Here is a 127,361-nt window from a genome sequence, read left to right on the forward strand (position 1 = left end):
ACATTATACAGGTCAAGTGTTACTGATGTCCCCTGTCTACAGTATACAGGTCAAGTGTTACTGATGTCCCCTGTCTACAGTATACAGGTCAAGTGTTACTGATGTCCCCTGTCTACAGTATACAGGTCTAGTGTTACTGATGTCCCCTGTCTACAGTATACAGGTCAAGTGTTACTGATGTCCCCTGTCTACAGTATACAGGTCAAGTGTTACTGATGTCCCCTGTCTACAGTATACAGGTCAAGTGTTACTGATGTCCCCTGTCTACAGTATCAAGTGTTACTGATGTCCCCTGTCTACAGTATACAGGTCAAGTGTTACTGATGTCCCCTGTCTACAGTATACAGGTCAAGTGTTACTGATGTCCCCTGTCTACAGTATACAGGTCAAGTGTTACTGATGTCCCTGTCTACATTATACAGGTCAAGTGTTACTGATGTCCCCTGTCTACAGTATACAGGTCTAGTGTTACTGATGTCCCCTGTCTACAGTATACAGGTCAAGTGTTACTGATGTCCCCTGTCTACAGTATACAGGTAAGTGTTACTGATGTCCCCTGTCTACAGTATACAGTCAGTGTTACTGATGTCCCCTGTCTACAGTATACAGGTCAAGTGTTACTGATGTCCCCTGTCTACAGTATACAGGTCAAGTGTTACTGATGTCCCCTGTCTACAGTATACAGGTCAAGTGTTACTGATGTCCCCTGTCTACAGTATACAGGTCAAGTGTTACTGATGTCCCCTGTCTACAGTATACAGGTCAAGTGTTACTGATGTCCCCTGTCTACAGTATACAGGTCAAGTGTTACTGATGTCCCCTGTCTACAGTATACAGGTCAAGTGTTACTGATGTCCCCTGTCTACAGTATACAGGTCTAGTGTTACTGATGTCCCCTGTCTACAGTATACAGGTCAAGTGTTACTGATGTCCCCTGTCTACAGTATACAGGTCAAGTGTTACTGATGTCCCCTGTCTACAGTATACAGGTCAAGTGTTACTGATGTCCCCTGTCTACAGTATACAGGTCAAGTGTTACTAACTCCAATGTCTACAATATACAGGTCAAGTGTTACTGATGTCCCATGTCTACAGTATACAGGTCAAGTGTAACTGATGGCCCCCTGTCTACAGTATACAGGTCAAGTGTTACTGATGTCCCCTGTCTACAGTATACAGGTCAAGTGTTACTGATGTCCCCTGTCTACAGTATACAGGTCAAGTGTTACTGATGTCCCCTGTCTACAGTATACAGGTCAAGTGTTACTGATGTCCCCTGTCTACAGTATACAGGTCTAGTGTTACTGATGTCCCCTGTCTACAGTATACAGGTCAAGTGTTACTGATGTCCCCTGTCTACAGTATACAGGTCAAGTGTTACTGATGTCCCCTGTCTACAGTATACAGGTCAAGTGTTACTGATGTCCCCTGTCTACAGTATACAGGTCAAGTGTTACTGATGTCCCCTGTCTACAGTATACAGGTCAAGTGTTACTGATGTCCCCTGTCTACAGTATACAGGTCAAGTGTTACTGATGTCCCCTGTCTACAGTATACAGGTCAAGTGTTACTGATGTCCCCTGTCTACAGTATACAGGTCTAGTGTTACTGATGTCCCCTGTCTACAGTATACAGGTCAAGTGTTACTGATGTCCCCTGTCTACAGTATACAGGTCAAGTGTTACTGATGTCCCCTGTCTACAATATACAGGTCTAGTGTTACTGATGTCCCCTGTCTACAGTATACAGGTCTAGTGTTACTGATGTCCCCTGTCTACAATATACAGGTCTAGTGTTACTGATGTCCCCTGTCTACAGTATACAGGTCAAGTGTTACTGATGTCCCCTGTCTACAGTATACAGGTCAAGTGTTACTGATGTCCCCTGTCTACAGTATACAGGTCAAGTGTTACTGATGTCCCCTGTCTACAGTATACAGGTCAAGTGTTACTGATGTCCCCTGTCTACAGTATACAGGTCTAGTGTTACTGATGTCCCCTGTCTACAATATACATGTCTAGTGTTACTGATGTCCCCTGTCTACAGTATACAGGTCAAGTGTTACTGATGTCCCCTGTCTACAGTATACAGGTCAAGTGTTACTGATGTCCCCTGTCTACAGTATACAGGTCTAGTGTTACTGATGTCCCCTGTCTACAGTATACAGGTCAAGTGTTACTGATGTCCCCTGTCTACAGTATACAGGTATAGTGTTACTGATGTCCCCTGTCTACAGTATACAGATCAAGTGTTACTGATGTCCCCTGTCTACAGTATACAGGTCAAGTGTTACTGATGTCCCCTGTCTACAGTATACAGGTCAAGTGTTACTGATGTCCCCTGTCTACAGTATACAGGTCAAGTGTTACTGATGTCCCCTGTCTACAGTATACAGGTCAAGTGTTACTGATGTCCCCTGTCTACAGTATACAGGTCAAGTGTTACTGATGTCCCCTGTCTACAGTATACAGGTATAGTGTTACTGATGTCCCCTGTCTACAATATACAGGTCTAGTGTTACTGATGTCCCCTGTCTACAGTATACAGGTCAAGTGTTACTGATGTCCCCTGTCTACAGTATACAGGTCAAGTGTTACTGATGTCCCCTGTCTACAGTATACAGGTCAAGTGTTACTGATGTCCCCTGTCTACAGTATACAGGTCAAGTGTTACTGATGTCCCCTGTCTACAGTATACAGGTCAAGTGTTACTGATGTCCCCTGTCTACAGTATACAGGTCAAGTGTTACTGATGTCCCCTGTCTACAGTATACAGGTCAAGTGTTACTGATGTCCCCTGTCTACAGTATACAGGTCAAGTGTTACTGATGTCCCCTGTCTACAGTATACAGGTCTAGTGTTACTGATGTCCCCTGTCTACAATATACAGGTCTAGTGTTACTGATGTCCCCTGTCTACAGTATACAGGTCAAGTGTTACTGATGTCCCCTGTCTACAGTATACAGGTCAAGTGTTACTGATGTCCCCTGTCTACAGTATACAGGTCAAGTGTTACTGATGTCCCCTGTCTACAGTATACAGGTCAAGTGTTACTGATGTCCCCTGTCTACAGTATACAGGTCAAGTGTTACTGATGTCCCCTGTCTACAGTATACAGGTCAAGTGTTACTGATGTCCCCTGTCTACAGTATACAGGTCAAGTGTTACTGATGTCCCCTGTCTACAGTATACAGGTCTAGTGTTACTGATGTCCCCTGTCTACAGTATACAGGTCTAGTGTTACTGATGTCCCCTGTCTACAGTATACAGTCTAGTGTTACTGATGTCCCCTGTCTACAGTATACAGTCAAGTGTTACTGATGTCCCCTGTCTACAGTATACAGGTAAGTGTTACTGATGTCCCCTGTCTACAGTATACAGGTCTAGTGTTACTGATGTCCCCTGTCTACAGTATACAGGTCAAGTGTTACTGATGTCCCCTGTCTACAGTATACAGGTCAAGTGTTACTGATGTCCCCTGTCTACAGTATACAGGTCTAGTGTTACTGATGTCCCGTCTACATATACAGGTCAGTGTTACTGATGTCCCTGTCTACAGTATACAGGTCAAGTGTTACTGATGTCCCCTGTCTACAGTATACAGGTCAAGTGTTACTGATGCCCCCTGTCTACAGTATACAGGTCAAGTGTTACTGATGTCCCCTGTCTACAGTATACAGGTCAAGTGTTACTGATGTCCCCTGTCTACAGTATACAGGTCAAGTGTTACTGATGTCCCCTGTCTACAGTATACAGGTCAGTGTTACTGATGTCCCCTGTCTACAGTATACAGGTCTAGTGTTACTGATGTCCCCTGTCTACAGTATACAGGTCAAGTGTTACTGATGTCCCCTGTCTACAGTATACAGGTCAAGTGTTACTGATGTCCCCTGTCTACAGTATACAGGTCAAGTGTTACTGATGTCCCCTGTCTACAGTATACAGGTCAAGTGTTACTGATGTCCCCTGTCTACAGTATACAGGTCAAGTGTTACTGATGTCCCCTGTCTACAGTATACAGGTCAAGTGTTACTGATGTCCCCTGTCTACAGTATACAGGTCAAGTGTTACTGATGTCCCCTGTCTACAGTATACAGGTCAGTGTTACTGATGTCCCCTGTCTACAGTATACAGGTCTAGTGTTACTGATGTCCCCTGTCTACAGTATACAGGTCTAGTGTTACTGATGTCCCCTGTCTACAGTATACAGGTCTAGTGTTACTGATGTCCCCTGTCTACAGTATACAGGTCAAGTGTTACTGATGTCCCCTGTCTACAGTATACAGGTCAAGTGTTACTGATGTCCCCTGTCTACAGTATACAGGTCAAGTGTTACTGATGTCCCCTGTCTACAGTATACAGGTCAAGTGTTACTGATGTCCCCTGTCTACAGTATACAGGTCTAGTGTTACTGATGTCCCCTGTCTACAGTATACAGGTCTAGTGTTACTGATGTCCCCTGTCTACAATATACATGTCTAGTGTTACTGATGTCCCCTGTCTACAATATACATGTCTAGTGTTACTGATGTCCCCTGTCTACAGTATACAGGTCAAGTGTTACTGATGTCCCCTGTCTACAGTATACAGGTCAAGTGTTACTGATGTCCCCTGTCTACAGTATACAGGTCAAGTGTTACTGATGTCCCTGTCTACATATACAGTGTTTACTGATGTCCCCTGTCTACATATACAGGTCTAGTGTTACTTGATGTCCCCTGTCTACAGTATACAGGTCAAGTGTTACTGATGTCCCCTGTCTACAGTATACAGGTCAAGTGTTACTGATGTCCCCTGTCTACAATATACATGTCTAGTGTTAGTGATGTCCCCTGTCTACAATATACATGTCTAGTGTTACTGATGTCCCCTGTCTACAGTATACAGGTCAAGTGTTACTGATGTCCCCTGTCTACAGTATACAGGTCAAGTGTTACTGATGTCCCCTGTCTACAGTATACAGTCAAGTGTTACTGATGTCCCCTGTCTACAGTATACAGGTCAAGTGTTACTGATGTCCCCTGTCTACAGTATACAGGTCAAGTGTTACTGATGTCCCCTGTCTACAGTATACAGGTCAAGTGTTACTGATGTCCCCTGTCTACAGTATACAGGTCAAGTGTTACAGATGTCCCCTGTCTACAGTATACAGGTCTAGTGTTACTGATGTCCCCTGTCTACAGTATACAGGTCTAGTGTTACTGATGTCCCCTGTCTACAGTATACAGGTCTAGTGTTACTGATGTCCCCTGTCTACAGTATACAGGTCTAGTGTTACTGATGTCCCCTGTCTACAGTATACAGGTCAAGTGTTACTGATGTCCCCCTGTCTACAGTATACAGGTCAAGTGTTACTGATGTCCCCTGTCTACAGTATACAGGTCAAGTGTTACTGATGTCCCCTGTCTACAGTATACAGGTCAAGTGTTACTGATGTCCCCTGTCTACAGTATACAGGTCAAGTGTTACTGATGTCCCCTGTCTACAGTATACAGGTCAAGTGTTACTGATGTCCCCTGTCTACAGTATACAGGTCAAGTGTTACTGATGTCCCCTGTCTACAGTATACAGGTCAAGTGTTACTGATGTCCCCTGTCTACAGTATACAGGTCTAGTGTTACTGATGTCCCCTGTCTACAGTATACAGGTCAAGTGTTACTGATGTCCCCTGTCTACAGTATACAGGTCAAGTGTTACTGATGTCCCCTGTCTACAGTATACAGGTCAAGTGTTACTGATGTCCCCTGTCTACAGTATACAGGTCAAGTGTTACTGATGTCCCCTGTCTACAGTATACAGGTCAAGTGTTACTGATGTCCCCTGTCTACAGTATACAGGTCTAGTGTTACTGATGTCCCCTGTCTACAGTATACAGGTCTAGTGTTACTGATGTCCCCTGTCTACAGTATACAGGTCTAGTGTTACTGATGTCATTTGTCTACAGTATACAGGTCAAGTGTTACCGATGTCCCCTGTCGACAGTATTCAGATCAAGTGTTACTGATGTCCCCAGTCTACATTATACAGGTCAAGTGTTACTGATGTCCCCGGTCTACAGTATACAGGTCAAGTGTTACTGATGTCCCCTGTCTACAGTATCTTATGAGGTATCAGCTAATATGTTTTTCGAATGCAAGACAATAAATTTATTGTATATATATGATACCGACAATTTGTAATTCATGATGCGAAATTTGTAAATAATGATGATTTAGTTACGATTATATGAATGCGATTTCATGTCATTTCTGATTTATCATGTCTAACAGTTTACAATATCTATGATGCATACATGTTTATATCAAACGTATAACCATTTAAAAATACATTTGAAAATTTATATATATGATAGCATTTAAATACGATATCTTAAATGATCGTAATTATGATGTGTATGTAGTTTATAAGGGTTAACTAAAAGTTTACAAATTTATGCGAAACGACGTATTTTACCGACAAACATTAAGATTAACATATTTAGTTTTAAAAAAATAACGACAATTTTGTCTTAATTATATGATGTATTTTTACATACCATATTATATTAAATACAAAAATTAATTATGTCAACACAAATTTTTTAAGATTATGATGTAGTTGTAAGAGATTTTTACCCAGGTAGTTTAAATATGATATGCGATTTCAAAAATAATGTCATAGATGTATAATGATGTAGCCAATTTTTACTTATATGATAATCGATTTTGTCATTATAAGTAGATTTACCAACATGTAGAACAATTACCATGATGTACGTTTTAAAACCATTATAAATGATACCTATTACATAATTGTAATCATTATATAAATGTATTTTTTTACCATTATAATGATGCGAATTTTGTCATTATTTATGATTTTAACAAAAAATATGATGTATGGGACCTGTTCATTAATAATTTCATAATAAATGAGACTGGTCAGGTTTAAATCACCTTTATAATATATGTCCATATGCCGAATTTACCAAAAATGATAGCGATTTTACATGTGAACGAAAGACCTTACATAAAAAACAACGACGTTAAAAAATGATGATGTATTAAACGATTGAATGCATAAATACAATTCGATATACATACATCATATAATGGTAAAACTACATCATATAATGACAAAATCGCATCATATAATGGTAAAACTACATCATATAATGACAAAAGCACATCATATAATGAGATCACACCATATCGGTTTAAGAATATCTAGAATATAAGGCAGCTATGGCGTTCCCTATGCACCCTCGGGGTCACAAAATGTGGCAAAACACTCGGCAAGCCTCGGGTTTCACCATATTTTGTGACCCCTCGGGTGGAATACCCTATCCTACATACACGTATATGAAAGTCTTATAATCTTCGTTGAAGTATTTATTCAATTAACGTCCGCTATTACGTTACAATCTAAGATTATAGGTCAGATTCCTTTTCTACAAATATGTAAATAGTAAATTATTATCCTGGCATGAAAACAGCAACTTACATTAAATCAAAGTACTGCAAATACAACGCAGCAGATACAAAAATATTAGAATGAAATGAAATAAATTTGATGAATTCAGTACTGCCATCACATCCTGTGGATTATATGACATAAGATACACCACTCTGGTTTTGTGAAAAAAAATAAGTACATGTAATTCTTAATGAGGAATATTTTACCAATCCATATAAAAACATCAAGCTGTTTGGCAGATGCCCCATTCTTCAGAAAACAGATACTGTAGGTCCTGGAAAATTAGGTTTAAATGAAGGCTTTGCATATCTATCAGCAGTCTAATGTCTGGTGGTTGGATGAATTTGTTCTTCTTAATTAAAATTCCTACATAAATTAAACAATTTCAAAATATAAAGAAAGCATTTAAGTCTTATATTCATTACAAATGAGTTTTTGTCCTACACTCTTGACTCTTGACATGTATGTATAGTGAAACCATGCACACATGAGGGCAGCCTTATTAATAATCATTTTAAAACGTAACTATAATGTACACAGAAAGAAACTCAGATAAGTTTATTTTTAACTCTAAGAGCTGTAAGTCCAATTAAGTAATTCCAATTTGTATTTTCATTAACAGTGTTTATGTAAGTTGGACAGAGGAGTGTATATTCTACACAGAGGCTGTGTGAATTCCACCAATCAGAAAGCAGGCTTCCCATGACTGCATACACACAAATGCAGTAATGGGAATGTCACATTTTGATTGGTCCGAAGGAATATTGTTTGACATTCTTTTTAATTAAAAATCCCTAAATAAAATAAACAATTTCAAAGTAAAGAAAGCATTTAAGTCTTATATTCATTAAAAAAGGAAATTTTGTCCTACATTCTTGACTAGTGTTGCACACTTATGATGTAGGTAAAACCATATACACACGAGAGCAGCCTTATCAAATAATCATTTTAAAGAATTATTATAATGTACACAGAAAGTAGCTCTGTATACATGTATGTGAACTGTTTACTTTTTTAACTCTGAGGTCTATAAGTCTTATATAGTAATTCCAATTTGTATTATCATTAACAGTTTATGTAAGTTGGACAGATTCATTCCAATGTATAACCTTTTAAGAATGGAATATATAACTTAACACATACACATTTTTTGAAGATTGTGTATACTGTAATGTCATTGTACCCCAGTTTGTGCGTTATTAAACCGTTAATTTTTTTACCAAAATATCAGTGTAATTTTGTATGATGATCGTCCGATATTCGGAACCCTTAAGGCCGGATACATATGATACATGTCGTTGTGTATACACCGGTAAGTTTTTGTTTATATAGTAAGAAAACTATATAGACGTTTATATCTAATTTGGCTTTAGTCCGTGATTTTGGTTGCGCGGCATCATCAGTTCAATCAATATATCATAGGAAATGTATTCTACAGAAAATAATTTATAAATACAATGTATATATACATAAATATATACAATTAAGGAAACATTATCGTAAATATTACAAACGCCTCTTCTAATTATTAGGTGAGGGTTGGTACCAGTTAGGTGACTTACCGGACTGGTAGATTGAATTTTTATTGATTTAATTGGCTTTATAGATATAATAATATGCATTTTTATTGGTCAATCAAAACTTTCACTCTAAAATTCTATCTTTGAAGAACTTTCCTTTGTCTGTGGGCAGTTCACAGAGAGAAGAGTGAAGATATAAGATTCCTACTGTTATAAAAACGTTCATCTTTCAACAAAATTGTTGATGTCATTAAAAAACATACGGTCCATTATCGCCTGTCTAAAATACCAATCTATAAGTACAGTATCGCATTCCTAGAAGAATTTAAAGAATGATAGAGACACTACAATGTAATTAGTTACCACTTAATGCTTAGGTTTGTGTGACGCTAAAAAGACATAGTAAACTAAACCGGCTACCTCAACTGTGTACAAATACTAAAACTTGAGCCGGGACTTGTGCTCTGGTGCAGAACGGACTCCTTGCTAAAAAGAAAGAAACTAAACAAAAACTTAAACATCCCTCAAGCAATCAAAGGTTTATTTAGTGTGTCTTTAGACGCACAACGGTCAATTGCATTTTTCAACAAAGAGATGTTCATACGCAAACATATACCTCTTCATTTTAGATTTTGCAAGAACTCGCTGACAGTGGCGCAAGGTAGATGATACGTAATGCTCGGGGAAAGGTAGGCGGGCAAGGGCAAAAGTTCAATCTATATATTGTAATCCAACAAGCGGCGAAGCTAGGTCAGTTGGAAGACGCCTCGCTCCCACTCGGAGACGACTTTATATATTTTATTTTTCCATGTATTCATTACATATAATCCCTTTAGGATCACATACTTATAGACAACGTGGCGTCGCCTAAACAGGAAATTCAATGAATACGCAAATTTAAGCGTCGCGAGCGCCGACTGTCTCGAGATTATTGGAATGTTGTGTATCCCCGCGAGAAAATATAAGATTCAGAATGTGGACCCCTGAGATGATGTTTTTTACGAGGTATTTTGTTGAATTGTACGAGCGCTGAATAGAGTAGTTACAGTGTCATCCACAAAACAAAAAGCACAAGGCGTAGGCTCTGATTGGTGTTGGAGCAGTCGATCGGGGTCCTGCCGAAATCTAGAAATACTCTACGCATTTGAGAAAACTGATTTCGAATGAGTTTTGACGATGACTTTTGCGTTGCGCCGACATCAAAGCATAAGTCGCCAGGATCTTTGTATGAATGCTGGGCGTCGACTACGTGTCCCTCGGAAGGCACATATATTTACGATTTTTGAATTGGCTGAAGATGAGTTTCTTTAGCAATGTATGTGTGATGATTTAACAAAGCATTCCTTACCTCGGCTAATATTGTTTCGATTTTAAAAAAGGGCGGATACCTGCATTTAGAAATGATAATTGTGAATGGTCCGTCATACCATTATGCAACCTGCCTCGATCTGAAACATGTAGATGTATATCCAAATTCACACCATCGGCACATTGTAGTGTGTATCGTCAAAAAAATAATAATGAATAATTGTCTTCCTCAACACAATATAAACAAACGAATCTTTTAAGAAACATTTTTTGAAACACTACAAATCAATTCTTGATGACATTTTAGTCTAGTTTGTGTATATCTATGTTATCATTATTACAAGGTTTTGAACATTACATGCTTGAAAGTTTTTGGGAAACACGTCGCGCAGCGTAAAATTTTCTAAAAATGAAGTACGAAAAATGTGCAGGATGACACTCTTTTTCTTTCAATGTGCATTCAATGTGCATTTTTTAGAACAACACATTTGGCGAAAATGGGGGGACATGTTTGCAATGTCGCCCCCGCCTCCTACGCCCCTGAGTGTTAATATATATATTATGACTGTATCTGTACAGATTGAAGGACTAAAATGCCGCGGTATCACAAGAAATTTGAAGACAACTATCGGACATCAGTTTCATAATAGAGATACGTATTAAAAAACCACTTTATATTTGACCCATATTTTCCACATTTTCTCTATCTACTGACTGCAAGGAAGGATTTTTTAGAGAGACGTGCGAAATTTTGGCCTAACTTGTTCACTTGATACCTTCGAATCAGCCAAAATGTGATAAATATATTTATGCTAATGATTATTACTACAGAAGCAATAAAAAATCAATTATAGACATTAAGATAAATTAAGTGTTTTAAGATAATTATATGAAAAAAAGAACGATGAAAAACACGATAACCATTAATTGATCGTTTTACTTTCTATTGTTTTATTTACATGTACATGTACTTTCATACCACAATACTTTGAACTATTCAACGTACATTGTAAACAGTTGAAATATTAATAAACAACAAAGCCGTAATATGTTTCATGGATTTTAATAGAAACAGAACCGTTGTGTATAATCTTTTCACTGGGACCTTGTAAACTAAGCATTTCTGTTTGACTGTACACCGCCAAAAATAGAGCGACTGTATCATAATAAAAAAGACACCTTTTCAAAGATACGAAACTATTAGGAAACAGAATATATATTCGCTACCTATTTCATTAGTCATTAAAAAAGTCAATTGAAAATTGTCATTTTGTAGCTGTAGATCTAACCATAGATCTAATCATACCTACCAAACGTCCTCCCGCCAAAAAACACTGAAGATAATTTCCGGCTAGCAGATGGTGATCGGGATCTTCTTTTCGCTTGACTGTAAGGTAAAATCCAAATGCATTCCGAGTAGTCTTAATAGAAAACGTCTTAATAATTTGGCGACACAATGCTATGACATGGTGACCCGATGCAATAATACGGTGACATAATACTATAACATGACGACACGATGCAATAACTCTGTGACACGATGCTATAACATGGTAACACGATGCTATAACATGGTGACATGATGCTATGATATGGGAACACGATGCAATAATATGGTGACACGATGCAATAACATGGGGACGTGATGCAATAAAACGGCGACATCATGCTATTATATGGTGACACGATGCCATGATATGGTGACACGATGCTATAACATGGTGACACGATGCAATAACACGGTGACATCATGCTATAACATGGTGTCATGATGCTATAACATAGTGACACGATGCAATAACACGATGACATGATGCTATGATATGGTGACTCGATGTTATAACATGGTGACACGATATTATAACATGGTGACACGATGTTATAACATGGTGACACGATGCTATGATATGGTGACTCGATGTTATAACATGGTGACACGATATTATAACATGATGACACGATGTTATAATATGGTGACACGATGCTATGATATGGTGACTCGATGTTATAACATGGTGACACGATACTTGAGATAACATGGTGACACGATGTTATAAACATGGTGACTCGATGCTATGATATGGGTGACACGATGTTTATAACTATTACATGGTGACACGATGTTATAACATGATGACACGATGTATATAATATGGTGACACGATGCTATGATATGGTGACACGATGCTATAACCTGGTGAAACGATGTGATATAACATGGTGACACGATGCAATAAAACATCTAGTCTTAAGGCAGCTATGGCGTTCCATACCCCTGGACTATCTCATAGTAAAACTGGAGCCAACAGAATAGAACAGGTAATTTAGTCATACGATGTACATCAAAAGAGCCGTATAACGGTACACTGTGGTTGACTGTGTGGCTTTGATGTTAGGCGTCGCTCTCTCTGTAGTCTTCAAAGGAAATCTTTGCTAGCCTGTGATTGGTCAAATGTTTTCCGCTGAGCTGCCTTCAATTTCACTATGAGATAGTCCAGGGGTGTAGAGATCATAAGTGAACGGAACCCCTGGAATATCCAGGATGCACAGGCTATTGTCTCTACAGATAATATGGATATTCTTATATATATGTGCAATCTGTGTATTACACAACAACAAGATTTTTTTTATTACACTTAGGGATATATGTATATCTATAGAGCCAATATCTTGAGATTTGACACTGACTTTTGACCCAAATAATCTTTGATCTAGCTCCAGTCTTGTTTGCTATTTATTTTCTTTCTGTATTTGAACATTTCTGAAATGAACACTACATAATTAAACAACTCAGACAAATGACATGTATTATTTTAATTGGTTTATTGTTCATAAATTAGAATTACATTACATCCTTGTCCCATATAGAATATTCAAAAGTTATACACACTAGGTGTGTAAACATGCAATAATTCATTATTATTCCTTTTTTCATTTGTGTGAAGAAGAAATGAATAATTTGAAAAAATATCCTGGTGATAATAGTAAAGAATTATGCTAGGTTTGTTCTGTCCTTCCTTCTTGAAAATAATTTCTTTCTGGTTCATAATGGGTACATTACAAACAGACTTTGTTTTTTTTTCTGTCAGTTTTGATCTCAGAGATACATGTAGTTGTTTTTCCCTTTTATTTTTGGACGAGCTGCCATCACATCTTGAAATTTTTGCACTTCTGTCATCTGGCTGAAGGTCCCATATATTCTATAAAGAAAATGTGGAGTAAATGTCAGTTATGTACATAAGCAAAACCCCTCTAACTCGAACCCGGATTCCTCGAATACCCCCTATTCGTCGAACTGGTCGCACGGTCCCGACCATCTCCCTATATAATCTATGTAACAAAACCCCGGATAGCTCGAACAGCTATTCGTCGAATACCCCTTATTCCTCGAACAGATATATGTCCCCGTTTCATCAAGTACATAGCCTATTTGGCCATGTATTCGTCGAACAGGTGTTTGCCCTTGAGATTTTTTACCTGTGTCACACCTGACTGCACCGACCGACATGGATAACTGCTCACAATCTTGTGTTTATTATACAGTTGGCGTGTCAAGCCTTTAGGTCATTAATCAAGGGATTAACGGTGTCATTATTACCTACTCCTACACGATCGCAAGTTGTTGTTTGATGCTAACTGTAGAAAATTTGGTATTTGATTCTTTCAGAAAGACATTAAGTTATTGGTGTTTCTCTCGTATAATTAATCTTCGCTGTTAATACGAAAATACGGAAGTTGTTGATTCCGTGTTAAATAGAAAAGCATTGCATTGTAAATGCCAAAAGACGGCGGAAGATATTGCTGACGTCCGCGCCTAATTAGTAAAAGTTTTTTTTTTTAATTTCTTTGTTGGTTTCACTCGAAAGGCTAGCACAATGTTATTATTCGAAAGATGTAAACGATATCAAAAGATACACTGTAGAGTATATTTTATCAGTGCGTTCCGTATCTTTTCCCCGTAAATTGTATTTTGTAACTTTACTCGTAAACACATGTACATGTAACATAGGCCTAACGTTACGCTTTTATATTACTATAATAGACATCTATAGATATCATTTCTTATGTCTGTAAATATGCTGGTTATTAACATTATTGTGAGTATGTATTTTGTAAATGTGTTAAATGATTTGTGATAATTAAATAATAGAAAAATGTAACCCCTTGTTGACCAATGTATGGATTGTGCATTGACCTAGATGACGATCGCTTACTCTGCTGTGAATGGCATATGAATTAGGGGCTTTCTTGTAGCATTTTCAAACGCTCAATTTATGTTATACATATTTTTTCAACTTGATATTACTATTCAATAAAAACACTTGAGTAAAGAATTCCAAAAATGCTGAAGGATACGTTAATTCAAATGTCATTGCCGTTGCATTGTTTGTCATAGTTTGGGACCGGACATTTTGGACTGTCGATCGTGACCAACCTCGGATGAGTCGAATTACCCCGTATTCCTCGAACTAATTGACCTGGTCCCCTGCTGTTCGAGTTATAGGGGTTTTACTGTAGATAAATACTGTATACATTCATGTACATATTCTTTCAGTGTAAAGCCTACATGTAAATCAAAACTAGTTCCAATTGTTTTCTGTCAACACCAAAACTTATAACAATTACACATTTTTTGAACACGTTTATCAAAATCAACCCTCACTAGATACGAAGTTAGTCATTTCTTGAATTACAGAGGTCTAGGCGTTTTCATGTGAAGAATAATCGTACTAAATTAGTGCCAGAATTTATGTAGCCTAAATAAACATTGGGCATAATATATAATACATATTTTATAAAAGTCAATTACTATTCTTTACTTACACCACTTATGATGTATTGGTGTGAATTTTACATAATTAAGACCAGCAGATAGGATAACGAGTACGTGACTAAGTGACTGTAAGTTTAAAAAATTACAATCTTATACACACGAGCACTGATGAATTAAGTTTGAAAGTGTGGTTTCTTTAAATAAAGGTAATGTCCGTAGCATACAGTAAAGGATGAATATATATCACTGTATATTACATAAATACACAAATAGATATCGGAAATAGATATCACACTTCCTGACCGCTGTAAAGCCTGTAACGAAGTAGCTACATGTATATTCCTACGTGTATAACACTGAAGAATGCGATATCTTTTAAGGAAACACCGTACATTGTATTAATATGACTCTATTAATGCTTCTGTTGTAATCCAAGATTAAATCTGTTTATATGTTCCCCAATTTATCAACTCTTTTCCTGATTTCTAATCTCTATTTTACTATGCGTAACTCAATTACAAAAAGCGACCAAACACTTACAGGAATATAACTGTTACCCCTTCGCGGGCCCCCCAACTCACCTTATAGACGAAGAGAAGTCAGTTTATGTGGTTTTGGTTAGATCATTCACAAATCATAGTTTGTTGTCATAGCTCGAATTCGTTTCCATATAATATTCACAGCAAATTCAGAAACATTTTTTAGTTTAAATAATTTCCTTATTCACTTCGAATCAGCAGTTGATTCAAAAAGCCGGCGAGCTTTCACTGCAAAGCTCGCTCCATTGCGGTAAACAACTTTTACTGTTTTTCCGGACATGCGCAAAGTAGCATTTCTAAGCTTTGGAGGCGTTAACTTTTGACTTTTCTGTCGGACCGCGCGTAAGTCTAAAATAAAATTTTGTATATTTATATCTTTGGACCTCTTAACTTTCTAGACTTGTAATTTGGGGAAAGTTCATAACTTTTTAGGGCTATTACACCATATCTTGTCATTTTTTGTTTTACAGACCCTGAAAGATACGGATCATGCGGATTTAATGAATGGAGGTACATGTATCAACTACCAATGATGCTTTGGTGGTATGTGATATTATAAGGGAGTTATTTCAGCAGACGTGCATCATACTGCCCGATGTAACATTTTACATCTTATCCCCGCTAACTATCTTAGTCGACATTTATCACCAAATACGAAAGAATTTAATTACCGTAATGCTAACTTGAGAGATTTAACGATCACCTAGAGAACGTATTTCACTGATTATATCATATTTAATAATTGTTCTTTATATTTTAAACTTTGAAGACATATAAAGATAATTCCGGATGGCAGATGCAAAGGAACGGAGATGGCGAAAGCCATGAAAATCGTTTCGTGCGATCGATCTGTACGGAAAGGGATCGCCTGTGCTAGTTACCAGGATTGTGTTGATGTTTGTAAGTATGCCTTATCATGTTTAGTACGGGATATGTGTCCTACACTAGTACAGCGGTATCACTAAATTTATATACAAGTCCGTGTCCTTAATTTAATATATACAACTTAGTCCAGGCATAACATTAAATACGTTTTGGAAATTGACGTACCGAGTGCAATCATTCTTTCTAGGTCACCTAAGATGAAACCTTAAATGACCTATACTATTCGCCGTCTGTCCGTCGTCGTGCGTCGTGTTTCCGTTAAGAATTTGCATTTTAGGAATAAGCAAATGTACTTAAAATGTTTTGCACAAACGTTAAACGGCGTAAGGTCAATCAAAATTTGATCATAATGTCCTAATAGGGCTATGGGGAAGGGCAAAAAAACGATGACAATTTCAAAAATATTCTTCTCAACTTCAAGATGTAATGACATCAAATATTCCTCCAAGATGGAGAGTCGTATAGGTCCTTAACACAAATTGTGATTTTCCGCGGCAAATGCCTCAAATTTTCCTCGTGGAATGGGGGTAAATTATTTGTTAATACTTTATATAGACAAAGCATATTTTTTAAACATTTTTTTTCAGATCTTATGTCACATTGGCGCCATTTTTTTACTTATGCTTACTTTAAAGTGAACAGTCGGGCAAGGATGGCTAAAGTCGGTAAAAATGGTGTGAATGTATCCAGTATAATTTCTTATGAAAATGGAAAAATAAAATCTCTTGTCTAAAATCTGTCTGCGTACGAAGAAATTAATTTAAAGTATGGAAATTCTAAAAAGTCCTCCCGGCTCACTATGTCCGTGGTTACATTTCCACGCAGCCTCGCTTTCAATGCTTTCAACTTTTCTTTACTTTAATGGTCAGAACTGGGAAACTAAGCAGAACTTGACCGTCGTATTAATATGTGAGAACTTTTGGAAGGCCAATGAACGCATTTAGACTGGTTTTCTTTGCCCGACTATTCACTTTAAGTCTGACTTCAAGACAATGATGTGTGCAGGGTGCGTATACACACCTTTGTGTCAATTTGTATTCAGAACTCAGATTGATCGTTGAACTCTTGTAAGACTTATTATTTTGTTATTCAATTGTTTTGTTTTATTTTTATAGTTTTGCATTACGTTAACAATGCAAAGAACATTCATTTAAAACTGCAATTAATATGAATGGATCTATTCAAGGTAAGGAGAAGTTTAGTATCGAGGGAGGAGAACATAACACTGGTATTAGAAAGAAGATGGCATAGAGATAGACAGCCAAAAACTACTGGTCCACATTAACGTCCCAGACTACGTTGATGGTACTCAGACCAGGGGATGTCTGGCTGCCGTATAACCCTGCATCTGGTATGTGTTTTTATGGTGGCCGTATAACCCTGTTTCTGGTATGTTTTTGATGGCGGCCGTATACCCCTACATCTGGTATGTTCTAATGGCGGCCGTTATAAACCTGCTTCTGGTATGTTTTAATGGCGGCCGTATATACCCCGTTTCTGGTATGTTCTGATGGCGGACGTATAACCTTGCTTGTGGTATGTTCTCATGACGGCAGTATAACCCCGTTTCTGGTATGTTTTGATGGCGGCCGTATAACCCTGCATCTGGTATGTTCTAATGGCGGCCGTATAACCCTGCATCTGGTATGTTCTGATGGCGGCCGTATAACCTTGCTTGTGGTATGTTCTCATGGCGGCAGTATAACCCCGTTTCTGGTATGTTTTGATGGCGGCCGTATAACCCTGCATCTGGTATGTTCTAATGGCGGCCGTATAACCCTGCTTGTGGTATGTTCTCATGGCGTCAAAATAACCCTGCTTCTGGTATATTATCATGACGACATTATAACCCTGCTTGTGGTATGTTCTCACGGCGGCCGTATAAACCTGCTTCTGGTATATTATCATGGCGGCAGAATAACCCTGATTGTGGTATGTTCTCATGGCGACGGGTATAACCCTGCATCTGGTATATTATCATGGCGACAGTACAACCCTGCTTCTGGTATGTTCTCATGGTGGCCGTATACTTCTGCTTCTGGTATGTTCTCATTGCGGCCATATACCCTGCTTGTGATATGTTCTCATGGCGTCAAAAAACCCTGCTTCTGGTATGTTCTCACGGCGGCTGTATACACCTACTTCTGGTATATTGTCATGGCGGCAGTATGACCCTGCTGGTGGAATGTTCTCATGGCGGCCATATAACCCTGCGCATGAAATGTTCTCATGGCGGCTGTATAACCCTGTTCCAGTATGTTCTCATGGGGCCCGTATAACCCTGCATCTGGTATGTTCTCATGGCGGCCATATAACCCTGCTTGTGATATATTCTCATTGCGGCAGTATCACCCTGTTTGTGGAATGTTTTCATGGCGGCAATATCACCCTGATTGTGGTATGTTCTAATGGCGGCCATATAACCCTGCTTCTGGTATATTCTCATGGCGGCAGTATAATCCTTCTTGTGGTATATTTTCATGGCGGCCGTATAACCCTGCTTTTGGTATGTTCTCACGGCGTCAAAATAACCCTGCTTGTGGTATGTTCTCATGACGACATTATAACCCTGCTTGTTGTATGTTTCTAATGGCGGCAGTATAACCCTGCTTGTGGTATGTTCTCATGGCTGTTTGTGGTATGTTCTAATGGCGGCCGTATAACCTGCTTCTGGTACATTCTCATGGTGGCAGTATAACCCTGCTTGTGGTATGTTCTCATGGCTGTTTGTGGTATGTCTTAATGGCGGCCGTATAACCTAGCATCTGGTATACGCTCATGGCGGCCGTATAACCATTCTTCTGGTATATTTTCATTCGGCTATATAAACCTGCTTTTTGGTATGTTCTCATGGCGGCCATATATCCCTGCGCATGATATGTTTCTCATGGCGGCTGTATAACCTGTTCCAGAATGTTATCATGGGGCCCGTATAACCCTGCATCTGGTATGTTCTCATGGCGGCCATATAACCCTGCTTGTGATATGTTTTCATTGCGGCAGTAATCACCCTGATTGTGGTATGTTCTAATGGCGGCCATATAACTCTGCTTGTGGTATGTTCTCATTGCGGCAGTATCACCTTGTTTGTGGTATGTTCTCATTGCGGAAATATAACTCTGCTTGTGGTATGTTATCATGGCGGCAGTATCACCCTGTTTGTGGTATGTTCTCATGGCGGCCATACAACTCTGCTTGTGGTATGTTCTCATGGCGGCAGTATCACCCTGTTTGTGATATGTTCTCATGGCGGCCATATAACCCTGCTTGTGGTATGATCTCATGGCGGCCATATAACTCTGCTTATGGTATTTTTTCATGGCGGCAGTATAACCCGGTTTGGTATGTTTCTCGTGGCGGCCATATAACTCTGCTTATGGTATGTTCTCATTGCGGCAGTATAACCCTGCTTGTGGTATGTTCTCATGGCGGCCATATAACTCTGCTTGTGGTATGTTCTCATGACGGCAGTATAACCCTGTTTGTGGTATGTTCTCATGGCGGCATTATAACCCTGCTGGTGGTATGTTCTCATGGCGGCAATATAACAATGCTTGCGGTATGTTCCCATGGCGGCAGTATAGTCCTGCTTCTGGTATGTTCTAATAGCGGCAGCATAACCCTGCTGGGTGTATATGTTCATGGCGGTAATATAACCCTGCTTGTTGTATATTCCCTTTTTCTGGTATATTCTCTTGACGGCAGTAAAATACTGCTTGATGTATGTTTTCATGTAAGCCATATAACCCTGCTTGTGGTATGTTCCCATGTCGGCCATATAACCCTGCTTCTGGTATTTTATCATGACGGCTTTATAACCCTACTTGTGGTATGTTCTCATGGAAGCCATATAACCCTGCTTGTGGTTTGTTCTCATGGCGACCGTATAACCCTGCTTCTAGTATTTTCTCATGACGGCCGTATAACCCTACTTGTGGTATGTTCTCATGACTGTCATATAACCATGCTTGTGGCATGTTCTCATGGCGGCAGTATCATCCTGTTTGTGGTATGTTCTCATGGCGGCCATATAACTCTGCTTGTGGTATGTTCTTATTGCGGCAGTATCACTTTGTTTGTGGTATGTTCTCATGGCGGCCATATAACTCTGCTTGTGGTATGTTTTCATGGCGGCAGTATAACTCTGCTGGTGGTATATTTTCATGGCGGCCGTATAACCCTGCTTGTTGTATGTTCTTATGGCGGTATTATCACCCTGTTTCTTGTATATTCTCATGACGGCAGTAAAATGCTACTTGATTATGTTCTCATGTAAGCCATATAACCCTGCTTGTGGTATGTTCCCATGTCGGCCATATAACCCTGCTTCTGGTATTTTCTCATGACGGCTGGATAACCCTACTTGTGGTATGTTCTCATGGCGACCATATAACCCTGCTTGTTGTATGTTCTCATGGCAGCCATATAACCCTGCTTGTGGCATGTTCTTATGGCGACAGTATAACCCTGCTTGTAGTATGTTGTCATGGCGACCGTATAACCCTGCTTCTAGTATTTTCTCATGACGGCCGTATAACCCTACTTGTTGGATGTTCTCATGGCGGCTTTATAACTCTGCTTATGGTATGTTTTCATGGCGGTAGTATAACTCTGCTTGTGGTATATTCTCATGGAGGCAGTATAACCCTGCTTGTGGTGTGTTCTCATGGCGACGGGTATAACCCTGATTCTGGTATATAATCATGGCGGCCGTATAACCTTGCATCTGCTATGTTCTCATGGGGCCGTGTAACCCTTCTGGTATATTCTCATGGCGGTCATATAACACTGCATCTGGTTATGTTCTCATGGCGTCAAAATAACCCTGCTTGTGGTATGTTCTCATGACGACATTATAACCCTGCTTGTGGTATGGTCTCACGGAGGCCGTATAAACCTGCTTGTGGTATATTATCATGGCGGCAGTATAACCCTGATTGTTGGTATATTCTCATGGCGACGGGTATAACCCTGCATCTGGTATATAATCATGGCGGCAGTACAACCACTGCTTCTGGTATGTTCTCATGGTGTGGACGTATACTTCTGCTTTTGGTATGTTCTCATTGCGGCCATATAACCCTGCCTCGTGATATGTTTCTCATGGCGTCAAAACAACCCTGCTTCTGGTATGTTCTCATGACGACATTATAACCCTGCTTGTGGTATGTTCTCACGGCGGCCGTATACACCTACTTCTGGTATATTGTCATGGCGGCAGTATGATCCTGCTGGTGGAATGTTCTCATGGCGGCCATATAACCCTGCGCATGAAATGTTCTCGTGGCGGCTGTATAACCCTGTTCCAGTATGTTCTCATGGGGCCCGTATAACCCTGCATCTGGTATGTTCTCATGGCGGCCATATAACCCTGCTTGTGATATATTCTCATTGCGGCACTATCACCCTGTTTGTGGTATGTTCTCATGACGGCCGTATAACTCTGCTTGTGATATGTTTTCATGGCGGCAGTATCACCCTGATTGTGGTATGTTCTAATGGCGGCCATATAACTCTGCTTGTGGTATGTTCTCATTGCGGCACTATCTCCCTGTTTGTGGTATGTTATCATTGCGGAAATATAACTCTGCTTGTGGTATGTTATCATGGCGGCAGTATAACCCTTTTTGTGGTATGCTATCATGGCGGCTATACATCTCTACTTGTGGTATGTTCTCATGGCGGCCATATAACTCTGCTTGTGGTATATTCTCATTGCTGCATTATCACCTTGTTTGTGGTATGTTCTCATGGCGGAAATATAACTCTGCTTGTGGTATGTTTTCATGGCGGCAGTATCACCCTGTTTGTGATATGTTCTCGTGGCGGCCATATAACTCTGCTTATGGTATATTCTCATGGCGGCAGTATCACCTGTTTGTAGTATCACCCATGTTCTCATGGCGACAGTATAAACCCGCTTGTGGTATGCTCTCATGGCGGCAGTATAACCCTGCTTGTGGTATATTATCATGGCAGCAGTATAACCCTGCCTCTGGTGTGTTCTCATGGCGGCAGTATAAGCCTGCTTGTGGTATGTTCTCATGGCGGCAGTATAACCCTGCTTGTGGTATGTTCTCATGGCGGCCATATACCTCTGCTTGTGGTATGTTCTCATGGCGGCCATATAACTCTGCTTTTGGTATGTTCTCATGACGGCAGTATAACCCTGCTTGTGGTATGTTCTCATGACGACATTATAACCCTGCTTGTGGTATGTTCTCACGGCGGCCGTATACACCTACTTCTGGTATATTGTCATGGCGGCTGTATGATCCTGCTGGTGGAATGTTCTCATGGCGGCCATATAACCCTGCGCATGAAATGTTCTCGTGGCGGCTGTATAACCCTGTTCCAGTATGTTCTCATGGGGCCCGTATAACCCTGCATCTGGTATGTTCTCATGGCGGCCATATAACCCTGCTTGTGATATATTCTCATTGCGGCAGTATCACCCTGTTTATGATATGTTCTCCTGGCGGCCGTATAACTCTGCTTGTGATATGTTTTCATGACGGCAGTATCACCCTGATTGTGGTATGTTCTAATGGCGGCCATATAACTCTGCTTGTGGTATATTCTCATAGCGGCACTATCACCTTGTTTGTGGTATGTTATCATTGCGGAAATATAACTCTGCTTGTGGTATGTTATCGTGGCGGCAGTATAACCCTTTTTGTGGTATGCTATCATGGCGGCTATACAACTCTGCTTGTGGTATGTTCTCATGTCGGCCATATAACTCTGCTTGTGGTATATTCTCATTGCTGCATTATCACCTTGTTTGTGGTATGTTCTCATGGCGGAAATATAACTCTGCTTGTGGTATGTTTTCATGGAGGCAGTATCACCCTGTTTGTGATATGTTCTCGTGGCGGCCATATAACTCTGCTTATGGTATATTCTCATGGCGGCAGTATCACCTGTTTGTAGTATCACCCATGTTCTCATGGCGACAGTATAAACCCGCTTGTGGTATGCTCTCATGGCGGCAGTATAACCATGCTTGTGGTATGTTCTCATGGCAGCAGTATAACCCTGCCTCTGGTGTGTTCTCATGGCGGCAGTATAACCCTGCTTGTGGTATGTTCTCATGGCGGCAGTATAACCCTGCTTGTGGTATATTCTCATGGCGGCCATATACCTCTGCTTGTGGTATGTTCTCATGGCGGCCATATAACTCTGCTTGTGGTATGTTCTCATGACGGCAGTATAACCCTGCTTGTGGTATGTTCTCATGGCGGCCATATAACTCTGCTTGTGGTATGTTCTCATGGCGGCAGTATAACCCTGTTTGTGGTATGTTCTCATGGCGGCAGTATAACCCTGCTTCTGGTATGTTATCATGGCGGCAATATAACCCTGCTTTTGGTGTGTTCCCATGGCGACAGTATAATCCTGCTTCTCTTATGTTCTAATAGCGGCAGCATAACCCTGCTGGGTGTATATTTTCATGGCGGTAATATAACCCTGCTTGGTGTATATTCCCTTTTTCTGGTATATTCTCATGACGGCAGTAAAACACTGCTTGATGTATGTTCTCATGTAGGCCATATAACCCTGCTTGTGGTATGTTCCCATGTCGGCCATTTAACCCTGCTTCTGGTATTTTCTCATGACGGCTTTATAACCCTACTTTTGGGATGTTCTCATGACTGCCATATAACCATGCTAGTGGCATGTTCTCATGGCGGCAGTATCATCCTGTTTGTGGTATGTTCTCTTGGCGGCCATATAACTCTGCTTGTGGTATGTTTCTTATTGCGACAGTATCACTTTGTTTGTGGTATGTTCTCATGGCAGCCATATAACTCTGCTTGTGGTATGTTTTCATGGCGGCAGTATAACCCTGCTGGTGGTATCTTTTCATGGCGGCCGTTATACCCTGCTTCTAGCATTTTCTCATGACGGCCGTATAACCCTACTTGTTGGATGTTCTCATGGCGGCTTTATAACTTGCTTTTTATGGTAGGGTTTTAATGGCGGCCGTATCAACCTGCTTCTGGTATATTCTCACTGGAGGCAGTTTAACCCTGCTTGTGGTGTGTTATCATGGCGGCCGTATAACCTTGCATCTGATATATTCTCATGGAGGCCATATAACACTGCTTCTGGTATGTTCTGATGGCGGCCATATAACCTGCGCATGATATATTATCATGGCGGCCGTATAACCCTGTTCCAGTATGTTCTCATGGGGCCCGTATAACCCTGCATCTGGTATGTTCTCATGACGGCCGTATAACCCTTCTTCTGGTATGTTCTCATGGCGGCAGTATAACCCCGCTTGTGGTATGTTTTCATGGCGGCAGTATCACCCTGTGTGTGGTATGTTCTCATAGCGGTAGTATAACCCTGCTTCTGGTATATATTTAAATGGCGGTAATATAGCCCTGCTTCTGGTATGTTCTCATGGCGGCAGTTTCACCCTGCTGGTGGTTTATTTTCATGGCGGCCATATAACCCTGCTTGTTTTATGTTCTTATGGCGGAATTATCACCCTGTTTCTTGTATATTCTTATGACGGCAGTATAACACTGCTTGTTGTATGTTCTCATGTCGGCCATATAACGCTGCTTGTGGTATGTTTTCATGTCGGCCGTATAACCCTACTTCTGGTATTTTCACATGACGACCGTATAATCCTACTTGTGGGATGTTCTCATGGCGGCCTTATAACTGTGCTGGTGGTATGTTCTCATGGCTGCCATATAACCCTGCTTGTGGCATGTTCTCATGGCGCCAGTATCATCCTGTTTGTGGTATGTTCTCATGGCGGCCATATAACTCCGCTTGGTTGTCATTGCGGCAGTATCACTTTGTTTGTGGTATGTTCTCATGGTGGCTATATAACTCTGCTTGTGGTATGTTTATTATGGTGGTAGTATAACCCTACTGGTGGTATATTTTCATGACGGCCATATAACATTGCTTGTGGTATGTTCTCATGGCGACAGTATAGCCCTGCTACTGGTATGTTCTCATGTCAGCCATATCACCCTGCTTGTGGTATGTTTTCATGTCGGCTGTATAACCCTGCTTGTGGTATGTTCTCATGTCGACAGTATAGCCCTGCTTCTGGTATGTTCTCATGACGACCGTATAACCCTGCTTGTGGTATGTTCTCATAGCGGCAGTATAACCCTGCTTGTGGCATGTTCTCATGGCGGCAGTATAACCCTGCTTGTGGTATGTTCTCATGGCGGCAGTATAACCCTGCTTGTGGTATGTTCTCATAGCGGCAGTATAACCCTGCTTGTGGTATGTTCTCATGGCGGCAGTATAACCCTGCTGGTGGTATATTTTCATGGCGGCCTTATAACCCTGCTTGTTGTATGTTCTCATGACGTCAGTATAGCCCTGTTTGTGGTATGTTCTAATGTCGGCAATATAACCCTGCTTCTGGTATTTTCTCATGACGGCCGTATACCTTCTTGTGGGGATGTTCTCCTGGCGACCATATAACCCTGCTTGTGGGTATATTTTCATGGCGGCCGTTATAACCCTACTTGTGGTATGTTCTCATGGCTGCCATATAACTCTGCTTGTGGTATGTTCTCCTTGCGACCATATAACCCTGCTTGTGGTATGTTCTCATATCGGCCGTATAACCCTGCATCTGGTATTTTCTCATGACGGCCGTATAACCTACTTGTGGGATGTTCTCCTGGCGACCATATAACTCTGCTTGTGGTATATTTTCATGACGGCCATATAACATTGCTTGTGGTATGTTCTCATGGCGACAGTATAGCCCTGCTACTGGTATGTTCTCATGTCAGCCATATCACCCTGCTTGTGGTATGTTCTCATGTCGGCTGTATAACCCTGCTTGTGGTATGTTCTCATGTCGACAGTATAGCCCTGCTTCTGGTATGTTCTCATGACGGCCGTATAACCCTACTTGTGAGATGTTCTCATGGCTACCATATAACTTTGCTTGTGGCATGTTCTCATGGCGGCAATATAACCCTGCTTGTGGTATGTTCTCATGGCGGCAGTATAACCCTGCTTGTGGTATGTTCTCATAGCGGCAGTATAACCCTGCTTGTGGTATGTTCTCATGGCGGCAGTTTAACCCTGCTGGTGGTATATTTTCATGGCGGCCTTATAACCCTGCTTGTTGTATGTTCTCATGACGTCAGTATAGCCCTGTTTGTGGTATGTTCTAATGTCGGCCGTATAACCCTGCTTCTGGTATTTTCTCATGACGGCCGTATACCTTCTTGTGGGATGTTCTCCTGGCGACCATATCACCCTGCTTGTGGTATATTTTCATGGCGGCCGTATAACCCTACTTGTGGTATGTTCTCATGGCTGCCATATAACTCTGCTTGTGGTATGTTCTCCTTGCGACCATATAACCCTGCTTGTGGTATGTTCTCATGTCGGCCGTATAACCCTGCATCTGGTATTTTCTCATGACGGCCGTATAACCTACTTGTGGGATTTTCTCCTGGCGACCATATAACTCTGCTTGTGGTATATTTTCATGGCGGCCGTATAACCCTACTTGTGGTATGTTCTCATGGCTGCCGTATAACCCTATTGTGGGATGGTCTCATGGCAGCCGTATAACCTTATTTGTGGTATGTTCTCATGTCGGACGTATGACCCTGCTTGTGGCATGTTCTCATGGCGACAGTATAGCCCTGGTATTTTTTCATGACGGCCGACTAACCCTACTTGTGATATGTTCTCATGGCTGCCATATAACCCTGCTTATGGTATGTTCTCATGGCGGCCATATAACCCTGCTTATGGTATGGTATGTTCTCATGGCGGTCATATAACCCTGCTTTTGATATGTTCTCATGGCGGCCATATAACCCTGCTTATGGTATGTTCTCATGTCAGCCGTACAACCCTGATTCTGGCATTTTCTCATGGCGACCGAATAACCCTGCTTCTGGTATTTTCTCATGACGCCCATAAAACCCTGCTTCTGGTAATTTCTCACCGCGTGAATTCTTACTAGAGTGTGACGTCAACATGTACATGTTCTGAAAAGCAATATTTCTCAAACTTAAAAACAAGTCAATGTCTAGATTTAATTACTCCTCTCTGACATTACTTATCAACAGACATAGCTAATTACATAGCTATGTTCATTTTCTTTAATTACATCTAAAATGAATCATCTACCTGCCTAATGCTGATATATTGTGAGAAAATGTGTACAGTATAAGTAATAAGCTACTTTACATTAAGGTATAATGATTTTACCTGATAACAGATACAAAGGACGGCTTGGTGATACTTGATATGCAGATTACTACTACTGGAAGTTTAGATGAGTTTGAAGGGGTAACACTATATAGTTTGATTAAAATACTATTTTCTTCACGGATTTAGTTGTTACTATTGGGGCAGTATGATAGATATTATCGAAATTCGATTTAAGAGAAATAAATACATGTTTAAAACCATGTCCATGCCACTTTGGTATTCAATAAGATATATGTTATTAGTTTCGTTGACAAAATGGCGAATAAGTTCAGTAGAGGTAAACACTGATAGGAATATATAGTTAACGCTTTTCGTAAAAAACACATTGTTTTTTTACATGTAAAAGGTTTAAGGCTGATGATAGAAAAAACTCTCTTTGATTTTTTGTTTATGGATTATCGAATTTTAATTATTATTAGTAACGCCAGATGTTGAAAAGGAGGAAGAAGGGGAAAAAGGCCCGACACGAATGATTAAAGTCACAGGATTTTCAGTACAGACCACTAAAGAGCTTCTGACATGTTTTTTTGAAAATAAAAAGAGAAGCGGAGGTGGTGATATTGAAGAAATGGACTATCATGGTGATTGTGCAGTCATAACATTTGAAAACCCAGAAGGTTAGAAACATTCTAAGAAAGATTAATGACATCAATGAAGTTGTTTGCGTGAAATATTCCACTTGGTACGATTATAACTCCAAAACCGCTAATTAACGCAGATCCAGGACATTTTCTTAATATATCAGACAAATGCCCTAGTTGTACCTTTTGCTATTGTGGACCTTCCATGTTAAATGGGTTTTTTTTTGTTACCATGAAAACTTTGTAAACAAATACCAAATTACTGTTTCTTTTTGTCTCCTGGCTATAACTACAAAACCGTTCAACGCAGCACCATAAAACTATTTTATATATCAGACAAGTGTCCTAGTTGTACCTTTTGCTGTTGCGGACCTTCCAACTTTTGGTGTTTTCTGTTACCATGGAAACTCAGTCAAAAATACCAAATTACAGTTTTTTTTGTTACCTGCTGTTATTTTTTTCAGTTTTAAAATACCCGCATATTCAATTTTTTATTATTTTTTTATTTTAATATTTTCATTTTTTATTTCTTATTTCAGTGGTTGATCGTATTCTGCAGAAATCACCTTTATCCCTGGATGATCAACAGATTGTAGTTGAGCGATTCAAGGAAGAAGCGTCGAGGATGATAAAAGTGACAGGAATACCACGCCAGACCACAGAGGAGAATCTCACATTGTTTTTTGAGAATAAAAGAATGTCTGGGGGTGGTGACATTGTTAAAGTGGACTTCAATCGAGACTGGGCTATCATAACATTTGAGGACAGTGAAGGTAATTATAGATAATTCTTATTCTTTGGGAAAAACCCATCGTTTTCAGTATCAAACATATAGGGATTGGATTTCGTTTTTATGTTAACCATGCTTGTATGGAGCAATTCCTCTAAGAATATATTCTATGGGGCGCGTTAGCGCCCAATATTGAATATATTCTTAGAGGAATTGCTCCATACAAGCATGGTTAACATAAAAATGGAATCCAATCCCTATATTTACACTCACACGACTTTTTATTGATATTTTATGCAATAAAATCATCATTTGAAAGTGACGTAATTATTCAATAAAAGTCGGTCAAAAGTGGGAGGAGCTTACTCAATTGAACAGCGAATGATGACGCTGCACGTAAGGTAGAATTATTCATCCGCGACGACAAAAAAGTTCAATATTTTATTGTAAAATAAACATGACAAACAGAGTAAATTTCAGAGATACTTTTATTTAATCAGATCAGAACTTTAAGTAGGTATTAAATTTTGCAAAAAGTTCATATATAGCGTAATAACATAAAGTATTTGTTCTCGGCCACATGTGTGAACTCGGTGACCGTTATTGTGCAGCGAGGCGAGGCTGACGCACGCTTACACAGTGGAGTTTTCCGAAGTTGTCAAAACACCAGTGTTCAAGTAGCTAAATTTGTTTGAGATTGTCGTCTGACTTGACGATATTACATCCTTCGGAGCCATGTGATTATATAATCTACGCTTATATCCATTGCCATCTAGGCTATAGATGGAACAACTTGTGTTCGATGGATATAATGTATTTGTGGTGACGCGTAACTGTCAAACACGTGGATTACTAGCGGTGCATGTTTTATAATACACATGATTAAATTCTCAAAGAACAAAGACAAGAGGATATGTTTATAACTGACCTCTATCAGAAGGTCTCACGCCCGTCCACCCAAAAGACTCGATCGTATGACGAACACAGACACAGAGGTAATGTTAACATTTGACACCCATCATTTTTAACAAAAATGAAAGCACGTCGCCCCGGTCGGGATATTTTTCCGTTTCTGTATACAATTGTTAATTTAAAAATTGTTTGAATCATATATAAATATAAAACATGTATTTATTGTTTACATTTTTCCAAAATTCTATGAAAAACAACAATATACACGTAATGTTGCATCAAAATGTAAACAAAGCCATGTGTTTGTTTAAAAAAAGTAGTCCTTTTACGTTGCATAGAACATTTTCTTACGCAAGTTCAAAGTTCAATGTTACCATGCAGTTATGGTAAACAAAATCGGCTAGTATTAGCGTATAGTGACCAAGCATAGCAAGTGTAAATATATACTTGTATAACAAATTAATATTCTTAATTACGAAATATATTGATTATATAGGTGATTGATTGCAGTTTTCGTATTTTACGTGGCCCAAATGACGGATAAGCTTATACAAGGATGCGCCGTTCGTCTAAAGTTCCTTTATATCGCTACTATGCATAGAGTTCTGTGTATGATTGTGACTAAATTTGACACATCACTGTTTGCTGTGATGTATAGTGATTTCAGCGGCATAATTCACTTATAGAATGGCAAGGATTCCACTTTCACATTAATATACTATACCAAGGACACACAGCACAAATAGCTCACAGAAGTCGTCCGTATATATAAGAGCGATATACGGACGAAAATAAAAAAAAATGATAAAAGCATAATTTGACTTGATAATAATAAGTAATGACTTGTATTACATTTCCGCTTTCAATTTCAACAAAAAATTATTTCAATTAAATTGAAAAGGTATTGGACAAAGGCAATGCCTATGTAAGTTCTCTCCCTGGTAACAAATAGCGCGCTTCATGGAATTTGCCTCTACCCAGTTTGCATTCATATTGGCTATGGATGACAACTAAATGCTTAAATATATATTTGGTTACAATTTTACAATGAAATTCCAAAGGATTTTGTATCTATAATGAATTAATCATCCGTTACCGTCATGGATGGAAAAGCCATTTCAACATCCGTTTTCCGTGATCGATGGTACGGAAATTGTGACGTCACAATGATAATGACGTCATAAAAAGCGCTTGAAAGCCTTTCCATCTATGTAGAGGATTTAATTCTACCGTTTCTAGAATTTCAAAAGAAGTTTTTTTTAAGTTTTAGCCTATCCTATTTGACCCCCCTTAGCCGCATCCCTCAGGTCCCTGGGGGTCAGTAAAGGAAAATTTGTTAATAGGATTCAATGGCCATCTCATACTGTTAATTCTGACAACATTTGACTCATTTTCTATTACAAATGACCAAATAATGCTCAAAAATGTGTTTTACCTATAAATAATAGTAAACTTGATCCCCTCCCCAGGGGGAAACGTGACTCCATCTATGAAGAGTATTTGATTCTACCATTTTCAGAATTTTAGAAGAAGATTGTTGAAGTTTTAGCCTATTTGACATCTTTTTACCCAAACCCTCAGGTCCCTAGGGGGGTACCATATAATTCATTATTTTGATTGATTTTTAATAAGTAAAATCAATGATAATAAAAGACAATATATCCAGGCTGGACACTCAATTTCTTACAAATACATACAATTTTAGAGAACAAGAAATATTAAACAGTTTTTTACAGAGAAAAAAAACACCAAAATAACACTATTGCTATAATCAAGTTAAAATAACCAGAATTCATTTAATACATGTTATCTTTATTTCATTTAGCAAATAGGCTAAAAAGCCTTTGTGCAAAACTAATACAGACATGACAATGGTAAACAGACTTTTCTGGAAAAAGGATGTACACTATATATATAAATCAAAAAGAAATCAGCGAAAGGATACACACATCAAATATATCAATTATCAAATAATATTGAATTTCTAACTTCATTAGCTCTGTGAACAAAGATAGCTAAATTTTCAACAATGCTACTATGTTATGAAGTCAAGAGATCTATAAATTTAGTCATATTAGACCTAAACCAAAATTTCTTTTTTAACAGTTTTTATCTAATATCTACATAAATAGGACATTCCAAGATAAAATGATGTTCATCTTCAATTTTTGCACAATTGAAACAATATCTCAAATCGACTGGAATTGGATTAGGCTTATGCCACCGGCTTTTTTCTATGTACAATCTATGTGATGATGTTCTAATCTTCGTTGGAGCTTTTCTATATTTTTCAATATTTGCAGTAACTGTTACCCCCATTTTATCAAAAAGAAACTATTTTTCCTCATGTAGACAAACAAATTGTCACAATATAGACAATATTGTTCTGACCGAATACTCAATCCATAACAAAACATAATGTTTTCTGTTTTCGCAATTCTTTTAGTGATATTGAACATTTTGCTAGAAAATATACATTTAAAAATAAACAATTAGCCAATTACCTCCCTTTATCTGATCCCAATAAAACTGTTCATGTGAACCTTTAAAGAATATAAAGTTTTTAATTTTAAAGTTTTTAAACCAACGTACCCTTTTAAGTCAGTTGCCATGCTCAACCCCAGATGGTATATTTGCATCTGATCACACTTACATCAGATATTTAACAGTATAATGCTTTAATCAAGAACTGGCTTGGAAATGTATAATACTACTTGAAATTTCATGTTGGGCAATTAGGGTAATGGGTTATATTAGGTGTCAATCTTTCTAATTATCATAACATTGATGAGACCTTTTATGAGAACTCTATTCGTTGGGCCATGGTGGCCGAGTGGTAAAGATGTCCCGGCATATTACCACAAGCCGTCCGCCTCTGGGTCACAAGTTGGAATCCCATGTGGAGCACAGTCGGTGTTTTTTCTCCGGGTTCTCCGGCTTTCCTCCACCATCGAACCTGGCACGTGCTTAAATGACCCTGGCTGTTAATAGTATGTTAAACTAGTAAAAAAAGAAAAGAGACCTCTATCCTACATTCGAATTGGAAACACATATGGTACCAGGTAATTAAATTATTTTAAATTCGTGATACTGCTGATGGGTATGAAAATCAGTTAAATAAATCATCACATTAAGAATTTATTTGTAGCTTTTGTACATACGCAGATATGAATTACCTGGTATACCCACCATGCTTCTCTTTTGTTTTATTCATCATTTACATGAATATATAACACAGCATATTTTATATTGAGGAAGATTACCTATATATAGGTACTACTAGTATTTAAAATAGTTATTGTTTCCAAGTGTTATTCATTACAGATAAAAAAAATTTCAAGAGCAAGCAAATCATATATTTAAAATGTCTAAACCTTATCCGAAATGGCTTTCAATTAATTCAAAAAAAATCTTAGAAAAAATTGGAAAACATTTCTCAAATTCAAGATTTATCTGGTTTCTAAAATGCTTTAAACTGATGAGGCTGTTACAAGTTTTACATTCACTATTGTATAGTGAATTTTATAACTAGATGTCCTTTTACCTAAATACTGTATGATATTTAAAAAAAAAACAACAGAAAAAACTGTTGTTATTTTGGAAGTAAAATGTCAAAATATCTTTAAAGGCTCGTGATATATCAAATTTTATAAATCTAAATTTAATAAATTTCAAATAATGTAGCCATGAGTGTAAGTTCTATTTATCACATAACTAGTATTAATCAAAACATAGTCAAAACTTCAGTGATTCCGACAGGAAGAAAGGGCATCCATATGGTGCTTAGTTTAAAGCGCACCTTGACCTCAATAAATGACCACTAAATCAGGGGCACCAAGAAGATATCGACAACTTCCTTTACAAGGAAAAATCTTACAAATATTCTTGTTGTTTACTATTAGTTAATTCTAGATATATTGAATCCTTGAGAGAATAGTCAGGGCCTAAGCTCTGGGTCAAAATTTGGTTTGGATTCCATGTATTTTCAATTTTGTTTTATGTAAATGTGGCGAAATCAGGCATGGATTCGACTATCAATCGAGATAATCAAACAACATCACAGACGTCATTAATATCTGCGACGCCACAATAGTGTTTGTCTAACAAAATTGATGACATGACCGTATATGACATGGCTAAACGGGTCAGTGTGATATTATACATGTATGCTAATTTTCATAACGGGGGTCAATCTGAATGATGATTCCAGTCGGCATCCTAATTATTACGCAGTAGTTAACTATCACTATACACAACACAGCAAAATAGTGAAATGAATCTTCATTGTTAACATTTATATTGACCTCACCAACCCAGTCTGTACAGTAACTTAAGCCTAAGCATTAAAAAGCAATTATTAAATGTCATGTAAAACTGCAGTGCATACAAATGTACCTAATAATGTTGATCCATTGTCAAACTATATTTTTACCATTTTTACTGTTTTGTTTTCTTTAGTTTTCTAATATCCAGATTACTTAAAGTCATTTCGCCATATTCACTTTATGATACCGAAACGACTTCCGCATGTACTGAAATGACATGTACCGAAGCTTCTGTGTGTGTCTACGTTACATGTGAGCCTACGCACTACCGACGACATGTACATTACTTATGATGTAACTACTAGCAATTTAATCATATGATCAAACAATATATTAGGAGATAATCTATTCAAATGGCATCTGCCTCAAAGGCAGTACAATTGTCAGTTTACGTGCTATTAAGCCACGATTTAGAACACATGCATGGCTCTAGATCTGTTGTCAGTCACTCGCGATGATGATCTTAAACAGACTAACAGTATATATATTTGCAGGCTTACAAAACAATCAAATATATCTGATAATACTAAATTGATAATCTGATTTTACTAATTATGAAACAGTACATTTTTAGATCTAGGTGTTTTCAACAAAACCTGTCTGTAGCATCATTAAAATCTATTATAAAGGAAAATTATGATATTCAGAAATATATTAGTATTGGTAAAGGTAATAAATACATAGAAAAATTTAACCGTAATTAGAAAAAATGGATTAAACTTATAGAAACCCCTCTAAATCCCTGACAGTATGAGATAAAATATACTTTATTACAAAATTATTTTAACGCACTTCATTAAGTATTTATACAAAAGTTTACATAACTGCAACCTCCAGATATAGAATCTATAATATAGTCATTACTCTCTCTCTCTCTCTCTCTCTCTCTCTCTCTCTCTCTCTCTCTCTCTCTCTCTCTCTCTCTCTGGTATATATATATTATTGAATGTATGTTTTTGGATCGGTGTGTGGATGTGGTAGTATGGAGTTGTGTATGTCAAATTAAAAAAACGAGACATGACAATAATATGGCGTGATGATGAAGATAATGATTGATGATGATGAAGATATGATGATAATGTGACTAATTATTGAGATGACTGATGTTGATGATTATGTTCTTTTTTGATTGATCATGACAATGATGAGATGAAGATAAATGTGACTAATTATTGAGGATAACTACATATGATAGTTGATGATGATGATGATGATATGTTGATTTTTGATGATGATTATGATGACAAGGATGAGATGATGACAAGGATGAATGATGATGATGATGAATGATGAATGATGATTTGATGAAAGGATGATGAGAAGGATGATGATGATGATGATGATGATGATGATGAGATGATGATGATGATGATGATGATGATGATGATGATGATGATGATTTTGATGATGATGATGATGATGATGATTAAGGATGATGATGACGGATGATGATGACAATGGTAAGTGATGATGAAGCAGAAAATGGCAATGATGATGTAATGATGATGATGATGATGATGATGATGATGATTAATGATGATGACAGAGGACGATGATGATGATGATGACAAGGATGATGATGATGATGATGATGACAAGGATGATGATGATGATGACAATGATAATGATGATGACAAAGATGATGATGATGATGATGATGATTATGATGATGATGATGATAAGGATGATGATGATGATGATGATATTTTATGTTGTTGATGATTGATCATGACTTTAAGGACTATGATGTTGACGGTGGTGGTGATTGTGATGACAATGATAATGATGATGATGAAGCAGAAAATGGCAATGATGATGTAATGTCACATTATTATATGAACATGCCTTTTGAAAAAATAAAAACTTACAAAAAAAAAACTGATAATACTAATATCCACCGATAATGATATGGATGTATATAACAAGTAAGAAAAACAATTAATAACCTGATAATGCCGGATTTGACTAGAACATCAAGGCGTCTTCAACGTTTTTATTCAACCGGATACAAACAATACACATTTCTCATAGAGGGCGCGATAGTCTGCGCCATGATTTTGTGCATTCGAGACAGTACAAACAGATCCATTTCACTGCTGCACTTTTTGGGCGCATTTTGTAACATAAATGTGATGATTAGTGCATAAAACATTTACTCATTTTATGATGTTTAGTCACTTCTACAGAAAATTTCAAAAATATCACATATTTTTCAATCGTACATTTGCTAGTCCAATCTAACAGAATAGCTCCGAAGGAAGGCGTCCGGGACCCCGAAATAGCACGTCTGTTGTGGAAATTTACCGAGAACATGCGAAAACCACCATTATTCAAGGCTGTATTGTGGTCGTTGTATGTAACATGTCCAAAAATCAGAAATACCGTTTTGTTCAGAATTATTTCGACTTTTAATATGTAGAGTCTCAGATTGCTAACTTTGTAAGTTATTTCACTAGGACGAATTAAACAGAAACCAGTGATCAAAATGCCAATTTTTGCTTGTTTGACCCAAAAAATATAACCGTTTAAGATTTTTCGTAACTGACGGGAATATTTCAATCGATAAATAACGCAGAATTTAACTTAGGTTCAAAATTTTAGCAAAATGTATAACACAGTTTCCATATTACTCAAATCGCGAAAATAAGCGGGTTGATAGGTTTATTTAGCTGTGGTAACATTTCGTTCCAGAACGAAAACTCTAGATCTGTTATAACAGAGTTGTCGTTCTTCCTCTTCATTTCATATGTGTTGTTTCTTGATAAAGTATTAACTAAGGTTTACTGTAATAAGTCAATCAAATCTTATTTTAACTATATTTCTTGTTTATCGTTTGTCATTTGCTAAAAAAGGTCGACCGGAAGGCAGAAGCTTGAAAACGCGACGTTGTGGAATGACATTGTCATCCAGCTGTTCCGTTAATCTCGTTTCTCGTCTAATATGAATGTCATGATTTTAAATATAATATAAATATAATATAATAACCGCTCAATAGTTTTATATTTTCATAAGTTATTTTAATGTAAATATATGGATTGAATGTATTATTTTCTAATTTCCATAGATATGAAGTAGCTATGAATAGCAGAAGTTATCTACCTATCTTCCGAGGCTCCACGAGATATGTAGATAGCTTCTGCTATTCATAGCCGCTATGAAAATTAGAAAAATATTTTCAATCCCTTTATAAATGCAAACCGCGATTAGTAAGGTTACATCAAAGGAATAGCATGGAAGATGTAAATATATACAAATGACGTGATTTAAAAAAAATGATATAACAGTATAGTTTAGTTTCAGAAAGTTAATATATAGAAAATATTCTTACGTAATGACAATACTAGATTTTATATAAATGTAAGGATAATAATAAAGAAATGAGAACACAGGAATCATGAAGGAATTACCTTCACCCACAGGAAACCAGAAAGTCCATGTTGGCTAATAAGCCAGCAGTTATCCACCTGTGGAATTAAGTAATTCTCCATGATTGTTGTATTCTTTGCAGAAAAATGAAATAACATTGATATAAATCTGCACTTGTCATTACTTGAAAATTTGTAAATAAGGAGTATTATAATGAGATATGTAGAGAAATGTATCAATGATAAATTCTAATAGTATGATAAATATAATAATACATAATAGTGATAGATACCTATGGGATCAGGTGCATAGTTTTGTTCAGTTTTAGAACACTGTGAATATCAATAATGATATCACTTAGGAAATGGATGCGTATACATGGCACAAGAAACAAAACACAAACAGTTATTGATGAGGTCTAAATGTTTTGAAATTTATTAGTGGTTCTGATAAATTCAATTGTACACTGAAATATATTCAAGTTGGATTCTTTACGACTTTTGACATTTTTGATAACTTCATTTTGAAATAAGACATCTGGACATATATTTATATTGCTTCTTTTGCGACTAAAAGTAAGTGATTCTCTTTTATCTGGGTTGAATTTAGATTTCACACTCCAGTCCATATCACTTTCTTTAATGAAGATTTTGAGTCACGCGTATACATTTGACCAGCGCGAGAATGTATTTTGATATTTATTTAACTGGTGCCACTTCAGCTTTTATTAAGCTTTCTGCGATAAGGGTTATCAGTAATCCTATTGTACAGATAGGCCTAGAATAAATAAACATATTTTGATATACAAACACGACGCTGATATAGAAACACGACCATTAATGAGTTTTTCAGAACCAGAAGATACTAGGTATCCCTACAATAGACCATGTTTACAAATACAAATCATAAGAGGGTATGAAATATTTACTTTATTTACTATCCCCCGCGAAACGCGTTTGCGGGGTATATTGTTTTGGGCTCCGTTCGTCCGTCACCGTCCGTCTGTATATACATCAGGCAAGTGCCGTTGTTGTGCCTTTTGCTATTTCAGACATTCCATTTTGGGACTTTTTCCCGTTACCATGGAAACCTAGTCAAAAATACCAAATTACAATTTCCTTTTGTTTCCAGACTATAACTCCAAAACCGTTAAATGCAGTTCCAGTAATTTTTCTGAATATATCGGACAAGTGCCCTAGTTGTGCCTTTTGCTATTGTGGACCTTCCATGTTAAATGTTTGTTTTTTTTTGTTACCATGAAAACTTTGTAAAAAAATACCAAATTACTGTTTCTTTTTGTCTCCTGGCTATAACTACACAAAACCGTTCAACGCAGCACCATAAAACTATTTTATATATCAGACAAGTGTCCTAGTTGTACCTTTTGCTGTTGCGGACCTTCCAACTTTTGGTGTTTTCTGTTATCATGTAAACTCAGTCAAAAAATACCAAATCACAGTTTCCTTTTTGTTACCTGCTGTTATTTTTTCAGTTTTACAATACTCGCATATTCAATTTTTTATTTTTTTTTTTATTTTTTTTTTAAATATATATTTTCATTTTTTTTTTATTTTTTATTTCAGTGGTTGATCGTATTCTGAAGAAATCGCCTTTATCCCTGGATAATAAAACAGATTGTGGTTGAGCGATTCATCCCGAACGTGAACGCTATGAAGGGGACAGAAAACAAGGAAGAAGCGTCGAGGATGTATAAAAGAGACAGGAATACCACCACCTCGAACACAGCAGGCAAATTCTTACATATGTTTTATTTGTGAATAAATAGAAATAGCTATGAGGGGTGAGGTGGTCATTGCAAAAGTGGACTTCACCAATCGAGTTATGTGGCTTTAATAAAATTTGAGGTCTCAGCTAGAAGGTAATTAGTAGATAATTCCTTATTTCTTTGGAAAAAACGCCCGAGCTGTTAAATCAGTATCAAACATAAACTTGTATAACAAATTAATAATCTATGCGATACGAAAGATATATTGTATGTCATCATGCGTGATATGAATTTGCAGTTGTTTTTCGTATTTTTCGTGGCACCGAAATGGACGGGTACAGCTTTATTCATAGGAAGCTCCCGTTCGCTCTATATGTTCCTTTATATCCGCAACTCATGCATAGATGCATCTGTGATATTATTGTGAATAAATATTTTATTACATCATCACTGATAGCTGGTGATGTTTAGTGTGATTTCAGCGTGATAATTCAATTATAGAATGGGCACAGGATTCCACTATCACATTAATATACGTATACCAAGGACACATCGAGCACAAATAGTCTCACAGAAGTCGTCCGTACTATATAAGAGGCGATAATACGGACGAAAATAAAAAATAAAAAATGATAAAAGCCTTTATTTGTCCTTGATAATAATAAGTAATATGCCTTGTCATTTACATTTCCGCTTTCAATTTCAACAAAAAATTATTTTATCAAATTGAAAAGGTAATTGGACAAAGGCAAATTGCCTATGTAAGTTCTCTCCCCTGGTAAACAAATAGCGCGCTTCATGATATTTGCCTCTACCCAGTTTGCATTTATATTGGCTATGGTTCTGGCAACTAAATGCTTAAATATATATTTGGTTACATTTTACAATGAAATTCCAAAGGATTTTGTATCTATAATGAATTTAATCATCCGTTACCGTCATGGATGGAAAAGCTATTCAACATCCGTTTTCCGTGATCGATGGTACGGAAATTGTGACGTCACAATGATAATGACGTCATAAAAAGCGCAGTTTTTTACAGAGAAAAAAAACACCAAAATAACACTATTGCTATAATCAAGTTAAAATAACCAGAATTCATTTAATACATGTTATCTTTATTTCATTTAGCAAATAGGCTAAAAAGCCTTTGTGCAAAACTAATACAGACATGACAATGGTAAACAGACTTTTCTGGAAAAAGGATGTACACTATATATATAAATCAAAAAGAAATCAGCGAAAGGATACACACATCAAATATATCAATTATCAAATAATATTGAATTTCTAACTTCATTAGCTCTGTGAACAAAGATAGCTAAATTTTCAACAATGCTACTATGTTATGAAGTCAAGAGATCTATAAATTTAGTCATATTAGACCTAAACCAAAATTTCTTTTTTAACAGTTTTGATCTAATATCTACATAAATAGGACATTCCAAGATAAAATGATGTTCATCTTCAATTTTTGCACAATTAAAACAATATCTCAAATCGACTGGAATTGGATTAGGCTTATGCCACTGGCTTTTTTCTATGTACAATCTATGTGATGATGATCTAATCTTCGTTGGAGCTTTTCTATATTTTTCAATATTTACAGTATTGAGATAACTCTTATATCCAAATTCATTTGTAAACAATAAATAACATTTTGCCCTTGGCGAATCTACCAGCTCACTATGCCAGTTTTGTATAAAAATGTCTTTAACTCTAGTTTGGAATAATTCTAAAAATACCTTTTCATATGGATTATATCGTTCAATAATGACACGGCATTAAACAAAATGAAAAATAAAATATCATGTACTTATACATGTGCATGTACATCACGAATAATCATGTAAAAGTCACTGTTACCCCCATTTTATCAAAAATAAACTATTTTTCCTCATGTAGACAAACAAATTGTCACAATATAGACAATATTGTTCTGACCGAATACTCAATCCATAACAAAACATAATGTTTTCTGTTTTCGCAATTCTTTTAGTGATATCGAACAGTTTGCTAGAAAATATACATTTAAAAATAAACAATTAGTCAATTACCTCCCTTTATCTAATCCCAATAAAAACTGTTCATGTGAACCTTTAAAGAATATAAAGTTTTTAATTTTAAAGTTTTTAAACCAACGTACCCTTTTAAGTCAGTTGCCATGCTCAACCCCAGATGGTATATTTGCATCTGATCACACTTACATCAGATATTTAACAGTATAATGCTTTAATCAAGAAATGGCTTGGAAATGTATAATACTACTTGAAATTTCATGTTGGGCAATTAGGGTAATGGGTTATATTAGGTGTCAATCTTTCTAATTATCATAACATTGATGAGACCTTTTATGAGAACTCTATTCGTTGGGCCATGGTGGCCGAGTGTAAAAAGATGTCCCGGCATATTATCAAAAGCCGTCCGCCTCTGGGTCACAAGTTGGAATCCCATGTGGAGCACAGTCGGTGTTTTTTCTCCGGGTTCTCCGGCTTTCCTCCACCATCGAACCTGGCACGTGCTTAAATGACCCTGGTTGTTAATAGGATGTTAAACTAGTTAAAAAAAGAAAAGAGAACTCTATCCTACATTCGAATTGGAAACACATATGGTACCAGGTAATTAAATTATTTTAAATTCTTGATATTGCTGATGGGTATGAAAATCAGTTAAATAAATCATCATATTAAGAATTTATTTGTAGCTTTTATACATACGCAGATATGAATTATCTGGTATACCCACCATGCTTCTCTTTTGTTTTATTAATCATTTACACGAATAGATAACACAGCATATTTTATATTGAGGTAGATTACCTATATACATTATTATGTATAGGTACTACTAGTATTTAAAATAGTTATTGTTTCCAAGTGTTATTCATTACAGATGAAAAAAATGTCAAGAGCAAGCAAATCATATATTTAAAATGTCTAAACCTTATCCGAAATGGCTTTCAATTTAATAAAAAGAAATGATTTTTTTTTATTTAGAAAAAAAATGGAAAACATTTCTCAAATTCAAGATTTATCTGGTTTCTAAAATGCTTAAAACTGAATGTGGCTGTGTTATACATAAGTTTTTACATTCACTATTGTAAAGTGAGTTTTATAAACTAGATGTCCTTTTACCTTAAATTACTGTATGACTATTTTTAAAAAAGAGAAAAAACTGTTGTTTATTTGGAAAAAAAAATGTCAAACATATCCTTAATGGCTCCGTGATATATCAAATTTTATAATTCTAAATTATTAATAATTTCAAATAATGTAGCCATGAGTGTAAGTTCTATTTTATCACATAACTAGTATTAATCAAAACATAAGCTCAAAACTTCAGTGATTCTGACAGGAAGGGGGAGGCCTCCATATGGTGCTTAGTTTAAAGCGCAAACTGGAACCTCAATAAAATGACCACTAAATCAGGGGCACCCAAGAAGATATCTCGACAACTTCCTTTATATTGGAAATTATCTTACAAATATTCTTGTTGTTTTACTATTAGTTAATTTCTAGATATATTGAAATCCTTGTCGAGAATAGTTCAGGGCCTAAGCTGTCTGGACTGAGTTTACTACGTCAATAATTTGGTTTGGATTTCCTGTATTTTCAATTTTGTTTTATGTAAATGTGGCGAAATCAGGCATGGATTCGACTTTCAATCGAGCATAATCAAACAACACTCCACAGACGTCTTTTAATATATGTCGGGACGCCCCATATAGTGTTTGTCTACCAAAATTGATGGCCATGACCGAATATGGACCCATGGCTTAACGGGCGTCAAGTGTGATATTATACATGTCTGCTAATTTTCTTTAACGGGGGTCAATTTGGGAATGCATAGGATTCCTGTCGGCATCCTATTGATTACGCAGTAGTTAACTATCCACTATAACTCAACACACAGCAAAATAGTGAAATGACTCTTCATTGTTAACTCATTTCTTTTTCGACCTCACCAACACCAGTCTGTACAGTAACTTAAGCCTAAGCTCATTAAAAAAGCAATTATTAAATGTCCCATGTAAAAACTGCCAGTGCATACAAATGTACCTCTAATAAGTTGATCCATTGTCAAACTATATTTTTACCATTTGTTACTGTTTTGTTTTCTTTAGGTAGTTTCTCAATATCCAGATTTACTTAAAGCTCATTTTGCCAATATTCACTTTATGAGATACCGAAAAAGAATTCCGATATGTTACTGATAACATGGACATGTTACCACGAAGCGTTCTGTGTGTATGTCTACGTTACATGTGAGCGCTACGCACTACGACGACATGCACATTACTTATGATGTAACTACTAGCAATTTAATCATATGATCAAATAATATATTAGGAGATACATCTATTCAAATGGCATCTGCCTCAAAGGCAGCACAGTTGTCAGTTTACGTGCTGTTAAGCCACGATTAAGAACGCATGCATGGCTCTAGATCTGTTGTCAGTCACTCGCGATGATGATCTTAAACAGACTAACAGTATCATATTTGCAGGCCTACAAAAAAATCAAATATATCTCTGAAACTAAATTGATAATCTGATTTTTACTAATCATGAAACAGTACATTTTTAGATCTAGGAAGTGTTTTCAACAAAACCTGTCTGTAGCATCATTAAAATCTATTATAACCTGAAGGAAAAATTATGATATTCAGAAATATATTAGTATCGTTGGTGAAATAAGGTAATAAATACATAGAAACATTTAACCGTAATTGGAAAAAATGGATTAAAAATAAATCTTATAGAAACACCCCTCTAATCCCTGACAGTATGAGATAAAAATAACTTTATTACAAAATTATTTTAACAAACTTCATTAAGTATTTATACAAAAGTTTACATAACTGCAAAACTCCAGATATAGAAATCTATAATTATAGTCATTCCTTCCTCAACTTCTCTCTCTCTCTCTCTATCTCTCTCTCTCTCTCTAGGTCTCTCTCTCTCTCTCCTCTCTATCTCTCTCTCTCTCTCTCTGGATATATATATTAGTGAATATATGTTTTTGGATCGGTGTGTGGATGTGGTAGTATTGGAGTTGTGGATTTTTACTGTCAAATAAAAAAAAACGAGACATGGACAATAATATGCCTGATGATGATGAAGATGATGATTGATTTATGATGATGTTGATGTTATTTATGTATGATGAAGATAATGTGACTAATTATTGAGGGTTTTAACTAAACCATTTTTATATAGTGATGATTTATGTTGAATTTTTGATGATTATGATCATGACAATGATGAAGATGAAGACCAGAAATGATATTTGATGAATTATGATGATGATGAGGATGACTATGATGATGACAAGGACGATGATGATGAGGAATGATGATTGATGATGATGATGATGTTGATTGACAAGGATGATGATGATGATGATGATGATGATGATGATGATTGATGATGATTGATGTCATGACATGGATGATGAATTTGATGATGATGATGATGATGAAATGAATGATGATGACCAAGGATGATAAACAGATTGGATGATGCTGATGACTTGAAGTGCAATGATGCATGCAAATTGAAGCTTGATGATAAAATCTACCAAGCCGCATGATGAGGAATGAATACATGGATGATTGATGAGTTGATGATATTTTATGTGTCCGATTGATGGGAAATCATGAACTTTTAAGCGACGATGATGATTGAGTTCCGGTGCAAGGTGATTTTCAAGTGATGACATATGATAATAATGATGAACCATTTACAGAAAATGGCATTGCATACCATGTCAATGTAACATCTATTTATCGAACATTGCCTTCTTCAAAAAAATAAAAACTTATCAAAACCAAATTACATCAGGGATGACCAAGCAACAGTTTCTCTTATTATACTAATATCCACCGATAATGATAAACCATTGGATGTACATATTAACTTAATTTACCGTATATACCAAATACAATTCTGTGATGACTTATACCTAAACGTGTATTGAAACATCATGGGATGTGGCAATTCTTTCACAACGTTCGGAGCTTCTTATGCTAACCGGAATACATAACTATTAACCTTACCTACAAAGGAACAATAGACGGGCGATGCGACAGAATCGTCTGCGCCATTATAATTAATGATGCATTACGAGATCACAGTATCAATTTCGAACAGATAGTCCATTTCATACTGCCTCGCTGCACTTTTTAGGCGCCATTTTGTAACATAAATGTGGATGATTAGTCCATAAAATTCTGAATTTACATCATTTCATGATGTTACGGAGTATTAAAGAACGATTACCAACAAAAAGTCGTTAGAATGTCAAAAATACAAGTTTCACCTATTGAACCCAATCGTACATTTTGCTATGTCCAATCTAATATTTAGAAATAGCTCAACAATGAAAGGAAGGCGTCATACCCGAGGGAACCCTAGGACGTTTTTAGGCGTCTAATGAATGTCTGCACTATGGACAAGTTTTACGAAAAATGCGAAAACCACCATATAAGCGCTGTAAGATGTAGGTGTTATTTCTATTTGACAAAACCGTTGTATGTAACATGTCCAAAAATCAGAAATACCGTTTATGTTTACAGTAATACCAATTTCGACTTTTAATACCATGTTTTTGTTCAAATTAACTCTGACTTTGCTAAATTGTTTTCAATAGTTAACCGAAACCATCATAGTGGAAATGGCTGTTAAAGTAAACAAGAAACCAGTGTTTTGATAAAAAATGCAATTTTTTGAAACGTTTTTGCTTGTTTGAACCCAAAAAATATAACCGTTTAATGAATTTTCGTACTGGATTCAACAGGAATGATTATGACCATTGGGGTGACACGCAGAAATTAACTTAGGTTAAAAATTGTAGCAAAATGTATTAACCATTATTCTCACTGTTTCCGTTTATTACCTGTGTTCCAAATCGCGAAAACAAAATCGGGGTTGATAGGAAAATTAGCTACACTTCTGAATTGGTAACATTCTCGTTCATCAGAACGAAAAACTCTAGAATCCTGTTATAACAGAGTTTGTCGTTTTCCTCTGCATTTCATATGTGTTTTTTCTTGATAAAGTATTAACTAAGGTTTACTGTAATAAGTCAATCAAAATGCTTATTTAAACTATATGTGGGATACTTGTTATCGTTTGTCATTTGCAAAAAGGGACGACCGGAAAGAGAAGGAGAATCTATTTTGAAAATGCGACGTTGTGGAATAACATTGTAATAGGAGCTGTTTCAGTTAAACTCTGTTTTCTCGTCTAAATGATTGAATGTCATGATTTTTAAATTAATATAAATATAATATAATAACCGCTCAATAGTAGTTTATATTTTCATAAGTTAATTTAATGTATACAATATGGATTGAATGTATTTTTTTTAATTTTTAGATATGAAGTAATGAATAGCATGAACTATCTTACCTAATCTTCCGAGGCTCCACGAGATGGTTGTAGATAGATTTTCTGCTATTAAAAAGCCACAATATGAAAATTAGAAAAATAATATTTTCAATCCCTTTATAAATGCAAACCGCGATTGTTAAGGTTAAATACATCAAGTTACCCCAAATTGCATGGAAGATGTAAAATATATTACAAATGACGTGATTTTTTAAAAAAATGATATAACATGTATAAGTTTAGTTTCAGAAAGTTAATATATAGAAAATATTCAGGACGATTTTAGTAATGACAAGTACTAGATTATTTTATATATAATGTGGAAGGTCTAATAATAAAGAAATTGAGGAACACAGGGTACATGAAATAAGATTACCTTCACCTCCATGGAATAACAAAAAGTCCATGTTGCCTTGCTATTTGAATGCATACCAAAATAAAATGAACATTGTATTAATGTACCTCCCCCCAAGCATACATTATGCCACGAACACCATTTGCAAATTAAGTAATAAATTAAACCATAATTGTTGTATTCTTTGCAAGATTCTGTTCTATGAAATAACATTGCAATATAAATCTGTCTTACCAACGATTTTTTCATTACTTGAAATATTTGTACAATAAGGAACATGTTATAAATGATAATGTAGAGAAAATGTATCAATTGACAAAATTCTAATAGTATGATAAATATTTAATAATACAACATTAATTAGTCTTGATAGATACCTAAAATGGACAATCAGGTGCATAGTCATTTTTGTTCAGTTTTAGAACACTGTGAATACAATCAATAATAAATAATCTTTAGGTAAATGGATGCGCTATTACATGGCACAAAAGAATCAAAGAAACTACAACAGTTTTTGATGAGAGTCTATAAATGTTTTGAAATTAATATCCCCTTAGTGGTTCTGATAATATTCAATTGTACACTGAAGATATACATTCAACGCAGTAGCCAGTTGGATTCTTTAACGAACTTCCTTGATCATTTTTGAATAACTTCAATTTTGAAATAAACATCTGGACATATATTTATATTGCTGATTTTTTGACGTAAACCTCCTAAGAATGTCAAAAGAATATGAAGACTTGTTTATTCTGGGTTGAATTTAACAGAACCATGAGGTTAGGATGATCATTCTGCCATATTTCATGCTGTTTCAACTTTAATGAAGATTTTTGAGTCAGTGGCGTATATAGCCTTTGTGACCACAGCGCGAAATTCAGCATGTATTTTGGTGGGGCCTTTGAAATTTATCCGTTAAATCCGTTTTGTTTCCCACTTCAGCTTTCGGTAAGCTTTTAATGGGCGATTAGTGGTTATCACAGTAATCCTATTGTACATAACGGATTGATAGGCCTGAATAATAGAAACAGTATTCATGCCATATACCAAATGAAAACTGTTTACATAGAAAAGTTTGCACCACAATTGAAACACGACCAAAATGAGTTTTTTTCCACTCAGGCTACCAGATGGATATTTGGATAACTACAATAGGTACGCATGTTACAAATATGACCAGTTAAATGTAATATTTGATTTTGAAAACAAATTCTTTATTATGTTAATTAATTTCCATACATAATGTAATTTATTGGAATTGGTATTTTACTTGTAGAAAAACACTATTGGTATCGGTTTGAAAATGTAACATTTCGCGGGTGTCAATGTTGTCAATGCTGCAACTGTATAACATGTATATGATTTCCTTAATTTGTTAAATCGACCTTGGAACAATAAGCTTAGAATGGTGAAACCTATCCAGTTCTTTAAGTCTGTATAATTATAAAGTATTGCATAACTTGTTTTGGGGGGATAGTTTCGATTGCATTTTAATTCTGGAAACCATGGTCTGTTCTTTCACGCCATCATTATTCATAGGAATTTGTGGCTTATCGTCACAAGGAGATGATTAAACTAAGGTTTAGCATATCCCACGGCAAGTTAAAAATGGTCAATCAAAAATCGAGAGAAATTTCCTAACAATGTAATATTCAATCAAGGGAAATTTCGTTTTGTCCTAACCTTTGAGTGATTTGAAGAGTTTACGACATTTTCAGCACCAATGTGCTCTTATACAATTCGTATGCTGAATACGTTTGTAACTGGGATTCCAGCTTTTAAGAACAGGTAATGCTCGTAAGCGTCTATCTTTTATGGCACTGTCTGCCTTGTAAACAATAATAAATAACTTGATTGATAATAAAACTCTCAAAAAGTGTTAACGGTTAATTATAAGTTTTTTTGCAGTACGAAATGGTAAAAAATATGCAATATTCTGACTATTTTTCAAATTTCCCGTTAATAAGAATGATTTTCTGAATTTAGCAGAAGTACAACTGACCCTAACTACGGGGAAGCCTCCACGAGATATTTGAATTTGCTTCTGCTATGGGTCCATAGCCGCATGAAAATTAAAAATATTTTAACATCTCCTTTGAATCTTCTAGAACCGCGCATTAGTAAGTTTTTTACAATCGAATATCAGAAATGCATGGAAGAAATGTAAAATATGCAAAATGACGTGATTTTAAAAATTGTGAACCCCTATCAACAGTATGGTTTAGTCAATTTTAGATTTTTTTGTTGTTTCCATGAAAAAGTTATTTATAATAATTAATTCTTACTGAAATGTATTCCCTGAGATATTTTTTTATATTAAATGCAATTAGGTTCAATAATACATAAAAAACCTTTGAAATGAATTGTTTTAACATGGCAGGAAATCATGAAGGAATTTAGACCTTCATCATATCAGGAAACCAGAAAGTTCCTTTTATGTCAAATGCTAATAATCCATGGAGTAAATTATGCAATGCATTTCCACCTGTTGGAATTTAAGTAATTCTGAGACTATTGGGGATTGTTGGGGGTAATAGAGTATTCATTCTGTGCAGATAAAAATGTGAATTAACTGGTTGATTTAAATGTTGCACTTAATGTCAGTGACAAATTTGTACAAACTCCCAATTTGTAAATAGAGTCCTGTGTCCCTACTAGTAATTAGCAATTGGAATGAGGATAATAACTAAATATATTTGGTTGGATTAAATGTTATTACCTTGAGGATCCAAAAGGTGCATCTCGCAGTTAATAGAATATAAATAATATTCATACATGTTTATCTTACATGAAGATGCTGTATACATGGCCATCGAATATAACAAACACTACAAAACACAAACAGTAATTGATGAGGTCTAATTTTTTGAAATAGTGTTGTGATTAAGTTGATAGTTTGAATAAATTCACTTGTTACACTGAATATTATTCAGCCAAGTTTGAATTCTTTACGACTTATGTAACGTCATTTTTGATGAATAATCACATCTTTTGGAAATAAGACATCTATTACATACGCATTTATAATTGCATGTATTCTGTGGTGACATAGCGACTAAAAGTAACATGATTACCTCTTTTAATCTGGGTGAAAGATTGCCACTCCAGTTTGTTCCATAATGGTATTTCCTAAGATTAAAAATAAAAGATTTTTGAGTCACGCACGGGTATACTGTACATTTGACCAGGTAAAACAGAGGATCAATTACATTTTGATATAGCAAGTTTTATACCCCGAGGTGTTATTTTTGAATGTCACTTCAATTTATTAATACATTCTGCGATGAAAAGGTGGGTTATGAAGAGAAAGAAATGGGCCTATTGTAACATTTAGGCCTAGAATAATGAAACATATTCATGATAATACAAACACCGAACGCTGATATGTGAAATACCTTAGAGTTCATTGACATTAACAGAAAAAGTGCAACAAATAATAAGTTTATGGGCATACAAATATAAGTCCAGGGTACATTTATATTACCAATTTAGCGATATCCCCCCCGACTGAAGTAGTATTTCATCCGTTGGTAATTATATAGTTGTTGGGATCCATGTTATCAAGACATTCTCCCATCCAAATCGTCATGTATACATCAGGCTCAAGTGCCGGGTGCCTTTTGCTATAATTCCAATGATACATTCCATGGATTTGGGACTTTTTTATTGTTTTTACAATGGACAACCTAGTAAAATCAAATTCCAAATGAACAATTTCCTTTTGTTAGTCCATTACGTATTATAACTCCAAAACCGTTAAATGCAGTGGGGTCCAGTGTTAATGGTTTTCTGAATATATCGGTACAAGTGTGGAAGTTTGTGTTATTTGAACAAACTATTGTAGACCTTTCCCCATGTTAAATGTTTCAGACCAATTTATACATGTTATGAAAACTTTGTAAACTTGAGAAAATACCAAAGACTTTTCATTTTTATTCTCCATCCGGCTTTAACTACAAAATTTCAAGTTATAAATACGCATTTTTGACAAAAATTTTGGTATTCAAATAGCATCACAGTTCCTAGTTGTACCTTTTTGCTGTTTCACAAAGGAAATATACATTTTCATTGTTTTCTGTTATCATGTAAACCAGGTCCAAAAATGAAAGGTCACAGTTTCCTAAATTTTTGTAATACCATGTTATTTTAATTGTCAGCATGTTTTTTACGAATACCTCGCATGTATTCATTTTTATTTATTTTATTATTTATCCAGGATTTATTTTTAGAATTAATTTTTTTTATTTTTGATTTATTTTTGAATTTCAAGAGGTTTGAATTAAATCAAAATTCTGCTGACAAATTTCGCCTTTCTCTATCCCTGGAGTTAATATAACAGATTGTAAGGTTTTGAGCGATTCACCCGAACGTGTTTAAAAACGCCTATGAAGAGGGACAGAAAATAAAGGAAGAAGCGTCGACCTCAAATTGAAACTGTGACAGTAATACGAAAACCCCATTATTGACGCACATGGAAAATCCTCTAGCGCCATAGGGTTTTTTGAGAATAAAAAAATGTCTGGGGGTGGTGACATTGCTAAAGTTGAACTTCATCGAGACAGGGGCTATCATAACAATAGATTTTGACAGTTAAGGTAATTTAGAATAAAATTTCTTTATTTTTCCTAAAAAACCCATCGTTTTCCCAGTATAAAAACACTAGGCCATTATACCGTTTTATAACAAATTGATATTCTTAACTTACGAAAACATATTGATCAAATTGGTGAATGATTGCAGTTAATTTCGTATTTTTTCGTGGCCCAAATGACGGGTAAGCTTACGTACAAGGATGCGCCGTTCCGTCTAAATTTCCTTTTATAATTGGCTACTATTCATAGAGTTTCTAATGTATGATTGTGACTAAATTTTGGACACATCACTGTTTGCTGTGATGGTATAGTGATTTCAGCGGCCCTTCACTTATAGAAAAAGGATTCCACTTTCACATTTAATATACTATACCAAGGACACACAGCACAAATACTCACATAAAGTCGTCCGTAATATATAAGAGCGATATACGGTCTACGAAAATAAAAAAAAAAAAAATGATAAAAGCATAATTTGAACCTTGATAATAATAAGTAATGACCCTTTATATACATTTCCGCTTTCAATTTTCAACAAAAAATTATTTTCAATCTTTCAAATTGAAAAAGAGGGTATTGGGACAAAGGCAATGCCTATGTAAAGTTCTGATTCCCTGGCAAACAAATAGCGCGCTATCCCATGGAAATTTGCCTCTACCCCAGTTTGCCAAATTGACTATGGATGGCAATTTAAATGCTTAAATATATATTTGGTTACAATTTTAACAATGAAATCACAAAGGATTTTTTCTATTACAAATGACCAAAATAATCATCCGTTTTTACCGTCATGGATTTCCCAAGCCTATGAAACATCCCGTTTTTCCGTGATCAAGGTTACGGAAAATTGTGATCAATTCATAATGACGTCCATAAAAGCGCTTAAAACCTTTCCATCTATGAAGAGGATTTAATTCTACCATTTCCAGAATTTTAAGAAGAAGGTTTTTTAAGTTTTAGCCTATCCTATTTGACCCTTTTAGCCGCACCCCTCAGGTCCCTGGGGGTCAGTAAAGGAAAATTTGTTAATAGGATTCAATGGCCATCTCATACTGATTAATTCTGACAACATTTGACTCATTTTCTATTACAAATGACCAAATAATGCTCAAAAATGTGTTTTAACCTATAAATAATAGTAAACTTGATCCCCTCCCCAGGGGGAAACGTGTTTTTTTTTCCATCTATGAAGAGTATTTGATTCTACCATTTTCAGAAATTTTTTAGAAGAAGATTGTTGAAGTTTTTTAGCCTATTTTGACATCTTTTTTACCCCCAACCCTCAGGTCCCCTAGGGGACCATATAATTCACAATTTTGATTGACCTTTTTTAATGAAAGTAAAAACAATGATAATAATAGACAATATATCCAGGCTGGAGACTCAATTTCTTACAAATACATACAAGTTTTTAGAGAACACTGAAATCCTTTAAACACTTTTTTACAGAGAAAAAAAACACCAGAAAAATAACACTATTGCTATAATCAAGTTAAAATAACCAGAATTCATTTAATACATGTTATCTTTATTTCATTTAGCAAATAGGCTAAAAAGCCTTTGTGCAAAACTAATACAGACATGACAATGGTAAACAGACTTATTCTCGGGAAAAAGGTTAAATGATGTACACTGTATATATATAAATCAAAAAGAAATCAGCGAAAGGATACACACATCAAATATATCAATTATCAAATAATATTGAATTTCTAACTTCATTAGCTCTGTGAACAAAGATAGCTGTTTTTTCAACAATGCTGGCAATGATATTGAGCATTTTTATGAAATAGTCAAGAGATCTATAAATTTAGTATCCGGCATTAATATCTAAACCTAAACCAAAATTTCTTTTTAACAGTTTTTGATCTAATATCTACAAAAAAAGGACACATTCCAAGAATAAAATGATGTTCATTTTCAAATTTTTTGCACAATTAAAACAATATCTCAAATCGACTGGAATTGGATTAGGCTTATGCCACTGGAAAATGCATTTTATGTACAATCTATGTGATGATGTCTAAAATGTATGTTAGTTCATACCCCAATTTTTACTTCGAAGATAAATGGATCCAAATTCAAATTTGTAATAATAGACAATTTATTCAAGCTCTTATTAAACATACATTTTAGAGTACAAAAATGTAAACAGTTTTTTAAATAGAAAAAAAAATATCAAAAAAAAAATACTGCTGGGAATTCAATAAAATTTATATCATGATATCTATTTCATAATGACACGGCATCAAAGAAAAAAAAATATCATGTACTTATACACATGTACATCACGAATAATCATGTAAAAGTCACTGTTACATACCCCCAAAATTTTTATCAATAATAAACTGTATTTTTCCTCATGTAGATAAAAAAATTGTCAAAATATAGACAATATTGTTCTGACCGAATACTCAAATCCATAACAAAACATAATGTACATTTTTCTGTTTTCGCAATTCTTTTAGTGATATTGAACATTTTGCTAGAAAATATACATTTAAAAATAAACAATTAGCCAATTACCTCCCTTTATCTCCAATCCCAATGAAAACTGTTCATGTGAACCTTTAAAGAATATAAAGTTTTTTAATTTTAAAGTTTTTAAACCAACGTACCCTTTTTTAAGTCAGTTTGCCATGCTCAACCCCAGATGGTATATTTGCATCTGATCACACTTACATAAGATATTTAACAGTATAATGCTTTAATCAAGAAATGGCTTGGAAATGTATAATACTACTTGAAATTTCATGTTGGGCAATTAGGGTAATGGGTTATATTAGGTGTCAATCTTTCTAATTATCATAACATTTATGAGACCTTTTATGAGAACTCTATTCGTTGGGCCATGGTGGCCGAGTGGTAAAGATGTCCCGGCATATTACCACAAGCCGTCCGCCTCTGGGTCACAAGTTCGAATCCCATGTGGAGAATTTGCCAGGTAACTGACAGCTGTCGTGATTTTTTTCTCCGGGTTCTCCGGCTTTCCTCCACCATCAAACCTGGCACGTCCTTAAATGACCCTGGCTGTTAATAGGATGTTAAACTAATAAAAAGAAAAGAACTCTATCCTACATCCGAATTGTACAATCCGAAAACACATATGGTACCAGGTAATTAAATTATTTTAAATTCTTGATACTGCTGAATGGATATGAAAATCAGTTAAATAAATCATCACATTAAGGATTTATTTGTAGCTTTTATACATACGCAGATATGAATTACCTGGTATACCTTTCATGCTTCAGTCTTTTGTTTATTAATCATTTACATGAATATATAACACAGCAATAGATTACCTAGTCATTTTATATATGGAGGAAGATTACCTAGACACATATATATAGGTACTACTAGTATTTAAAATAGTTACTGTTTCCAAGTGTTATTCATTACAGATGAAAAAAATGTCAAGAGCAAGCAAATCATATATTTAAAATGTCTAAACCTTATCCGAAATGGCTTTCAATTTAATAAAAATAAAAAGAAATGATTTTTTTTTATTTAGAAAAAAAATGGAAAACATTTCTCAAATTCAAGATTTATCTGGTTTCTAAAATGCTTAAAACTGATGAGGCTGTTACAAGTTTTACATTCACTATTGTATAGTGAGTTTTATAACTAGATGTCCTTTTACCTAAATACTGTATGATATTTTAAAAAAGAGAAAAAACTGTTGTTATTTTGGAAATAAAATGTCAAAATATCCTTAAAGGCTCGTGATATATCAAATTTTATAAATCTAAATTTAATAAATTTCAAATAATGTAGCCATGAGTGTAAGTTCTATTTATCACATAACTAGTATTAATCAAAACATAGTCAAAACTTCAGTGATTCTGACAGGAAGAAAGGGCATCCATATGGTGCTTAGTTTAAAGCGCACCTGGACCTCAATAAATGACCACTAAATCAGGGGCACCAAGAAGATATCGACAACTTCCTTTACAAGGAAAAATCTTACAAATATTCTTGTTGTTTACTATTAGTTAATTCTAGATATATTGAATCCTTGAGAGAATAGTCAGGGCCTAAGCTCTGGGTCAAAATTTGGTTTGGATTCCATGTATTTTCAATTTTGTTTTATGTAAATGTGGCGAAATCAGGCATGGATTCGACTATCAATCGAGATAATCAAACAACATCACAGACGTCATTAATATCTGCGACGCCACAATAGTGTTTGTCTAACAAAATTGATGACATGACCGTATATGACATGGCTAAACGGGTCAGTGTGATATTATACATGTATGCTAATTTTCAAACGGGGGTCAATCTGAATGATGATTCCAGTAGTCGGCATAAATTATTACGCAGTAGTTAACTATCACTATACACAACACAGCAAAAAGTGAAATGAATCTTCATTGTTAACATTTATATTGACCTCACCAACCCAGTCTGTAACAGTAACTTTTAAGCCTAAGCATTAAAAAGCAATTATTATGTGTCATGTAAAACTGCAGTGCATACAAATGTACCTAGTTGGGTAATGTTGCCCATTGATCCATTGTCAAACTATATTGTTACCATTTTTACTGTTTTGTTTTCTTTAGTTTTCTAATTCAGATTGAACATAAAGTCATTTTCATATTTTCTGAAAGTATTCCTTTCATGAAACCGAAAAGACTTCCGCATGTACTGAATATGACATGTACCGAAGCTTCTGTGTGTGTCTACGTTACATGTGAGCCTACGCACTACCGAAAACAATGTACATTACTTTATGGTCAAACTATAATTTTGATCATATGATCAAATAATATATTAGGAGATACATCTATTCAAATGGCATCTGCCTCAAAGGCAGCACAGTTGTCAGTTTACGTGCTGTTAAGCCACGATTAAGAACGCATGCATGGCTCTAGATCTGTTGTCAGTCACTCGCGATGATGATCTTAAACAGACTAACAGTATATATATTTGCAGGCCTACAAAACAATCAAATATATCTCAGAATACTAAATTGATAATCTGATTTTACTAATCATGAAACAGTACATTTTTAGATCTAGGTGTTTTCAACAAAACCTGTCTGTAGCATCATTAAAATCTATTATAAAGGAAAATTATGATATTCAGACATATATTAGTATTGGTAAAGGTAATAATTTATGAAGTAACATAGAATGGCAATTTAATCACGTAATCGATAAAGAAAAAATGGATTTAAAACTTATAGAAACTGTTCACAAATCCCTGACATTATGAGATAAAATATACTTTATTACAAAAATTTTAACAAACTTCATTAAGTATTTATGAAAAGTTTACATAACTGCAACCTCCAGATAAAGAATCTATAATATAGTCATTATTCTCTCTCTCTCCTCTCTCACTCCAGATCTCTCATCCTCAATCTCTTCTCTCTCTTAAGGCCTCAATTCCTCTCTCTGTATCTTATCTCTGGTAAAACTTTGTGCAAATTAAAATGAGGACATGTACAAATAATACTACCATTAATAAATCGGTGTGTGGATGTGGTTATATGGAGTTGTGTATGTCAAATAAAAAAAACGAGACATGACAATACATTTGGCATGAAATGATGAAGATTTGATATGGTTATGATGATGATGTTATGATATTTATGTTGTCTGAAGATAATGTGACATGAATTACTCAATAACTACATATAGTTGATGATGAAGACATGTTCATTTGATGTTTATGATCTTTGACAATGATGAAGATGAAAATGATATCCGCATGAATTATGAATGATGACATGTATGATGATGACAAAGATGAATGACTTCAGGATGATGATTGACTGATGATGATGATGTTATGTACAAGAACAAAATGCATTGACAATTGATGAATGATGATGATTAATGAAGAATGATGATGTTCGTCAAGGATGAAAGGTTGATCGATAATGATGATGATAATGTGATGAATGATGATGACAATGATGATGATGACAATGATGATGATTATGAATTGAATGATGACGGATAATGATGATTAGGATGCTCAAACAGATGATCATGGTTGATGATATTTTTATGTTTATTCAAAAAAATGATCTGCCTCAATTTTTAAGTTTTTTACTATGTCATGTTACGTGCTGTTGACGGTGGTGGTGATTTGTGATGACAATGATAATTCAATGATGAGAATAGCAGAAAATGGCAATGATGATGTAATGTCACATTATTATATGAACAGTGCCTTTTAAAAAAAGGCCTACAAAACTTACAATCAAATATATAACTGATAATACTAATATCCACCGATAATGATATGGATGTATATAACAAGTAAAGAAAAACAATTAATTACCTGATAATGCCGGATTTGACTAGAACATCAAGGCGTCTTCAACGTTTTTATTCAACCGGATACAAACAATACACATTCCTCATAGAGGGCGCGATAGTCTGCGCCATGATTTTGTGCATTCGAGACAGTACAAACAGATCCATTTCACTGCTGCACTTTTTGGGCGCATTTTGTAACATAAATGTGATGATTAGTGCATAAAACATTTACTCATTTTATGATGTTTAGTCACTTCTACAGAAAATTTCAAAAATATCACATATTTTTCAATCGTACATTTGCTAGTCCAATCTAACAGAATAGCTCCGAAGGAAGGCGTCCGGGACCCCGAAATAGCACGTCTGTTGTGGAAATTTACCGAGAACATGCGAAAACCACCATTATTCAAGGCTGTATTGTGGTCGTTGTATGTAACATGTCCAAAAATCAGAAATACCGTTTTGTTCAGAATTATTTCGACTTTTAATATGTAGAGTCTCAGATTGCTAACTTTGTAAGTTATTTCACTAGAACGAATTAAACAGAAACCAGTGATCAAAATGCCAATTTTTGCTTGTTTGACCCAAAAAATATAACCGTTTAAGATTTTTCGTAACTGACGGGAATATTTCAATCGATAAATAACGCAGAATTTAACTTAGGTTCAAAATTTTAGCAAAATGTATAACACAGTTTCCTTATTACTCAAATCGCGAAAATAAGCGGGTTGATAGGTTTATTTAGCTGTGGTAACATTTCGTTCCAGAACGAAAACTCTAGATCAGGTTATAACAGAGTTTTCCGTTCTGTCCTCTTCATTTCATATGGTTTGTTTCCTTGATAAAGTATTAGTTGAACTAAAGGTTTACTGTAATAAGTTTTCAAATCTTATTTTTAAACTATATTACTTGTTGATCGTTTGTCATTTGCCTAATAAAAGGTCGACCGGAAGGCATAAGCTTGAAAATGCGACGTTGTGGAATAACATTGTCATCCAGCTGTTCCGTTAATCTCGTTTCTCGTCTAATATGAATGTCATGATTTTTAAATATAATATAAAAATACATATAATAACCGCTCATTCAATAGTTTTATATTTTTCATAAGTTTATTTTAACGGGTAAATATATGGATTGAATGTATTTTTCCTAATTTCCATAGATATGAAGGTAGCTAATGAATAGCAGAAGTAATATCTACCTATCTGGATCCGAGGCTCCACGAGATATGTAGATAGCTTCTGCTATTCATTCCGCTATGAAAATTTGAAAAATTTTTCAATCCCTTTATAAAATGCAAACCGTCGATTAGTAATTACAGCAAAGATTATTGCATGGAAGATGTAAGTTACACGCAATTTTATACAAATGACGTGATTTTTAAAAAAAAAATGATATAACAGTATAGTTTAGTTTCAGAAAGTTAATATATAGAAAATATTCTTACGTAATGACAATACTAGATTTTATATAAATGTAAGGATAATAATAAAGAAATGAGAACACAGGAATCATGAAGGAATTACCTTCACCCACAGGAAACCAGAAAGTCCATGTTGGCTAATAAGCCAGCAGTTATCCACCTGTGGAATTAAGTAATTCTCCATGATTGTTGTATTCTTTGCAGAGAAAATATTGAATTTTTGAAATAACATTGGTATAAATCTGCACTGGCCGAAAATGTGTCATTATTGAAAATTTGTAAATAACCAGTATTATAATGATATATGTAGGAACTCTGTATCAATGATAAATTCAATAGTATGATAAATTATAATAATACATAATAGTGATAGATACCTTTTAATGATCAGGTGCATAGTTTTGTTCAGTTTTAGAACACTGTGAATATCAATAATGATATCACTTAGGAAATGGATGCGTATACATGGCACAAGAAACGGAAAACACAAACAGTTATTGATGAGGTCTAAATGTCCGTTGAAATTTATTAGTGGTTCTGATAAAATTAATAATTGTACACTGAAATATACCTTCAAGTTCAGATTCTTTACGACTTTGACCAATTTTTGATAACTTCATTTTGAAATAAACCATCTGGACATATATTTATATTGCTTTCTTATTGCGACCTAAGAAAAGTAAGTGATTTACAAAAAGTGTTTTTATTCTGGGTTGAATTTAGATTTCCACTCCCAGTCCATATCACTTTCTTTAATGAAGATTTTGAGTCACGCGTATTACCTTTTGACCAGCGCGAGAATGAGGTCTGTTTTTTGATATTTTCAACTGGTGCCACTTCAGCTTTTATTAAGCTTTCTGCGATAAGGGTTATCAGTAATCCTATTGTACAGATAGGAACTTTTAGAATAATAAACATTTTTATATACCACGACGCTGATTAGAAACACGACCATTAATGAGTTTTTCAGAACCACAAGATACTAGGATCCCTACAATAGACCATGTTACAAATACAAATTTGAGCCCTGGTATGGAAAATATTTTACTTTATGCTATTACTATCCCCCCGCGAAACCGTTTGCGGGGGTATATTGTTTTGGGCTCCGTTCGTCCGTCCGTCCGTCTGTATAACATCAGGCAAGTGCCGTTGTTGTGCCTTTTGCTATTTCAGACATTCCATTTTGGGACTTTTTCCCGTTACCATGGAAACCTAGTCAAAAATAGAAATTACAATTTCCTTATTTTGTTTCCCAGACTATAACTCCAAAACAGTTTAATTAAATGCAGTTCCATAAATTTTTTTTCTGAATATATTTCGGACAAGTGCCCTAGTTGTGCCTTTTGCTATTGTGGACCTTCCATGTTAAATGTTTGTTTTTTTTTTTGTTGTTACCATGAAAACTTTGTAAAAAAATACCAAATTACTGTTTCTTTTTGTCTCCTGGCTATAACTACAAAACCGTTCAACGCAGCACCATAAAACTATTTTATATATCAGACAAGTGTCCTAGTTGTACCTTTTGCTGTTGCGGACCTTCCAACTTTTGGTGTTTTCTGTTATCATGTAACCTCTCAGTCAAAAATCCAAATCACAGTTTCCTTTTTAAATTACCTGTTGTTATTTTTTCAGTATTTACAATACTCGCATATTCAATTTTATTTTTTATTTTTTTTTTTAAAATATATATTTTCACATTTTTTTTATTTTTTTTATTTCAGTAAGGTTGATCGTATTCAAAGAAAAATCGCCTTTAATCAGATGGAAAATAAACAGATTGTGGTTGAGCGATTTCATCCCGAACGTGAACCTATGAAGGGGACAGAAAACAAGGAAGAAGCGTCGAGGATGATAAAAGTGACAGGAATACCACCCCAGACCACAGAGGAAAATCTTACATTGTTTTTTGAGAATAAAAGAATGTCTGGGGGTGGTGACATTGCTAAAGTGGACTTCAATCGAGAATGGGCTATCATAACATTTTGAGGACAGTGAAGGTAATTATAGATAATTTCTTATTCTTTGATATTAAAAAACCCATTTTTTCCAGTATCAAACATATACTTGTATAACAAATTAAAATTTTTATTACGAAACTTATATTGATTATATTGGTGAATGATTGCAGTTTTCGTATTTTTCGTGGCCCAAATGACGGGTAAGCTTATACAAGGATGCGCCGTTCGTCTAAAGTTCCTTTATATCGCTACTATGCATAGAGTTCTGTGTATGATTGTGACTAAATTTTACACACACACACAGCTGTTTGCTGTGATGTATAGTGATTTGAAGCGGCATAATTCACTTATAGAATGGCAAGGATTCCACTATCACATTAATATACTATACCAAACACACAGCACAAATAGCTCACAGAAGTCGTCCGTATATATAAAGCGATTACGGACGTCAAAATTCAAAAATGAAAAAGCATAATTTGAAGATGATAATAATAAGTAATGACTTCATGTATACAGATTCCGCTTTCAATTTCAAAAAAAATTATGTATTTAAAAACTGAAAAGGTATAGGGACATAGGCAATGCCTATGTAAGTTCTCTCCCTGGTAACAAATAGCGCCTATCATGGAATTAGCCTCTACCCAGTTTGCATTCATATTGGCTATGGATGGACAACAAAAAATGCTTAAATATATATTTGGTTATAATTTTACAATGAAATGTCCCCAAAGGATTTTGTATCTATAAAGAATTAATCATCCGTTACCGTCATGGATGAAAAGCTATTTCAACATCCTTTTCCGTGATCGATGGTACGGAAATTGTGACGTCACAATGATAATTGGACGGGTCATATAAATCCGCTTGAAAGCCTTTCCATCCTATGTAAAGAGGATGTAATTCTACCGTTATCTAGAATTTCAAAAGAAGTTTTTTTAATGTTTTTAGCCTATCCTACTTGACCCCGGCCTTAGCCGCATCCCTCAGGTCCCTGGGGGTCAGGTAAAGGAAAATTTGTTTTAATAGGAATTTCAATGACCCATCTCATAACTGTTAATTACTGACAAACATTGAACTCATTTTCATATTACAAAAATGACCAATATAATGCTCAAAAAATAGTGTTATTAACCTATTACATAATTAGCAAAATTGATCCCCTCCCCCAGGGGAAGACGTGATTTCCATCTATGAAGAGTATTTGATTCTACCATTTTCAGAATTTTAGAAGAAGATTGTTTGAAGTTTTAGCCTATTTGACATCTTTTTTTTATAACCCAACCCTCAGGTTCCCTAGGGGACCATATAATTCATTATTTTGATAGATTTTTAATAAGTAAAATCCAATGATAATAAAAGACAATATATCCAGGCTGGACACTTCAATTTCTTACAAATACCTACAATTTTAGAGAACAAGAAATATTAAACAGTTTTTTTACAGAGAAAAAAAACACCAAAAAATAACACTATTGCTATAATTCCAAGTTAAAATAACCAGAATTCATTTTAATACATTGTTATCGTTTATTTCATTTAGCAAAATAGGCCTAAAAAGCCTTTGTGCAAACTAATAACAGACATGACAATGTTAAAACAGACTTTTCTGGAAAAAAGGATGTACACTATATATATAAATCAAAAAAGAAATCAGCGAAAGGATACACACATCAAATATATCAATTATCAAATAATATTGAATTTTCTAACTTCATTAGCTCTGTGAACAAAGATAGCTAAATTTTCAACAATGCTACTATGTTATGAAGTCAAGAGATCTATAAATTTAGTCATATTAGACCTAAACCAAAATTTCTTTTTTAACAGTTTTGATCTAATATCTACATAAATAGGACATTCCAAGATAAAATGATGTTCATCTTCAATTTTTGCATGCACAATTAAAACAATATCTCAAATCGACTGGAATTGGATTAGGCTTATGCCACCGGCTTTTTTCTATGTACAATCTATGTGATGAATGATCTAATCTTCGTTGGAGCTTTTCTATATTTTTCCAATATTTACAGTATTGAGATAACTCTTATATCCCATAAAATTCAGTTGTAAACAATAAATAACATTTTGCCCTTGGCGAATCAACCAGCTCACTTAAAACAATGCCAGTTTTGTATAAAAAATGTCTTTAAACTCTAGTTTGGAATAATTTCTAAAAATACCTTTATCATATGGATTATATCGTTCAATAATGACACGGCATTAAACAAAATGAAAAAAATAAAATATCATGTACTTATAACATTGCATGTACATGAACGAAGTAAGTCATAGTAAAAGTCACTGTTACCCCCATTTTTTATCAAAAAATAAACTATTTTTTCTTCTCATGTAGACAAACAAATTGTCACAATATAGACAATATTGTTCTGACCGAATACTCAATCCATAACAAAACCTAATGTTTTCTCTGTTTCGCAATTCTTTTAGTGATATTGAACAGTTTGGTAGAAAATATACATTAAAAATAAACAATTAGTCAATTACCTTCCCGATTATCTAATCCCAATAAAAACTGTTCATGTGATACCTTTAAAGAATATAAAGTTCTTAATTTTAAAGTTTTTAAACCAACGTAGCCCTTTTTAAGTCAGTTGCCATGCTCAAAACCCCAGGATGGTATATTTGCATCTGATTCACTACTATACATCAGATATTTATCAGTATAATGCTTTAATCAAGAAATGGCTTGGAAATGTATAATACTACTTGAAATTTCATGTTGGGCAATTTAGGGTAATGGGTTATATAAGGTGTCAATCTTTCTAATTATCATAACAATTTATAGACCTTTTTATGAGAACTTCTATTCGTTGGGGCCATGGGTGGCCGAGTGGTAAAGATGTCCCGGCATATTACCAAAAGCCGTCCGCCTCTGGGTCACAAGTTGGAATCCCATGTGGAGCACAGTCGGTGTTTTTTTCTCTCCGGGTTCTCCGGCTTTTCTCCACCATCGAACCTGGCACGTGCTTAAATGACCCTGGTTGTTAATAGGATGTTAAACTAGTAAAAAAAGAAAAGAGAACTCTATCCTACATTCGAATTGGAAACACATATGGTACCAGGTAATTAAATTATTTTTAAATTCTTGATATTGCTGATGGGTATGAAAATCAGTTAAATAAATCATCATATTAAGAATTTATTTGTAGCTTTTATACATACGCAGATATGAATTATCTGGTATTACCCACCATGCTTCTCTTTTGTTTTTTATTAATCATTACACGAAAAGATAACACAGCATATTTTATATTGAGGTAGATTACCTATATATATCATTAGTAGTACTACTAGTATTATTTAAAATAGTTATTGGTTTCCAAGTGTTATTCATTACAGATGAAAAAAATGTCAAGAGCAAGAAAATCAGCGATATATTAAAATGTCTAAACCTTATCCGAAATGCCTTTCAATTTAATAAAAAGAAATGATTTTTTTATTTAGAAAAAAAAAATGGAAAAACATTTCTCAAATTCAAGATTTATCTGGTTTCTAAAATGCTTTAAAACTGATGAGGGCTGTTACAGAGTTTTACATTCACTATTGTATAGGGTGAGTTTTTTAGTAACTAGATGTCCTTTTACCTAAAGTACTGTATGATATTTTAAAAAAGAGAAAAAACTGTTGTTATTTTGGAAATTAAAAAATGTCAAATATCTTCTTAAAGGCTCAGTGATATATCAAATTTTATGTAAATCTAAATTTAATAAATTTCCAAATAATGTAGCCATGAGTGTAGCGAGTTTCTATTTAATCACATAACTAGTATTAATCAAAAACATAGTCAAAACTTCAGTGATTTCTGACAGGAAGGGGGGCATCCGATATGGTGCTTAGTTTAGAAAGCGCACCTGGACCCTCAATAATGACCACTAAATCAGGGGCAACCAGAAGATATCGACAACTTCCTTTACAAGGAAAAATCTACAAATATTCTTGTTGTTTACTATTAGTTAATTCTACGATATATTGAATCCTTGAGAGAATAGTCAGGGCCTAAGCTCTGGGTCAAAATTTGGGATTTGGATTCCATGTATTTTTCAATTTTGTTTTTATGTAAAATGTGGCGAAATCAGGCATGGATTTTTTTTTCGACTATCAATCGAGATAATCAAACAACATCACAGACGTCATTAATATCTGCGACGGCCACAATAGTGTTTGTCTAACAAAATTGATGACATGACCGTATATGACAAGGCTAAACGGGTCAGTGTGATCTTATACATGTATGCTAATTTTCATAACGGGGGTCAATCTGAATGATGATTCCAGTCGGCATCCTAATTATTAACGCAGTAGTTAACTATCACTATAAACACAACAAAGCAAAATAGTGAAATGAATCTTCATTGTTAAAATTTAATTGACCTCACCAACCCAGTCAGGTACAGTAACTTAAGCCTAAGCATTAAAAAGAGCAATTATTAAATGTCATGTAAAAACTGCAAGTGCATACAAATGTACCCTAAAAATGTTGATCCAATGTCAAACTATATTTTTTAAACCATTTTTAACTTTTTTGTTTTCTTATCTTATTTTCTAATATCCAGATTACATTAAAGTCCCTATTGTTTGAGCCATATTTCCACTTTAATGATTACCGAAAAGGTCTTCTCCGAATGTACTGAAATGTACATGTACCGAAGCCTTCTGTGTGTGGTCTACGATTACACATGAGATCCTACGCACTACCACCTAGAGCTACCGACGACATGCACATTACTTATTAAATCGTAAACAACAAGCAATTTTTAATCATATGAATCAAATAAATATATTAGGAAGATAACCTCTATACAAATGGCATACTGCCTTCAAGAGGAAGCACAGTATGTCAGTTTACCGAGCTTGTTAATCCACGATTAAGAAAACGCATGCATGGCTCTAGATCTGTTGTCAGTCACTCGCGATGATGATCTTAAACAGACTAACAGTATATATATTTGCAGGCCTACAAAACAATCAAATATATCAGAATACTAAATTGATAATCTGATTTTACTATCATGAAACAGTACATTTTTAGATCTAGGTGTTTTCAACAAAACCTGTCTGTAGCATCATTAAAATCTATTATAAAGGAAAATTATGATATTCAGAAATATAATTAGTATTGGTAAAGGTAATAAATACATAGAAACATTTAACCGTAATTGGAAAAAATGGATTAAACTTATAGAAACCTCTCTAAATCCCTGACAGTATGAGATAAAATATACTTTATTACAAAATTATTTTAACACACTTCATTAAGTATTTATACAAAAGTTACATAACTGCAACCTCCAGATATAGAATCTATAATATAGTCATTACTCTCTCTCTCTCTCTCTCTCTCTCTCTCTCTCTCCCTCTCTCTCTCTCTCTCTCTCTCTCTCTCTCTGGTATATATATTATTGAATGTATGTTTTTGGATCGGTGTGTGGATGTGGTAGTATGGAGTTGTGTATGTCAAATAAAAAAACGAGACATGACAATAATATGCCTGATGATGATGAAGATGATGATTGATTATGATGATGTTGATGTTATTTATGTAGATGAAGATAATGTGACTAATTATTGAGGATAACTACATATAGTTGATGATTATGTTCTTTTTGATGATTATGATCATGACAATGATGAGGATGAAGATAATGATATTTGATGAATTATGATGATGATGAGGATGACTATGATGATGACAAGGACGATGATGATGAGGATGATGATGATGATGATGATGATGATGACAAGGATGATGATGATGACAATGATAATGATGATGACAAGGATGATGACAAGGATGATGATGATGACAAGGATGATGATGATGATGATGATGATGTAATGATGATGATGATGATGATGATGATGATGATGATAAGGATGATGACAAGGATGATGATGGATGATGATGATGATGATGATGATGATGATGATGATGATGATGATGATAAGGATGATGATTGATGATGATATTTTATTGTTGTTGATGATGGAAATGATGACTTTAAGGACTATGATGTTGGACGGTAGTGGTGATTGTGATGACAATGGTAATGATGATGATGAAGCAGAAAATGGCAATGATGATGTAATGTCACATTATTATATGAACATGCCTTTTGAAAAAATAAAAAACTTACAAAAAAAAAACTGATAATACTAATATCCACCGATAATGATATGGATGTATATAACAAGTAAGAAAAACAATTAATAACCTGATAATGCCGGATTTGACTAGAACATCAAGGCGTCTTCAACGTTTTTATTCAACCGGATACAAACAATACACATTTCTCATAGAGGGCGCGATAGTCTGCGCCATGATTTTGTGCATTCGAGACAGTACAAACAGATCCATTTCACTGCTGCACTTTTTGGGCGCATTTTGTAACATAAATGTGATGATTAGTGCATAAAACATTTACTCATTTTATGATGTTTAGTCACTTCTACAGAAAATTAAAAAATATCACATATTTTTCAATCGTACATTTGCTAGTCCAATGTAACAGAATAGCTCCGAAGGAAGGCGTCCGGGACCCCGAAATAGCACGTCTGTTGTGGAAATTTACCGAGAACATGCGAAAACCACCATTATTCAAGGCTGTATTGTGGTCGTTGTATGTAACATGTCCAAAAATCAGAAATACCGTTTTGTTCAGAATTATTTCGACTTTTAATATGTAGAGTCTCAGATTGCTAACTTTGTAAGTTATTTCACTAGGACGAATTAAACAGAAACCAGTGATCAAAATGCCAATTTTTGCTTGTTTGACCCAAAAAATATAACCGTTAAAGATTTTTCGTAACTGACGGGAATATTTCAATCGATAAATCACGCAGAATTTAACTTAGGTTCAAAATTGTAGCAAAATGTATAACACAGTTTCCTTATTACTCAAATCGCGAAAATAAGCGGGTTGATAGGTTTATTTAGCTGTGTTAACATTTCGTTCCAGAACGAAAACTCTAGATCTGTTATAACAGAGTTGTCGTTCTTCCTCTTCATTTCATATGTGTTGTTTCTTGATAAAGTATTACTAAGGTTTACTGTAATAAGTCAATCAAATCTTTATTTTAACTATATTTACTTGTGTTGATCGTTGTCATTTGCCAAAAAAAGGTCGACCGAAGGCAGAAGCTTGAAAATGCGACGTTGTGGAATGGACATTTGTCATCCAGCTGTTCCGTTAATACTCGGTTTCTCTCGTTTCTCGTCTATATAATGAATGTCATGATTTTTAATATAATATAAATATAATATAATAACCGCTCAATAGTTTACTATATTTTCATAAGTTATTTTAATGTAAATATATGGAATTGAATGTATGTTTTTTAATTTCCATAGATATGAAGTAGCTATGAATAGCAGAAGTTATCTACCTATCTTCCCGAGGCTCCACGAGATATGTAGATAGCTTCTGCTATTCATAGCCGCTATGAAAATTAGAAAAATATTTTCAATCCCTTTATAAATGCAAACCGCGATTAGTAAGGTTACATCGAAGGAATGCATGGAAGATGTCAATATATAACAAATGACGTGATTTAAAAAAAAATGATATAACAGTATATGTTTAGTTTCAGAAAGTTAATATATAGAAAATATTCTTTACGTAATGACAATACTTAGATTTTATATAAATGGTAAGGATAATAATAAAGAAATGAGAACACAGGAATCATGAAAGAATTACCTTCACCGCACAGGAAACCAGAAAGTCTAATGTTTGGCTAATAAGCCAGCAGTTATCCACCTGTGGAATTAAGTAATTACTCCATGATTGTTGTATTCTTTAGCAGAAAAGTGAAATAACATTTATTTAAATGTTGCACTTGTCATTATAGGAAAATTTGTAAATAAGGAGTATTATAATAGATATATGTAGATAAATAATATCAATGATATATTCTAATAGTATGATAAATATAATAATACATAATAGTGATAGATATACATGGCACAAGAAACAAAACACAAACAGTAATTGATGAGGTCTAAATGTTTTGAAATTTATTAGTGGTTCTGATAAATTCAATTGTACACTGAAATATATTCAAGTTGAATTCTTTACGACTTTTGACATTTTTGATAACTTCAATTTGAAATAAGACATCTAGACATACATTTATATTGCTTCTTTTGCGACTAAAAGTAAGTGATTCTCTTTTATCTGGGTTGAATTTAGATTTCCACTCCAGTCCATATCACTTTCTTTAATGAAGATTTTGAGTCACGCGTATACCTTTGACCAGCGCGAGAATGTATTTTGATATTTTTTTAACTGGTGCCACTTCAGCTTTTATTAAGCTTTCTGCGATAAGGGTTATCAGTAATCCTATTGTGCAGATAGGCCTAGAATAATAAACATATTTTGATATACAAACACGACGCTATATAGACGCTGATTAATAGTTTTTCAAACAACTAGATCCCCATAGTTATACAAATACAAATAATAAGAGGGTATGAAATATTTACTTTATTTACTATCCCCCGCGAAACGCGTTTTGCGGGGTATATTGTTTTGGGATCCGTTCGTCCGTCCCGTTCGTCTGTATACATCAGGCAAGTGCCATAGTTGTGCCTTTTGCTATTTCAGAAATTCCATTTTGGGACTTTTTTTTCCCGTTACCATGGAAACCTAGTCAAAAATACTAAATTACAATTTCCTTTTGTTTCCAGACTATAACTCCAAAACCGTTAAATGCAGCTCCAGTAAATTTTCTGAATATATCGGACAAGTGCCCTAGTTTGTGCCTTTTGCTATTGTGGACCTTCCATGTTAAATGGGTTTTTTTTTGTTACCATGAAAACTTTGTAAAAAAAATACCAAATTACTGTTTCTTTTTGTCTCCTGGCTATAACTACAAAACCGTTCAACGCAGCACCATAAACTATTTTATATATCAGACAAGTGTCCTAGTTGTACCTTTTTGCTGTTGCGGACCTTCCAACTTTTGGTGTTTTCTGTTATCATGTAAACTCAGTCAAAAATACCAAATCACAGTTTCCTTTTTGTTACCTGCTGTTATTTTTTTGAGTTTTACAATACTCGCATATTCATTTTTTTATTATTTATTTTTTATTTTTAGATATATATTTTCATTTTTTTTTTATTTTTTTATTTCAGTGGTTGATCGTATTCTGAAGAAAATCGCCTTTATCCCTGGATAATAAACAGATTGTGGTTGAGCGATTCATCCCGAACGTGAACGCTATGAAGGGGACAGAAAACAAGGAAGAAGCGTCGAGGATGATAAAAGTGACAGGAATACCACCCCAGACCACAGAGGAAAATCTTACATTGTTTTTTGAGAATAAAAGAATGTCTGGGGGTGGTGACATTGCTAAAGTGGACTTCAATCGAGACTGGGCTATCATAACATTTGAGGACAGTGAAGGTAATTATAGATAATTCTTATTTCTTTGGGAAAAACCCATCGTTTTCAGTATCAAACATATACTTGTATAACAAATTGATATTCTTAATTACGAAATATATTGAATTATATTGGTGAATGATTGCAGTTTTCGTATTTTTTCGTGGCCCAAATGACGGGTAAGCTTATACAAGGATGCGCCGTTCGTCTAAAGTTCCTTTATATCGCTACTATGCATAGAGTTCTGTGTATGATTGTGACTAAATTTGACACATCACTGTTTGCTGTGATGTATAGTGATTCAGCGGCATAATTCACTTATAGAATGGCGAGTATTCCACTTACACATTAATATACTATACCAAGGACACACAGCACAAATAGCTCACAGAAGTCGTCCCGTATATATAAGTGAGCGATATACGGACGAAAATAAAAAAAAAAATGATAAAAGCATAATTTGACTTGATAATAATAAGTAATGACTTGTATTACATTTCCGCTTTCAATTTCAACAAAAAATTATTTCAATTAAATTGAAAAGGTATTGGACAAAGCAATGCCTATGTAAAATCTCTTCCTGGTAACAAATAGCGCGCTTCATGGAATTTGCCTCTACCCAATTTGCATTCATATTGGCTATGGATGTCAATTAAATGCTTAAATATATATTTGGTTACAATTTTACAATGAAATCCCAAAGGATTTTCTATCTATCTATAATGAATTAATCATCCGTTACCGTCATGGATGGAAAAGCCATTTGAACATCCGTTTTCCGTGATCGCTGGTACGGAAATTGTGACGTCACAATGATAATGACGTCATAAAAGCGCTTGAAAGCCTTTCCATCTATGAAGTGGATTTAATTCTACCGTTTCGAGAATTTTAAAAGAAGTTTTTTTTAAGTTTTAGCCTATCCTATTTGACCCCCCTTAGCCGCATCTCTCAGGTCCCTGGGGGTCAGTAAAGGAAAGTTTGTTAATAGGATTCAATGGCCATCTCATACTGTTAATTCTGACAACATTTGACTCATTTTCTATTACAAATGACCAAATAATGCTCAAAAATGTGTTTTACCTATAAATAATAGTAAACTGGGTGCCCTCCCCAGGGGGAAACGTGATTCCATCTATGAAGATTATTTGATTCTACCATTTTCAGAATTTTAGAAGAAGATTGTTGAAGTTTTAGCCTATTTGACATCTTTTTACCCCAACCCTCAGGTCCCTAGGGGACCATATAATTCATTATTTTGATAGATTTTTAATAAGTAAAATCAATGATAATAATAGACAATATATCCAGGCTGGACACTCAATTTCTTACAAATACATATAATTTTAGAGAACAAGAAATATTAAACAGTTTTTACAGAGAAAAAAACCACCAAAATAACACTATAATCAAGTTAAGATAACCAGAATTCATTTAATACATGTTATCTTTATTTCATTTAGCAAATAGGCTAAAAAGCCTTTGTGCAAAACTAATACAGACATGACAATGTTAAACAGACATTTCTGGAAAAAGGATGTACACTATATATATAAATCAAAAAGAAATCAGCGAAAGGATACACACATCAAATATATCAATTATCAAATAATATTGAATTTCTAACTTCATTAGCTCTGTGAACAAAGATAGCTAAATTTTCAACAATGCTACTATGTTATGAAGTCAAGAGATCTATAAATTTAGTCATATTAGACCTAAACCAAAATTTCTTTTTTAACAGTTTTGATCTAATATCTACATAAATAGACATTCCAAGATAAAATGATGTTCATCTTCAATTTTTGCACAATTAAAACAATATCTCAAATCGACTGGAATTGGATTAGGCTTATGCCACCGGCTTTTTTTCTATGTACAATCTATGTGATGATGTTCTAATCTTCGTTGGAGCTTTTCTATAATTTTTAATATTTACAGTATTGAGATAACTCTTATATCCAAATTCATTTGTAACATCTTGCCCTTGGCGAATCTACCAGCTCACTATGCCAGTTTTGTATAAAAATATCTTTAACTCTAGTTTGGAATAATTCTAAAAATACCTTTTCATATGGATTATATCGTTCAATAATGACACGGCATTAAACAAAATGAAAACTAAAATATTATGTACTTATACATGTGCATGTACATCACGAATAATCATGTAAAAGTCACTGTTACCCCCATTTTATCAAAAATAAACTATTTTTCCTCATGTAGACAAACAAATTGTCACAATATAGACAATATTGTTCTGACCGAATACTCAATCCATAACAAAACATAATGTTTTCTGTTTTCGCAATTCTTTTAGTGATATTGAACATTTTGCTAGAAAATATACATTTAAAAATAAACAATTAGTCAATTACCTCCCTTTATCTAATCCCAATAAAAACTGTTCATGTGAACCTTTAAAGAATATAAAGTTTTTAATTTTAAAGTTTTTAAACCAACGTACCCTTTTAAGTCAGTTGCCATGCTCAACCCCAGATGGTATATTTGCATCTGATCACACTTACATCAGATATTTAACAGTATAATGCTTTAATCAAGAAATGGCTTGGAAATGTATAATACTACTTGAAATTTCATGTTGGGCAATTAGGGTAATGGGTTATATTAGGTGTCAATCTTTCTAATTATCATAACATTGATGAGACCTTTTATGAGAACTCTATTCGTTGGGCCATGGTGGCCGAGTGGTAAAGATGTCCCGGCATATTACCAAAAGCCGTCCGCCTCTGGGTCACAAGTTGGAATCCCATGTGGAGCACAGTCGGTGTTTTTTCTCCGGGTTCTCCGGCTTTCCTCCACCATCGAACCTGGCACGTGCTTAAATGACCCTGGCTGTTAATAGGATGTTAAACTAGTAAAAAAAGAAAAAAGAACTTTATCCTACATTCGAATTGGAAACACATATGGTGCCAGGTAATTAAATTATTTTAAATTCTTGATATTGCTGATGGGTATGAAAATCAGTTAAATATAAATCATCATATTAAGAATTTATTTGTAGCTTTTATACATACGCAGATTTGAATTACCTGGTATACCCACCATGCTTCTCTTTTGTTTTATTAATCATTTACATGAATAGATAACACAGCATATTTTATATTGAGGAAGATTACCTATATATAGGTACTACTAGTATTTAAAATAGTTATTGTTTCCAAGTGTTATTCATTACAGATGAAAAAAAATGTCAAGAGCAAGCAAATCATATATTTAAAATGTCTAAACCTTATCCGAAATGGCTTTCAATTTAATAAAAAAATGATTTTTTTTTATTTAGAAAAAATTGGAAAACATTTCTCAAATTCAAAAAGATTTATCTGGTTTCTAAAATGCTTTAAAGTGATGAGTGATATTGTATAGTGAGTTTTATTAACTAGATGTCCTTTTACCTAGATACTGTATGATATTTCAAAAACCCAGAAAAAACAACTGTTGTTATTTTGGAAATAAAAATGTCAAAATATCTTTAAAGGCTCGTGATATATCAAATTTTATAAATCTAAATTTAAATAATTTCAAATAATGTAGCCATGAGTGTAAGTTCTATTTATCACATAACTAGTATTAATCAAAACATAGTCAAAACTTCAGTGATTCCGACAGGAAGAAAGGGCATCCATATGGTGTTTAGTTTAAAGCGCACCTTGACCTCAATAAATGACCACTTAATCAGGGCACCAAGAAGATATCGACAACTTCCTTTACAAGGAAAAAAATCTTACAAATATTCTTGTTGTGTTTTTACTATTAGTTAATTCAAGATAAAATTGAATCCTTGATGAGAATAGCCGTGGCCTAAGCTCTGGGTCAAAATTTTGGTTTGGATTCCATGTATTTTCAATTTTGCTTTATGTAAATGTTTGCGCGAAATCGTGCCATGGATTCGACTATCAATCGAGATAATCAAACAACATCACAGACGTCATTAATATCTGCGACGCCACAATAGTGATTATGTCTAACAAAATGTATGACATGACCGTATATGAACATGGTTAAACCGGGTCAGTGTGATATTATACATGTATGCTATTTTCATAACGGAGGTCAATCTGAATGATGATTCCAGTCGTAATTATTACGCAGTAGTTAATTAATCACTATACACAACACAGCAAAATAGTGAAATGAATCTTCATTGTTAACATTTATATTGACCTTACCAACCCAGTCTGTACAGAGAGCAACCAACTAAATGAATTTTACATAGACCACAGTGTTAAACTTTGTTAAAGTTTTGTACTGTATTATTAAAACAAAGAAATATTAGTTGGTATTGTGTCTATAATTAAAGTCTAGGTTCTCATATAACACTAGATAGAAAAAAAGTTTGGGTCCTTCTGCTCAAACTCCAACCAGGGTAGCTTTATTGAAATTAGGCGCATTTTGCACTAAAATAATCCGAAATTCTAATGTTTTTACCTATTCATTATCAAAATTGATATTTTGAACCTAAATCTCAATATGAATTTCCAAATTGATATTATGGTTATCTGAGGAATAATTACCTGTCAGAAAACATTTTTTACTTTTGAAATTCATAATTAGCCAGCCAATCAGCGGCCGGGTTGAAATTTCTATCCTGGCTCAATCTTGTATACACAGGGGCCATTTCGAAGGTCTTTTTTTATTTAGTTGGTTTGATCCCTACAGTAACTTAAGCCTAAGCATTAAAAAGCAATTATTATGTGTCGTGTAAAACTGCAGTGCATACAAATGTACCTAATAATGTTGATCCAATTGTCAAACTATATTTTTCAATTTCAATTGAAATTGAAAACTATATTTTTACCATTTTTATCTGTTTTGTTTTCTTTAGTTTTCTAATATTCAGATTACTTAAAGTCATTTCGCCATATTCACTTTATGATACCGAAAATACTTCCGTCATGTACTGAAATGACATGTACCGAAGCTTCTGTGTGTGTGTCTACGTTACATGTGAGCCTACGCACTACCGACGACATGTAGCAATTATTTATGATGTAACCACTAGCAATTTAATTCACAAGATCGAAACAATAATAATAATGGAGATAACATCCTAATTGCAAATGGCAGTCTGCCTCAAAGGTGCAGTACAATTTGTCAGATTAACGGAAGCTGTGCAGCCACGATTTAAGAACGCTATGCATGGCTCTAGATCTGTTTGTCAGTCACTCGCGATGATGATCTTAAACAGACTAACAGTATATATATTTGCAGGCCTACAAAACAATCAAATATATCTGATAATACTAAATTGATAATCTGATTTTACTAATCATGAAATAGTACATTTTTAGATCTAGGTGTTTTCAACAAAACCTGTCTGTAGCATCATTAAAATTTATTATAAAGGAAAATTATGAGGTATCTCTCTGGTATATATATTGAATGTATGTTTTGGATCGGTGTGTGGATGTGGTAGTATGGAGTTGTGTATGTCAAATAAAAAAACGAGACATGACAATAATATGGCTGATGATGATGAAGATGATGATTGATTATGATGATGTTGATGTATTTATGTAGATGAAGATAATGTGAATGATTATTGAGGATAACTACATATAGTTGATGATGAAGATGTTCTTTTTGATGATTATGATCATGACAATGATGAGGATGAAGATAATGATGTTTGATGAATTATGATGATGATGAGGATGATTATGATGATGACAAGGACGATGATGATGACAAGGACGATGATGAGGAGGATGATTATGATGATGATGACAAGGATGATGATGAGGATGATGATGATGATGATGATGACAAGGATAATGATGATGACAAGGATGATGATAATGATGATGATGATGATGATGATGATTATGATAATGATGATGATGATGATAAGGATGATGATGGTGATGATATTTTATGTTGTTGATGATGGAAATGATGACTTTAAGGACTATGATGTTGACGGTTGTGGTGAATGTGATGACAATGATAATGATGATGATGAAGCAGCAATGATGATGTTATGTCACATTATTATATGAACATGCCTTTTTAAAAAATAAAAACTTACAAAAAAAAAAAAAAAACTGATAATACTAATATAACAAGTAAAAAAAAACCCAATTAATTACCTGATAATGCCGGATTTGCCTAGAACATCAAGGCGTCTTCAACGTTTTTATTCAACCGGATACAAACAATACACATTCCTCATAGAGGGCGCGATAGTCTGCGCCATGATTTTGTGCATTCGAGACAGTACAAACAGATCCATTTCACTGCTGCACTTTTTTGGCGCATTTTGTAACATAAATGTGATGATTAGTGCATAAAAAATTTACTCATTTTATGATGTTTAGTCACTTCTACAGAAAATTTCAAAAATATCACATATTTTTCAATCGTACATTTGCTAGTCCAATCTAACAGAATAGCTCCGAAGGAAGGCGTCCGGGACCCCGAAATAGCACGTCTGTTGTGGAAATTAACAGAGAATATGCGAAATACCACCATTATTCAAGGCTGTATTGTGGTCGTTTTATGTAACATGTCCAAAAATCAGAAATACCGTTTTGTTCAGAATTATTTCGACTTTTAATATGTAGAGTCTCAGATTGCTAACTTTGTAAGTTATTTCACAAGGACGAATTAAACAGAAACCAGTGATCAAAATGCCAATTTTTGCTTGTTTGACCCAAAAAAATATAACCGTTAAAGATTTTTCGTAACTGACGGGAATATTTCAATCGATAAATCACGCAGAATTTAACTTAGGTTCAAAATTTTAGCGAAATGTATAACACAGTTTCCTTATTACTCAAATCGCGAAAATAAGCGGGTTGATAGGTTTATTTAGCTGTGTTAACATTTCGTTCCAGAACGAAAACTCTAGATCTGTTATAACAGAGTTGTCGTTCTTCCTCTTCATTTCATATGTGTTGTTTCTTGATAAAGTATTAACTAAGGTTTACTGTAATAAGTCAATCAAATCTTATTTTAACTATATTTCTTGTTTATCGTTTGTCATTTGCAAAAAAAAGGTCGACCGGAAGGCAGAAGCTTGAAAACGCGACGTTGTGGAATGACATTGTCATCCACCTGTTCCATTAATCTCGTTTCTCGTCTAATACGGATGTCATAATTTTAAATATAATATAAATATAATATAAAAACCGCTAAATAGTTTTATATTTTCATAAGTTATTTTAATGTAAATATATGGATTGAATGTATTTTTCTAATTTCCATAGATATGAAGTAGCTATGAATAGCAGAAGCTAATAATAAATAGGATAATAATAAAGAAATGAGAACACGGGAATCATGAAGGAATTACCTTCACCCACAGGAAACCAGAAAGTCTATGTTGGCTAATAAGCCGGCAGTTATCCACCTGTGGAATTCAGTAATTCTTCATGATTGTGTATTCTTCGCAGAAAAATGAAATAACATTAATATTGATATAGATTTGTCTTTACTTGAAAATATGTAAATAAAGAGTATTATAATAGTAAGCAAATTAAGATATGTAGATAAATGTATCAATGATATATTCTAATAGTATGATAAATATAATAATACATAATAGTGATAATACATGTATATTGTTTCTTTTGCGACTAAAAGTAAGTGATTCTGTTTTATCTGGGTTGAATTTACATTTCCACTTCAGTCCATATCACTTTCTTTTAATGAAGATTTTGAGTCACGCGTATACCTTTGACCAGCGCGAGAAAACGTTTTGATATTTATTTAACTGGTAGCACTTCGGCTTTTAATAAGCTTTCTACGATAAGGGTTATCAGTAATCCTATTGTAGAGATAGGCCTAGAATAATAAACATGTTTTGATATACAAACACGACGCTGATATAGAAACACGACCATTAATGAATTTTTCAGAACCAGAAGATATTAGGATCCCTACAATAGACCATGTTACAATTACAAATAATTAGAGGGTATGAAATATTAACTGTATTTATTATCCCCCGCGTTGTTTTCGGCTCCGTCCGTCCGTCCGTCCCTTCGAGATCCTTCCCCGGGTTATAACTCAAAAACCGTTCAACGCAGCTTCTTGAAACTTTCTGTATACATCAGACAAAGGCCCTAGTTGTACCTTTTGCTGTTGCGGACCTTCAACTTTTGGTGTTTTCTGTTATCATGTAAACTCAGTCAAAAATACCAAATTACAGTTTCTTTTTGTTACTTGCTGTTATTTTTTTCGGTTTTACAACACTCGTACATTGTATATTCATTTTTTTTTTCTATTTTAATGTTTTCATTTTTTTATTTTTTATTACAGTGGTTGATCGTGTTCTGCAGAAATCAACTTTATCCCTGGATAATCAGAAGATTGTGGTTGAACGATTCAAGGAAGAAGCGTCGAGGATGGTAAAAGTGACAGAAATACCACCCCAGACCACAGAGGAAAATCTTACATTGTTTTTTGAGAATAAAAGAAGGTCTGGTGGTGGAGACATTGCTAAAGTGGACTTCAAGCGAGACTGGGCTATCATAACATTTGAGGACAGTGAAGGTAATTATAGATAATTTTTTTTTTCTTTTTGATACAAATAACATCGTTTTCCGTATGAAACAAACTGTTGTGTCAGGATTGGTGTCACAGCAAAAATGAGACTAGAAATCTCTGAGTTCTGCTAGACAGCGTTTAATCGCGGCAAATCTCAACAACAGGAAGTATATGCATTCACATAACAAAAGAGTCCGGAGCCGGAATATCCGGAAATGGTAACTTTGAATTATAATGTTATTTGTCACACAATTCCCCTCCAGGCTCCTTTGAGTTCCTTTAAACGTCAAGCCGATCTGTTTTTTCCTCAAACGTCCGTAACGGGATGCTCCACCCTGTGAAACGACATGACCAGATGAAGGTCACAGTGACCCAATCCCGTCATTCGTGGAGTAACCTCCATTATCGTCGTTCTCGAGTGGAGGTTCGTCAAATCCCTCAGAATCTGGTTGATTATTTTTGTCTGTTTTGTCGTTCTCGACTATGCCTGGATCTTCTTACTCCTTGTCCTCCAGGATATCCGGTAGAGAATCAAGCCTGGATGTGAGGCTATGCTTGATCTTCTTCACATAACCTGGGGATCACATCGGATTTGTATGGCTTCAAACGATCATGATGAACGATGATGACGCGCTTCCGACTAGTTACCTCATAGACCACAGGGCCAAGCTTTTGTGTTACTACGTAGGGACCATCCCAGACTGACAGTAGTTTTGGCGAAACTCCAAATTTTACGGGTTTCATTTCAAACAAAAAATTAATCACCCTCAATGTACTGGCATTCCAGCATTTTCAAGTCATATAGCTTTCCTGTCTCATTGCACTAGCCTTCAGCGTTTTCCTAGCCAGACAATCGGTTAAGTGCTTTCCTTCACGCAGTCTCTCGAAGTATGATGGAACATCCTCATCATTCCGTAGTACGTCAGGCTCTCTGAATACCACATCGTGTGGTGCGTATACCTCATGTCCAAACATAAGAAGGTTCGGGGTGAGGAGTACTTCTGTGCGCAGCCAATAGAAGAGGAATGTTCTCGTCCCAGTGTCTTTGTCCTTTGTCCATGTAGCACCTGATCATCAGCAATAGTGTTCTGTTGAATCTTTCAACCTGTCCATTGGAAGGGCGTGGTCCTTGACTGGGCGATACCAAGGAGCCGGCATACCTCGCGAAACAAATTGCTCTGGGAATTTCGACCTTGATCCGTATGTACTTCTAAGGGAACAGTAGTAGTAGTGGCTGTAGTTTCGCTGTCTTGACTCGGGATGGGGAATGCCTCGACCCATTTAGTGAACTGGTCTATTATCACCAGTATAAACTTGTCTCCAGAATCGCTTACTGAAAAAAAGGTCTACAGACTTCAAGCTGAATACGATCAATCGGTGCTCCTCTAATGTAGTTCTGCAGAGGCGCTCTTTTGGTCCAACAGTCCTTCATGGAAGCTGCACATTTAGGACAAGCTGCAACGAAAATTGACACATCCGTCGACATGCCATGCCAGAAGTATCCCTGTTTTACACGCTCGAGCGTTCGCTTTTCTCCCTGATACCCTGAGAATGCTGTGTCATGACAAAACTCTATGATATTCCTCCTGAGTCTATGCGGTACCAGGAGTCGCAGTGACTTCTGCCCCGCATCCCCTAGCCATTCGTAGTAAAGGACTCCGTTGACTATTCGCATCTGGGAAATGAGCAGCAAATATTGACGGAACTCTGGGCTTTGACCGTGAGCTTCATCTTTGGAGAACGTGGTGTTTCCCTGGATAACTTCCAGCAGTAAAACCATGTCCTCATTCTCCTTCTGAGCATTTTGCATTTTCTGAAGGCTCATTGTATCCATCCATTTACACTCAACCGTTTCCTCAGAGTGCTTTTGAATGCTTTTTATGTTCAATAGTCCCACATTGCCTTATTGCGATCGGAAGAATGTCATCAACATCGCTCTAAAACCTTCCCATGACTCTTGTAGTTTAGAACAATGTAAGCACCCTCCACACGGCAAAGAAGCTACCGATGCTCCAGCAAAGTAACATTCACAGGGTTCCTCTGTCGGGCGCCTTGAAAGGGCGTCAACATTACTGTGTTGTTTTCCTGCCCGATGTTGGATGGTGAAGGAAAACTGACTCGGTTCTTCCACTACCTAGCTAGTTGTCCCTGTGGCGACTTGAATCGGAAGAGCCAGGACAAGCTGCTGTGATCCGTCCGAAGAAGGAATGTTCTTCCTAGCAGATAATGCTTAAAATTATGGCAGAAAACTACCACAGTAAGGAGCTCTCGTCGTGTCACGCAGTACTTCTCCTGGGCCGGGGTCAGCCGTCTACTTGCGTAGGAAACCACCACTTCATTTCTTTTTCGAACTTGGGACAAAACGGCACCAATACTCTGATTAGACGCATCCGTGTCAAGTATAAAAACATCACCCTCTGCTGGTTACGAAAGGAGAGGTGCACTGGTGATAGCGTGTTTCAGTGTTTGGAAAGCTTCAGCCTGCCTATTGTTCCTATTGTTCAAATCGAACACCCTTTCTCATGAGATCATAAAGTGGGAGCGCTATTTCTGCATAACCAAGAACAAAACGTCGGTAGTAGTTTGTCAGCCCCAGGAAGGATTGACGTTCACGCACTGTCGTTGGAGTTGGCCAGTCTATCACATCCGATACCAGTTTTGGGTTGGTGGAAATTCCCTCTCCACTTATCACATGACCAAGGAATAGGACTTCCGTTTTCAGCAAGCTACACTTCTTAGCCTTCAGCTTCAACCTGTGGGAACGAAAACGAGCAAACACCTGTCGAAGATGGTAAAGGTGTTCCGAGAAGGATTTAGAAGCAACAATGACATTGTCCAGGTAAATCAGAAGAATAGACCACTGCAGGCCTCGAAGAATTAATTCCATGGCTCTTTGGAAAACACTACGCTCAATACCATGCCTTTAATGAGAGTCCTCCCACAGATAAGATCACCATTAAACTCGATGTTCCTTTCCCCCGTGTGAAAAATCGCCTCCAACTCTTGAAGAATGTCAATGCCAAGAAGGAGGATGTCCCTGATTGGTGCCACGTAGACTGACCATTTCTTTGATTTCTGCCCGTTTTGGAGTGTCGCAGTGACACCTCCAAAGGCTGTCATCTCCGCACTATCTTCTGCATTTAGCAGGCGATCTTGTTGAGGATTGAGGATCCTTTGGTAGAATGCCAAGTGTTGTCGATAACCTTTCGCAAATGACAGTGGCATCTGCACCTGTATCTATCACTCCATCAACCAAGGTTCCATTCACCAACACCGGTACGACAATACTCTTTTCTTTGTTGTTGATATGAGCAATCTTAACTTGTTCTCGACCGGGAGATGGACTGCAAGAACGTGATATTGGGCTTGGAGATCTTGATCTGCAGTCCCTTTTGAAGTGTCCATTTTCTCTGAACTGGAAACATGCTTTGTCGTTAGTTGCCAATTTACTCTGCTGATATTGTTGAATCCGAGACCTACATTCCAGAGAACTATTCTTCACCAGGGATTCCAGTTCTAATGCTTGGACGGCGGAGGAGCTAGGCAACTCGACTCTTTTTGTACTTAACACTTTTTCATCCTCAGCCATAGCCTCTTCGTCTGCCTGAGACACGCGCCGTGAACATACTCCCGCCAATCTTCTTTGTCCCATCCAACAGTGGCGCGGAAGTTGTGTTCCTGTGCAGTCACCAATTCGATAGCAGCATTCAGTGTCACAGGCTTCTGATTAAATACATCGTAAGCCATCATAAACTGGAAGCTTGGTTTGAGAGCCCTTACCAGCACCCCTGGAGGTACTCATAAAAGTTGAGGTTGCGGCCCCCGTGGGTGTGCGATGTCTTTGCAGTGAGCCTGGTTCGAAAAGTCATTTGACCAGTATTCGGTGGAATTGGGCTTCTACCAAATGAAGGAGGGTATCTCATCTCTCTATCCTCGATGACCCTTAGTTCCTCACCGAAAGTGTACACTGATTGCTGGCGTTGACGTTCAGCTGTTGTTTCCATGCATCCATTTATCCAAAGCCTCACTCTGACACCTCATATTTTCTTGACTCTGAGACTTAATCTCATAAATTGTCTCCTGGAATATATCCATTTGTAGATTCCTCTGTGTATCAAACGACTTCATAATAATTTCCGTCATATTTTGTGCCGCCGTAGCTGTGGCGTTAACATCTTGACCAATTTGGTCTAACTGCTCCAACTGCTGGTCCCCTCAGACATTGTGTTCCTGTTGGTTGAACTCGAGTAATTCTTGAGGATCTACACAAATATCAACACTGTCTGTTTCCTTAAAACACTCCTTAACAATGTCAAGCTCCAATCTATGCAGCCATTTCCTTGCCAAAAGTTCATCAGGGTGTAGGCCGTCTGACAACAGTTCAAAGTTATATCTCAATTTATTTTTCTCTCTACAATCTCGGAGATCTGCATTAAATTTAAGGTGTGACAACCAAGACCTGTATTCAGATCTTCATTTTTTTGGTTGCGACAATTCACTCGGTTGATAACCTCCTCGTCAGCCTCAAGAAAATCAGTCGGGCGAGGGTGTCCTTTTACATCGTTATATGTGCTGACCGAGCACACTAGTACTCCGATAAACTTAACCTTGCATTGCTGTTGTAGAAGAAAATCCCTCGCTGAAATGTATTGTTTTATAATTTTCTGAGATGTACTTACACATGTGTCCTGTACTTCTATGAACTTTCCTGTCCTCCTAGTAATGTCATAGATAGCTGCTCAAAAATAAACAAGCAGTGGCCTACCGTATTAAGATTTTAGGATCGGTAACTGTTTGTGTAGCAAGTTTACAAGTAGAGATGATGCTGCGCCTCCTTTGCAAATGTGAATTGGAGTGGTGACGTCACTGCCTGTGAATCAAAAATGGATTGTAACCTCTTTTCCTTACTATTGGAGACTAATACTGGGGTAAAACATGGTTCAGCTGATGGATATTCGAGATGATGGTCGTGAATGAAGTCTAGTAGGTCTCTCTCGTACCTCTACAACATTCAAATGTATCGTTCGCAGTGAACAACACGCTAAAATTCTGCCCAGACGTTCGTAGTGAACATCCAAAAATGACCGATATGAAATGATTACCTCCAAAAAATAATTTGACTGAAAAAGTTTACAAACACTCCACAGGAAATATTTATAATACCAGAAGTTTGCAAACAGTCCTTTATAAATATTCGTAACACAAACATTAACAATCACATTGAACAGTGTTGACGTGCGTTTTCGTCCAAATCCAACTCACAATACCTGGAGAAGACTTCGGTCCACATGTAGATATGGCAAGCACGACATGAACGTAGAATAATATTACCACTTCTGTCACCAGTTGTTGTGTCAGGATAGGTGTCACAGCAAAAAATGAGACTAGAAATCGCTGAGTTCTGCTAGACAGCGTTTAATTGTGGCAAAACTCAACAACAGGAAGTATATGCATTCACATAACAAAAGGGTCCGGAGCCGGAATATCCAGAAATGGTGATTCAACTGAAAATTATAATGTTATTTGTCACAATATACTTGTATAACAAATTAATATTCTTATTAACGAAATATATTGATTATATAGGTGAATGAATGCAGTTTTCGTATTTTACGTGGCCCAAATGACTGGTTAGCTTATACAATGATAAAACTGATAAACTCAGTCAAAAATACCAAATCACAGTTTCCTTTTTGTTACCTGCTGTTATTTTTTCAGTTTTATAAAACTCGCATATTCAATTTTTTATTTTTTTATTTATTTTTAAATATATAATTTCATTTTTTTATTTTTTATTTCAGTGGTTGATCGTATTCTGAAGAAATCGCCTTTATCCCTGGATAATAAACAGATTGTGGTTGAGCGATTCATCCCGAACGTGAACGCTATGAAGGGGACAGAAAACAAGGAAGAAGCGTCGAGGATGATAAAAGTGACAGGAATACCACCCCAGACCACAGAGGAAACTCTTACATTGTTTTTTGAGAATAAAAGAAAGTCTGGAGGTGGTGACATTGCTAAAATGGACTTCCAGCGAGACTGGGCTATCGTTACATTTGAGGACAGTGAAGGTAGTTATAGATAATTCTTATTCTTTGGGAAAAACCCATCGTTTTCAGTATCAAATATATTGATTATATAGGTGAATGAATGCAGTTTTCGTATTTTACGTGGCCCAAATGACGGGTTAGCTTATACAAGGATGCGCCGTTCGTCTAAAGTTCCTTTATATCGCTACTATGTATAGAGTTCTGTGTATGATTGTGACTAAATTTGACATATCACTGTTTGCTGTGATGTGTAGTGATTTCAGCGGCATGATTCACTTATAAAATGGCAAGGATTCCACTATAACATCAATATACTATACCAAGGACACACATCAGAAATAGATCACAGAAGTCGTCCGTATATATTATAATTAATGACTTGTATTACATTTCCACTTTCAATTTAAAAAAAATATTTCAATTTAATTGAAAAGGGATTGATCAAAGGCAATGCCTATGTAAGTTCTCTCCATGGTAACAAATAGCGCGCTTCATGGAATTTGCACAGTTTACATTCATATTGGCTATGAATGCCAACTAAAAGACGTTCAATGCTTAAATATACATGGTTTCAATTCTATGATGAAATCCCAACGGATTTTGCATCTGTAATGAATTAATAATTCGTTACCGTCATGGATAGACCAGTCATTTGAACAGCCGTTTTCCGTGATCGCTGGCATGACAATTGTGACGTCACAATGATAATGACGTCATTATAAGCGCTTGAAGTTCATAGACTATATATTTGCATTCTGAGTGTTTCGTCACTATATATTTACATTTTCATTGCAGTCCCACTATGTAACCTTACCAAGCGCAGTTTGCATTCATCTCGTCTATGGACTTCAAAGGCTTAACATGACGTCATTAACATTGTGACGTCTCAATTGTCGTGTAAGCCATCACGGAAAACGGCTGTTCAAATGGCTGTTCCATCCCTGGCGATAACGAATGGTTGACTCATTATAGATGCAAATTCCTTTGGGATTTCATCATAAAGGTGTAACCAAATGTAAATGAAAGAATTGAACGTCTTTCGTTTGGCATTCATAGCCAATATGAATGCCAACTGGACAGACGAAAATCCAACGCGCTTCATAGAATTTGCCTCTGTCAAGTTGGCATTCATATTGGCTATGAATGCCCACTGAAAGACGTTCTATACTTAAATGAATCAACCACCTGACGAAAACAAACATTTGCCTATTAAAAAAAACTATGAATACACTATGAATACAACGATTCTCGTGCATTGATCAGCGGATTTCAAACATCACTCCAGTTTCATATCAATAAAAAATAGTCCCCCACAATAGTTTTGAATGTGTAATCTTTAATGTGTTGTTTCTTGTTAAAGTATTAAGTAAGGTTTACTGTAATAAGTTTAATCAAATCTTAGTTTAACTATAATTTCTTGTTTATCGTTTTGTCATTTTGCAGAAAATGGATCGACCGAAGTCGGAAGCTCAAAAACGCGATGTTGTGGAATGACTTTGTCATCCAATTGTTCCATTAATCTCGTTTCTCGTCTAATATGAATGTCATGATTTTAAATATATATAAATATGATATAATAACCTCTCAAAAGTTTTTATTTTCATAAGTTATTCTAATGTAAATATATGGATTGAATGTATTTTTCTAATTTTCATAGCGGCTATGCATAGCAGAAGCTATCTACGTATCTTCCGAGGCTCCACGGGATATGTAGATAGATTCTGCTATTCATAGCCGCTATGAAAATTAGAAAAATACATTCAATTACTATATGAATGCAAACCGCCCTTGGTAAGGTTACATAGAGCAAAAACAGGAAGATGTAAATATATACAAATGAAGTAATTTTTTTAAAAATTATATAACAGTATAGTTTAGTTTCAGAAAGTTAATATATAAAAAATATTCTTACGTAATGACAATACTAGATTTTATATAAATGTAAGGATAATAATAAAGGAATTACCTTCACCAACAGGAAACCAGGAAGTCCATGTTGGCTAATAAGCCAGCAGTTATCCACCTGTGGGATTAAGTAATTCTGCATGATTGTTGTATTCTTTGCAGAAAAAATGAAATAACATTTATTTAAATTTGCACTTGTCATTACTTGAAAATTTGTATAAAATAAGGAGTATAATAATAATTAGCTAATAAAGAATATGTAGATAAATGTATCAATGGTGGATGTGGCGCAGTGGTAAAAGGCGCAAGTATGTTTGGCTAGGCGATTGGGTGCCGTAGATCGTGAGTTCGAGGCCCGGATAGGGCACGAGTCAATAAATTGTCATGCTTTGTTATATTGTGTTTCTTTGATATCTAATAGTATGATAAATATAATAATACATAATAGTGATAAATACCTATGGGGTCAGGTGCATAGTTTTGTTCAGTATTAGAACACTGTATACATCAATAAGAATACCACTTAGGAAATTGATGCGTATACATGGCACAAGAACAATCAATAAGTAAAAACAGTTATTGATGATGTTTAAATGTTTTGAAATCTATTAGTGGTTCTGAAAAATTCGATTGTACACTGAAATATATTCAAGTTGGATTCTTTATAACTTTTGATATTTTTGATAACTCCATTTTGAAATAAGACATCTGGACATACATGTATATTGTTTCTTTTGCGACTAAAAGTAAGTGATTCTCTTTTATCTGGGTTGAATTTACATTTCCACTCCAGTCCATATCACTTTCTTTAATGAAGATTTTGAGTCACGCGTATAAATTTGACCAGCGCGAGAATGTATTTTGATATTTATTTAACTGGTGCCACTTCAGCTTTTATTAAGCTTTCTGCGATAAGGGTTATCAGTAATCCTATTGTACAGATAGGCCTAGAATAATAAACATATTTTGATATACAAACACGACGCTGATATAGAAACACGACCATTAATGAATTTTTCAGAACCAGAAGATATTAGGATCCCTACAATAGACCATGTTACAATTACAAATAATTAGAGGGTATGAAATATTAACTTTATTTATTATCCCCCGCGAAATGCGTTTGCGAGGGATATTGTTTTAGGCTCCGTCCGACCGTTCGAGATCTTTTTCCGGCTTATAACTCAAAAAGCGATCAACGCAGCTTCTTGAAACTTTCTGTATACATCAGACAAGTGTCCTAGTTGTGCCTTTTTGCTATTGCAGATCTTCCACTTTGGGACTTTTTTCCATTACCATGGAAACCTAGTCAAAAATACCAAATTACTGTATCCTTTTGTTTCCGGACTATAACTCCAAAACCGTTGAACGCAGCTCCAGCAAATTCTCTAAATATATCAGACAAGTGCCCTAGTAGTACCTTTTGCTATTGTGGACCTTCCATGTTTGGTGTGTTTTTCTGTTACCATGAAAACTTAGTAAAAAATACCAAATTACTGTTTCTTTTTGTTTCCGGGTTATAGCTCCAAACCCGTTCAACGCAGCTCCATGAAACTTTTTGTATATATCAGACAAGTGCCCTAGTTGTACCTTTTGCTGTTGCGGACCTTCAACTTTTGGTATTTTCTGTTACCATGTTAGTTTTTTCAGTTTTATAATACTCGCATATTCAATTTTTGTATTTTATATTGTTTTTATTTTAATATTTTCATTTTTTTATTTCAGTGGTTGATCGTGTTCTGCAGAAATCACCTTTATCCCTGGATAATAAACAGATTGTGGTTGAGCGATTCAAGGAAGAAGCGTCGAGGATGATAAAAGTGACAGGAATACCACGCCAGACCACAGAGGAAAATCTTACATTGTTTTTTGAGAATAAAAGAATGTCTGGGGGTGGTGACATTGCTAAAGTGGACTTCAATCGAGAATGGGCTATCATAACATTTGAGGACAGTGAAGGTAATTATAGATAATTCTTATTCTTTGGGAAAAACCCATCGTTTTCAGTATCAAACATATACTTGTATAACAAATTAATATTCTTTATTACGAAATATATTGATTATATTGGTGAATGATTGCAGTTTTCGTATTTTTCGTGGCCCAAATGACGGGTAAGCTTATACAAGGATGCGCCGTTCGTCTAAAGTTCCTTTATATCGCTACTATGTATAGAGTTCTGTGTATGATTGTGACTAAATTTGACATATCACTGTTTGCTGTGATGTGTAGTGATTTCAGCGGCATGATTCACTTATAAGATGGCAAGGATTCCACTATTACATCAATATACTATACCAAGGACACACATCACAAATAGATCACAGAAGTCGTCCGTATATATTAGAGCGATATACGGACGAAAATAAAAATGATAAAAGTATACTTTGACATACCAATAATAATTACATGTAAAGACTTGTATTACATCTCCACTTTCAATTTCAGCAAAAAATTATTTCAATTAAATTAAAATGTGATTGAACAAAGGAAATGCCTATGTAAGTTCTCTCCCTGGTAACAAATAGCGCGCTTCATGGAATTTGCCTCTGCCCTCTGACGACGGCACTCAAAGAGATGGAGATAAAATGTTTGAATGACAGCGCTGATGACACTTTCAAAGCTAACCGAAATCGTCAACACTTCTTTCGGATTATTTAATAGAAAAGGACCATGACCATGACTAAAATATTGGGTCAAAAATAGACATGTATTAGTTTATTTTAGACCAAACATTTTTCCGTATTGAGTCACTAACAAATTGTGTAACTAATATTACCACATGGGCAAAACGTTCATTACCAAAGACAAGCGTGTGATAAAACAGATTACAAATACATACACGCTTCAACTCACATACTTTACACATCAGAAAGGGAAATAACTCTTACAATTAATCTTACACACATCTCGTATTGAGATATAAAACATAGATATAATAAGTACTTGTAAATCATATAAGGAAGTGTTTTCTGTCTTCCGCTTCTAAGTTACAGAAATGGCATAATGTTGATACTTTGAACAGGTTGAATTTATATTTGTTTATTTGTAGCGTGTAGGTACTAGTTGGTAACAGAGGTTTCTTACACTTCTGTATCCTCGATACTTCAGGGGTTCCGATCACTAACCATCTATACACCCCTGGACTATATCATAGTAAAACTGGAGGCAACATAACAGAACAGGTAATTAAGTCGTTTGATGTACATCAAAAAGAGCCGTATAACGGTACACTGTGGTTGACTGTCTGGCTTTGAAGTTTGGCGACGCTCTCTTTCTGTAGTCTTCAAAGGAAATTTTTGCTGGTCTGTAATTGGTTCAGATTTTTCCTCTGAGCTGCCTTCAGTTTTACTATGAGATAGTCCAGGGGTGTAGATATAGTTAGTGATCGGAACCCCTAGAGTTTTGAGGATGTCACATCCGTGGCATTGACATCTATTGATTTTTATAGTGTTTGGTTGTGATGTCAGTTTGAAGGTCTCTTGTGAGTGTCATCATGTATTCTGGCAAGGTTTGTATAGACATACTAAATATTGTAACATTCTATTTTAAATTTCATTTGTCACAAAGTGACATCTTATGATCTTTGGGTGGCATTGTTCACATTTATAATTTTTCAAATGGATTTCGAATTGAATTTTTTTTCCAGATGTTGATAGTGTATTGGCACAGCAGCAGATACTATTGGACAAAACACAAGTTAAGGTAGAACGTTATGTTCCCGAGAAACCACAGACAGAGACAAGACATTCCTGTACCATTGAGGTCCGGGGCTTCAAAAGGGAGACCAGTGTGGACACACTGGAGAACTACTTCGGGAACAAGAGGGCCGCAGGAGAAACAGTTCAAGTTGTAAATGTGGACGACTCTGAGAGGGATAAAGGTGTTGTCTACATCACATATGAAACTGAACTGGGTAATTGCAATATAAATATATATAATATGTGTAATATAATGTTTGATGAGGATGTGTTAAGTCAAGAAAATTAAAAATTAAAATTAAAATTGCGCGCTATTAAAACAATTATCTTAATTGTAATTTTCATCGCATGCCACTTTAAGTAGTTATCGCATCAATCTTTGATAATGAGTAATTACGCCTGTTTGTTCGGATGATTAATTAAGTCGCCTTTGTTCACGTTGCCTGCAGGAGTTCGATCCCTGACAAGGAAGTGGAAAGGTCACCTATTAATCTTGCCAGATTTTTCCGGTTGCTCCGTTAACGTTGTCACCTCCCTTTAAGATAGACTCCTTGCGTTCTAAAATGCATGTTATCCAGTATTATTTGTAAGCAAAATATATATTATTATTATATTAAAGTTTATATTAGTAATTTGAAGTGAAGTGTCATGTGCCAATCCCTGTTGCAGTGATGAACAATGTGGTAGCCAGACGTCACAAAGTGGATGGAGCTGTTTTGGAAGTCAAGGAATACGTCAAAATGTCATCACCAACACCGCGAACAGTCCAACAGCATAAAGGTAATTATATAAAGTTTTTATATACAAGAAAACATAAATACACTGAGAGGGATAAAGGTGTTGTCTACATCACATATGAAACTGAACTGGGTAATTGCAATATAAATATATATAATATGTGTAATATAATGTTTGATGAGGATGTGTTAAGTCAAGAAAATTAAAAATTAAAATTAAAATTGCGCGCTCTTAAAACAATTATCTGAATTGTAATTTTCATCGCATGCCACTTTAAGTAGTTATCGCATCAATCTTTGATAATGAGTAATTACGCCTGTTTGTTCGGATGATTAATTAAGTCGCCTTTGTTCACGTTGCCTGCAGGAGTTCGATCCCTGACAAGGAAGTGGAAAGGTCACCTTGGCACAATCCCTGTTGCAGTGATGAACAATGTGGTAGCCAGACGTCCCAAAGTGGATGGAGCTGTTTTGGAAGTCAAGGAATACGTCAAAATGTCATCACCAACACCGCGAACAGTCCAACAGCATAAAGGTAATTATATAAAGTTTTTATATACAAGAAAACATAAATACACGGTTTGAGGACAGATAATTCAGGAATCATTTTCCCCTCGTAACTTCATTCTTAATATGACTTTGAAAACATGAAAATTATGCACTGTTGCAAAAAGGTGAAATTCTAATATTTGATCACAATTAACCATATTGTATGTTTCACCAGAACTTTTCAATGACCTGTATTTTGTCTATATTGATCATATATAAATTGTCCATACACATTTTAAAGGTCCACTACCTTTCCGGGAGGAAAACTAAAAAGTTTCTAAAAATCATAAATAACATAAGAAAAACATACATCGATGACCTATGATATGAAGCTTATGCAAGATATCCAGCGTAATATATGATAACAGTTTAGTTTCATTTCGCTGTTTTGCCTTCTGGCCCAGTGATATTCAACTACCTTATGTACTCCACTGCCCCCATGTTACATCCCATTTATGGAATTAAACAACTCTGCACAATGAAATACTTCCTAGACTCTTCTATTTCACAGATTTGTAATGGCCGTCGACTACATATTTAGTTGAGTATACGGCAGCCAATCACCATCGCTTCCGGTTTTATTTTTAAACAAGAGGCCAAAGGCCTTAACGGTCATCTGACTATTGGCACAATACAACATAGTCGTTTAAAGATTTTAGCCATTTTGACCCCTGTGAATATAGATCAAGGTCATTTTTAAACAAATATGATAGCCCTTTATCCCAGCATGTCACAGGCCCGATATCAGGTCTCTAGACCTCTTAGTTATTTCAAGATTTTAGCCTATTTGACCCCTGTGACCTTGGATGAAGGTCAAGGTCATTCATTTAACTTGGACGCTCTCCATCCAAGCATGTCACCGGACCAATATCGGGTCTCTAGGCCTCCTAGTTATTCTCAAGAAGTCGTTTAAAGATTTTAACCTATTCGACCCCTGCGACCATGAATGACAGTCAAGGTCATTAATTTGAACCAACTTGGTAGCCCTTCATAAAAGCATGCTGCAGGCCCAATATGAGTATCCTATGCCTTTCAGGCTTGAGAAGAGGTCGTCAAAAGATTTTAGCCTATTTGACCCATGTGACCTTGAAGGGCTACGCGATTTCACACAGTTTGCGAACAATTTTTTTTTTCATACCCCATTAAAATAAAAAAATAGTGACAACAATTAATTTTCACTTTGTTTCTGGATTTCTGATTGGCCTATTCATTTTTTTCATTCCACGATGAAAAAAAATCCGAGAATGGCGCGGAAACCCGACGTTATCGTAACGTCACAATAGAAACATGAAAACGTTGCGTATTGATTTTGAAAAATTAAGCTCCCTTGGATAAAAATCATTTGGAATCTACGAGTGAAAAAGTTTTTCATTTTAAAAAGAAGTCTGGAAAATTAATTATAAGCACTTGAAGTCACTATTTTTTTAAATTTCAGTCGGACGTTATCGAAAGAAATTTTTGTTTGCACAACTGTGTGAACCCGCGTAGCAGAAACAATTGGTTTTTCATAGCCACCGATATCAAATTAAAAAAATAGTGACATCAATGCTTAGACAAAAATCTCGTTTTGAGAAAATAATTTCTTATCACGCGTGCATAATTAAGCAATTTGTTTGATGACATATTTTATTTAACAAATTTTTTGATATACTCAGACGGTACCATAAATGGACAAATGCCAAATCAACCACATAGCGAAACACTCGTGGCATTATACCATACGTGAGGTCAGCCCACAACACTCCGGACAACCAAGGTGAAGGTATTATATAGGTTATACCTTACGCGTTATACGTCACATAACACATACATCGTATATAACATGAGATCACAAGGCTCATTACCCCTGCATTAAAATATTATAAGAATCTGAAAAATGAGACATAAAAGAACTACTAGCTACATGGGCTCATCTCTTACACTTAACACACATAACACACACACAATTTAACACTACATCAATGGACTAGTGTGCATAACTATGTTGCATCACATACCACACACAGGTAATATAAAAAACAAAGATTACATTACGAGGTAAATTGAACTACTGAATACTTCAACAATGTTCACACTTTCAATCTCAATACCATTGTATGTGCAATCACATGTCTGGGGATACTGTCCCTCTACCAAAATTCGTTACTTTTGTTTTATCAATATTAACTTTAAGGAGCCAAAATTTTAATATGTTTTGAATACATTAAGTTGCGTTTGTTAATCTTCGGCAGAATCTGCTAGTACGATTGTATCGTCGGCATATAGCATTACATATAGTTTTAGGTAGACTTGTAAATCAATTATATTTTTCGCCGCCAAATTCGACAGGCCTTTACAATCATTTGATATAAAAAACAGTGTTTCAAATCGTTTTAGAAATAATTAAACACAAAAATAGAGATTTTTCGCCTAGTCTGAATATTGGGTAGTACCAAAAGCATGTTTGGCATAATCTACGAATATCAACACAAGTTATAAAGAGTTTCATGCAATTCAGATACATTTTCACACAATACTATCTACAATAGCTCTCTATATACTGGTAATTGGCAGATCACAAGTTCTACAAATTTATCCCTTGCATTAATATTCCATCTTTTAGGTTTGGAAATAAAACGATCATTTTCAGAACTATCTTAACATTCGTTCCTAGTATTTCATCGTTTAAGTAGACTTAAATGGATCGGGCAGTGTATGTCTGATAATATCGAAGAAATTTCATTTACTAGTTTGAAGAGTTCAAAATTACCTTTACAGTAGTTAACAACATTGTTGTTTTTTGATAGTTAGTTTACCGACATATACGATATTCGCCCATTCTTCCATTTGACATAAAAAATATTACAGTGATCACAAATGTCTTATAAAATTAACTGCTTTCCATATATTATTACGTACTTCTTTCTTTTGGAATAACATTGTCTTAGGTACATGTAATTCTTTGGTATCTATCTGACATTTCAGAAACCTTATCAGCTATATCTACCAAATTCAGGAAATATGGAATTCTACTATTAAAAAAATCTCCCCACAATTCAATTCATCGACATCACTGTAACACAATGGCACGACACATCATGGTATCTACTTATTTATTGTACTTCGTGTTGTGTATAACTTATAAGGCAGTTCATTACATTTAAACTATATGTAAACGACTGTATGCGACGTTTTATCTCTACTAAGTCTGTATTCCCAAAACATGAGTATTCTAGAGACCAACAGATCCAAATGATTTCGCTATATACGACATATTAACGTTTTACGCCACTGTCCGGGTTAAATGGAGTTTTCAAGTCTGGTCACCCTGTAACTAATTTTGAAGAATGACATCTCGCATACCTGTGAATAAAAAGAACATTAAGTTCTACCATCTTGCTAACTTTTATGTGGGGGTGCCATCTTTATGTTGAATTCCGCTCCAAAAATTTGACCAAAATATTCATGAAATTTCAATATTGATTATCTCACCCAGTCCAGACACACACTTGACAGAATTTTAAACTTTCTTGACATATATTGCATCTACATGTATTGCCCAACCCACATATTAGACATTTGAAACTGATGCGCCCCTGAATACCCAATCAGCAGGCTCCAAACATTCACCTCTCTATGAAATATTGTGCCCAAAAGGGATTTCCAGTAATCTATTTTTGGTTTGATTCTGCGGTCCCTATAACCCCTCGGACCTCCGTCCGAGAGGATGTTGCCTTGTGGCTCCTACATCCTGGAGAGTCTCTCCCTTAACCTACCAGTATATCTAACAACATAAAACCTACTCCGCCCCGCCCCTTTGTACATATATTAAAAAGGCACGTGCGGTCTAAAATACACTTAATCAACTATTTAGATTCCAACATCCACCACACCCCTTCCACATCGGTGCGTTATCCTGTTCGCTCTCCTCCATCTGACAGCCAGACCTCACACTGACCACCCCAATCACTGCCATCATATACAGGCTGTCATATCGCTGGCTAGTGGCTACAGAACCCAAAACTACCGTCCTCAACAGATACTATGTCCATCCCCTCTATTGATCCATCCGTGATGCATTTTGCCTGTTAACCCTTACCCCTCGAACTTTAATCTCATCATTTGAATTATCTTAGTTTCCCGTACATTTCACTAATTAGCAGCCCATTTTGTTACATACCTTCATCGCCAAGAATATTAACTAATATTCCAAAACCAATATACAAAATGTTAACTGATGATTCGACTTATCCATATGTTAACTGATGATTCGACTTATCCATATATTAACTGATAATTAGATTTATTGCCAACTTAACTGACAATTAGACTAATTATTAATCTAACTGATACTCATAATTATCGCTAAGTCATCTTTGTTATACACGTACATGTATCACTTGCCCCTTTAAGATTATCAAACAGTTAAAATCTTCACTTATAACTATAATCAAGACATGGTGTTGGTTAATATCTTTCCCATTAAAACATTTTCCATGTCAACCAAGTGCTGAATTTAAACCAGACATAACATTCCTGACATAATTACGAGGCCATTGCAATTACATATCCATAATGTCCCACAGTGTCCTAATCTTTCAATTCACAGCAACTTCCTTTGTATTCAATAAAGTGTACATCTACCAATGAAGCATATGCACTACTATGTCTTATTGCATTTTCATTAACATTCACAATATCTCAAACTGAATTAAATGTTCATTAAACTTCACAGTGTCCTAAACTGAATTACATGTTCATTAAACTTCACAGTGTCATCATAGTATTCACCAACACTTCACGGCACAGTTCCAATATGTCATTTAAAAGCTATGTCCACAACATCTTTATGTCACAAGATTTCGATACATAGGCAACGACTACAAAACACAAGTCGGCAATGCGTCAATTTATCCACAGCCAACGTAATAGTATTTTATAGAGAGTCCGGTTAATTCAACCACCAGCGTGTGACGGCACTAATTCGCGAAACATTTCCTAATGAGAGTCAATGTAATGAGTTCCGAAGAATTCCAACTGTCAACTATCTTCATAGATTTCACGATTAATTGTCTTACAGGTTTGTCCATATTGGTCTCCAATAGTTCAACCTTTACCAAAGTCAACTGCAGGTCTGCTTTAGCTTACAATGTAAAATACACAGTTCAATTAAGGGTATATCTTTAATAATTACGTCACACGACCATCTAAATGGTTGTATTAGACAGTTAATCCACGATACACAAATGGGACGAAAGATACCATATGATATTTATAGTTACAAAGAGAATGTCTTAAACTCTCTGTAACATATTGCGACGAGGGTCACACAGAATCTCCTAGTCCCTTCGAAATTTCTCCTTAGGACCTCTTTCATCCCTGTTTACCATGATGGGGAATTGTACCTATCCCCAGAGCGTTAACCGCACTGCCAATGTTAAAACGGCATCAAAACGGAGACATAATTTCACCTCTGGAATATGTTGCATTAGTTTCCATCTTCGGTGCTCTTCTGTTGTCCTATCCCGATATTAGTCTTTCCGAAACCAAAACTTGACCCGATGGAATGTTCTCCCCGTTATCAAAACGGCATTGCACTGGAGACCCCATTTCGGATACCCACGACGAAATAAGGTAGAGACAAACCGTTAACAAGCACCATCGGCATTGACAAACAAAATAGCACGACGAAATACTATTCCAAAACCTGATGTCACAACTCGTTCTTATCCTGGTCACAGCACCAAAATAAATACCATATGTGACACAATGACACGACACATCATGGTATCTACTTATTTATTGTAATTCGCATTGTGTATAACTTATAAGCAGTTCATCACATGTAACTATATGTAAACAAAACATTGTCCTTGCCACTAACACGCAACTAGTAGTATATTGACTAACCCGGTATCTGTATGCGACTATGTATCTCACTAAGTCCGTATTCCCCAACATGAGTTCCTAACCCCTCGAGCTTCCGTCCGGGGGATGTTGCCTTAAGCTTGTAGCCTACATCCTGGAGTCTCTCCCTTAACTCACTAACCTACCAGTATATCTAACAACATAACACCTACTCCGCCCCGCCCCTTTGTACATATATTAAAAAGGCACGTGCAGCCTAAAATACACTTAATCAACTATCTAAATTCCAACATCCACCACACCCCTTCCACATCGGTGCGTTATCCTGCTCTCCTCCATCTGACAGCCTGCCCTCACACTGACCATTCCAATCACTGCCATCATATACAGACTGTCAGATCGCTGGCTAGTGGCTACAGAACCCAAAACTACCGACCACAACAGATACTATGTCCATCCCCTCTATTGTTCCATCCGTGATGCATTTTGCCTGTTAATCCTAACCCCTCGAACTTTAATCTCATCATTTGAATTATCTTAGTTTCCCTTACATTTCACTAATTATCAGCCCATTTTGTTATAATCACACCTAAATAGTTTTTTCTGTATCTTGACATCTCTTGTTAACGACTTGATAATTACGACACGTTGTGATATTATCTAAACATGTTGACATGACGATATGTTTTGTTAAATGTTGTCGAGTCGACATAATTTATGTCGATAAAGTGACATTTAACACAACAATTAGAGGTCCGTACTATTATTCCTAATATGATTTTGTTTAAATTATATGATTTAGTAGCTGTAGCACTATATGTTGTTAGTTTAAGTATCCTATAATATTCTTATCAATGGTATTGACGATAACTTTTGTATAATGATTGATTTTGCAGGTATAAAACTTTCAATCGACACTGAAAATGAGCTGAGGATTGTTATGATTGGGAAAACCGGTACAGGTAAAAGTGCGACAGGTAACACCATACTCGGAAGGAAGGTATTTACTTCGAAACTGTCAGGTAAATCTGTTACAAAGAGATGCAGTTTGAGGCAAGCTGAACGCTTTGGGCAGGTCATAACAGTCGCTGATACTCCGGGATTATTTGATACCGGTATCAGCAATGACGAAATGAAAAAAGAAATTGTTAAATGCATCGGATTGACGGCACCAGGACCACATGCATTTTTACTCGTCTTGGCTATAGGAAGGTTTACCCAAGAAGAGCAGGATACGGTTACAGCCTTCGCTGAGATATTCGGAGAGGGTATGTATGATCGTCTGATAGTCCTCTTTACACGGAAGGATGATTTGGACAGGATGGAAACCACCCTAGAGGCCTATGTAGAGGAAGCAACCGAACCACTGAGGGAAATCCTTAAAAAATGTAGCAACAGATACATTGCGTTTGACAACACCCAGCCGCCTGATAAGCTTGAAAAAGATGCGATGGAATTGATCGACACCATTAACGGCATCACCGCAGGCAATGGCGGACAGTGTTACACAAATGAGATGGTTGAAGAGGCCGAGAGACAAATTCAACTGAAACGTGAGCAAATGCAACGAGAAAAAGAGAAAGAAATGAAAAGGGCCCATGCTCATCAACTGAAAGAAATCGAGGAAAGGTATAGAAAAAAGTTTGAAAATTTCCGCGGGGACACACGAAAGGAAATAGAGGAGGGCGGATCTTTCTTTGGAAATTTAACTCAAGGATTAAGTAATGTGGCCAAGGGTATCACAAGTTGGTTTTATTAATCAAATAATACGAGGAACAAGTCTTAAAGACATTTTAGTCACCATGTACATACCGAATGGATTTTATCAATTTGTACCAATGTATGTCGGTCACCTTACACACGATTTGATAGTATGTTAATAATCTTTCACTACACAAAATCGAACATGTTTGTAACGGGAAAGGTTTTTGATAAATATTTCATTTTAAAATTGAGTGCAAAGATTGTTCTTGAATACTAATTCAGAATATACATGTACCGATGTTATATGTAGTTAATGAATCATCAGTGTTATGGGAAGATAAAATCAATTCCTACATATACGTACCTCATTGTATGAACAATGGCACTTTCCCCTTTAAAACAAATAATCATAAAAACTAAACAAAATCGAAATTTACCAACAAAATATCATTGAGACTATGGGCGTAAGGTTAACTATTGCAGCGTAAAACGAACGTTGTACTCACAATTCTGCTTATTGATACCAGAAAATTGACTGAAACAAGTAAAATTATACAATTGTTTGTATTTAGTACATTAGACGATGAAATATCCGGAGATCCAATTATTCTGTTAATTATTTTGTACCATTCTGGGACTGGCTTACGGGTCAGAAATAACTCACAAGTTTCCATTTCGGTTGATGTATTATGCAATATGGAGTGTACATATTAAAATGATCAATGGGTGGCCTTTTAATTGATTTATGAGTTCTACTGTATTTATTTTATATCAAATGCAAATTAGTCATATGTAAACGCTAATTTTCAAATTTTGAATAAAAAAATCGTTGTTTAATAAAGATTCTGATTTTAGAGTATGCGCAGCATGAAGAGCATAAAAGAAAATAACTTTTAAAATAAGTTTGTACAGTGCATCTCATCCAAGTATCTTAACTTTTTATATCAAACTCCTGCATGTAAATGTTGTATTCGACCTTATAACACTCCATCTTTCCCGATTTCAATACGTAAAGTTCATTGAAATTTGCAGATTTGTTGTGTATTGTGTGCAGGGTCTCAATCTGGTTCCAGTACGAGTTTGCTACTCAACTTTTTATCGTAATTATCCTCTCAGATGTAACATTCTTATACAAGTAGTACATGTAGTAGTGAAGATTCTAATAACCAATGGTAGGAATCTAGGAAAACCTCACCTGAATGCCATAAGAAATGTAAAAATCGAAATTGTTTTATAGATTCAATGAAATTTCAGAATTATTATTATTATTATAAAACCGAAGATGGCTGCCTATCAACCATCTTAATTCTAGATAAGTTACCAAATGTAATATGTATAACTAGGCACGAAGAAGAACCTACAGATAATTGAAATTGGAGAGAAATCCCAACAGTATTTTCTAAGAAGTACAATGTAGTGACTGAAAACAATTGTCAAAATTCAAGATTGCTGCCTCTCAGTCATTTTGTTGACCAATAATAATACAGTGTAATTAGTCTCAAAATACAATAGGCAAAACAAGGCACCAAGAGGAACCTACATACGGAATCTAATCTCCAGTACTTTGTGAGAACTAACAACGGACGGACCAAAAGGCGATTTGAAAAGCTCACCATCTAACTGATGATGGTGTGCTAAAAATCTAAATCTTTTTTGGAGTAAGCCCAATGGAAAAACAATAATTAGATGTCATTATTTGTCTCACCTTTCCCACTTTTTCCAAATAAATTATGACAAACACTCCTCTTTAACATTGACCGTATGTATTTGTTCTGATGCAAAATGTATACAAGTGTCAGTAGGTGGATTTAGATAACTTTTTCAAAAGATAGACATTTAATCAAAGTCTCAAAATCCACAACCTCATTTCTCCAGAACCAATAGCAAATTTCCTTATAATCTTAGTTATTTACGTCTGGTGCTCCTATATGCATGTCTATAGTGAAACTATCATCATGACAAACCAAAATACTATGGAAATAAACCAGGTCTTCAATATATTCTAATAATCTAATTAATGACGGGATTCCGCAGACTCATCGTGTCCAAGTCTTCATTCATAATTATCCATGTAAAGTAAAGTCATTAGCTTTGTACATGTTTGTGAAGTAATCTGCTGTATTAAAAAATTACAAATATTTTGTACTTCACATTACATAATATTTGGTATTTATGCAAAGCTTACCTCTATGCAACCAGGGAGAATAAGAAATGTAATATAAGATATGTTTGGGGATAATGAAAAATAAACACAAATATGCAGGAAACCTATTTTTGGGTCGTTCTGACTCGAAGGGTCAGGATGAACTACTGTTTTCATGCATCGTCAGCCGTCGTGCGCCGTCAAGGTCACAGGGGTCAAATAGGCTAAAATATTTAAACGACTTCTTGTGAATAACTAAGAGGCCTAGAGACCTGATATTGGGCCTGTGGCATGCTGGGATAAAGGTTTACTAAATTTGTTCAAATGAAGGACCTTGACCTTCATTCAAGGTCACGGGGTCAAACAGGCGTAAACATTTTAACAACTTCTTGTAAATAAATAAAACGTCTAGAGAACCGATATTGGGCCTGTGTTATACTGGGATGACGGTCTACCAAGGCCACAGGATCAAAAAGTCTAACATCTTTAAACGAATTCTTATGAATAACTAAGAGGCCTAAAGACCTGATATTGGGTCTATGACATGCTGGAATGACTGGCTACAAAGTTTGTTCAAATGAATGACCTTGACCTTCATTCAAGGTCATAGGGGTCAAAGTTGCAAAGTCTTTAAATGACTTCTTATGAATAACTAAGAGGCCTAAAGACCCGATATTGGGTCTGTGACATGCTGGAATGAATGGCTACAAAAATTGTTCGAGTGAATGACCTTGACTTTCATTCAAGGTCACAGTGGTCAAATAGGCTAAAATCTTTAAATAAATTCTTGTAAATAACTAAGAGTCCTAGAGACTGGATATTGAATTTGTAGCATGGTGGGGATTAAGGGACCTTCATTCATCAAACGTCAGCACCTGAACTTTTTCTAATAAAAGAGTTCTTTTTTATTGCCTTAATTGTTTGCCACTACTATATTCTTTGCGGTGTTGTATTGTGCCAATAGTCAGATGACCGTTAAGGCCCATGGGCCTCTTCTTAATCAAGAATCTTATGTTACAACAGCTTTTTTAATCCTTCAATATTATATAACAAAATCTGTTTATAATGTAATAAAACAAACATTATATATAAGTAACATATCATGGCAAACAAAATAATCAGATATATTTCTATATTTTGTGACACTCGGGTAGAATATCCCTATCTTTTGTATATCCCCATACAATGAACAGGTATGAAAGAGTCTTATTTTGTTTAAGGCTATGCATCATGATCAGTTTTGTTTATATCACAGGAATGAAACGCAACTTTGAATAGTTTGGGAATGTTACTACAAAATGTACATGCAAAATTGATAATATTTTATACTAAATAAACTGTATTCATTTCTACTAGTACATGTACTCATACAATTTTTTGTGGTGACTGAATTCCGTCTTCTTATCCCTAACAATTTTATTTCACTTAACCTGTGATTGAAACCATTTTGTGGTGATGATTTTTTTCTGGAGTTATTTGAGAAATAAAGGACATTTCTTCAAACCAGAAAATGATGTTGATTTACATCATTTGTTGCACCAATATATGGTGATCAGATGCTTACATTTAGAATGCCATCATCTCAGAAAGTTCTCTTTTTGTATGAATTGAATAATAAATAACTGAATATCAGATCAGACTTTAATTCAATTCTGCATACATAGATTCCATTGTAGAGTTTGTAATCAATGAGGTTTAATATTTTTTTTGATGTTACATTGTATATTTAATGTTCCACTGACACATTAGTCTTTGTCATTATTAAATCTTTCCGTACTTTGTATTCTTTCTGGATTTCCTACCAGAAGTAATTATTAATATCTAGTGTCGACTATAGTCGATAATGGGGAAAAAGGGAGGGTAAAATCATATCATGTTGAAATATAGTCGGCAATAGTACTGATAGAGTTAACTTAGAACAATAATTAAGATATACACAATGTGTAATAGCACAATCACAAACAGCTCAGCAAATTTGTTCAAATGATAGTTTATATATAAAAAAAAAAAAAACCATCAAAATCTCTTTCCAGTTTCTTTAAGAAATAAAATTACCACACGTCAATCAGACTAGGTCACTGCTGTTAGATAGGTCAAATACAGAAATATCAGGACAGTTCCTGTCAAATCGTCTCAATCAGACTAGGTCACAAGCTGTGAGATAGGTCAAATACAGAAACTATCAGAACAGTTCCTGTCAACTCGTCAATCAGACTAGGTCACTGCTGATAGATAGGTCAAATACAGAAACTATAAGGACAGTTCCTGTCAACTCGTCAATCAGACTAGGTCACAGCTGTGAGATAGGTCAAATAACAGAAACTATCAGGACAGTTCCTGTCAACTCGTAAATTAGACTAGGTCACTGTTATTAGATAGTTAGATAGGTCAAATACAGAAACTATCAGGACAGTTCCTGTCAACTCATCTCTGACGATTTCTGCTGAGACGACATGTATGCTTGGACGGATCTCCACAAGGCTGTTATATTGCCAGAGCCAAATCCTGTAGCTCCTGAACGATGAATTACTCCAGGAAAAAGGTGTTGCGGTCAAAAAAGGGTTTGGTGAATTTCTGCATCAAATACCTGCAACCAAGTGTACAAAACGTATAAACCTTTTAGTCTTGGTACAGTGCAAAAGAGAGAATGGCTTGCTGTTTTCTTCACATGGTAAGCTGTAATTTACAAATTAAGTAACAGAGAGTCTCATTAAATAAAAGTACCATTATGAATGTTTTTCTTTATACTTTCAAAGAATTATCTACAAAATTTCAACTATAACTCTGTAGTTTAGGACATGAAATTATAATGATCATGACAGTAATGACACCGATGTCTAATTTCCTGCTTAAACTACTGAACTGACATTTCAATTACAAAGTTAATTACAGAGTTGCTCATTTAAGTAGCAATATATTTAAACATTAAAACTGTCTTTCTATGGCATGTATGGTCTATATATATGCCAGAGCTTTGCAGACAATCATCTCATAATACTTGGGCATTATGAAGATTGTCTGCAGCAAAGCTCTGACATTTATATAGACCATAGATGCAAAAGGAAGATAGTTTAATACTTATATATACATTGAAAAAATATATATGTCTGTTTAGGGTTACATTGGCAAAAAAATAGGGGTCGGTCAGTCAAGAGGATTATTTTTTTTCTTTTCTTTTTGTAGTGTCTTTCACTCGGAAATGAAATACTGACTTTTTAATTTTTTTTTTCGTAGAAAAGTGAAAAAAAAAATTAGGGTCGGAGGTAAAAAATTAGGGTCGGGTGGGTAACCCTGAAAACAGACATAATTTTTTTTTTGGCCTTAATTATTAACTCATTTTGGGGTCTTTGCATTAGCATTGTTTAAGTTAAACAAGGAAAACTGTTTATCAACAACAATTTAATCCACAAAATGGAACAGCCATTTTCACGGTGATAATTAAAGTTGACGTAACCATGTCAACATTAGTGACGTCATAATGGTTGTGTTTTGGGTGTCAGTTATTTCAACGTTGAAATCCAAGATGGCAGCAGGTTGGCCATCTTGTTGACTGATCAGTTCCCAAAGGCATTATGCACAAATAGGGCTCAAGGGGAACCTACATATGGAATTTGACAGATTCCTTTAATCGTTTCTGAGAAATAGCGGTAACAAACTTTAAACTATCAAAATCCAAGATGGCTGCCTGGCAGACGGACCACAGACCCATGGACGAAAAGCGATTTTGAATAGCCCACCATCTGATGATGGTAGGCTAAAAAGTATATATATCTGTTATTTACAAAGGGAATTAGAATTAGACATGGCTGACCTTTTCTTATCGTTACTGTCCTTCCCTGATAGACTCCCGGTTGTCTCCCCTTCTCTGTCTACCTCCATGTCCACAAGTATACCATTCCTCTTCAGGATCGCCACACACTGACCTATCTGCTCAATATCCTCCAGTTTCCCTATCTATTAAAACACAACAGACACAAGCTTAAAATCCTACATATAGACACAGTAAATTCAATCTAAATACAAAAACATAACATCACATGTATGACTTAATGATGTTGCTTTTACATCCACTTCATCTTAACACCAGCCAATTTATTAGTAGAAATTTCAGCTCAAGTTTCAAATTAAGGGGAGATAATTTAGAACTACGTTATCAACAACTCACCATCTGGTGGCTAATCTACAGTAAAAGTAAATGTTAGAAGTATACATGTAGCAAGACATTAAAAAAACATTACGTCTTGTCTCACTGTCAGCAAAATAATATCGGAAATAACACATTGGCTGACCAGTCACTCTTTTGTTATCAGAGTACAGTAAAGAATTCAAAGGTTTTTCTTGACACAACTCAAAGTTTTAATATAAAGACAGAGTGCAGTGTCATCTGTCCTGACTGTTGAACATGTTGTCAAATGTAAATAGATAAATAAGTTTCTGAGCCAAAAAGTTACTAAAAATTATTAAACAAACCACCAGTTGGAGATATTGACCTCTGTGTAGTAAGTGTATGGGAGGCTCAGCAAAGTCCACACCCCTGGACATCAGAGTGGACACTGTAGTTACTATGTCTGGGGTATGGAGCCCGATGTGCTGGATTCCTGGTCCCCCATGCTCTCTCAGGAAAGTTGCCACCTGGTTAGGACCTGTAGCCACAATGGAAAGGAATATTTTACATGTATATAAGATAAAGTCAAACCGTTTCAGTTTTAAGTGTTTCAGAAACAATCGAGATATACGGTAAGAAGCTCATCAAATCTAAAACAAGCGAGGAGATGTGTAGCCTAGCTGGGATAAGAACCTTACAGTATAAAGTGAACTAATGGTCTATGCTAAACATAGACAAATCATTCCATTCCTGCTAAGATGAGCAGCTTTAGATCTTCTAGGTAAGAAATTGTTACAATGTTAAACATCAATACACAATTATTCAGTGCTCCAGTTAAGATGCGTACACAGGTAAAATACCCATGAGTGCTTATATCCAGAAATAAATTTAGAAGCAATTTAGTAAAATCAGATAAATTCCAGCGATTTTTAAGAGTCTGCATCAACTGCGCTCTTGATTCGGATAGATATTTGCTAGCTTATGATCGATGACATTACACTATAATTGCATAACTTTTATCAAAATACATGTATCTCTGTTACGTTTCTTAAAATAATTATCTGGAGCGCTGATTATGATACTTATTACTAATTGCATGGTTTGATTTCTATAAGCATGCAAACCTGATAAAATGTTCTTTTTCCCTACAATCATTTAAAATATGTAAAATATATTTGATTTCTTGATGATTATCATGCATTTACTTCATGAGCATATTTTATGGTGGCTAAAATCAAAATGTAAACAAAATGTTGTGTGTTTAATTAGGATCCCGTACCTTGATCTGGTAATGCCTCTGCTATCACAAACTTGATCGTGTTGACGCCGTCAGACTGACTGGGCGTAGTGATCCCTGTTTCAGCACAGTGCCAGTACTCCATTGCCTTCAGGCGAAGTCCAATGTCTGTTGTATTGATCACAAAGCCATCATCAGCATCTTCATCACTGTAATGAACATTGGGAAACATCTTGACACATTATTATTGAAGGTGGGTTAAAGAGCATACGGCTTTAAACTTGCCTCACTGACAACCTATGTATATAGGCCACCTGCTTTATAGAAACACTTTCTCAGGGCCCCAAATGGTCAATCTTAAACTGTTTGACTTAATTGTGTATAAAAGATTAAAAATCACTCGGTTATATAAAAAAAAAAAAACATTTTTCTTGGTTCCTTGGGTAGTCTATAGAGACAGGTATAACTAATACATTAGTAGAGAGCACAGCTTTTTGGCCCATTCGCGAAGCGATCGAACTCTTGTGATACAAGACCGTATTCAAAGTTACACTCTCGCAGGATTATTAACGAAATACTGTGAAAAATTCATAATATCAATGAAAGATAAACCTTCCGATGTAAATGTTAAGTGAATCTTATGTTTACATTCTGTCCTAACTCTGAACTTAGAGGTTGTTAAATTATCCGACACTATCTTTTCGTAATTTTCGCCTGGCAACAAGAATGACATTGTGATATTGTTTGTAGCCGCAATCATGTATTTTTTGCTTAAAGTGAATGTAGAAGTTATAGTTTTTTTACTTGTTATATATTCAATGCCAGGAATTCAGCAAGACTATGATATAAAATAATTTCTAGCAGTAAGTCAATGCACACAATAAGCTATAATAACAGAACACTTGTAATTAATAAGAGATCAATCATCTGATTGGTCAGGGGAGATGACTCTTTTGTCATTAGAAATCCTTAACACTTAAATATTTCCATTTTGGTAACAGTGCATAAAAACAACTCACAAACAAAAGAATTGATTAACTGTTGCATTCTCAGATAGGCTTTGCCTAAAATGATAGGTATGGTAATAATAATCAAAGGTATTTTAAAATTAGGGTTTTATATGAACTTAATACTAGCAGCAGTACTGATGACCACAGCACTAGTTCACCTTAAACATAACACAAGACTGTATTGGAGATCTGTACATGTATATTGTCTGAGTTGTAAATTTGGGTTCATCCAGGATGTTTTACTATCAGAATTAACTCTGATGGCTGAATTGCATGACATGTACGATGAGAGCATAATTTAGTAAAGTACATATTCCTTGTGTGATTAAAAATTTGAATAGTTGACAGACTCATTACAATTAAACGACATGTACATCCTTCATGCAGTCTAGAGATTTTAATTTTTAAAAATGTATCGGTTTCTTTTTATTTTTCACAGTTTTTTAACAAGTTAACATGTTTTGAAACTCAGCGATTCTTCAACATTCAAACAGTGGCATCGGCGAATACCACCCGCCATGATCCAGGATGTGAGAGAACACTTACAGCACTTGTTAGCATGTGGTGTTATCAGAAGATCATGCTCACCCTGGGCGTCAGGTGTAGTCTTAGCCGGGAAGGAGGACGGGTCCTGACGTATGTGTATCGACTATCGCCAACTTAATAACTGAACTATTAAGGATGCGTACGCCCTCACACGGATTGAGGAAATACTCGACTCCCTTTCTGGATCCTCATTCTTCTCCGTGTTTGACATGAAGAGTGGCTACCATCAAGTTGAGGTCGCGGAGCACCATAAGGAGCGTACAACATTTACTTTAGGCCCCCTTGGGTTCTATAAGTATAACTGAATGCCTTTTGGTATTGCCAACGCCCCGGCCACTTATCAGCGACTCATGGACCAATGCCTCGGGGAGTTACATATGGTGGATTATTTCATCTATCTTGATGACGTCGTTACATTTCCATCTACCTTTGAGGAGCACTTATGGGGAGGATAAAAAAAACTTCCGGTTGTACTACCAGGTTTTGATGGGAACATGGTGATCATGTGCTCACAAGAAATGGTCTTTCTTTTAAACCGCCCCGCGTGAAAATATCTTGAGTTTATAGTAAAAACAGCAGCTGGTATTGAAGGAAGGGGACTACAAGTATATGTAGGGGGAGACGATTGCTAAATGGGAACGGGGCCATTTTTCCCAGGGGGCGGAAAGAGTTGTTTCGCTGGGTTTTTGGGTTTTGCGCCGAATTATTAACGGAAGGTTCATTCATAGGCGGATTTGCAAAAAAAAAAGTTAAGCCTCGGCTCTTTGACAAATTCTTTAAATGCCACCAATCTCGGGAAAAAATCCGGGAGAGGAGAAGTGAAAGGCGATTAGGCTATGGGAATTCTCGGCGAAGGGGAGCAGGGAAACTTACGTTTCTTTCTCAATTAAGGGGAAAGTTGTCTGCCTCCCACGCCCAGTATTAGGCCTTTTTCGGTATTACGCCCAAAAAACCCTTTCGTATGGTTCAACATGGAAATTTGCAAGTTATTCCATAAAAAGTATCTCGAAGATCGTGGTTTGTATCAGGAAAGTAAGAGAGGCACCATGCCATCTGGCTTATGCCTGCCGGAGATTGTCCAAGGTTCGGGATAACAAGGTTCAACCCTACCCGATCCCATAAGTTTCCTAGTTTTCTTGCCATGAAAAATTGGGCCATCCAACGAGAAGAGAAGTTTTTGGACTTCCTGTTACGACCATCGCTTTTCTGTGTGGGAAGGGGAAACCAAAATCCCGCCTCCACCTATGTTTCTTGAACATGTTGCGGGAAAATTCAACGGCTTCTAGGGTCCATCGCATGGTTTGTCAAGCTCTTTCCGCCAAAAAACGATTTCAACATCCGATTTTTCGACGAGGCAAATTCCAACATAGATGCTGATTACATTGTTCTCGGTTGGCCTACTCCCAGGGATTCATGTGGCCATTTATGATCAAGGAAGGAAAACCATTCTTGGAGGACTTCTGTTGCACTGGCTGTATGTCGGGATTGTTGTTATGCGTTCAGCCCTCCCCTTTTAGAGTATTTGTTTACGCAGATAATACTAGAGTAAGACAGTATGGGGATGCTACTTGCATGGAAGATCTTGAGTTGAGTTTCTGGGACATGAGAAGAACACACAAGGGAAGGATGAAAAGTTTTTGGGACCCTGCATTAGCAATGACCCAGGATGGCGTTAAGTCCAGGAGAGCAGGAGTTACCTGAGTCAGCGTGGAATCCTTCGATATACCACCACTTTGATTCCCTCATAGATAAGGGAGGAGCCCTTTATCGACAAGCCTTTGTGAATGGAGAGACGAAGCATCAGTTGGGTCTTCCTACGTCGCTTATACTTTTTGTCTTGAGGAGCTTTCCACAACAACATGGGACATTTAGCTGTGACCAAAACTCTATCACTGTGTAGAGACCGCTTATACTGGCCTTTTATGTCTACGGATGTTGAGAAGTGGATAGCGAGGTGTAACCGATGTTTGTGGTGGATAACCCTCACCAGGGAAATGGCACCCTTAGTCTCTATCCAGACCACACAACCTCTGGAACTTGTCGGTATGAACTACCTAACCACGGAGCCGTCCAAGGGAAATTACCAGCATATCTTGGTCATGGTCATTACAGACATTTTACTCGATATGCCGATCCGTAACCAGACCAGCAAGACCACCGCTGAGGCTCTGATGAATCATTTCATTATATACTTTGGGATGCCAAAGCGCTTGCACTCGGATCAAGGGATGATCTTCAGGAGTAAGCTTGTGAAGCAGTTTTGCCGTATGGCGGGTATTTCTCTCCATCCCAGACAACGCCGCATCATCCACAGGGCAACGGACAATGAGAACGATTTAACCGCATCCTGTTGAGCATGCTCGGAACCATGGAGGAGGAGGAGAAGCGGGATTGCAAATCCTATGTTGCACCTCAAATGCACGCATATAATGCCACAAGGAACGAGTTTACGGGGTACTCCCCATTTTACCCTTTTGTATGGGAGAGTGTGCCGCGATTAACCTGTGGAAACCTTGTCCTTCGGAGTCGAAGGAATCCATTACACATTGGCTATGTGGAGTCGATGCGAAGACGGGCCTTAAGGGATCCTACACTATTGTCATCCCAAGAGTAACGCAGCTAAAAGTACGGGATACGTGGAAGCTTTGGGTCCGCAACCTGAGATTGGGTCTATGGTTAAAAACGGTATTGTTTTTGATGGTAAGCACAAGCTTGATGACAAGTGGTCGAGGAGAGGAAATATAATGTGGTACTGGATCAACCCAATCCAGATATGCATGATAATTTATGTGGTACAAAAGGAGGATTAGATTCGCGGAGAGAAAGCGTACTCTACACCGAAAAAAACCTTCCTCCTTCCCGTCGGTTCAGTGCAGATGGACAAATACTGTACCTACAAACACCACGGAAAACACCAACCACGGGAAAACCCCAAACCCAGCGCCTAGGATGACACAAACGGAGTGGAAAGGAATCACAGAAAGAGCCTCAGGCCAAACTTGAGGACTCAATGGAAGTTTCTTCCGTTGCCGACTCCGATGACAGCGATACGAAACTCCTCGTGTCAGTACCCCATATGCCAGCTGTTGGTGACGCCCAGACAGGTGCCATGGATACAGCAGTTGAGCAACCTGTAAATGACCATGAGTCGACAATGGTCCCTGCTGAAGATGATGCAGACTCCTTTATTGATAGGACCAATAGGGAGGATGTTGATTCACTTGGAGGACAGGAGGAGGATGATACAGCCGTGGTAGAGTCTCCAATGATCCCGTGACGTTCTGGGAGAGTCCGTCGGCCGCTAATAAGAAGTTCACCAGTGGTGGCTGGTTGGAGGCTGTATTATCAGTGGTACAAACATCAGCCTGATTTTTAACCATGATTATATCGTTTGCCTATTTTATTTATTTTGCAACATTATATTTTCCTGTAATTGTATAAGTTTATATTATATCTTGTAATGCCTTTCTATTACATATTTCATTACACTGGTATTTGGCTGTTCCTTATTGTCTATTATAAGGATGGCGGGGACGCCATTCTTGCACAGGGGGTGTATGTGGTACCCTGTTATCTTCGATTATTTTAATTGTGTTGTTTTAATCTTATGGGTTATATTTGTGCTGTTCGTTTCCCATGTGGTGGTGATGTGTCCGTTGCTCATTTAAACATTCTATACTCGTTGTGTGATTGTCACGTTGTGCGTATCCTATGCTGTGTTACAGGTAGCCGTCAGTCATGTACGTACTTTGTATGTACGATTGGTGAGTTTCCGGAGAGAAAAGGGGTAATATAACAATTATTAATAAACTGATTTGACTGATGACGGGCAGAACAGGACATGCGCACTGCTCTTCTTCTTTCTTTCTATCCTATTTTTTGGCGCTTTTTTCCCCACTGTCATTCTGGACATTGGTCAGTGAAGACGCCATTTATACTTTAGCAGATTTGTTCTTTTCTATTATTGTTCTATTCACTTTTACTATGAGATGGTCTAGTTGTGGATATTACGACAGTAATTATAACCCTTCAGAAAGGATGACAAAAACTATGCTACTATGTGTTACATTTCAATACATTTGAAAATACTGGTATCCGCTTCATTTCCAGATAACATATGAATTTCAATGATGGTCAAAAGGAAGATCAGAGTGGCTTCATTTTGGGAAGTGATATACCGTCTTACCTACGTTCACCAAATTAGTAAGTTCAAATGCCTTGCGGTACATGCCAAAATGTCAATACATGACAATGCACTAAATGACAAACATTGCGGACGAATGAACCAGAGTTTTTTAACTTCCTGCGTCGGAAATTCCCGGTAAACGACTAAGCAATTTTCGTCAACAAATATATTTTAATCATAATTTTTTGAAAATCAATTTTTTTTAATCAATCAATTATTAACATTTGCATTTGTATTAAGTATCAAAGAAAATATAGGTATATACACTATTGCATTTACAATCTTAGGATTCTATAGCAATTAATTTTCAAAATGCTAGAGTTTAAACATTCCTATGTCAATCATTTTGAATCCAACATGACTGACAGCTTTTACCGGTTACTAGCGCTCATATTTGCATTCGGTAACCCTGACCCTAGGCATAGAACAAAAATGAGAATTCAGTTAGTTTTCAAGATATTAGACATTCAGTTTTTGTGTGGCCATGGCCATGGCCGCCAGAACCAAGATCCGCTTAGGGTCCCGTTCTTAAATACCTCGTATAAGGCTACAGTAATGGTGTCACATATTTTATGCTTGTATCACAAATTGCACGATTCGGCCAAAACTTTGAGCTTAAGCCTGCGGACTACTACGGGCATAATTCGGGATTCAATTTTAAAAGTATGCCTTAAGGTAGGTCCATACTTTTGAAAACCGCGCCAGTTTCATATGACGCTAAACCGGAAGCTGCCGAGGTTGTTTTGAATTCATGAATGGTTTCTGATAACGCTACGACATTCCACTTGGATATTTTTTCAATAGGTGAAAATTGTCTATATATAATATTGAATGTTAAAAAATCATTAAATAAATCAAATAAAAGCAATAAAGTGAATATAACATGCTATCTCTGAGGTTTTTTGCGGTCCCTGTCGTAAATGGGAATGGACTTTCAAACACCGCAAGCAACGTTCGTCGCAATAAATGATAAGTGGGGGACCCGTCCGGACTGAAATTCCGGAATTCTAAAAAAATCGTCTACGGATTTCCTTAAAACACAAAATTTGGAGAAAATTATAAAAATAAACAGACATAAACCAGATAGAATATGACAAAAACATATGGATTTATGTAGAATGTTTTTTGCTTCATGATTTTTAAAAAATAGTCAAATATGACCAATCTTGCTCTGGATGAAATAGGGGTAGGGTTGTGAGTTACAAACTTTAAGCTTACAAAATTGTGAAAATTTGATCGAGGACCCCAGGTTTTTATATGATATTTGAAAAATATATTACCTTGGGCATATCATCTACAAATATTGTGAAATTGACATGGGTTTTTCATTTCTTTTTTTGCCTATTTGGTTTTTTTAGGGGCGAAAACATGACAAAACGTGATAATTACGTATAGAAACGTTCCTCGAAAATAATGAAAATTAGTTAGCATTTGTTAAAATACAATAGTTTTGTATATTGTTTTATCTCTAAAAATTAAAGACAAAAATCAACAGGATTGAGACTACATTCACCCTAATATTACGGAAAACATTGTTATGTATGACCCTAAATAAATGTAGTTATGAGATAAGGGAGATAACTCCTATAACTTTTTTATCAATACATCCTATAAAGGTCATATCATTAAAGCTGACAATGCAAGTTAAAAAATGTACATTTGAGATTAAAAAAAAATAATGAAATTTCTTTTTTCAAAATTTGTTTCTGAGACAGCCCATTGCGTTTCTAAGGACGGGCAGACGCCATTTTGTTTGAACTCAGCTTGGATACGAGACGCCTGCCGACCCCTATATAAAGCGCGTGAATCGACACACGTGCGCTCAGTCATGTACATATACACCTAGCAGTTGTCCACTGTGTATCACCTACTGATACATAAACAAAACACCTTACCTGTAAATATGTGTAGGCTGGTTTTAGTAAGCAAACATGTCAACTCTTCTAAGCTGTATTTAGAGGTTTCACAAATTTAACTTTCCACACAAATGAATAAAAATCCTGATAAATAATCCGTCCACACATTTCCATGTATGCTATCGTACCCGATGTACTCGACTGGCCACTTGCACGTGACCATCTGCCCCGAACAAGTGACGCTTCCATATATATAAACTACCAAAGGCACACACGTGTACATGTGCGTGTAATATCTAATATGTTGAAGTGTTTTATTTGCTCGTATTTGACATATTTTGGGATCTAGCTGACATTATTACTTCAATGAAACCTTGTCAGGTGAGTTCAGTATTTATATTTAGTTTGACAATGTTATCTCCTATTAGAATTTCCGTGTCTGTTTACGTTATAATCAAAATGGATCTCGCACGTGGAAAGAATGTATAAATTCATGCATTACTCTTGATTTAACTGTATATATCTTTATATGGTTCTTAGAAACTTTATTTGAGATAACATTTAAAGTACTAACCATTTTATTATCATTACGGCTTGGGTATATAGTACAGTAGATCTAGAGCCAGTCAGGTGTTAGTTGTTACACCTTGAACAGCAAGCGTTCGACTGACTGCACGTGTGTGTGGTTCACGCGCTTTATATAGGGGTCGGTACCCGGTGTTGTATCTAAGCAGAGTTAAAACAAAATGGCGACTGCCCGTCCTTAGAAACGCAAGGTGGGTTGTCTCAGAACCGAATTTTGAAAAAAAAAATATTGAAAAAAAAACCTGTATTATTTTTTTTATACTCAAATGTATATTTTTTTTAACTTGCATTGTCAGCTTTAATCTAGCTTATAGAACTTTCTAGAATATAATCATGTATAAACAAATATGTTTGTAAACATGTTGATTTTAAGTAGAGATCTAGAATGATCTATTTCCAGAAAGTTATGTGTGTTTATTTGTTTACTGCTTTTAGTTAGATATTTCTAGAAGTAGAAGGTTCTCCAATATTCTTGAATTAGGGTTTAGCTATATATACTCCAGCTGTCCAAGGCTAATCAGAACTGTAATGAGACCTGTAATGAGGCATATCAAGAATTGTACAGTGCCATATTAGATTATATTGGGAGAGCTATTGTGACTTTATCTGTGGATTATTACAACACTTTGTGTGGATTTATTCATATTGCCTGGAACTTTACAAATCATCTATGGACATTCATTTTCCTCGTGGATTTTTTATTATTGTTAATTTGAAACCTGGAAGGATCAAGGATTATACCAGGACATTCGCATACAGATAAGTAACACTTTAAATCATCGTATTACTCTTGTACCACCACCAATTACTTTAGACATTGTAAACCATCTCTGTATAATATTGTATATATAATTAAATTGTGTTTTGAATTTAGCTGCTGGTTTCTCATTTCGTTTTCATTCGTTCATGTAACAGAATTGGGGGCTCGTGTCCGAGATCGATATTTAATTTGTGAAATCTAACTTTGAAAAATTAATTAAGAAATTTTCAAAATTTGTGTAAAAACTTGGAGTTAACATTTGAAACCAACAGCTAGATTAACATGACTATTATGCAGGTAGAACAGTTTGTTAAAGCGCCATCCCTGGAAGTTCTTTTGCAAGTTAGTAAGAAGGATTTACTGTTATTGAGTAAACATTTAGGCCTAACTATCAAAACTAATTTGAGGAAAGCTGAAATTCGGAATGTAATTATAAGATTTTTTGTTGACAATGGCAAATTTGTCTCTAGTGCATTATATAGTATAGAGGAAACAGTCAGTTCAAAAATTCAAATTAGACAAATGGAACTTGAACATGAAATGAAACTAAGACAAATGGAAATAGATAGAGAGAAAGAAATGAGAGAAAAAGAAATTGAGAAAGAATTAAAAGAAAAAGAGAGAGATCAGATGTTAGAGCTAGAGAGAAGCAGAACTTAGAATGAAAGAATTAGAACTAGCTTCTCAAGACGGTTCAAGTAATCTAGCTTTTAGGGGTTTACAAGGAAACAGAGGTTTTGATGTCAGTAGAAATATTAGGTTAGTTCCTCCTTTTCAAGAGAAAGACGTTGACAAGTATTTTCTGCATTTTGAGAAAATAGCTGACAGTATGAAATGGCCTGAAGATAAGCTTACAATGCTTCTTCAGAGTGTCCTGATTGGTAAAGCTAGAGACATTTATTCTTCTTTATCTGTTGATGATATTTCAAATTACCAAGTAGTCAAGAAAGCTATTTTGAAAGCTTATGAGTTAGTTCCTGAGACTTACCGCCAGAAATTTCGAAACTCGAGAAAGAGAGATGAACAAACTCATGTAGAATTTGCCAGAGAAAAAGAACAATTATTTAATAGGTGGTGTGATTCTAAAGAAATTGATGAGGATTTCGGTAAATTGAGGCAATTATTGTTGATAGAGGAGTTTAAACGTTGTGTCCACACAAACATAAAAACTCATTTAGATGAGAGAAAAGTTAAAATACTTAGTAAAGCAGCTACAATGGCTGATGATTACGCTCTCACCCACAAAGGCTCATTTGTTAAAAACAGTTCTCAAGACAAAAACAGTACCACAGGTACTAATAAATTTGGTCAGCCTAGGAACCCAACCTTTAGTGGCCCTTCTAACGACAAACCTAAATTAGGTGATAAGACTAAGTCTGATTCTAAAACATATCATAGGGCAGGTGTATGGTCTCCTTCTGGTCCTATTTGTAATTACTGCAAGAAAGTAGGACATATTATGTCTGAATGTTATTCTCTCCAGCGTAAGGAGCAAATGCGTAAACAGTCAGTTCCTTCTGTGTTAGCTATGTCAAAGCCTAGTCAGAAACTTAGTGATATTGTGGAAGATTCTAAAGTGTCTGTTGAAATTAAGAGCTCAGAGTCTGATAGTGTCTTGGAGAAGTACTCTCCCTTCATTTCTGAAGGTTTTGTTTCACTTACTAGTGATATCACCAACTTGAAACCTGTGAAGATTTTGAGAGATACTGGGGCTTCTCATTCTTTAATATTAGATGGTGTAGTACCTTTGTCTGAGGAGACCTCATCTGGTAGTAGTGTTTTGCTTCAAGGTGTAGAGTTAGGTTTTGTTAATGTACCTCTCCATTGTGTTTATTTAAAGTCAGACTTGGTTACTGGGCCTGTCACCATTGGTGTTAGACCGGAACTTCCCATAGAGGGCGTGTCGCTCATTTTAGGCAATGACTTGGCTGGAGAGAAAGTTAGGGTAGATCCCTTAGTGTCCAGTATCCCTGATAAAACATATGATGCTGAGACTATTCAACAGTCATTTCCTAGTATTTTCCCTTCTTGTGCTGTAACTCGATCAATGGGTAAGAAGGTTTCTGATGTTGCAGTAGTTGAGGATCATTATAGTCCAGGGTTAGGTGACACTTTCTTGGCTCATGATATAGAGAATATCGGGGGCAAGTGTGATCTTTTGAGCAATCCTGTAGACTTTGATAGTGATGGAGTTGTTCCTAACAAGGGTACTTCTTTGTCTGACATGATGAGCAAATCATCTTTGTCTAGAAAGGAGCTTATAGTAGAACAGGAAAAAGATCCTGAAATTTCCTTATTGTGTAATCGGGCTTTGAGTGAGGAAGAGGCTGAGAAAGTCCCGGTTTGTTACTTCCGTAAGTCAGGTGTGTTGATGCGCAAGTGGCGTCCCCCTGATGTGTCTCCCGAAGAAGACTGGAAGGTTGTCAATCAAATAGTTGTCCCACCAAGGTATAGGCAAGATATTCTGAGTTTGTCTCATGATGTACCTATGGCAGGGCATTTAGTTGTGACCAAGACTTATAACAGAATCCTAGATCACTTCTTTTGGCCCAAGTTGAAACGGGATGTGGCTGATTTTTGTAGGTCTTGTCATACTTGTCAGGTAGTAGGGAAACCTAATCAGAAAATCCCTGTTGCACCTCTGCATCCCATTCCAGCATTTGAGGAACCATTTTGTAGAGTCATTATAGACTGTGTAGGTCCTCTACCCAAAACTAAGTCTGGGAATGAGTATCTTTTAACTATTATGTGTGCTTCCACACGCTTTCCTGAAGCCATTCCACTCAGGAATATTAAAGCCCCTAACATAGTCAAGGCTTTGGTTAAATTCTTTACATTGGTTGGTCTTCCAAAAGCTGTCCAATCGGACCAAGGTTCGAATTTCATGTCTGGTATTTTTCAACAAGTCATGTACCAGCTCCAGATCAAGCAGTATAAGTCTAGTGCTTATCATCCAGAGTCTCAGGGTGCTTTAGAACGTTTTCATCAGACATTGAAGAATATGATGAGATCTTATTGTTTTGAAAACAAAAGAGATTGGGACGAAGGTATACACATGTTGTTGTTTGGCGTTAGAGAATCTGTACAAGAATCTCTTGGCTTCAGTCCCTTTGAACTTGTGTTTGGACATACTGTACGTGGTCCTTTGAAAATTTTGAAAGACAAAATTTTGGACGAAGATTCTAAAGTGAATCTTTTAGAGTATGTGTCTAACTTTAAGCAAAGGTTGACAAGGGCATGTGAACTGGCAAAAGAAAATTTGGCCGTTACTCAAACCAAAATGAAAACATGGTATGATAAAGATGCCCGTGCAAGAAGTTTTGATCCAGGTGACAAAATTTTGGCTCTATTACCAATACCGGGTCAGCCTTTGCAGGCTAGATATTTTGGACCTTATGCTGTTGAGAAAAAGGTCGATGATGTTAACTACATTGTACAAACTCCAGGGAGGCGCAAGAAAACTCAATTATGTCATGTTAATATGCTTAAGAAATATGTAGATAGAGAAGAGAGCAAGACCTCTCAACCTATTGCTACTTTGGCCTCTGTACCATCACAAAGTGAAAGTACAGCTGATATTTGTAAGTTAGACTTAGATGGTGGTGTACAAGATGTAGGTTTAGACTGTGGTCTTAAGTTACGGAACTCAGATGTGCTCGCGAACTTGGACAAGAAACTATGTCATCTATCGGAAAAGGAAGCAATGAACTTAAAGATTTGATACTTGAGTATAAACATTTGTTTCCGGATACACCAGGCAAAACAGATGCTATCTATCACGACGTGGATGTAGGCGATGCGCCACCTGTCAAGCAACATCCTTACCGTGTCAATCCTTTGAAAGAAGAACACTTAAAGAAAGAAATTCAATACATGTTGGACAATGATATTATTGAACCAAGGAAAAGTGAATGGAGCTCTCCATGTGTTCTGGTACCAAAGCCAGACAAGACATACCGGTTCTGTACTGACTTCAGAAAAGTAAACATAAGTATAATTAAAGTAAAACAGACTCTTATCCAATTCCAAGGATTGACTCGTGTATTGACAAAGTTGGCAAAGCCAAGTACGTAAGCAAGTTTGACCTGTTGAAAGGATATTGGCAGGTGCCATTAATAGAGAGAGCCAAAGAAGTGTCGGCATTTGTAACTTCACAAGGTTTGTACCAGTACAAAGTTATGCCATTTGGTATGAAGAATGCCCCGGCAACATTTCAACGTCTTCTTGACAGCGTGATATCAGACCTGGAAGGCTGTGATGGATACATTGATGACGTCATCAACTACCACGACACGTGGGAAGACCATCTACGCGGGATTCGTGAATTCTTCGAAAGACTCACTACCATGAAATTGACTGTAAACTTATTGAAATGTGAATTTTGTCATGCAACTGTTGAATTTTTAGGCCATGTTGTAGGACAGGGGCAGGTTAAACCTGTTCAGGCCAAAGTAGAATCAATTATAGATTTTCCAGCTCCTGGAGGCAAGAGAGAGCTGATGAGGTTTCTTGGTATGGCTGGATACTACAGAAAATTTTGTCAAAATTTCTCTGTTATAGCAGCTCCACTTACTGCTTTGTTAAAGAAAAATGTCAAATTTGTTTGGTCAGACGAATGTAAGTCTGCATTTGAGAAATTGAAAGCCATACTATCAAACCTACCAGTTCTGACTGCTCCAGATTTTAATAAACAGTTTAAACTGTTTGTTGACGCCAGTGATGTAGGTGTTGGTGCTGTTTTGATGCAAGAAGGTACTGAACAAATTGACCATCCAATTTGTTATTTCTCGAAAAAGTTTGACAAACACCAGAGAAATTATTCCACCATTGAGAAAGAATGTTTAGCGTTGATTTTGGCCTTGAACCAATTTGATGTGTATCTCTGCACTACAGTTGTGCCTGTGTTGGTCTTCACCGACCACAACCCTTTGACATTCATTGGGAAAATGAAAAACAAAAACCAAAGAATTCTCAGGTGGAGTTTGACTTTGCAAGAGTACAATCTTGACATCAAACATATCAAAGGAAAAGACAATATTCTACCTGATGCTTTATCAAGGATTTAAATATGACTTAATATGTCAAGAAAGTTTCCTTTTCAAGAAAACTTTCTTTTCTTTAAGGAGGGGTGTGTTATGTATGACCCTAAATACATGTAGTTATGAGATAAGGGAGATAACTCCTATAGCTTTTTTATCAATACATCCTATAAAGGTCATATCATTAATCTAGCTTATAGAACTTTCTAGAATATAATCATGTATAAACAAATATGTTTGTAAACATGTTGATTTTAAGTAGAGATCTAGAATGATCTATTTCCAGAAAGTTATGTGTGTTTATTTGTTTACTGCTTTTAGTTAGATATTTCTAGAAGTAGAAGGTTCTCCAATATTCTTGAATTAGGGTTTAGCTATATATACTCCAGCTGTCCAAGGCTAATCAGAACTGTAATGAGACCTGTAATGAGGCATATCAAGAATTGTACAGTGCCATATTAGATTATATTGGGAGAGCTATTGTGACTTTATCTGTGGATTATTACAACACTTTGTGTGGATTTATTCATATTGCCTGGAACTTTACAAATCATCTATGGACATTCATTTTCCTCGTGGATTTTTGATTATTGTTAATTTGAAACCTGAAAGGATCAAGGATTATACCAGGACATTCGCATACAGATAAGTAACACTTTAAATCATCGTATTACTCTTGTACCACCACCAATTACTTTAGACATTGTAAACCATCTCTGTATAATATTGTATATATAATTAAATTGTGTTTTGAATTTAGCTGCTGGTTTCTCATTTCTGTTATTCGTTCATGTAACAATATTTTTATGAATTTTTGTTCTTGCGGACAGCATATTTGTACAGATTGTATATTTCAAGCTCAAATATCTCAAAAAGTAGTTCAAGAACACCTATTTTTCTATACAGATTTGAAATCTACATGAAAAATGCAAGAAAATAAGACCTATTAGAAAAAAATGACATGGGTTTTACCAAAAGTATGTAGCTACCTTAAGAGGGTGTCGTGTCAAATTTAAGTGGCATTTTTATAATTAATTTCTTCAGTGATATATTTATATTGATTGAAGAACTCAACTTAAGTTATAGCATAAATTATTTTATTTTGCAACAGAACACCAATGAAAAAAAGGATTGTTGTTTATTACGAAGGTTCTGGAGAGTAAGCAGAAGGGCAAGCCGAGCCAGGGCGACCTCCTCATTTTCCTGTCACCTGTCTTCAGATCAGACGGATGTCGTCAATCGACAGCTAGAGGATCGTTGACAGAACATGATGACTATATCAAGACAGAAAGATCAGTTGAAGTGATTTCGGGCCCAGAAGACATATTGCAAAGGAAGGTTCCTGCAAGAACTTGGAAACATTCTACATGGACGGAATGGTTAAGTCAGCCAAATGGTTTATCTAGACCGGATCCTTGAACTACTTGTTTCCTGGAACACCGCTGCCATCAGAGATACCAGCATCCCCACCCTTCATGCTTCAATTAACACAATCAACAGGCCAGAATACATAACAGATTTATGGTCTCTCCTGAACTTTTCGTTGACCTCAAAGCCAGTAGTCGATCCCGCAACATTTAAGACAGATGATGCCAATCCAACTCAAACGACGGATGATTCATTTTCATCTACAGAGGAAAAACTTCCAATCCTGAGAGCACTTCCCTCTTTGGCAACAGATGCGAGCCTTGACCAGGAGTCCTCGACTGTCCACAGCCAACCAGAACCTGTTCTACCTATCATGTCAATACCAGCCCGTTCATCTGCTGCAGTTCCTTTGTCAAGAAATGACAACCATGCAGACCTAAAAATGTTATGGAAATCACATCTAGGGCATGCATCAGAGACGTCCCATTAGATGATGAGATTCGTGTGAAGGCATCGGTTCAGCGAATATTGAATATAATTGTTTGGTCCAAAATTGCATGCGTCAAGCTACGAAGAAAATTCGGTACCGGAACGATATAAATACTAAATAAAACAGTTCCATATACGGATAGCACGTGAAATTTTGAGTCGAAATGAAAGTCATTCGTGTAAACAAATCTTCCTTTTAATTGCTCCTTTGTCTGTCCTGTGTGTCAAGATGGTCTGTAGGTAGCCATTTCTATTCAAGTGTTATTATAGTTAACAGGATTTAAAATCATGTGTGACGTAACTTTCATACTCACGAATCAATAAGGGGTTTTAATATTTTATTCACCATCACAAATTACCACCATTTCGAGAATTACAATACGTACAATGCAGTTTTAATTTTACAAGTACAAATAAGAGGGGAAATTGGTTGTTTGCAGTACTGTTAAAAATCATGTTTTTTCTACTGGTCGCGTCATACCATAATCTATGAAAGTGGTAGTTTTTGCTTTTGTTTAGGGCTCAGTATAAAGAATGTGGGACGACTGGTTCGCTTGTTGTCAGTATAACGTGACCGGGTGGGGTGTGTTGTTTGGTGTCCTCGACGGCATGCTTCAGTAATATAGCACTATAAAAAGTGCAAGATTACCACAATACAAGAAGACACAACACGATCATAACGCAGTCTCCCAAAACACACATCGCACATTTCATACACGCAACACACGGCGTACATGGGAGGGCGGCCTTACATAACCCTGGATGTTAATAAGGCATTAGTATAATCAAACAAACAAACACCACAATTATTAAAAGTGCAGTCGTTACTGTGTTTCTTGTTTTTGGGATGTATTGATCGCAAGCTCTGAAGGACTGATAGAGAGTCGGAACATATGACTGCCATTTCAAAGCGTTGTTCTTCGATATGGTCAATCGACAAACCTATAAGCACGTATTTCTGCAGAGAAAATTGAGACTTTTAAGCTCAGCTCTTTTCGCAAAAATATGTTTTTATCTTTGATATAAGTGTCTTGTTTGAGGACTGAAATTGCACATTTGATTAACGATTTTGTTGTATGCGGTATTTGTATCACAAGTTTGGCTTTTTTATTGTCATTTAACTTCTGAATATGACCAATTCGTAAGAACAATAAATTCTTTAATTATCGAAAGTAGTTTGTTATAGACATATCAATAACATATCAATAATCTCCATGAGCTCCAATGGTGACATATATCTTCACCAAGTTAGACGCAATTATCAGACAAAAACCCATGACTTGATAAACGTTGTGTTTTTTACAGATACTGCATAGATGCCTTTAAGACGTTTGTTAGCTAGAATTCGATAGTTATCTCGTTGGATACATAGCACGCCAGCATCAAAATTGATTAAAATATTCACTTTGAACTTTATACAATTTTATCTGCACAATATAGTGAAAGCTGCTATTTTAGTGGGGCGAAGTGTTATTTTAATGGGTCAGTGTTAAAATTTAATGGAGTAGTGTTATGTTTTCATTTGTTTGTTTGTTCTAAGTTTCATTAAAAACTTTTTTATGAAAAAATGGATAACCAGACGTTATAAAAGTTATGAAAAAACTACAAGTTCATTTTAAAAATGCTTATAAACAGATGGATATAAACTGTAACTGACCTTAACGAAAATAGTTGGCAGATCTCTATAATTTGGACTACGTGGTACAAGTAATGGTTACCAAAATCTTTATAATTTGATCTACAAGAAACATCTAAAAGTAATAGTTAGTGAAATCTTTATAATTTGATCTACAAGGAATATGTAAAAGTAATTGTTAGTGAGATCTTTAAAATTTGATCAACATAGTACATGTAAATGTAATGGTTAGTGAAATCTTGATAATTTGATCTACATGGTACATGTAAATGTAATGGTTAGTGAGATCTTTATAATTTGATCTACACGGTACATGTAAATGTAATGGTTAGTGAGATCTTTATAATTTGATCTACACATAAATGTTAATGTAATGGTTAGTGAAATCTTGATGATTTTATCTACATGGTACATGTAAATGTAATGGTCATTGAGATCTTTATAATTTGATCTACATGGTACATGTAAATGTAATGGTTTGTGATATCTTTATAATTTGATCTACATGGTACATGCAGAAGGAATGGTCATTTATAATTTGATCTACATGGTACATGCAGAAGGAATGGTCATTGAGATCTTTATAATTTGATCTACATGGTACATGTAAATGTAATAGTTTGTGAGATCTTTATAATTTGATCTACAAGGTACATGAAAATGTAATGGTTAGTGAGATCTTTATCAATTGATCTACATGGTACATGAAAATGTAATGGTCATTGAGATCTTTATAATTTGATCTACACGATATATGTAAATGTAATGGTTAGTGAGATCTTTATGATTTGATCTAGATAGTGCATGTCAATGTAATGGTTAGTGAAATCTCGATAATTTGATCTACATGGTACATGCAGAATGAATGGTCATTGAGATCTTTATAATTTGTCTACATGGTACATGTAAATGTAATGGTTAGTGAAATCTTATAATTTGATCTACATGTACATGAGAAGAAATGGTCATTGATATCTTTATAATTTGATTAAACGGTACATGTAAATGGTATGGTTAGTGATATCTTTATAATTTGATCTACATGGTACATGTAAATGTAATGGTCAGTGAGATCTTTATAATTTGATCTACATGGTACATGTAAATGTAATAGTTTGTGAGATCTTTATAATTTGATCTACAAGGTACATGAAAATGTAATGGTTAGTGAGATCTTTATAATTTGATCTACATGGTACATGTAAATGTAATGGTCATAGTGAGATCTTTATAATTTGATCTACATGGTACATGTAAATGTAATGGTTAGTGAGATCTTTATAATTTGATCTACATGGTACATGTAAATGTAATGGTCATTGAGATCTTTATAATTTGATCTACATGGTACATGTAAATGTAATGGTTAGTGAAATCTTAATAATTTGATCTACATGGTACATGCAGAAGAAATGGTCATTGATATCTTTATAATTTGATATAAACGGTACATGTAATGGTAAGTGATATCTTAATAATTTGATCAACATGGTACATGTAAATGTAATGGTTAGTGATATCTTTATAATTTGATATACACGGTGCTTGTAGAATTAATGGTTAGTGAAATCTTTATAATTTGATCTACACAGTACATGTAAATGTAATGGCTAGTGAGATCTTTATAATTTGATCTACATGGTGCATGTCAATGTAATGTCTTGTGAAATCTTGATAATTTGATCTACATGGCACATGCAGAAGAAATGGTTAGTGATATCTTTATAATTTGATATACAAGGTATATGTAAATGTAATGGTCATGGAGATCTTTATAATTTGATTTACATGATACATGTAAATGTAATGGTTAGTTAGATCTTTATAATTTGATCTACATGGTACATGTAAATGTAATGTTGTGAAATCTTGATATTTGACATACTTGGTTAGTATCTTTATAATTTGATCTACATGGTACATGTAAATGTAATGGTTATCTTATAATTTGATTCAAGGTACATGAAATGTAATGGTTAGTGAGATCTTTATAATTTGATCTACATGGTACATGTAAATGTAATGGTTAGTGAGATCTTTATAATTTGATCTACATGGTACATGTAAATGTAATGGTTAGTGAGATCTTTATAATTTGATCTACATGGTACATGTAAATGTAATGGTTAGTGAGATCTTTATAATTTGATCTACATGGTACATGTAAATGTAATGGTTAGTGAGATCTTTATAATTTGATCTACATGGTACATGCAGAAGAAATGGTCATTGAGATCTTTATAATTTGATCTACACGGTACATGTAAATGTAATGGTTTGTGAGATCTTTATAATTTGATCTACATGGTACATGTAAATGTAATGGTTAGTGAGATCTTTATAATTTGATCTACAGGTACATGTAAATGTAATGGTTAGTGAGATCTTTATAATTTGATCTACATGGTACATGTAAAAGTAATGGTTAATAAATTTATAGTAATATCTTATAATTTGATCTACATGGTACATGTAAATGTAATGGTTAGTGAATCTTTATAATTTGATCTACATGGTACATGTAAATGTAATGGTTAGTAGATCTTATAATTTGATATACATGGTACATGTAAATGTAATGGTTAGTGAGATCTTATAATTTGATCTACATGGTACATGTAAATGTAATGTTAGTGAATTTATAATTTGA

At 35.6% G+C, this 127,361-nt stretch overlaps 2 protein-coding genes across 8 annotated transcripts; one reads left to right on the plus strand and one right to left on the minus strand.

Moving 5' to 3' along the window:
- The first annotated feature begins 11,611 nt into the window (after nucleotides 1–11,611).
- On the plus strand, nucleotides 11,612–100,780 carry LOC138334237 (uncharacterized). Of its 7 annotated transcripts, XM_069282853.1 has the most exons (15): nucleotides 11,612–11,676; nucleotides 16,066–16,138; nucleotides 16,365–16,495; nucleotides 17,667–17,831; nucleotides 28,129–28,326; nucleotides 28,830–29,063; nucleotides 39,207–39,233; nucleotides 70,529–70,771; nucleotides 79,031–79,264; nucleotides 85,060–85,329; nucleotides 88,939–89,172; nucleotides 90,863–91,129; nucleotides 91,584–91,694; nucleotides 92,019–92,186; nucleotides 98,944–100,780. In XM_069282853.1, the coding sequence occupies exons 4-15, from the start codon at nucleotides 17,783–17,785 to the stop codon at nucleotides 99,804–99,806; spliced, it is 2,898 nt and encodes a 965-aa protein (XP_069138954.1). In that variant the 5' UTR covers nucleotides 11,612–11,676; nucleotides 16,066–16,138; nucleotides 16,365–16,495; nucleotides 17,667–17,782; the 3' UTR covers nucleotides 99,807–100,780. The 7 variants fall into 7 exon arrangements, with proteins under 7 accessions (XP_069138954.1, XP_069138955.1, XP_069138957.1 ...); XM_069282854.1 differs by lacking the exon at nucleotides 11,612–11,676 and having other exon boundaries at nucleotides 16,066–16,105; XM_069282851.1 differs by lacking the exons at nucleotides 11,612–11,676; nucleotides 16,066–16,138; nucleotides 16,365–16,495; nucleotides 17,667–17,831 and adding an exon at nucleotides 26,081–26,891.
- Nucleotides 100,781–101,270: 490 nt separating this feature from the next.
- LOC138334238 (hemolysin VllY-like) lies at nucleotides 101,271–108,626 on the minus strand. The gene is made up of 5 exons (XM_069282859.1): nucleotides 107,279–108,626; nucleotides 106,385–106,537; nucleotides 105,706–105,848; nucleotides 104,046–104,481; nucleotides 101,271–103,972 (listed from the first exon to the last, which is right to left on the minus strand). The coding sequence occupies exons 1-3, from the start codon at nucleotides 107,466–107,468 to the stop codon at nucleotides 105,826–105,828; spliced, it is 366 nt and encodes a 121-aa protein (XP_069138960.1). The 5' UTR covers nucleotides 107,469–108,626; the 3' UTR covers nucleotides 101,271–103,972; nucleotides 104,046–104,481; nucleotides 105,706–105,825.
- Nucleotides 108,627–127,361: the final 18,735 nt, after the last annotated feature.

This window comes from Argopecten irradians, chromosome 11 (genome assembly GCF_041381155.1).
Source record: "Argopecten irradians isolate NY chromosome 11, Ai_NY, whole genome shotgun sequence".
In the NCBI taxonomy this organism is placed as follows: Eukaryota; Metazoa; Mollusca; class Bivalvia; order Pectinida; family Pectinidae; genus Argopecten; species Argopecten irradians.

Coding starts and splice junctions, on each gene's coding strand:
- LOC138334238 (XM_069282859.1), bottom strand. CDS start 107,468: ATGTTTCCCAATGTTCATTACAGTGATGAAGATGCTGATGATGGCTTT. Junction 106,538..107,278: donor AGAGGCATTACCAGATCAAG/GTACGGGATCCT, acceptor TTGTGGCTACAG/GTCCTAACCAGGTGGCAACT. Junction 105,849..106,384: donor CATACACTTACTACACAGAG/GTCAATATCTCC, acceptor GTGTTTTAATAG/ATAGGGAAACTGGAGGATAT.
- LOC138334237 (XM_069282851.1), top strand. CDS start 26,714: ATGTTCTCCTGGCGACCATATCACCCTGCTTGTGGTATATTTTCATGG. Junction 85,330..88,938: donor TACATTTGAGGACAGTGAAG/GTAGTTATAGAT, acceptor TTTTTATTTCAG/TGGTTGATCGTGTTCTGCAG. Junction 91,695..92,018: donor AACAGTCCAACAGCATAAAG/GTAATTATATAA, acceptor CGTTGCCTGCAG/GAGTTCGATCCCTGACAAGG.